The sequence below is a fragment of the Sylvia atricapilla genome, chromosome 4 (assembly GCF_009819655.1).
Source record: "Sylvia atricapilla isolate bSylAtr1 chromosome 4, bSylAtr1.pri, whole genome shotgun sequence".
In the NCBI taxonomy this organism is placed as follows: domain Eukaryota; kingdom Metazoa; phylum Chordata; class Aves; order Passeriformes; family Sylviidae; genus Sylvia; species Sylvia atricapilla.
The window spans coordinates 36,066,047-36,210,225 of record NC_089143.1 but is presented as its reverse complement, the minus strand read 5'-3'; the positions used below and the strand labels follow the sequence as shown (position 1 = coordinate 36,210,225).

Below are 144,179 nucleotides of genomic sequence, written 5' to 3'. Positions count from 1 at the left end.
ATCTGGGAAAACTGTTGCAAAGAAAATATCTTTAACAAAATTGAAGAAGGGGAAAACCCAAATAATTTGCTGATAGAATATTTCTATTCTCAGAAAATATGGACATGGAAGATTGTTATAACTAAAAGCAGGAAGTGTGTGTTGCTATGGTTTAGCTCCAGGAATCTGGAAAAATCTTACAATAGTCTTTAAATGTGCCAAATTTGCAAGTCTGAGGTACTAGTAGAACAAGACCTCTTTCTATGGTACATAGGTTTACATCTATCTACACATTTTATGTATGAAGCCTTTAATGTGCTGTGTTGGGTCTCCTGACACACCCAATGCTATTTGTTAAAAAAGCTTACTCATTCTTACTGCACAAGCCTCAGTTATTTGGGAAAAAATATCTAGATTTATTCTATGTTGGTGTATAAATAGGTATTAATATACTAAGATCAAGATTACAGTAAAATAAAGTAGATTTTTATATATGAAAAATAAGGTCTTCATCCTGTTTATTATTTTTTCCAGTGTAGGGCATACATTCTGGAACACAGAGGAATTTTCAAAGTTTAACAATTGGAAAACAAATTTCACTTAACAAATGTATGTAACGTTGAAAGAAATTGTCTGTCAGTTTCAGAAGCAAAACCCAGCTCAACTGATAAGAAACAAATGCTGGATTTTCCTGATGATAATGTTGAGTTTTCTTCCCAGATCTTCTCACACAAAAGGTTATACCATGAAGCATATGCAACATAACAGAAATCATTCCCACAAGTTTGAGAACAAGGTTCCCTGGCTCTTGTATGTGATTTAATACTGTGCATCCTCTTTTGCATTGTTTTCTGCTAGATACACCCAGTAGAAAAGGATTTGATCTAAGTAATAGAAAAATTCAACTGTATAAAATCCTATCCTAATATACCCATACAAGATTGGGATTGTATTTAAAGGAAAATTGATACTTCCCAAGATTTAGAAATCTACTTTTTGCCTCTCTCACATATATTCTTAAGTCAGATGCAGTCTCTCATTTTGTTTAAGTGAATGCACAAGCAGTGAAATAGACTATCCTTAGGCTCTAACCTGCAGGTGTCATAGTGCAGTGGTGAGGACAGTAGGGCTTCATTTTCATTTGTGTTGCCTTGTTGACAGATTAGCCAGAGCTTGTCATGGGTTACGTGTCAAGGGATGTCTTTTGAATCTGACTCCAAAGAAAACAGCAGGCTGTCCAGTTGATGGAAACTTTGAAGGGATTCTTTCTGGTTGTTAGAAATAATAAAGGACTGAAACTCAGGCATAAAAATATACACACTGCTGTGTGTAGTGTAATTTAAATTTTGTGTGGATCATATGAAACAGATGGTTATATATAACGTAGATTGCATTAAAATATTTTCTCCAACAACATTAACAATGATATTCTTAATATGACAATATTATAGGCAGGTACTTGAGGAGGGAAGGTACTTTTCAAAACTATGTGAAGGGGTAGCTAAGGAAGCTGTTTTCATCAGGATTTCTTTGTCAGCTTTTGATTGTCAGTGAATGACCATTTTTTTTTTCCTTATGACAATTTCAATTAATATACTGAAAAGAACAGAGATTTTGAAGCCGTGTTTTGTAAGTCGAATCAATATTATGTTGTAAATTACCTTTAACCAATGAAACATTCCAGTGCTAATGTTTGTAACATTGACTGTGATGGGCATTTCTCTTAAGAATATTTAAATGTAGTGTAAATTACTAAACTGGTATATTTCCTGGATGAACTTTTTCCTAAAAAAAATTCCTTAAATATCATTAAAAATTAAAAAAACTCATTAAAATTTATTTCTAAATTAATACAATGTCATGTTATAACATTATTTTAATTTTTTTAAAGTTGATGTTATATTAAAGTGGAGCTTTTGATTCAAAGCTGCAATTAATTTTCAGCATTAATCTGCCTCTCTTGTAATTAAACTATACTCGAAGAATGAAACACTTGAAACAATTTGAGAAAGGAACTTGCTTAAAATACTTGATGAATGTGAATGTGGTCCAATTTGGCAACCATTACTAAATAAAGAAACAGGCTTGTAACTCTGCTCCCCCCCTTCTCCATTAGCTGTGACTAAGAGGGAGTGTTTTCTTCTTCACAATAAGAGGAAATCTCATTTGTTACATGGCAACACTTAATGTTATCTCTGTAAGCACTGTTTAAAGACAAATTACAATACCAAACACTGATTTAATGGAAAAAACATGCATTGAACTTGGGAAAAATGTATAGTTTGGTCCTATGAAAATCTCTCAAGGTTTTTTTTTTAGGTAACCTGTTTTCTATTAAAAATTTAAGACTTGAAAAAATAGTTTTCTTTCATGTCCTCAAAGTGTTTTCAACAGATGTTCTATGTTTTATCTTGTAGGAGATACTTTAAAGCCATCTGTGTTGTTGCAAATGTTGAGGATAGTGTTAGAAAATTAAAGCTTTAATTTTAAATTTTGGAAGATGATCTTGGAACTAGTCCCGTAGTGTACATTGGTAATCCAAGAACAGTTTGCCACTGATTTTAATAATCTTGAATGAAACTGTGAATCTCTGGTCAGTGCATCCAAAAGCACAGTTAATTAACTATTTAAGGAAAACTTAAAGACATAGCACTCCTTAAGATCAACAGTATATATATTACATATTATTCATTCATTATGAGAAATCACATTGAATGATACGGCAAATAGGTGTCAATACAGAAGCCTGCTCTCGTAGATCATGTAAATGCAATAATTGTCTTAATCTGAATTTCTGATCCCATATAAACTTGTGAAAATATTTGGATAGGCTTTCATAATACATAAAATTTTTTCTTAGATTAATGTTTACTCCATTCTTAGGTCTTTTCTCAACAAAATAAGTTGAAGAGTACATCAATCCCTCTTCGGATTTATTTCATCTGATACTGAGATAATAAATTTTTGAATTAAGGCCAGAAAGACAGCAAAGATAATCAAACTGCCAGACCTGAAACATCTACATTGCTCTATTGGACAGAAACACTCATTTTAGTGATTAAATAATTTTAATTTCTTTTAATGTTTCACTCACACTATGTCTTTGATTAGGATGTACCTGCACTATTAAATGCTTTGGTAGTGCCCTGCTTAAATGATGACTTGGATAGCCATAAAGATAAAAACACAGGAAGAGCTAAGTCTTATTTCTAGTTAATCACTCTTCAGTAATTTCCTGAAATGTTCAATCCAATAATTAGTTTTGGTTTATGCACAAGATGATTGCAATCAGACATCTTTGCAGGTTATGAAGTACTAGGTAGTCTTGATATTCAGCTACTTAGCTCTTTCTCAATTAGATATCAGGTCAAAAATCTTATTAGTGTAGTAGTAAAAAAATTACATGAGGCTATATTGCTCTGAAAATTTCGCAAGCATATATAATAAGACTGTACATAAAATATAAGATTGGTTTTCATATCATACCCTGCTATCCTATACCCTGAAAGACACTCCTATCCTCTTCAAAATATAACAAGGGCAGATTATTTTTGAGGCACAGAAAAATTAATTTTCTATCATTTTGCATTGTTGAAGCTGGATGGATTTCTAAGACAGTTTTCTTTTTTGAATGATGAAAAAGCCTAGAATATTCAAAGTATAACTTCTATTAGGTGATAAACATAAGGCTTAAATTTCAAATTTTAACTTTGGGAACTGTATCTAAATTTCACAGTCCTGGAACAGCAAGTTAAACTGTCTCCAAGTGTACAAATTGAGCTAGAATGTTACTGGGTTAAAAGTGTTTGGGTTCACAGGAGCTTCCTTCAGTAATTCAAGAATTATGTAATGTGAAATCATTGTAGCAATTACAGCTGGGTGGTTTTTGACAGCCTGAAATTGAACTGGAGCTTGTAAAGATCAAGATTTATATATTCTATATCTGAGAACTACCATCACTTCTGTGTGATATGAGCTGCTATTCAGGCTAAGTGTTGTTTGAAAGATATTATTTTTATCAGGACATCAGGACACTCACGATGTCTGTTACTGATATTCTTTCTAACTAGTACTGAAATGCATTTCATCTTGCATTTAGGTAGATGCTGAAAATTGCCTTCCTTTCTTCTATTTCCGGTCATGATACCGTATAGTCTAAATTTGATGGTGGGGTGAGTTGGGTCTGTTAAATCTTCTCTACACATTGAGCCTGTGTAGCAAATGACCAAAATAATTGTACAGAGAAGAGTAAAATGTCTAGCCAAGGTTAAATTATTCAGTTGATTTGATTCCCTTCTGACCTCAACCGTTACAAATTACTACTTTTTGTAACAGACAGAAATCTGTTTAATAAACTGAAAATTTCATAAGTTTTCTGAGGAATTTTTCTCTGCTCTGCAGGAATAGGTGATAATTTTATTCATCCTGGAGAGCAACTAAATGTTCTTTTACAAAGAATTTACTACCAACTCACCATTAAAAAAGAGAAGAGGTGATGTTTTGGTGGACACATTCCATGCCCATGTTGTCGTTAGTTACCAAGAAAACAATTTTGAGAAACTTTTGAAGCATAACATCATGTTCCAAAAAACCTGGCTCTTCAGCCTGCATATTAGAATCACCATGAATATTCTGACTCTTGGGGCATTTGGTAATAAAGACAGAAACACAGATTACTCTACTGCAGAGAAACCTTTTTATCAACATTATCCCTAAAGCTTCATCTTAAAGTAATTGATTTTCTTCTCTGCTCATAACCCAGACAGTCTGGGAATCTGATCTTAAATCAGACCAATTAAAAATTTTTAGACTGTCAAAAGCATATTAAGTATTGCCAAATTCACATCAATTAAAATATAATTTATTTAAGAACTGCATTTTTATAACTCTATCTCTCTCACACACACCCATACAAATGCTTTTCATTGTATTTTGACTAGATGAGATTTCACTTGTAAACATTTCAACACAGTTTATATGAAACATTTGTCTATACCCTTAAAAGAGTATTTGAATATTCAACAATTCTCTGGCTGATACAGCATTTTAAATCATTGACACATTTTCCTACTTCCAAAGTTTACACAGTGTTGTTACACTCTGAATCTCTAGCCAACCTCAAACAATAATGAATTTTAAAGCGTTTCAAACCAGTTTTTAGTTTGAAAGGAAACATGAAGAGAAGGCTAATTAGCATTGAGAACTGTAAATCATACAACACTTTATTTATTTATGCAGGCAAGCAGAGTTATGTGATAGGGTGGAGGCAGGATATCCTAATCATCATAAATTTTTCCTCTATAATTATGAACCCTAATCAGCATTTTGTGTGGACTTTTTTCCCCTTGTGCGAACAACCACCTAAGCTGTTGGTACTCTCTGTAGTCTAAAATCCTATGGTTTTGTTTGTATTGTAAAGGCCTAGGTAGATTGAAGAGGAGTATCAGAATTCACGTACATGGGCTTTTTCCTTAAATTTAGTAACTTGAATCATGATGAAATGAAAAAGGCTTTTTCTGGCTCTTGTTCTAATTTGTCCTAACTGCAAGCAGAAATCTGGAAGTCTTGGCTGTGCTCTCCAAAACATGCATTATCACTCACCTCAAACAGACTTTCAGCATACTTGATGGCTGCTTGTGACATTAAACCCTTATTTATGGGATAGAGGGACTAGAATTCCTCCTTGGTTTCTATGGTCACAGATGAGAAAGCTGCCTGAAATTACATGGAGCTTTCTCTCAATTGTGAAGTGCAGTGCAAAAAATGGCAAAAGTGCTCAGAAATCACCGTGGAGTTTAAGATCTCACCACTCGCCAGATCAACATAGGGACACTCAGAATCTGTGTCCTATTTCCTGGACGCTGTGTAGTTGGCAGTGCCTCAGCCACAAAGCAGAGGCTTGTTCCAATAGAGCAATACCTGCCTGCATGAATAATTATTTGTTACTCTAGGTATACTTTTTACAGAGATTAGTAATATCTGAGCAATAGAACTGTAGTGTATTGGTATTGTCTTCTGTTTGGAAAGGGCAGTAAAAATTGTGAATGGACCAGAGCAGAGTAGTGAATTGTTCATAAATGGAGATGGAGGTGAATGATCCTGAATGCAGGAGCCCCAAAATTAATAAATGTGGGATTGAAGTTTCCAAAATGGAAAAATATAATTCTGTGTTAATGGTAGAATGAATTAACTGTTATTTAACAATTTATTTTCTTGTCATAGTGGCCTTTCAAAATAAGAAGATGAATTAGCTGAGCTACTTAGCTAATTAAGTTAACCAAACTCAAGAAATATCTGAGTGGCTCTGAAAAGATGCAAGGAGATAATTGTTAATATACTGCATTCTCAGAACACAGAAAGATTTTTTTCTTTCCAAAAGCAGTGAGTGCATATTGGTCAGACACAGCTTTTAAGGCAGACTTCTGAATACAGTTTTAAACCCTAAATTTTTATGCAAGCTTTTAATATTTACCTGACAAATACTTGTCACCTCCAACAGCAATCAGACACCACTTCCTTGGTAGCTTAGGTATCTATTTAGATATCTAGCTTTTATTTTATTTGGACTCAATACTGAGATCCTTACCAGTGCTTAAGAATAATATTATGAAACTGAACATAACTGAACTTGTCAAAGGACTTGGACTGAGAGTTATTTTTTGGAGATGTTTTGTCTCAGTCCATTAGCATTGGTGTTTCCTCTCATTTTCCTCTGAAGTCTTTTCCTTCATGTAATATGTTGGGGGGTTTATCCTTTTTTTTTTTTTTTTTTTTTAAATTGCTTTTTTTTCCATGTTGTCCCTTATTCAAGCTCATCTCTAGCATTGTTGCTGAAGTTCTGAGTAAATTGGAAATCACTAAATAATTACTTTGTAGAATTGCACTCAGTTTTAGTAACTGTTGTGGCAGCAGCAGCAAAGTAATACTGACAGCAGCTGAAAAGGAGACTAGGCCAAGTCCATCAGTCTGTTCTAGAAAGTTTCCAGCAGCAACATGAATAATTTTTGTGGCTTATATTTGTAATAAAGGAACCTCATTTTATTTGAGAACACCACTGGTACTTCTCAGTTGGCAGAGTCGATTACTGTGGGCTTATCTTGTGGCTTCCTATACAAGAGAGACTTTCTTCAGTCATTTCTTTTAGCAAAGAAGCAGCAAAAGTATAGGGTTGACAGAAGTATAAATCATGTTTGCATGTTCAGATGTATTCTTCCAGATGTTTTCATAGATTAATTATATGAAAATTTTTTAACTTTGATTTTTTTGCACTCCAACTTATTCCTATAGAAATTAAGATTCTTTTAAAATAAGTTTCTTTGTGAGAAATTTCTTTCTTTGTGAGAAAAAAAGATTAATTTTCATAAAAATGTTAGATTTCTATTAAAAAAGATACCCTCACACAAAACCCCACCCCTAGTGCCTCTTATAAGACATATATATTTTGTCTTGATGTTTCTGTTTTACAACCAGCTGTGAGTTGGCATTTATCAAGGCTGAATTTATTATGTAAAATATGAAAGCAATAAGTTTCTATAAAGTTTCAGTATAAATCAGGCTTATTTTTTAAGTAATCATTTAGTAGAACCATCTGTGTTTTCTAATGCCTGATCAGGCAGAGACTAATAGATGAAAGCTGGAACTTGTATATAATCAAATATGAATATATAAAAAAATCAAACACTCTGAGAGTGTATGCATGCTTGCAAGACTATGTCAGATTACAATAAAACTCAGTCTTCAACATTTCTCTAGAGAAAATATATTTAATCACTTACTGCTCCAAAGTGGCATGTAATTTGCTGTTTTTTCTAGGTCAACAAAGAATAGTAGTCAATTGTATATAAATGGAAATAAAAGCATGCCAGTAAAACAATTATGAAACTGCATATCATAAGGAAAGCAATGGTAATTGCATATAACAGAAATACTTGTATGTAGTGTTACCTAAGTGTTGATCTAGACTTCATTGTTTGTTCACCAGAAATGAAGTGGTGAGTTTGGACTGGTGCATGATGGTCTTTCAAACTTAATTTTGCTCTAAAAATGTTGGGTTTTTATTAATTACTGGACCCTTATCAGTGCATTCGCTCTTCCTTGTTTGTGCACTCTTTCTGAAATTGCTCCATTATACATACATGATCTAAAATATTTTGTATGTGCAATTCATAGTATTCATAGTGTATTTATGCTCATATGTATATTTCTATGGTGTTAAAACTGACAATTTTCTACTTTTTCAATTAGTATTTTCTCATCTTGTAGGTTTTCATAGAACATATAGTAGCCAATAAACAGATGTTAACTACAGTAATTAATTTCAGTTCAGATTCATCTTGGTCTTCTTTATTTCATTAGGATCTTTCACTCTAACACCTTCAATATACTGAAGTAGTTGTTAATGTTTGATTTCTCTAGTTACTACAATTTTATGAATGTAAAAGTAGAACAAATGTGAAAATAATCAAAATTCATTGAAGTGAATATACTTATGTAAGTATGTGCATATAATAAATGTATGTATAGTACGTATTACTATATGTACTTTAACTTATGTGTTAATATTTCTTTACAGCTCTGTGTCTTCTACAATATTTTTAACCCATCTCAAATTATGCAAACTTTATGCTGTTCTAGTATCTGTGACTTGTTAGATAGACAAATTCTTAGTCATGTTTTGTGCTGTTTTGGGTGTTTATTATTATGTTTTTTATCTCCTTTTATCTCCTGTTTTTTATCTCTCTTTTATACACTATTATCATCATCGAAAAAAACCCATACCAAAATACCATTGCTGTAGAACATGTTGGTGTCATTGGAAATCATTGACTACACTTGACTTACTCATAATTTTTTTCTTGGAGTACATAGAAGTCTAACTCACATGCCAAGTATTCTTTGATTAGTATGTATGCAGATAATTAAATGTCCTTCATTCTGGGTTTTTATAAGTGACTTGTTGAACAGTTTGTATTTTTCCTTTTTTTTTTCTTGCCTTTTTCCCACTGAGCAATATTGGAGCAGTTACCTGAAGTTGCTTGTCACTGAAATTAGGTAAACTAATCTGGTATCATGATGGCTTCTGAGACAGTGAGAAAGTAAGAGTTTTGTCTGTTTTGGGGGTTGCTTGGTTTTGGATGAGTTCTTTAGGTTATGTTTGGTTGGGTGTTTTGTGTGTTCTTGCGGGGTTGGGGCAGTTCTGACTTGATTTTAAGGCTGTGTTTCTGCGTGAGACAGTTCCAGAGAATAGTACAATGATTAACTGATGGTATTCAGCATTATTCTAAGGGAAACTAAGACTTAGTACCTAAACTGGCTGAGATCTCCTTTCATTTCCTTTGTGTCCCTCTAGACCTCTACCCTCAGGAACTGAGCTGTTGCTTTTACTTGTAAGAGTAGAAGGAAACGGGATGTCATATTCTCTTGTCCTCAGTGGCTGAAGGGAGTTCACCTGCAAATTGTTTGGTCTAAAGTTTCAAGTCCTGTTGCAAGACATTTTAAAGTAGAGAGAGATCACTGTATAGTGTGTGTCTTCCTTCCATTGCTTCCTGAGAGCCTTCATCAGCAGCCTTGTAAAATCCTGTGTTTTATCAGATTTCATTATCTGCATTAAGGATGACCCTGTCGTGTTTGCCCATTGTCTGCTTGCTCGTACATTAACCTACGTATGTCAAACAAGTAATAGGTGGAGCTCCAGTGGGCTGGTACTTCCTGCTCACTTCCAGATGTACTGATAAAAGACTCTCTGCATGGATGTCTCTCAGGGTTTGAGATGCTGTCAGGCTAAAGCTGAAGGGCTGGTTTTCCTCCTCATGTTTCAAACACATGGGCACACATATCTCCATATCAACAGCATCAAAGCAAAACTCCCAAATGCAAGCTAGTTTCGATGCACATTTTCAGTCAGCACTTCTTTTTTATATCTGAAAAAAGTATTGCTTATGTCCTCTTATATTTTTGTGAAACCTGTAATCAGAGACAAGAAAAGCAGTTCTGACTGACAGAAGCCCTACTTGCTATTCTTATGAATATCCTCAAGGCTGAGCAAGAAAAGTAAATTGAGCATTGCCTATTCTACTCAACTAATGTTTTTTCTTTGATGACATTATAATAACTACAAAACATTACAATGCTGAAATACGGTGTGTTGTTTCAGAAACTGTTTTTAACAGAGATGATTAAAAGATTATCTAATAGACAAAATTTGCTATTAATTACAGAAGTTATAGAATATTCTGAGTTGCAAAGGGGCCCAGAAGAATCATTGAATTCAGCTCTTAAGTGAATGGTCCTTATGGGGATCAAACCCACAGAGAGGCACTTGAATGATAATAGGAAAAAAAAATGCTTTTGTATATATTGATTTGATTCAAAATAAATCAAAGTAATTTAAAAGCTTCAGATTCAGGAAATATATCAATTTTTACATTGAAATTGGATATGGTTGATATATCTGTCTAATTAGTTTGCACTATAAGAGAAAATAATTTTAGAATAATCTTGGCTCTGGAATACTGCATTGGAACTTGGCAGCTGTCTTTGGCTATTTGTGACATTTGAATTGTGCTGTTCAATCCCCATTAGGGTGTTAACCAACTTTATCCATAAATACATTGAGAAATTATAGGTGATAATAAATGCACACTGCTAGCTGTATATATCTGTAAAACTTCTATGGAGTTTCAAATCTATTGTCAAATTCTTTTTCAGGGAATTAGAGGGTGGAGTGTTTAGTGCTTCAAAAATAAATAAATAAAAAAGGAAATGGGTGTGGTGTTCCTCTGTCAATTGCAATCCCAGATTGGTAAATTCACGCTTTTCTTCATTTGGATATTTTCAATGGATTGACTAGATGAGTACAGTTACGGGGAAATACTAAATACTTCATGCCTGACTGGAAATTTCCCCCTGAGATCTAGATCTTGCAGGGTGTAATGTGGCTTCTACTTAAATAGGTGTGTATCAGTGTTATTAACACTTGGGATAGTCACCCACTGAATTTTGCATTTAACAGTAGAAAGAAAGTGAACTTCTTTCACAGCACAGCCACAAGCAGATATTTACAGTTAGGTAAAATACACAAATGAAGAAACTAAAGGGTTACTTGGTGCAAAGTGATGCTTTCCATTACTGATGCTTATTTCAGCACTGAAGACATACCCAACTCTAGCCTGGAATGCCAATGTTGTTGATATCTCCAAGTGGAATGGAGAGATTCCCTTTGGCTTGTGTGGGCATCTGGCAGTCATTTGAAGAAGAGATAGAGCGAATTATGACTCAGTAGATAAATAGCCAAGGCTGACAGAAAGAAGCTATGTGGTAAGGCACAGAGCTGAAGTAGAGGTATAGTCTAAGCTAAAAATCGAGAAAAATTGTCATTTAAAAAAAAGGATTTATGGATCATAAAACTATATATAAATTATAAAATCTTTTAAGCAAGAACTTTTTCAAAGACTGGGTTGGGGTTTTCTTTATCATGTTACTTCTTTCTGAGCTGCAGAAAAAAAGCATTTTATTGTTACAGCTGAAATATCAGATGCACTTAGTAATGCAAATCTGAGCTTGCATAATAGCAAGCTTGCAATTCATCAAGAAATTGAACTTTGTGAAAAATATCCTTTGATTTTGTGGGATCAGAATTAATGAAGAGTCATCTGCAAGACTTTCAGATGTATTCTTTCTACATTTTCAGCAGTAGGACTATGAATCAAAGATGTATTTCAACTTCTAACATTTTTTTTTTTCTGATAACTTTTTAAGATGACAGTATGTCTGAGTCTACTTGAGAGATAAGCATGTGGTTATCATCTGAAATAAAACCTGTGAAACAGCAAAAAAATTCCTCAATTATTGAATGTTCTAGATCATCCTTGTAAAAACGGGTGTTACCAAACATTAATCAGCTTTCACCTCTTATATGGCTTATGAAAAATAGCTGGATGTAGTCTTTCCATTATGTATAGACATTTTCTTGAGGGGAAAATTAAATGGCGAATGTCCTTAAATAAGTCCAGTCAATTACTGATAAGTATCAGATATTGCTCAATAACTAGACTTTAATGGCAAAAATAATTAAATCTTTAGAATAGTACTAAATCAATTTAAATTTGCAATGGGATTTAATTTGTAGTGGTCATTTTCCTGTCTTTTTATGCATCTGACAGAAGAACTAGACTCTCTAGCATGTAGAACTATCTAAAAAGGGTTGCTCTTTAACGTTTTGTCAGGAGAATTTTAATTAAATGATGTGACTGTTTTATGAAGTTGCTGTGAAACTGTTATATGCCCTAGGGAAACTTTTCACAGCAGTTCACAGGTCCAGAAAGTCAAGCACACCTTCCACTGATACATTTTCAGGCTTTATGTACAAATCAGTATTTACCTTCTTTTACAAAATAGCGGCCACAATGTCAAGTAAAAACATGTTTCAGCAGGTACTCAGCACATCTTCACAGAGGAGCCATCTTTCATCAATGCAGCTATGCAGTTTAGAAAAAGAGGGCTTGAAGTTAAAAATAGGTTGTATTGTAAAGACAATTACATCTTCAGTTGCCAGCATATGTTTATACTGGGTGGGCTATTGGCAATGAACTCTTTTATTAAGTGTGTTTTTCCTGTAAGTTCCCTGTAGCGTGCTCCATTTTAGTTGACACTGTACCTCAGCTGTCTCTAAGGCAACCAGGCTGGCTTTTTGTCTTCTAAGACAGGAAGTCATAAGACACATATGGATACACTAGAAAAAGAGACATCTGCAAGGAATTTAAGTACTACCCACAGACTTTTTATTCCTATGCTACTCCCTGGTTCTCCTTATTTATTTGTGGGGTCCATTCTTGTAGATCTGACCTTGATGAACATATTAGTCATAAGAGTGAAGGCTTTATCAAATGATTCAACAGAAAGGTGGCAAGGGACAGAAGGTGAAATGGAGCAGAGATTTAAAATACTCTATACTGGCTAACATAGAGCTCTCAGAATTTGACTGAGAACACTATGAGGTCAAATCATGGCAGAGCAAGTAGTAACTAGAGAAATTTCATGGTGTTAAATTGGAAAAATCTCAATGTTCAAAGGCATCAGCAAAAACCTGGTGCTAAGATGGAAAAGGTGTTAGGTGAACAAGTAGTGTATTGTAATTTTAAGGCCTCTTTTAGCAGTGGTAAATTCATTATGAGTAAATAATTGTATGATATGATTTCATTTAGAATTTCACTTTTTTGCTTGTAGTTATACTTTGCTGACTTTGCTTTATCATGTATATACAAAGTAAGGGCATTTATACTATGCATTTACATCAGGGAGCTTCCCCAGCATTTTCTGCTAGAAGAGAAAATGAGGAGGAAGAGTTTCAAGTTTTTACCTGTGATAGTGTTCGGCATTTTTATTTTATTCATGTTGTCTTCAAAGAAAAAATATTTTCTGATTTGTTGGGTGCTGGTAAATTGGAGGGTGGTAAATTTACAGCCTAGGTGAGGTTGTCTTGATGCAACTTTCCTGCAGAAATCTGTGCCATCAAGAAAATGTTATTAAACAACTCGAAGAATTTCATGAACTGAATTTCCTCTGGGAACTGAGAAAGGTATGTTAATAATTATAGCAATTATTAGGAAAATCATTGAATAATGACTGGACAAGCAAGGCAGTTTTTTGGCAATGAATGCTGCTGCAACGTAATAATTGCATTTCAGTCCAATTCAGTCTATCCTCTTTCTGTTTGAGAAGGTTGAATTCCTGACTCTTATATCTGTGAGGAACTGAAGAAGAGTTTAAGAGAAGAAGTTAAGTTTTTAATTCAAATATTTTTAACAGTATGCAAGGAATTATGGTCTCTCTTGAAACTTTATTTGCTCCCCTAGAAAAGTTTAGATGAAATTCAAAGACTAGGCACATCTTCTGGTGCAAAAAGGCTCACAGAAAGGGGTTTTTAAATAACATTTCATGGTTAATTTATCTTTAATGAATACAATTGAGAAAAAATGGGGCCTTAGCTGTTCTTAAAATATGCCACTATACTACACTACCATTGAATATTGCCAAGTTTCTGAACTGTCAAATGGTCTTTGTACTCACGGCTCCATGGAAAAAAATTGATCTCTTGCCATATGATGACATATAAATAGGAAGGCCTGTTTCCTTGGAGGATATAATTTACTTTTAACTTGAGAGACTACTTTATCATCACAAACAATTTTAAATGTTGTCTCTCACTTCACGTCTGTTTCTTTGTTTTTGTCTTCTGTCTTTTTTGATGAATATGTTCTCCAGGGGGTATTGTCTGCATGCATCTCATTTATACATCATAAAAGTTGTGGCTAGATTGTACAACTGTTTTCAGTCTTTACTTCAATTTCTTTTAATTGCTTTTCTTTATTTGGTGTTTGCCATGAGTCAAATATTAGTGTAATTAAAAAAAAAAAATTCTAGTATCTGTTTAGGCTATTCCAAATGAGTATAACTATTTTTTTCTTTTTTTTCTCCATTCTTCCTACACCTCAACAAGTCCTGCTTCATGTATTCAGTGGAAGATATTTTCTCATTATTTATGGAATTGTTATCTATCAGTTTCTGACAACTGGCCTTGTTCACCTACTTACTACTTATGACAATTCCTTTTCTCCAAATCCTAAATTGAAGTAAAATTTGGATATCAATGCAGAGAAAATAAAAATTATATTTTAAAATACTTAAGACAATTTCTATCTTCTAAGCCATTTTTCCTAAACATCATTACATTTGAAATATTGTTATTCTGAACAGCAATCTGTATTTGTCAGGTTTTAAACATACTGAAGATTTTCATTCTATTTCCCAACATGCGTTGACTTTGTACTGTTGGGATGTGTTTTTTCCCTGTTTTCCTTTTTATTTTTTTCCCCAATATTCCCTCATGTTCTAACACATTAGTTTTAAAATATTTGAAAATTCAAAGATTCAATAGTGACAGATTCTTGAAGTAAATTGATCTCTTAACCTTTATACATGTATTTTTAAACAGACCTAGCCAATTTCATTATCTTTTAATGAGAACAAGGTACTGCTGTTTAGTTTATCTTGTGATTCTTTAAATGAATCATGATATCACAAAAGGAGCAAAAGAAACATGCCCATAATATTATCAGCACAGCATGCTGTATAGAGTTTCCAGTCATCCATACCCAGAAAAAAAAAAAAAAAAAAAAAGCCTGTAGAAATAATTCTGTTATTGACAGTTGCCACTACAGATCTAAGCTGGTATTTTTAAGTCCCACTAATAATGTATAAGGTAAAAGTTATGGTTAAGACATTTTGCTCCCAAGTCACAGATGTAGTCAGGCATGTCTTCCAGACACAAAAATTAGTATTTCTGCAGAAAGAATGATACTATTAGTAAAGACAGTTAGTTTGGGACACAAATGACCAAATATTGACAATCATAATACAAGTATCATAATCAGAATTAGTCACCTGGGTTCCTTTATGGACAGAATAGAGAAATAGGCATTCTGTGGCACAACTAATCTCATTCTAAAAACATGCTTTCAATGTTCTCCAGTGTCTGTGAAGGGGCACAGAGGTAGCTCAGGTAAAGGCAAGTTGCCATGTCACTGTCTGCAGAGTTGGGAGACATCTCCAGTCAGCTCCCATATGTACTGTGTGTAATTGAAGCCAGATGTGAGTAGACACTGCTCTTCATATATAATACATGTTTCTACTTTTTTGCTGAGAACAAAATTTAATTAGATTTTGGCTTTGCATTTTATTATATCTCTTTGACCTACTGGATGTTTTGCCCAAGAAAAAACCTCAAGAGCAACTTTTTTATGAATTTGTTATAATCCTTTCTTAAATTTGAGTTACAAGTGCTATTATAATTCTCACTCTGTGTTCCTGCTAGGTTATGAAGTTCAGGATCATTCTGGCTTGCCAATATAAATTTTGGAAATGTTTAAAAAGTTTTGCATTAAAGCATCTAACTGTGTGGTGGAATAGTGCTGCTCCAGAAATTTATGATCAGTGATGAAAACTAAGTAATTTAGGTAAAGCTGATTATGATGAAAGTAATTACAGTCAGGTTTGCAATTTCCCCCTTATATATTTGGGCTGTCTTTAGTCTTTATTGATTTAAGATTTAATAAATGACATATGTTTATTCTTGAGAAAGTTGAAGATCTTCAGCTTTGTGATGAAGTAAATTCCATTGAACAGAGGTGACTACTTTTCTTATTCCTTCATAAGCCATTCTTGGGAGCAATTTACTCAGAGGCATTGGAAATTAGTGTGAGGGACAGAGTGAACAAAAACAAGACCTCAGAACTTCCCATGGGAAATGTCTTTCTTGTTAGGTCACACAATCAGGCTGTCACTTGTGCATTAAATATTAGAATCTTTTCAGCACAGATATGCATTTACCAGAGAGGGGAAGGAGACAGGTCTCTTTATAGCCCACTCACAGCTTATCAGTTATGGGGATATGTTGCTTCCTGGAAAGGTGCTCTTATCAGAAGATGATTGCACAAAAATAGGTAGTTCCTACAATTTCCAACTGGTTTTGTCCTTCTTCAAGGCAAACCCTCTAATCTAGATACCTGACTACCATTGTCTTCAGCTTTGGATTTGAACAATGTACAGCAGCAGCAAAGCTCTGCATAATGATTCTTTCTTCTTGCAGCCTTTTTCTGAGCAGCAATTAGCTGTGTTCAGCATTTCACTGTATGAGAAAGTAGTGCAATGTCTTGTGTAGGCATAAGCCTACTACATTTTAGCAATGGCATAGATTAGTCTAGACCACTTAAAATTTGCATTGGCATATTAGATTTTATTGAGTCTTTTCAACTTCTAAATATTTAAATAGGACATAAATAAATATGTTGCAGAATGCTTGAAAAGTCTGAGGTTTTCCAGTTCTTCAGAGTGTTCTCATGAAAAGCAGATAAGAACCCCCCACCAACTTTATTTGAAATTTGAAAGTAATCAGGTGGTAAAAGTGAGCTGTGACCTCACAAATATGTGAAAATTCAGAGGCTTGCTCAATCACTGTGTCTGTTCTTCCTTTTTAATTCTAGCACTGCTTTTCCGTCTTGATAAGGATGTAAATAAATAACCTACCTTCCCTATCCGGACCTTTCACTGTTCTCCCTTGTATATGCACAGCAAACAGAGAAAAAGACTATGAACAGTAATTTCTTATTATCAAGTATGATTATCAAATTGTGTCCTGGGTTATCTAGGAATATTCTGTTCTGCAGGGTAGAAAAAAACCCCAACAAGTCATTGCTTGATGCAGGGTTTATTCCATAGTGTCTCACAATGCTCAGGATCACTAGAGAGAAGAGCGTGTCCTTGCACTTCATAAGGAGTCTGGCAACCTGAAGAGCCCAAGTTTGGGTGTTTAGAAGGTACTCAGTCCCACTGCTGGACCATCTCAATTTCCTCCTTCCATACCTGAAGAGCTATGTTCATTTCCTTAAAAAGAGGGTTAGAGGAAAAGAAAGTATCATAGATCCTTTCACTAGGAAATGAAATAAGTACTTTCTTGGCATCTGGAGTGGGAATTAGTTTAGTATTAATGTAACACTTCCTCTGGTGATGTTTTGATAGAGTGAAATCCATTAATTGAATGAAACTCAGACTGCAATTTTTTTAAAAAATTGCAAGAATTATTAAAAACTAAAATGATAATGACTTGATTTCAATTCCAAAGGCAAGCATAAATCAAAATTTAAAAGGCACCCCTTAGGAGCATTTCTAGAGCACACTAGGTGGTGCTGTAATTCCAACAGCAATTGCTTAATGTGCTTTATTCCTTCTGCTTTCCTGTAAAGGTATAACTTGTTGCAGTGAGCTTTTCATAGAGTTCTAATAATTTTGAAAATATAAATGTTTGCAGTCTACTTTTAAGATGCTTTTATTTGGTAGGAACAGCACTGAAACCTCTATTTTTTCATGTTTTGATTTTTGGTATGGTGAAATAAAGTCCCAGGATTTTTGATCCTTATTGCACTTAGGACTGAGGTTTCAGACATGGGTTTTCCTTCTGTTGAATATTTTTGGGGAAATCCTGCATGTCATGCTCAAAAAATGCTACTGGAGACTGTTGTAATCTGTGCCTGCATCAGTACCACCACTTTACCAACATCAGTAGAAGTGAATCACAGTGCACATGGTCTGGAATAGGTCTCTCAGAAGTGCAGGAGAACATGTTGGATCCAGATTCCCACTACTATCCATGTTGCAGCTATGTAGTATTGTGGCCCCATATATAGGAATTGCTATTACTCAAAAAATGCCCGTGGTCTTTGTGTTGAGCTGACAGCAGAGCTTCAGGTTTATCTGGCTTCTCCTGGACCTTGTCTTGATCTGCCTGGAAGTTTGTTTTAGTTTGTTTAGCTGCTACAGCAATTGCATAATGAGAAGATGACCATGAATGGCTTGTTCTATCTTTTGCTTAGCTATGTGCAATTTTGTGGTATAATGCTTCTTGTTATGTAAAGTGCCTAATAATAGGCAATAATGTAATAAAGCTATTCTATATAGAATGCACTATGTTTGACCCTAGAATAAAATGTTGGGTAGAGGGCACAGGGAATGACAGTAAAGCCTTTTAAATTATACTAGATGCCCCATTGCTATAAACCACTCCGTGTGGTCAGTCACTTGTTACCACAGAAATGCAGCCATGGGACTGGTCAAAACCAGTGTTAGGGGTTGCAAGGAGAAAGGGGAGAAATATCCCGTATGTGAAAATATGCTGTGTATAGGGAATTAGGTTGTACCAGTGGCACGAGCAAAGTGTAGAGCATGTTAGAAAGTGGATCAAAATAGTGCTATAGAGACCTTAGAGATGAGGAGGAAAACCAACATCACACCTCTCCTTGAGGAGAAAGCAGTCATCCACTTAGACTCTTAACCAAAGGAAGTGTGTGATAACACAAAAATAATGCGTAGATAGTAGCAACTGGGTGGACTCGATTTTACGTACTACTTTGGGAGATTCTTCTATAATAAAATTTCTTCCTTGATTATTCTCTCTTTTTTTTTTTTTTTTTTTTTTTTTTCTCTCTCTGTAATAAGGAGTCCTGGGCTAATAATAATTCCTTGATTAGACTGTTATAATTTGAGGTTTACAAAAATGAGTTTTTAACCTGTAAGGTTTTTTTTATCCCATGTGAACTGTACGAGTTGTAGCTCAACAACCTGATGGGCAGCTTAGGTTGTGATCTGGAAGCAACATCTCCAGCATTCTGAAAGCACTGTGTTTTACTTCCCTGTCTTGGAGAGTATTGCATGATCCAGGGGAAGAAGATAAAGAAAGTACTTTTAAGTGGCAGGATGAGAGATTGAGACTTCATACCTGATATGTATGTTTACAGACAATTAGTAACTCTTCTACAGCACTTTCCCACCCTTCTATAATCCCAATGTGTGTATTTAAGCAAATATTAGTAGGATACGATTGGCATACCTAATGGGACTAATTTCACTGTTAGTAAGAAGAATGGAAATTGAGTACAACTTTCAAAGCGGAAAAAAAAAAAAAAAAGTCACTGCAGAGCTGGATGGAATTATCTTGGAAATATTACCCATACTTCTTTTTATATGTATGGCTCTAAAAAATGATATGCATTCACAGTGGTCCTATTAACATATCAGTAACAGCTGGAAATACTCTCCAGTCTTGATGTGAATTAGGAATCATGTGGGAAGATGTGAGAGCATTCCAGTTCAACATTTAGATTAACAATTCTAGACAGTTTGAACCCATACCCTAGGAACAAATCAAAAGACATTTGTAATTTTTAGTTCTGCACAAGCCATATATTACTTCACTGTATCAGAGTTTGTTCAGGTTATTTAAATAGAGCCCTTCTCTTGTCAAATGTCCTGTATTAAACTACAGTTACGTGTTGACATTTATTGAGAAGGAAAGATTTCATCAGATGTTTCCTATCACGTCAGAAGGACTTTGCTTTTGGGTAGGAAAATGTTGCAGAAATTACCTTGGCTTAATTTAATCTAAAAATAGTGAAGATTTAGGAGAATACTTTTTAAAAATACTCTGCATGCTGTCAGCACTGATTATTTTTGAGCTTTCTGAATTGTTTAAAGCACAAAAAATGTCAACTTCCATGTTAGGAAACTCTTCGCTCCTACTTTTGCCTTTCAGTTTTCTGTCCAAAAACTTTCTTGTGCGTTGTTTTATCTATTAACCTTATTTAAGGGCCATTTCAATTCACCTTTCTAATGGTCCTTTCAGGTTGTCAATTCTTTAATTTCTGGAGAAAAAATAGGGGGTTTTGTTTGAAATTCAAAATTATACACAGGTAATTTAAAATAAATGTCTGCTTTCAAAAGTGAACTAAAAATGGAGCAAAATATCTCATCCTATTATTGTTTCACATTCTAATCAGAAAGTAATCATGCAGCAGCATCTTTTCTGTTATTTCAAACGCCACATTAAAAAAAAAAGAGGTCAAGACTGTTCTCTTTTTCTGAAAAAATTTCCATCAGTTGACTTATTTCAACTAATTTTGAAAGACTAGTAGAAGCCTCAAGGCTATTAAGTTCATGCAGATTCCTGAAAATTAACCTGAAACTTGGGTATGGGTGATGCTTCCTGAGTAAAATGCTCTGGTATAAGGTGAGACCCTTGAGTTGATTCATCTGTGAGAAAAGCCTCAACTCAGCAGACACTTGAACATCTAACCATGACACCGCCAATCGGAATCTAAGTATACTCATTTTTTTAAGAGTTTCAGCAATATGTAAAGGCCTATTGTTTTTTCCTCTCTCCTCCTTTAGAGGAAAGGGGAAGACATATATCAGTCTCCATTAATGAATCAATAGAAAGCAAATGTTTTTCCCAGAATGCTCTTTCCTACTTCCAAAGCTGCTTCTGTTTGAAACTAAAATCTTTACATCCGTGTCTCTGAAGCAAAATGTTTACTTTCAATGTACCACAAAACACTAACATAATTCTTTTTGCATCAGCCTAAAATCTGGTTCCTTAAATTATTGTGGTGCTCCATGAGAATTGAGATCATGTATCTCTTGCTTTCACTGTCTGTCTCCCAGGTTCCTCCTATAAGCTCTGTGAGTTCTGTGGCTCACTAAATAGTATCTAGTAACTATGAAAGCTTATTTTTTATCACGTTTTCAGGTTAATTTCAGCAGATGAGGAAAATTAGATAACTTGTAATAAGTGGAACAAGATTGATTGTTACATCATGAAATATAACAGGCCAAGATAAAGAAATGCCATTTCCCCATAGGAAGTTAAAACAATGAACACCTATTTTGAGATGAGAAAGATGATATCAGCTTATGTAGACAAAAGCTCATCATATCTCAAAATTTTATGATTGCACAATAAATATCATTGAAGATAAAACAGTCTCTTGTAGATAGTGCTTTTTACTGCTATGCTTCTAACAGCTTAATGAAGCAACATTTAAAAACCTCTGTAAGCACTTTGGAAAAGTTCATATTGCATCCTTCCTTGTTCCATAACTGTTCCTGCAAATTTTTGCCAAAACCTTTTTAGCTCTAGTTTCACATCTTCTGTGTTGTTTTCACTCAGTTGACAAAAGGTGAAAGTTCTTTCTCTTGGCTTGAGAAGTAAAACACCTCCATAGTTATGCTCCTTTTAAATCCAGACAGGGCAAGGGTTTGCCCACACAGAGTTTTTCCCTTACATTTTGTCTTTAAAGCAAAGGCTGAACACAGACTGTCATATCGCTTCAGGTCAAAGGGTCCATCAGACTTCATTCTCTTCTGTGCATCTCCCTTTGCTCTCATGATGCAATATTCTGCTAGAAAAAAAATTTATGCCAATACATAATAAGGTTTGGGAGCACCTAAAGTTTAGAGGAGTTTGACCAAAGTTATGGAATTCTTTGTGCAAAAGGTGATGATATTCAGTCATTGCCAACCTTCAGTAAAAACTACCATGTGTGCTTTTGTTTGTTTCCTTTAGCATACATCAAGCAAAACCTAAGGGTGCAAGGAAGAAAAAACAGAGAAATTAGGGGCAGCCTCTTTTTCACCTCCTCTGTCTGCCTCTGCCCCTTTCCCCAGGATTATATAAGATAAAAACAAAGATGACTTTTGTGACTCTAAGACAAAAAAGATTTTGAAAATACTCAGGTAAGGAGAAGTTTCAATTAGATAAATTCTTCTAATGATACTGTTTAAAACAAATTAAAACATTAGGGTATTATTATTTATAGCTCATCATAAACTAAACAAAAACTTAACAAATCAGAGGTCTGGCAAGCATCAGCTGTATGAAGCTTAAGAAAGACAAGTGCCAGATTCTGCGCCTGGGATTCGGCAACCCTGGGTGTACCGACAGACTGGGAAATGAGCTGCTAGAGAGCAGTGATGTGCAAAGGGACCTGGGGATCCTGGTAGATGACAAGTTGAATCTGAGCTAGCAGTGCTCTGGCAGCCAGCTGGGCCATCGATGTCCTGGGGAGCATCAGGCACAGCATCACCAGCTGGGCAAGGGAGGGGATTGTCCCGCTCTGCTCTGGGGTGGCCTCATCTTGAACGTTGTGTGCAGTTTTGGGTGCCTCAATAAAAAAAAAGACATCAAGGTATTAGAGAGCATTCAAAGACAGTCTGCAAAGACAGTGCCTGAGGGAGGGAAGCTGTAAAAGGAGTAGCTGAGGTCACTTGGTCTGTTCAGCCTGGAGGAGACTGAGGGGAGACTTCACTGCAGTTACACCTTCCTTGTGAGGGGAAGAGGAGGGGCAGACACTGATCTCATCTCTGTGGTGACCAGTGACAGGACATGAGGAAATTGCCCAGTGCTGGGTCAGGGGAGATTTAGGTTGGACATCAGGAACAGGTTCTTCACTCAGAGGGTGGCTGGGAACTGGAACAGGCTCCCCAAGGAGCCTGGTGACAGCACCAGCCTGAGGGAGTTCAAGGAGTGTGAAAAACACTCTTGGGAATGTCCTGTTCAGAGCCAGGAGCTGGGCTTCAATGACCTTTGTGGGTCTCTTCCAACTCAATATATTCTGTGATTCTATCATTCTGTAACAAGTCAATTGTTACCTTGAGTCGTAGCAATCCAGATATGAAAACAATATGATTTCCATTTGAGAATAATTTTTAATTACCTAATCTCTTCAGGGATTTTTTGTCAAGTTGCCTGGTGACACTACCTTTTTTCGGTTTAAACTTATTATAGGATAATAGTAAAACTTAAAAAAAAGCAGACAATTCTGAGAACAAATCTGCAGTTTTATAAACATCTGTCAAACTTAGGGCTGGGAAACTGTGTTCAGAAGCCATGCCATAACAAAATCCCTAACATAATTTGCATGCTAATCACAGATATCAAGGTGCCCTAAATACATTAGTCAAACTTATCCTCTAGATTACAGGTATTTGAAAGTATTAGTTTTCATCCTTTTAGGTTGTATTTTATTGAAGTTCTTGGTAACTTGCATTATTGATACAGGATTGTGGTAATTACATATATATATATATATTTAAAAGTTTTTCAATTTCTTTACCAGTTCTCAATTTTTGAAAAACTAGAACCGCTTTCAATCCTTAAAAAAAGAGAATTTGGATGACTATTTAAACTCAGCATTTGGCTAGGTTATATATACTATCAAAAATAGTTATCATTACTGCAAAATAACAATGCATAAACAGGCTGTGTAATATTTATTACTCTTACATCTGTAGAGACTAGAAATGAATATTCAAAAGCTCTCAGTGCAGAAATCCTACAATGTCACTTTTCCTTTATATCACTGAGAGGGAAAACAGGCCATAGAGAATTTATTTCTGCAGAAAACATACTATATACAGGAAATACGCAAATGTACTCATTCTGTTAATGATTTTCATTTGCCTTTCAACCCAGAAGAGGTTGGCAGTTTTAAAACTTTCGCAAAGCAATTTGTAAGAGCAACTTAGATCTGAGTTGTGGTCAGTTTGCCAGATCTTCATTGTTGTGACACTCTAAGTCTTTACAGTAATTTAGTTTATTTTAAGGTACCATAAAAGAGACAGGATGAAAAGACTTAAGCTGTTACACTAAATTTTATTTTTGTGGGAGTGATGGTTATACATTCACTTTAAAAGGAAAACTAAAAAGGATCACTAAAACTAAAAAGAGAATTTATTTGAATATAGCATGTAATATTGCTTTGAATAAATACAAGTTTTAAATATTTCAGACTCTGAAGGTGAGGAAATAACTCATATGATCAGTTTAATTCCTTCTCAAAATATGTTAATGGGAGGTAAGCATAGAGTAGAAAGAAGTAAAGAAGGATTTAATATATACTTGTATATATGTCTGTTGTACTGAGTTGAAACTTGTAAACTCAAGGTGAACTAAAACTTCTTTGCTTATTCATGAAGATTAAAAATGGACCTTGCATAAATTGGCCTGCCATATTTTAGGAGATCTATTGATTTTCTCTTTGATTTACTTCCTAACAGTATTGCCAAAGCAGAACAGGCTGTGGCCCACTTTTTGAAGGGTTTTCTGGTTTGTGCAATCGAACTGCAGTGATAATAGCTGTGAGTATTAGCTGTTTTGAAATGTAACCCTGTTAAATATCAACCAAAGCCTTCCACAGAGGGCTGTTGTCTTCTGCTGGTGCGTGACTTAGCTGTTTACAGAAAGCTGCCTGGATGTTTCTGGCTGTTTACAAAGTGCCTCTGAAGGTTTACTTAGCAGTGGTCTGCTTTCAACAAAGTTGTGTGCATGATTTCCGACTGCATTCGTTTTGGTTTTTCTTTCTTTTTTTTTGGACTGCCATGAGAAGGGGGAACAGTTTAACTTTGTTTAGGACTCTGTTTCACTTGGTTTTAGAACTTGGTTTGGAAGAAAGCTTGTGCCTTTCTTCTGGGCACTTACAAAGTTTATAGATTTGTTGTCGCCTATCTCAATTTTGGATCCCAAGGATGACTTGAATGGGGTTGTTCCAGGTTTACTTTTGTATTTTACTAGCATTTAGTAGGATCTAGTATTTTTAGAAGGTTCTCAGTAAACAAGAAAGTGACTGTAGCACACATTTTTTGACAACTTTTGCCCCACAATCCATAAGAATCAATTTTAGTTGTTTGTCTTTTCCTTAGATTATTTTGAAATGTAATCCCTCATGTCTAATAATACATTTTACTCCTTAAAAATAGTTCTCCACTTGACTGTATTTTTTTTTCTATTGAGTTTATTCATCAATTCACAATTCTGTGGCATGATACCAGACCTGACTTCTCCTGATACATCACCTCCTACATTCCTGCAGCAAAATTGTCTACCCCAGTGATAAATTCAGGATAGAACAGTCCTCTTCATTCACAGATTTGACTATTAAAAAAAAAAAAAAAAAAGTCTGTACTTTCTCCTGCAAGATCAAGTAGAAGGGGCACGGATTGTGAGGAAAAAAACTCCTTTTGTAAACAAATCTGTTCAATGACTGCATTGCATTGTAGGAAATACACTCTTATATCCTTGATAATACAAAATATTTTTTCTTGGTTTCACTGAACTGAAAGTTAGTCTTTATATTAATTAAGGAAATGATAAAGTGATAATCAAAGTACACATGCATTACTTGTTTGTTATTCCATCTCTGATGGAATCTGCTGAGGAAACTAGACTCTTTGAGGTGGAGAGGACAGGCTGGAGGCCATAAGAATTTTATTTAAAAGAATTTAGCTGTTGTATTAGGTGGAAACTGTAAAATAAAGGAAGGTAAATTTATATGTTCTTAGAAGAGTATTTTAGATGTTTCCACTTTAATGTTCTGTACTAGAATTTTAAAATTCCTGAACATGTGAAGAGATTTGGAGCATGTCTATTCTAGAATAGCTATTTTGAGATACATTTAACTGTGTGACAAAATGTGATAAATGCATATTCTCATTTAAAATTTTTGGTATTTATTATCCTTATATCTTGGATCTGAGTAATGAAGGCAAATGACTTTTACAAGACACAATATAATTATCATAGAATATTTTGTGTTAAAAATGACCAATATGGATCATAGTCAATCTTTCAGTGTGTTTGCTGTTGCAGGCTGTGTATCTGTGGTGATTCTTCAGATTTCCATAGTCTCTTCTTACAGGATACTGAATAGAAATTTAAATCTTAAAATATAAGGAAGTGGGAAAAAAATCAATCATGGCAGACATTTACAATTTTAGCATTTGTTTTCAGAATTGTGGTAGATTGTCTCAGATTAACCACTTGTAATCACTTGGAATTGTGAGTATCATGTTAAAAATATCAGGGGGGAAGTTAATAATATAATCAACATTTTTATTTCCCAGCATTATGAGATGAAATAGATTACTGCTGCAATGTTGATTTATTAAATAGCATTCCTTAATCATCTAACTTAAAAACTGGTACTACTTGATATAATTAATGTCTTAAATAACAGAATAAAAAAGAATATGTAGTATATTTTCAGATAACAATGAGCCAGAAGTCATAAGGCATAGAGGGTGAGAGATTGGAATGTTTTTTAAAAACACATGAAAGCATTTCAGAAACATGTGATAAAAGGAAAAGGTTAGTAAAATGTTGAAGCTGAAATGCATTAACTTTATTAGAAACTACAGCAAAATAATCCAAATTTGCAAAGATACTAGGCTAGCTCAATACAAATAATGAAAAGATGAAGTATTTGTTGTGAAAAATATACCTGCATGGAGCTGGGAAAACTGATCTGAACTCACTAAAATGCTGCACTAGGTTGCTGACCCTTGGAAAACAGGTGTTCTTCAGCACTGGCTTATGATTTGTAACCATGGAGTGCTCCATAAAACCTGCTTCAAAGTCATACAAATGTTGAAATCCCAGTCCTAAAGGTTATGTATTGGAATAGTTTGGAAGTTGAATGTCATTGGAAATGGAAAATAACACTGAAATTTAGGCACATATAAAAATCATGCTGTCAGGCCAGTACATGGAGAACAATGGACAGTTGACATAGCTTTCGAAAGACAATGGAAGGAAATGCCTTTAAGGGAACTGTTAAAGAAAAGCTTTTTAAAATAGCCTTTAAGCCTTTTTTGACTCTTCCTTCAGTTCTGCCATAAGATGACGGTATCTCAAGACATGACTGCTGTAATGGTGGTGTTGAGCTTTGTGTGTGAATGTTGAATAAGGCTATGGTGTAACTTTAGATTGCAAAGCAGCATGAACTATTTCTTCATGAAGTCATAGACATGAAGAGGGAAATTCTAGTTCATTTTCCTATGGGTCCCAATAGGCAAAATAAAATTAAATATTTGCCTTGAGACTGTTTCAAAGGAAGTCAGCTATAGGGTAAGGAATTTGCCTAGACACACCAACCCATGTAGCAGGTGTCTACTGCTGTTAACCCCGTGCTGCTGTTGGTGTGAGTCTGTGTCCCCTGCAGATAACTCTTCACATTGCTGTCTAGTGACACTCTCTTGATGTCATCACGATGTATCAGTATGTAACCAAAAACATAACTTACATCATAGGCAGGCATAATGATAATTTATTCATTTATCTTCAATTAACTAAAAAACCCCAGACAGCTTTTATCAGAACCCAACAGCATTTCTCATCAGACTGTGAAATCAGTATTGCTACCTATAACCTTTGGACCATATTTTTTGTAAGTCCTCCCTCCTCTTTACTGGGAAGATTTAAATAATATTTGCACTTACTGTTTTTACTCAGTAGAATTTTTAGAAGCAAAGATTTGGGGAGATATATTATATTTCATTTCTCCCCTCTGAGTAGATTTTTAAGAGTATTTCTTTGCTTCTCAAAGAACAGATTTGCTACAAGCCAGAGAAGGAACTTGATGTATTTCTTAGAGTTTAGAAAGCATATGATGTTTCATGTACTGCAAATAAATATATGTGGTTAGTTGACCCTGGCTGGATGCTAGGTGCCCACCAAAGCTACCTTATCACTCCCTTTCTCAACTGGAAAGGAGAGAGAAAATATAATGAAAAGCTTGTGGGTTGAGATATGGGCAGGCAGAGATCATTCAGCAGGTACCCTCATAAGCAAAACAGACTTGGCTTGGGGAAATTAGTTGAATTTCTTACCAATAAAATCAGAATAGGATAATGAGAATCAAAACACATAGGACTGGTCGTAAGTAGGATTGTTAATTTCTGTGAAACCAGCCTGTTCGTTGGGTTCACTTGTGAATACCAGGGTTTTGAATAGCTCCACGGGGTGAAAATGTGAGGGGAAGTAAGATCTCTGACAGCATATGCAACGTCTTTAGATTCTGGCCTTTAAAACTCCCATCTAGACTTGCTTTGGATAATAAATGAAAAGAATCCTTTACCTGGCAGAACTGAATGCAGTGTAAAGCTTAGCTTATGACAGTAGCTCAGGTGCTTAATTTCATCAGCCACATTTTAAACCACATTCTTTACTTGCTGCTTCATCTGAAAGGATGGTGGATCCTCGGGAAGGATGAACATCTTCAGTTCCTCCTTTGAAATGTGTATCACAAATCTCCTTGGCTAAATGTACTGCTCCTTTTCTTGAAGTGGCAGCATCCTTTGAGGTAATTCTTCCTGCTCTTCCCATTTTATTCACTTTCAAAACAAATTATCTGCTACTGTGTTTTTTTGTATTCTTTTAGGGGCTTTTCCAACATCTCTCACATAGTCTGTATGAGATATATGAAAAAGCTAAGACAAAACACATTCTGGAGTAGCAGCAGCATAAAACATGGCTCCTATTTCCATTAAATATATATATTTATATTCACTTTAATTATTAATTTAATTTTATAGGTAAGAGGTTTCCTCAAAAGAGATTTGCTTAAATACTCACATGGGTGATTTGATTCTGTGATTGTCTTCAGAAGTTGTTTAATTAAACAAATACTTATCCTTAGTTTAGCAACTGTCAGAATATGTAGTTTTAAAGGTCAGGGCTTAGGTAGTTTCCTTCTTAATATCATGAGGAGGGAAAAGGAGGAACAAAGATCACTGCTTGGGTACTTTGCCTTGCTTTGAATGGAAAGAAAAACCCAAACAAACCATAAAGTCTTAACAATCATTTTGCTTTCATCACGTTTTAAAAGGTTTGCGCAAAGCCTTTCTCCTGTGCAAAGCCAAGCAGGATTTGTCCCTTTATGATGATTGTCTTAGAAAATTTAAAGTGCAGGGAAACGAGTTTAGCAGCTGTCAAAATTAGTGCAACTCCTGGGACTAATAAAAAGAAAAACTGTAATGTTGACACATCAAATAACATCCTCGGGATGTGGGACAACACCTAATGTGCGTTTTGTCTGACCTACAAGATGTGTGAGTGGCAGCTCTTGTGCACAGTCATTGACTTGAAGAGGGACATTATGCTCAGGTCTCAAACTGTGTATACTACTTAAAGGAGACTAAACCTTATACTGTAAGTGTGGGGGACCAAAACAAACCCTGAATTTGTGGAGAGCTGTATTGCAATACTGATGTGTGCTTAAATCTCCTTATAACATGTGTGCACATGTCATTTCTTCAGTGTGTGGATGTGGATATGCCTAACAATGCTTATCTTTATAAAATATTTATTTGGCTTAGATACTTACCTATCCAATGTATAGTGAGAAACTATACGAATTGCTAAATATGTGTTTTAAAAAAATATTTCCAGATGCTAAAACAGACAAATATCAGTAGAAAATAAATGTATGATAAAAAGAAAATGATGTTTCAAGAGAAATTTGTTTCCAATATGCCGATTTAATTGCCTTGAACTAAATAGGTCAAGGACTCGAATGCAGAAAATGATTGCAAGTCAAAAGTAGAGTACCTCAAACCCATCACCCTTCAAAGAAAGGTTTCCATGCTTATCTGGATGAATCCTGACCTGAGAAAGAACCTCTTCTCTCCTGCCCTAAAGACAGCATGAAAGAGAGCTTTATCTTGTAGGTCAGAGAAAGTAGGGAGAGGTTAGAATTGCCAGAAGTCAAGCTGAAGCGACCTTTGCAAGGAAATTAAAACAAATAAACAAAAAGATTCTTTAGATAAAGAAGAGAACAAGATCTGTTTGCATGAGGTAACCTGTATTGGCCCCAAATAAGAGTAGTATTTCAAATCACTTTTAAATAATTATGCTAAAAATCTGCACAAGCCAGACAGCTAATTATAATGGACATGTGGCAATGGAAACCACCTCCTTAATGATGGTACAATAAACTCAGTGTGTAACATATGCTAAACGGATTATGGATGGTAATTGGATAGGTGCTCTCAAGAGTTTTACCATTTCAATCTGGTAGCAGCTAGTTAGGAAAATGGGATGAGAAGTAAGGGGATAAAAAAGTACTGTAAAGTATAATTTCTGGTTTTCAATTATGTATCTTCCTAAAGTAATATAATTTTAGATATGATACCTGATCACATTTCTAGAAATAGAAGGTATATTTTTAATATCCCTAACTCAGTTCAAGCATAAGGCATATGCCTTCTGTGCCAGCTGTGGACATTGTGCTTTGTGTTTTGTACTAAACAGTCCAAACATGCTTAGGAGCAGTGGAGTGTTTTATGGTTTATTTTCTGCTGAGAGAGTTAAAACTTTTGTTCTATGGACTCACAAACTTTTTTTTGCTGGGTCAGTATGATTCTGGGAATTAAATCTGATGCTTGCATAAGGTGCTACATAAACTCCTCTCCTTTCCTCCAACCAAGACATGTTCTATGGATGTTCAAGGTCTTTTCTCTGCAGGTGCATCTTTTGCCCCAGGTAAGCAATAGGACAAGAGGAAATGGCCTCGTATTGTGCCAAGGGAGGTTTAGGTATTGGATATTAGGAAAAATTTCTTTACAGAAGAGGTGGTCAAGCATTGGAACAGGATGTTCAGGGAAGTGGGAGAATCCCTATCTTTGGAAGTGTTCACACACCTATGCACTTGGTGTTGGGATGTGATTTAGTAGTGGACGTGGCAGTACTGTGTTAATGCTTGGACTCCATGATCTCAGAAGTGTGTTCCAACCTAAATGATTCTATGTAAAAATATGTAAACAGCTACCCTTGCCTTTGCTACTGTGCCCAATGCTTCCTGAATGTCCTTGGACAACTCATGGATACAAAATAATAGTAAATGGCTTCTTGCTTGTAAGAACTATGTAATGAAGCCTGGGAGGGATTTAAAGGCTGTGTTATGAATGCATTATATAAACTGGTTATTGGTTAGAAGTTACTGCACCGACTTTAGTGAGAAACTATTGTTCTCCAAAGAGCCTGGAGAAAATCTACTTCCCAAAGTAGATCTACTTCCCAAAGTAGAATTCAAGACACTGTGGAAAAGAGCCAACAGCTCTGAACTACTACTGCCTTTTCACAAGCAACTGGAGACAAATTTTATTAGACTATTTTTTTTTTTTTTTTTCAAAGAGGTATTAGCTACTGTTGACTGTATTCAGGGAAAGAAGAGGATAGACAACTCAGCAACAAAAGCTTTCATAACATTTTCACCAAGGGCTGGGGTGCCAGCAAATGGTTGTTTATTTTATTTTTGACAACTATTATCTGCCTGTCAGTGTGGAAGTGCCACACAAGGGAGAGAAAGAGAACACCTCCTGTATGCGATTAGCAGCCAGCTTGTTCCCTAACATCACCTAAAGTTACAATTTTTGCCGTGGTGGACAAATATACTTTGTCCTCCTAGAATAACTTTACAGTTCATATATGTTATGATGGGATTTACCCCCCTCTTTGCTGGTGATTGATATATGTTCTAACCCTTAGAACTTCTATGTGTCCTGCTGTACACCCTGCCACAGCACTTTATCACTAAGAAAAGATATTCTGCCTTATCTAAATCTCTGTGCTCTGCTGCTTAAGACATCCCTTTTTTTCCCAGATTCTGCAAGAGTCATTTCAGAAGGCTGCTTTGTGGGTGGCAGTGGATGTAGGAGGAGTGTGCCTGGTATGCCTTTGCAGGTTTGATTCTCCCAGGCTCACTACCTTCAGTGGCGACAAAAAATTACTCTCATGACTTGCTCAGGGCTACTTGTGGCATGTCCTTCCTATTCCCTTTTATAGAGGAAGCAGAGCATAGATCAGAAGTAGTTCAGCACAGCTCTGTCTAGACAAACAATGAACACTGATGCATAGAGCAGGTGAAGCAGTGCAAGAGCTGTTGGGAGTTTTCAAGGAGGGTCTGCAAAGATTTGAAAATTTGTAAAGCTGGTTTACAGCATCCTGAATTCTAGCCATTTTCTACACATGCATAGTAGTTGCATATTGGGTGAAAAGAGCATTTTCTTTTCTCTCTAAAGTGAAACATTCCAGAATTATCCTCAAATTTATGAAATACAGCCACAATATTCACTGTATAACCTAAAGCTTGGCATACTCAGACCTAGCACTAGTAGAGTGCTGCAGGTGGTCTGTGGAAGGACATGTGCTGTTGGCATGATGAACCTTTACCTTTGAGAATATTTTTCTATAGTCTTTGTTACTTTTATTAATCTACTGATTTATCTGGATAAGACAACTTGCAGGTTTTTAATTGTGGTGTTTAATTGATGGGGTATCTTTATATTTTTCAGCTTCTGAGGACTTAAGTTTCAGACTGTCCTCTATTAAGCAGAAGTAGGGCTTAAATGCAAGTTTGACTTGGAGGCAAAGCCTGTTGGTGTGGTTATTTTGTTCTCCCCTGTGGCCACACTTCGATTAACTATTTTTGTGTTGTATTCTTGTAAACAAGAATGAAGTTTTATTTTTCTTTTTCTGATAGATATCTGTTTGCTGTTGACAGATTCTTGAAAGGTGGTTACAGAGTCCTTTTGTGTTAAGAATGTTTTCATTTGGGTAATTTGGGTTATATCTCCAGAGACAAATGAAAAAATAACAGAAAGAAATTGTATTGTATTAAGTATTTTAATTCCAAACACAATTTCCATTTCAGAAGAGAAAGCTGTCTGAAACTTTTGCAAAAGAAAATAATTACTGAGACGTGGAACATTTTCTGCGTAAATACACTCCTTGCATGTTTAAGGAAATAAAATTTCATTAATGTTTGGCATATTATATGCATAATCCCATAGAGTTCAAAGTCTTGTTTTACACTTCAGCACTGGGAATCAGGATTTCCCAACACAATGCAGTCAGAAAAAATGAATTAGCACTGACGCAGAGCTCATGACCTCCTTGGCGCCAAGGGGCTACATTTAGCCAATTTCCTGCAAGGATATAGTTCAAGGAAAGTTTCTCACTGATGCCTATTATAATTTATATGATCATATTTACTTTTTTGTTTTAATATTTCCAGGAGTGTCTTTATTTAAAAAAATCAGTTTTAATAGTTTTTGACTACCATTCCCTTGTTGAAAATAAGATTTAATTTCATTGCCTTTGTATATGCCCTGCTTGACAGTTAAGTCCAGTGTTTTGTTATTTCAACAGACTTCAAACATGTCATAAATAAATTTCCACTGGGTTGGCACTTCCTTTTTGCTTCCTGATGTAGGGATTGATTGTTCTTTGCAAGTCTCTTGGGATTTTATGAGCTTTCTCAGAATGACTGACTTGACCACAAATTCAACCATCATAATTTTCAGAAATGGTTCGCACAGAAAAGCCAATAGAAGCAATTTTCAGAACAATAGCAAGTGCTATGTATAGTATGAGATCAAATGCCTTCTCAGGTGTAACAAGGGACACAGACAATGATGAAATCTACTCAAAATGTCATTAGTAGCAGAGAAGGCAGTTAATATGAAAGTTGTATGAGATAATATTCCTAGAATAAGCATTTCTCACAAGGGGTGTCTTTCTATATGCATAAAAATACTGACATGGTTAGACTACTTGGCATTTGGGAAGTTTACCAAGTATTGTGGAGACGAAACAATATTAAAGCTATGTACTGAATTCACTTATTATAAGAATGTAGTAAAATATTAATAATATCTAAATTAGTAATATAATTGAATAATTAAGTATCTCAGACAGAAAAAAAGAAAAGAAAATAGTGTAATAAAAAAATTAACTAAGAAAGGAAAAGTTCAATGTTCAATCCAAATGCTCAGAGAGAGAGATGTCCAGTGGCATCTTGAATATCTAAGTCAATCTTGGTCTTCTCTAGGCCTTGCATTTATACCCAACAGCCCTGAAGTGTCAGCTATGCTTGCTGTTTGAGACAAGACTGTTGCTATGTTTAGTCTCAAAAATCACCTTTCAATATTCTCCTAACTATTCAATAGTATTCGTGTACTCTGGTCAGTAGCTAATAAAACAGCATGAATAAGATCACTTCTTCTGGACAGTTCAACAGAATTGTTAAACATGAGAGATTTAATACCACCCTTTTTCTTAAGCACTTTTGGCCATAGCTGGGTATAATTTCTCTTCTGTGCCAAATTCTTCTCTATGAAATGTTTGGGAGGATGTCTGCATCCAAGGAATCAAGGAATCATAGAATCATTTAGGTTGGAAAAAACCCCTAAAATCATCAAGTCCAAACTAAAGCTAGCACTGCCAAGTTCATCACTAAAAAATGTCCTCAAATGCCACGCAACTACACGTCTCTTAAATATCTCAAGCAATGGTGACTTAACCACTTCCCTCTGTCAGCCCGTTCCAGTGCTTGAAAACCCTTTTGGTGAAGAAATTTTTCATAATATCTCAATCTAAATCTCCTCTGGTGCAATTTGAGGCCATTTCCTTTCAGCCAATTGCTTGTTACTTGGGAGCTCTATTCCCACCTCACTAAAATCCCTTTCAAGTAGTTATAGAGAGACAGATCATCTACCTTGAGCCTCTTTTCTCCGGGTTAAACATCCTCAGCTCCTTCAGCTGCTCCTCACAAAACTTGCTCTCTGGGCCCTTCACCAGCTTTGTTGCCCTTCTCTGGACTTTCTCCAGCCCCTCAGTGTCTCCTTGTACTGAGAATCCCAGAACTGTTTCTGTCATGGCAACAGATGCACAATGACTTCCAACTCCTTTTGGTTGTTGTCCATGTGGCGTGCATCGGTGCAGATGTACTTCAGTTAGACTGTTTATTCCATCATCTTTTACGAGTTTTTGGACGTCTGATTTGGATTTCCTATTGACTTTTGAAATGCTTTAACCAATTAGAAGATTTCTCTGGAGCCAACTGGGCACATATCTGGGTTGGACTGCTATTGCCCTGTAAGATCTTAAAGGCAGCTTTTTTAGGAAATTAATTTTTGCCAATACTTTGAAGCTGAAAATGAGATTGTTCACTTATTTCCTATTCCAAATATTGGGTAAAACTGGATTAAATATTTAAAGACATTAATTTCTGAAAAATATGTTATTAATGCTGAATGATGCATAATTAGCATTCCTAGACTTACTATTTAAAATCTTTCTGGAAAGCATTCTAAGTGATGCAGAACTAAGTGTCAAATATGCATTTAATTTATGAGCAAAAAATGCTGCTGGCACAGTCATCCACTTAGGAACAAGTGGTTGCTTGACTACTGAGTAAACGTGATACCAATGAATGCAGTATAACATCACATAATTTTCCTATGTTCCTACCACAGAAAAAATGTGAAGGGCTTTGATCCAAAGTAATCATTTTTCCTGTTCTCATCCACAAGTAGCACAGTTTCACCATGATGTGTAGAAAGACAGCTGGAATTATATACCCCGTGTAAGCAACTATTATACCAGTTTGTACTTGGGAAGTAAATAAGCTCAGAAATATTTGTGCATTTGCTTAAAAGAACCAAAACTACTTACTAATTTTTCAGTTATCTATGTTTTATGTAATCATGAGAATCATGCCAGTTAAATCAGAATTTTATGCCCAGTGGCATAACTTTCAGTCTTCAGTTGTAAGTAGTGTGCAGCTAACACATGAGATGAAATTGGAAACTCAAAATTGCATTCAGCAGAACACTTTTTCTTATCCAACTGCACAAATTTAGAAATTTGCTGCAGAAACCAGAATTGAGAGTTCGATCTCCAATGCTCGATAACTAATTCAACGTGAGAGAACCTGTATGTAGAATAGTTGGAAGACTGATATTTTCATTACCACATCTTATTAAAGAGAAGGTGAGTCTCATTAGAGCAGATGCTAAATGTCCTGCAATGTAAATACCTGAAGTTTTAAATCACTGTGCTTAATTTTGGGTCTGAGATGTTTATTAGGAGAGAAAATATATGATGCCACATTCAGGCCTTTCTTATGATAGCTTGCTATCATTGTAGGCAGAAAAAATATCCAAGAGGCTGGGTGCTCCAACACTGGCTGTGGTGTCATCCAGGGACAATCAGCAGTTGGTCTCAGCTTTGGAAGTGAGGAGATGAATGGGGAATCAACTGACAACTACAGAAACAATGCTGGGAGAGAGATCCCTACAGAGCGATTGCACAAGAAATTAAGTGGTAAAGCTAAAAGGTAACAGAAACTCAGAGAGATTTGATGAACCATTTTACATAAAATGGATTTCAGGAATACTACTTAAAATACAATTTCTTACGAAAACCTAAACATATGTTCTCTTACCCATTATACAATAATAGGTAAAACCCCTCATTTTCTTAAGTAATTTATAATATCCGCTGAGGAGATTGTGTATTGTGGGACACACCTGAAAAGATTTGCAAACTGCTCCAGTATCTGTGATTATCTGCTCCAAGATCATCCCTAGGGACCATTTCTAGGAAATTATGGTATTTGGAAAGAGATTTTTTTATTCCTGGCAATCTTATTTTTGTATGTATCTGTAATGGTGTTTTGTCTAGCAAAATAAAAAGGAGTTCAAAACAACAGGTTTACCGCAGATTTCCCTTCAAAATTTAATCTCTGATTTTTTTTTAAACTCTAGTTACCTGTACATATACTTCATATATATATATATTCATTTATTCATATATTTATTTTTATGGAGATACATAAGCTGTATAAGCTTTATAGGTTATGAAAATATATTGGTAGGAATATAGCAACTACTGTTAATATTTAGAAAAAACAGCTGTATTCTATACTTTGAAGTGAATATTCTATTTTTTTTAACAATAAATAAGAATGTAGCTACTCTCTTGATCGATCATTAAAAAAAAAAAAAAAGGGACGTAACTGTGAGAGGTCACCGAGAATTATGCTATAGTTTAACCATCTTTTTGCTTGACTTGGATGTGGGTATTTAAATTTTCCCTGGGATGCACTTCCCAATTAAAGCATGTTAGAATTCAAGACCCCTTTCTCTGTACAAATTAACTGAAATACTTAATTTCAATAGAAAGCAATGGGAAGAAAATTAGCCTTACTGAGCTACAATTCTGGCACCCTTGGGGGAATGGGAACAGATGGTTTTACTACAGATCCAGGACTGTTATGCATTATTTTTTCTCACTGTCTCTCGTCCTGTCTCTCAAAGACAACTCCTCCCCTTTTCTGGATCACAATACAGATTTTTTTGGATGCTTCTTAGCAGGATGTATATAGGTCTGGGGTTATGAGATTCCACGCAGAAGGACACATGAACCCAACTGAGCCAGGAGATTGTTGCTCTGCTCTTGTGAAGATACTGGTGTTTCTCGCATAAACAGCAGCTGCAGGAAAAGGATAGAAATGGATCAGAAAAGTTGGCCAGTGGCTGTATTGTAAACATCAGAAGGGATCAGACTATACATAAACTGCATATCATATATGAATTAGTAATAATACAGTGAGGCAGCTTATCTCACACATACTGGATACCAGATTTTAGAACCTGGTTTTAGAACTTAAAGCATTTTTAATTCTCATCAAAGTTTGCAGTGAAATAGAGGAAATGTCTTGTTTGCATCTTGTCATGGGAATTAGTCTGCTGTTTATGGACTGTTTAGAAAACATCATAACTCTGGTCTGAAATGGCTTTTGCAAGAGAAATCTACTTCTATTGTGTTTATTTTTCAATTAAATATATTTTTTTATCTGTTGAAAATATATAGAATATATGAATAGTACTGGAATTATGTTTTTATGAATTTATTGAAAAACCTTGTAGTGCTCTCTGTCTCATTTGTAGTTAAGTATCTCTAGAGAGTTTAACATTTTTTTTCTGTATTTTGGCATGAAAGGGAGATTAGATCTGTTAGAAATGCAAACTGTTTGGTGTAATCTGGAAGTAAAAAAATGTATCAGCATTCTAACTAAAGAAAAAAATTAGCTTTCCTAACATTATTTTTCAGTGCATTAAGGGCCTATTTGATGCTTTTCTCACAGCGTGTCTCAGCAGATAGAATGATCCAGCTGAGCAACCTTATCTGCTTATAGTTTTCTACTAATCAGATAACAATTTAGGTCAATGATTGTTTTATTTGGTGTAAAGACAAAAGAAAATGTAGGCAATGCAAATAATGATAAATTAACATTTTCAAGGCTTTTGAGATTGATGAGATCAGCTTTCATCAATTCCTGAATGTTGTTTTTGTCTTTGAACGGCAATTACTTTTGCTTTTTAATTTCTGCTAAGATAAATTTGGACACGTGAGTGTTAAGTATCAATTTACACATTTGAGTCTTGAAGGCAAGCAAGCAGAACATTATCTAATTACTTTGATGACAGTTTTTACAGCAAGAAAATGTCACATTAAAAGTTTTCTCATTTAGTAGACAGCTTTGTCAGAAACAATGCAAATAGGATGCTTATGTTTATGAAACCATAGTTTCAAGGTTGATGTGTAGATCTCTATCTCAGGTAAATTCAGATTAAGTATCTTTGAAGCCCACTAAGAGAACTGATAGATTTGTGAATCCAGTCCTTTCCTTAGAGTCCCATATTTTCTGTAGTACTCAAAGTGTGTGATGGAAAGTAAAAAGATGGATTTTCCACCTTTTTCTCACATCTCTAAAACAAGTTAAACATTCATCACCTGAAATCATCCCACCAGAATGTCATGTGTCAATGACTTGGTATTTCTGCTAAGCACTATGAGTATTCAAGCACGTTTCATTCTTTCATACCAAGCACTACACTAAAATGTGCTCTTACTTTGCATGAGCATCCATAAATCCTTATGCTATTTGAAGAAAGCATCTTTTGTAACTTGAGTGGAAGATGCAGAGCTCCCCATTTGAATTGGCCAGAACAGGGCAGCTGCAGCCCTGGGTTCTGCAGGACTCGTGGGGAGGTTATCACAGGCAGCCAAAGGGGAACATGTGTTACTCTACTCCTGTCAAATTGCAACTTGCTCTGACTTTAGCCTCAAGCCTTTGCCATGAAATTACTGATAATCTTGGGGATGAATGCTTGACAGACTTTTCAAGTATATAAATAATGTAGTATTTTGCCTTTCAGATCTCTGATTTTCCTGAGTGGTTTGAAGGAAAAAAAAAAATCAGACTTTTATTATTGACATTAGTGGAATTACTACTGTCTTATTTAACTCTTTAATAGATTTTAAACCATTGAAGTTTAAGCAAAGAGGCTTTTTATAAAATTCAAAATTATTTTCTTTCTTTGAATTCTTTTAGTGGTTATATCTTACTACACATGATGATGACAGCTTAGGAAATAGAAATGTATTAGTTTCATCAAGCTATATATAAAATTTTAAATATTCAGTAAATAAACATTGTAAACCAAGAAATACTCCAAAATAATCAAGTGCACATCTGGCAAGGCAGCTGAAAATTTAAGTATAAACAAGTTCTAACTGTGTCAATTTACCCTACAAATTAATGAAATCACAGCAAAAATTCAAAAAAGATGTGGAGTTTCTTTGCACGTTGAAGAACCATTGCAACTCACTTACTCAAAGCGAGCAAAGCATGTCACATCCTCCAAAAGAGAAGCATGACAAAGGTGAGAAATGGGAAATAGTCACATGAACTAGAAGAAAAGGATTTATTCCCATAATTTTAAAATTTCTGGAACAACTGGCTTATAGCAGATGGTAAAATCCAGGGGAGTTCAGCCCCTTCTCCAACATCTGGTATTCTGCTACAAGAACATAAGGTCATATAAATAGTACTGGAATCCTAGTCAAGTCAACCACACTAGTTTAGAATATTATGTTCTCCATTTCTGACTTGAATCTGAATTGTTTCATATGCAGTTTAGTAACTTACAGAGAGATAAGAGAACTTCTCACTTGGGGTTTGGGTATAAAGCTGTTAAAACTTTATGAATGTTTACTGAATTTCACTTCACAGACTAAACAGAGAAGTTTACATGTCTTGATGGAGTTCCGATATATAGCCTGCATTCTATGAATCTGCCAAAGTGCATCTTTAGGTTAGGGAAAACTACTTCAGAAATTGCCTTGTATGAATTGGGAGCAAATAAAGGAGGACATTTTTTTTGTCTAAGTTTAGGATTTAGGTATCCCTCACAGTGATTATACAATCAGTTGTGAATCTAATTAATTGTGGTTTTTTCTTTTACGTATCCTTTCATCTTACTCTTTACAGATTATTCAGTGAGAAAAAAAAATTAAGCACTTATTGAGTATGGTTAAGGCTTAGCTATGTTTTGGTGTGGCATTTCACTGTTGCAAACTCTCATGGCAGGAACAATACAGTGGACACCACAATCTGGTTTAAGTTGTCTGTTTCATAACTTCCCAAACCTCATATGAATGGTTTTGCTGTCAGTGGAGGTTGTTTTAAATGCTCTTAATCTTAATTAACACTTCAAAAATGGTGCAATTTTCAGTTTTCTGTCTTATTTTCTCAGTCCTTCCATGGGGCATGCTTTCCACGGAGCTTCACAGTGTTTCTGGCTCTCTCTTGGAGAGTTAAGAATCCCAGTAGATTATCTGCTGCTTCATTTTGCATGAAAGCAGGAACAAAACTTACGGATGATGTCTTCTCAAGCTGAGGAGTTCTAACAGCTATAGTTACCACCTGTGAAACCTGGAGTTTTCAGGTAAAATACTCCTGAGTAAATGTAGTTCTTCCCTTCTTTGGCAATAAATGATGTTAGAACTACCTGTAAAGAACAAGAGTGCTCCATGACATTTACCAGGCCTTGCTACTCTGAAGACTGCTCACAGTCTGACAATGATGCCATTGAAGTGAGTAATACCATTTAGAACAGAAGAAAGAACCAGTGATGTCAGCAACAAGCCTCTTCCTGTGGCTGTATGGTATTGACTTGTCTTTAGCTAACCTCTTCTTAATAATCTTCTCAGTGGCCAAGATTATTATTTATTTATTTAGTAATTAATTTATTTTTAATTTTTTGAGTGTTGATTTTTCTTCCTGGGAGTTTGAGGAACCCTGTAATACAGATCATCTTCATTCCAAGCTGGCCCTAGAAGCTGCCTCATGAATAAGTCACAGAAGAAGCCAGAATCTGTTGACACTGGTGGCTGCAGCTGCGTTCTCAATTTGAAACCACTCAGAGAGGATGCTGATTTAGGAATCCATGTGCACAGTTCTGCAGGACCCTGACTGGAGATAGAGTGAATAACTGAACTGAGACTGTAGCCTGGGAAAGGTGAAGTTTTATTCACTCACTGGTTGGTTGTCATTGTTAGAGTTACTAAAATAAAAATAGTTATTTTAGAACTGCTTTTCAAAGTTACATTAAGTTACAGTTAAAAAATATAGTTCTTACATGTTTCAAAGAACAATGACATAAAAGGAAAAGTTAACTTGTAGATCTTTGAAACATAAAAACTTATGATTTTGAAAGCTGAATGTTTTAAACTTAATGCAGTACTGTAGTGAATGAAAATATAAACTTTTGCAACTTGGATTATCTAAAGTGTAAGCTACTCTTATTAATCTTTCCAATGAATACAGATCTTTTACATATAATACTTGCAGCAATATCAAGACATCTCATTGCTGCACAGTCTGTTCTTTCAAATAAGTATATATGAGTGTGCTGTCACAGAGCCTTCTAGTTTCCTGACACTAATATGTATTTGAAAACTCACTCTCTTATTTTTGGAAATTACATTTGATAAAAGATTAATCTCTACATGAAGCATATATTTGTATTTTGTTCATAGTTTAGAAATTAAGTTAGATCTTAGTACTAGCTCTTCCTCTAGTGGATGTAATTGACTTAACATCAGAAATATATTTCAGTGTTTGTTATTTTAACACTTACCTGAATTTTGCTTGAGTTTATTTCAAACTAAGCCCCCAGGTAGTAGTGTGTCTGCTCATATAATCAAGTTGGGGTTTTGTGTTTTTTGGTGGGTTTTTTTCTGAAAGCAATACGAGTCCAAGGTATTTTTGCACTTCAGCTAGAGGTTATTTGCTGTACTTTGAAATAAGTAATAATCCCTTTGATGGTTTACAAAAACTGATTGGATAAGCTGAAACCAATAGTTATCCTGATGGTAACCCATGGACTACATTGACCCAAAAGTGTTCTGCATCCAAATTACTTGACAGAGGGTGTAGGCTAGTAAAAAGTACATCCATAAGATGTAAGATTTGAGGTGACAAATAGTATCCATCCTTAAAAATGGCATTATCCTTCTGGGAGAGATTGCATAACCCCATTTCATCTGTCTTCACAGTATGTAGAGCAGATGGTGAGTACATTTGTCTTAAGAAAGAGCACAGACCTCAAGGTACTTGTGGTACATATAAGTCTCCTTACCTGCCCTTTAACTCAAGATTTTATTCCCCTCACAGCATGTGGGATGTGAACATAAATTCAGTAACAAGGCTGAATTTAGTTCCAAGTTCTGCACTGGACATCGATGACTGGGTGAGTGAACTGTTAGACTGCAGGGGTAGTATGCAGAATGCAGTAGAATTAAAACTTGATTTTTTTTTACTGAGACAGTGATATTAAAATTTTTTTGTTTGTTTATAAATTATCCTTTATGTTTCAAATGGTATCTGCTAGGGTGATCAATGCATCTGTTATCTTTTTATTTGCAAGCTTGCTTTGAGGAGCTCTCAACAGTAATTACTTTTATTATTATTATTTGCTTGGACAGATTGGATTTGCCAACTTGGAAAGTGAAGTTTTAGAACTCTTTTTAACACTTGCTTTCATGTAGGCGTAGTGAAGAGTAACTCTAGGCATCTAAAATGAGATTAATCCCAATGTTGGCATGATTATTTAAGAGAGAGGAGAAAGCGGTGTTAATGATAATAGAGAAGGAAGCAATGCTATTTTTAGGGAGACACTGGATATAAAAGGGGAATAGAAGGGCTAGACTTAACAGTGATATGTGAAAAAGGCTGACATGGAAATATTCTTATGGGGAGACTGAGATATAGTCCAGAAACCTAAGAAAAGTAATTTAAGTTGAGAAAGAGAGCAAAGGAGAAGAGTTCAGTGACCACATACAGCTCATTAAAAATGTAGAAAAGGGATAAAGAGTTTGCTGAAATGCAGTTGAAAGGTCAGTGACTGTCATGAATGGATACAATATCCTTACCCAGGAACAGGAAAAATACCTGAATCTACGGGAAAGAAATTTTCATGACAGGGTTTTGCTGAGAAGAAAAGGGAATAAATGGCAATACGCAATTGTTAGAGATTTCTGTAGTTGTTTGCTAGAAGTAGACATGCTTATACAAAAGGGTAAAGCACCATGTTTTAAGATTTTTAGTTTTTTTTTTTTTTGGAATGGGTTACTTGCAACTCGGTACATTCTCAAGCTGAAATAAGGTTCCCTGATTCACAGATCCAGACTAGAGAAAAAATATAGTTTTTAATGATAAATTACTGATATTTTAGAACTTGCAATTGTAAAATTTGTGAGCCTCTAATGCTTTCTACTGTCCACATGCCATTACAACATTTGGACAAGAAAGTATAGATAAAATGAGTCCATACATGTGTTCTATAAAAGTTTTCATCTCTCCAGAGCTTTTGAGACCTCTAGTGTATTGTGGAGTCTTAAACCTGTATTTAAGTTGCCTAATTTCATTAGGTCTTATTAGCTATTAATATTAATTAAAAAAAAAAATACCTGGTCCATTTGATCTTTTTCATCACTCAATTAGAAGGTTGTCCTGTGTTCTTTCTCATTAGTTTTATCTGCAATGTAAAAAGGAAAAGAGAAAGAGAACAAAAAGTAGCTATTAAATAAATCATCAACTATCCATTTTTTCTGAGGAAAAAAAAAAAGCTATAATATAAAGAATTCATTCTATATCATATTTTCTAAATGAAAAAGTTCTGAAAATTCTGAGTTGACCACTTGTAAAATTTTCTACCCAACAGCAACCATTTGTACCTCCAAATGATGCAAAATTGAACACATTTATATTACAATTTTTTAATATATCCTTAAATTAAAAATAAAAGAAATAATATTTAAAAGAACAGAGTCTATTCCTCAGGCTAATGTGCTGATGATCTTATTGACTGCATAAATGATTCCATTTCTGTCTTTTGGCATAGATGTGATAGCTGGTTATGCTTCAAAAAGATGGGAGATATGCTAAAATTCAAGGGCAGCTGGAGTTGTAACTGAGATCTAAAGACAGAAAATGAGAATACTGAAAGCAGTCCTAACACTAAGCCTTTCAAGATGATGCAGTACATGTGCAAGATTTCATGCTGGTCTTTCAAATAGAGCTGAGAGACCTGATTTACTATCAACTTGTTCAGCATGAATTAAACAAACATGTCAGCTGACTAACAACACCCACACTGGAAAGAGCATGTCCCTCTGGTAGCGCAGGTAAAGAGGGCTTACCCTGCATAATTTATGGTCTCCCTGGAGTTCAATACTGAAAGACTACAGAAACTGCTGTAAATTCCTGATGAAATGCGAACATAAGTCTGTTTACTATTAAATGTGATTTACTGCTGTTACATGGACTCTCTCTCCCAGCCACCTTGTAGTTTTCGTACAAGGTACAGGGATTTTAGACAAATAACAATAAAAGCTTTTTTATTTGGAGTTAGTGCAGAATAACTTGTATATAGAATTATCATCTATCTTTTCAAATCTCTTTTTAAGTACAACCTATTTTTATAATTTTCTTTAAGAATATCAAGAATATCAATTTAAGAATGTCAATTTCAAGGGGATCATAATCAAGTATCACTTCAAAACTGAAAATGGTGTAGACCTATAAGCTAATTTATGTAGTGAAAGCAAGACCTGTTCTACAGATTATTTCTTGACAGTATGGAGTTACATGGAATCACATTTATCACACAGAATCTGCAGAGTCTATCCAATAGTAATGATAATAACTTTGATGTTTGTGTTACGTGTAATGCATTTTTATAACACTATACTCATTGAAAGTAGAACTGGAGATTCTGATTATAAGAAAATGTTACCAACTGCTTGTATGTATTATTCTATGCATCTACATAATTTTGAGAATGGTTAACTAGTCACTTTGCTCAGACATAATCCTGATTTTGTGGTGAATTTCTAAAGTCAGGAATTTGCTCTCTAGAAGTCTTATTTTACTTAGATTAGCATAATTTATGCTCAAAAGTCTCAATACTTGGAAAGTTAAGAACCAGAAAAAACATGCATTTCAGAAAGTAATTCTTATTGAATGCCAGTGTTTGTGATAAAGTTGAAGCTTCTTGTTCATTGGTCTCATTTTTGAACTTCCTGTCTTCCCTTCCCTATTCAGATGAGTTTTCCGATTTTGGAGTGCAGTATGCTTATTCAGTAGAAATGCAAGTACCTGCTTAGCCACAATGGGTTTATTAGTTGTTTTAATGAACCCTTTAAAAAAATGTAGACATTTGATCATTGTTCATTTTAGTAGGGTTTGGTTTTTTTATTTGCATAGTATTTTAACATGCACTTCCTATAATCTGTGTGGAATTACTTCATGGAATGTAGATTTTGTTCTATCTTCACTTGTGCCCTTCTTCTTTATCACCACAAGTACATTTTTGATCTGTTACTTAGATACCTGCTCACTTAGGCTCTGTTCCTGATACCAGATTTGGTTTTGGTTTGTCTTTCTCTTCACTGCCTCTCTTCTGTATTGGGCAGGAATAGAAATTTAAAATCTTCACTACAGTGTTTCGATTTTTTTTTTTTCTCAAGTCTTTGTAAAAGTGTTTTGGTTTTGGTTCACCAATTTGAGTCACAGCAGTAATTAAATTTGTTAATTTATAATTTCTTAAGGTATTTTAGGCTTCTTTCAGGCAGGTAATCTACAGAAGTGAATGCCTGGAGTTTTTTTGAATACTGAATTAAGCTTGATCATTAACCTCTAGCTATTATGTTGACATTGCTGATTTAGACACTGATGATGCGTGTGACTACTGATCCTACTGATGGGAAGTGTGAGTTGTAACAGCTAAAGTTGGACATCGATGTTAAGTTGTCATCCACATTTCTACCTGCTGAATCAATATATTAAGAAAGACATTGTTCAATATTTGCATGCCTAAACTTCACCCTGTTATCCTATCTGGACAATAAATATCTGGCCTCTTAGGAAGAACACTGAGCATAGAATGCAGACAGTGGTAAGTGTGAAGTCTCAGAGTATTTCTCTTCCTGTTAGTCTGCCTCAACCCATGATGGAGACTAATTAATAGGAACTTTCACTCAGTTTTAGGAACTATGAAGTAAAAATAATCTAGAAAAGCAACCCCTCCTGGCCAGTGTTCTGGGATGCAATACTATCTTATTAATAACTCTTTAAGAACAGCTGCTTAGATCCAGCACAATTATTTTTACAGAGCTGACCATTCCTGCGACAAAAATCATGCTTTGCAGCTTTGCTTGTTCCACTCTGCACCCAACAAAGTTTCTGTAAGTAAAGAACTTCCTTCCGACTTCTGATATATTTTAATTTTTAATAGATTGCCCTTCCCATGCAAGTTAAGAATCTTACCTTGTTTTAAAATTGTAGATGTTTGACTTCACATTTTCTGAAAGAGACATTTTTAATGTAAAGACTGTGTCAATCCAGAACAGACTGGTATAAGTCCTTTCGTGTCCCCGTTGGAATATATTTTTACCCCTTCAAAATATATTTGTGTCTGTATACATTGATCAAGAGATCTGATTGACTATGTAAGGGTAAGGATTGACTACGTAAGCTCATCAAAGCGTTTTGAAAGATTTAGCTGTAAAACTTACAATGTAGCTTTTAAATAAAAAGCAGTGTTGGTATGCCCACTTTCATGCCAATAACCTTGAACAAACTTAATTTTATATTTTTCCTTGGGAATGACACCAAGAAATAAAATAGGAGGTGAACATATTGGAATGTGAGTGGTTGCTGCTGTGCTTTAAACATGGTCCTTACACTTGGGCAATGTACAGAATCTCCAGTGTTCTTGTTATTGATTGTACTTTCTTTGCTACTTTCATTCTAGAGAAAGAAATACCACTGCCTCACAAAATCCTCAGTATAACTCTATCTCAAATGGCAAACACAACAGGTACAAGAAAAAGTGTGCAGCCTTCCTTCATAAAAGTGCTTTCTCCTTATTGCTTCTTTCCCTGTTAAGAATCCAGAAAATAGAGCTGAATCTGAGTTTCTTTTTAGGCAGATGATTAAACATTGTCACCATTATATAATACAATTTCCATTTTATTTTAAACGTATTTTGCATGATATAAAAATATTGATCACAGTGAGCTTTAACAATTGTTACTGCTATAAACAGAAATGCTGCACGATGGTTTTAGTGGAAATAAATTATATAGTCATTATCTCTTAAAAAAATCACAAGAAGGAGAACCTAGGCTGTTTGGTCATTGACAGAAAATAAGTCCTTATTGAGTTCTTTACAAAACGTGAGCCCCAGTTGTTTTCTACATTTGCTTTCCCCATCTTGAGAAAAGCACGAGTCTGTCTCTGAAAGCCCCACAAGGTCTCTGGTGAACATTTAATTCCAAATATTAGCAAAGTCTCTGCTGTTCTTTTGTTCTAGTGGAAAAACGTACACCAAGATGGCAAGTAGTGCTCTCTTTGCTAATTCATAAGTGGTCTTTTCCAATATGTAGGTACGCAGCGGCAGACTTCTTCACTGAAGTAAAACCCAGCATCGCAGCGTTTCGTCCGCACTGTACACGGAGGTCTGTAACAGCTACACAATGGGAAAAGAAAGTGGGCATTAATATAACACCATCATTTATACTTAACTGGGGGAGAAATCTGTGTGCCTTCACATTGCCATTTCTCAATGGAATATTTAATTTCTACAACTACATGTATCTTAACTTTTTATGTTCTTGCAACAATTTTTGTTGAACTATTCTTCACACAAGACAATAACGAATAACGAAGAAACAATAACGAATACTACTGAAGAGAAATTATTCTATTGTGACAGATATATATGGAACTTTTTTATCACACTATTGGTTGCAGTCGCATTCTAATCTTGAGTAATATTTTTTAAAAAATTTAATTGAAAATACGATATATTTCTGTACTCAAATTGGTTTGTTATAACCTACCAAACAATGCACACTGCAATTGGAGGTGGTAATCCAGAATCAGGTGAGAACCAGATCTATCATCCTCCTACCTAGGACTGTTTCTTTTCTTATTGAGTACTTCAGTAAGCCCGAGAGACGTTTGTCTACATATATTACACTGTGGCTCTGATCTTGAAAATGAGAACATACTTCCTTTCAAGTTGCAAATTACCACAGCCTCTCTCTGAGCCATATTCATATTGCATCTGTGTGCATTCTGAAGAAAAATCAGAGCCACTTTTTCATGTTTCTGATATATCTTAATGGAAAAAGAACAGAATTAGTGTCTACCTGACTAAAGTAAGTTTAACAGAAATACAGCGTTGAACCACAAATCACATCTCCCTATGCAGCAGCAGTAGTTTTCCTCACCAATTCCTTGACTGAAAAATAGAACTTATACAAAGATAATATCTCTGGTTGTCCCTGAACCCTTCCTTTTCCTATTTAATTTTTCTATTAAAACAAGAACTTGACCCAAAATAACCTTAGAATAACAATGCTAAATACTTTCTGCTGTATAATGGAGACAAAGTACAAGTCTGTGATTTTTTCAGACACTGGCAATGAGTCAAAAGACAAAAGTATATGTCTTGAATTTCAGCACAGTTGTACTTAAAAAATGTGTGCCTGTTTGTGCAACACTGATATTATGATTTATTACAATAACTCTTACTTACATATATACAGCATGCTAAATTGTGCAATGCCACTCTCCTCTTCCCTAGATAATTCTTGTTTCAAGCTTGTGGCTACTCTTGTTGTTGTTGCAAGTTAGTGTTGTGTGCTTGTTTTGGATACTAAGTTACTACTTTGCAATAATTTGTTTATGATATGAGGTCTGCACTACCATTACATTAATTCACACCATCTAGTTCAACCAATGAATACTGCTATGAGGAAAGCGATAAGGAATGAGGAAGACTGCACATGGGACATTTATTAACTGGTCACATCATGTTCAGTGTTTTCAATGTCATTTATCATAGATTAGTTCACCACTGTGGTCTCTGTAATTAAGGGAGTAACAGTTTTTTGTGCCTCTTAATAGATATTTGAAATCAATGTAGCAGCTCATGGGAATCTCTCAAAGCCCTACTGCTCTACTCCCTCGAAAGCTTGGAAATAGTGGTAAAGGTTTGTGAAAGGATCTAATATCATGAGCAAATAGGCAACCAACATGAGATCTGATCTGGGAAAAAGGTACTCCACAGAGATGCAGTGGGTGAAACACTGAACTCACCCTTTTGCTGTTTCTGCCATGAAAGTTCAGACCATTTCATGTACTGAATGACAGTAAAATGAAACAAGGTAAGAAAAAGAGTCAAAGCCAAACTCCTCTGCACACCTATGACTGTACCCAACAAAAAGCAGTCATGCAAACATAAAGCATAAGTAGTTCACTTTGTTTAGGAGTCATGCCTCCTTGTGAACTTCAACTTGCAGCTGGAAGTGCTATACAGCACCTCTCCCATGTGAGTTTGTGTCTAGCATGAGTCAAGGTCAGGTTACTTTAGTCTTATCCTTATTTGGGACACTACAACAGAGCAAGAAAAGTCCCTCTCCTCCTCTAAAGTGCTTAGCAGATGAAGTTCCTAGTTATCTGGCCCAGCCAAAACTGACCAAAATAAATTTTAGAGGTGGTAGCACAGGGTGAATAGCAGCAGAGTCATTGTAACTACATAAATGTGGTTTCCTTAGGAAACTGTTGAACAATAGACCAGGTCTTTCAAGAGATTTGGTCTGAATGCTGTTTACAGGGTGGTTTCATGTGACAGAGGTCTGTTTCAATGAGGATAACCTGAGCACACTGGAGCTAAGACAGATGTTTAGTCACTATTCATAGTGCTGGGCAAAGCAGCAGCAATTTTCTCTTTATGGTCAATAATTGTGAATTTTTGCTGTGCAGAATGCCCAGATTGTCACTGTGGGCAATCTAACAACTCCATACATGAAACAAGTGGAAATGCTACTTCTTGGGCTGATAAACAGCATAAATCACCTTAAAAAGCAGTATGCTGAGAGCTTTTTTCCCCCTTCCCATCCTGTGCTTTGTAGATGATTTTGTGGTCCTTTTATCTGAAGCAGGGTGTCACATCAGAGGCAGAGGCATTTTAGGTATATTCCATAAAAATATTAGTGCTTCAAAACCTGAAGCTACAAGCACTATTTGTGGGACAGGGAGCTGTCTAGGACATGATTACAGGATTATGCTCATGTCTAGGGATCACAGGTCTAGCAGAAAGCTAAACAGAGTGGTACTTCTATAAATTTTTAATGAATTTGTATAATTATTATATTTTTATTTTTTATATAAATTAAATTGTATAATTGATGCTGTTTTAAAGGAGCAAGGGATCTTTCAGAGATAAAAAGAACATTGCAGGATTTTTATTCCTTTTAGAGACAGCCTGTGCTGGACAGAGCCAAAATGTGAGAAACCTATGCTAATTTTTTTCTTAAGGAAGAGAGCTTGTCTCCTCTGTTTTCCTTGAAAGTGCTAACATCTACAGGGCTATTGGTTCTAGACGTATAAAGTAACAACATATACAAACCTTTCTTTCTGCACTCAAAGACAAACAGCTTAGAAAAAAAGGTAAAAGCATACTGTATCATACTGTCCTTTGAAGTAAGAGTGTGATTCAAACTCTTTATCATATTCAACCACAACGAAATAGAGAAAGGCTGAACTTAATTTCCTCCCTCGAATACCAAGTCTTTAAATCAACATCAGCTATTTATTATGGCAGCTTAAGTGCCTGACTTCTCCAGTTGTGAATGTTCTTTTAAAATGTAGGTGGTTCATATTTGTAGCACGGCTGGAAGTGAAACCTATAGTGCAAAGGCTTTGTAGTATGTAAAGCTTATGTAACCAGCCTGGTTTCTTTTCCTCTGCAAATATAAAATTGAAATTATTTGAGTTGAATTATAGAGAAAAAATATGTTTCTGATGTTTCGAACAACTGTTCTATTTCACTTAAAGGGCCAAACATTGGTAAACAAGTAATGCCAGTAATGCCAGTTAATAATCTTTTACCTCATTTTAGAGACTTCAACACAAGTGTTACTATTTACATTTGACATTTTTTTTCATTATGAAGATGAGTAAATGTATGTGTGTGTATACATATATATATATATATATTCCAACTAACTACATTTTAGATTAAATATTACATAGGATTAATTTTTGGTAAGCATCATACACAGACATTTAAATGTCCCAATTTGCCTGAATTGTTCTTTGTCATTCATGTAATAGAAATACTTCACAGATACTAGAAATAAATGACCTTTCTGCTCCAAATGGCATTGTTTAGGAAATTAAAAAAAAATTAATTTAATTGAGAAATTTGTTCAAGAAATTTACAGGAGAATTTTACAGGAAAACTTTCCTCACGTAATATACAAAGGAAAAATAATACTGTTTGTTTCTGAGAACCTGAAGTCATTCATATTTTTATATAGAGACTGCTAATGCTATGGGTGTAGCATTCATGGAAAAAAAGGGTCCTGGAGTATATAAAGAAATTGCAGAATTCTCTTCCGGACTAAATTTTATTTGAAATCATTAATATGGGCAGTCTGTTTTATAGTTATTTATGTCTGCTTTTGAAAAAAACCACCCAGAGCCAGGTGATTCCAAAATTTAGGAGGTGGAAATGAAAGATGTTACCTCCAGAACTAAGCACTGAAATCTAATTAGGAATATTTGAGTTACTTGCATTGCAATTTTCAGTTCTTTGAGAAAAAGAGAGTGGGATTTTAGACACGATAAGATACAGGGAGCTTGAACTTAAGAGTTCATTTTCACCAGGGAAAAAAAGGAAAAAGAAGAGAAGTTTATGCCTAGTAGCTTCCTTTTAGAGATTATAGAAGCGATAGAAGGTAGAACTGAACTGACAACAGGCTTACTGCTTACTTAAGACTATAAAGCAACTCAACAAGACAGCTAATATCACAACACAAAACTTTAGGCCCCGAACACAGTAAAAGAAATAAAACTTCAAGTTTTACCTGCATGTCTGGTGATGGAACCTTTTTCCTTTCAAGAAGCACTTATTGGGAGATTCTATACATTCGCAGACACATTTTGCAGGATTTAGTGGCTGATGTCTAGGACAGGTCTTTTTACATACACACTGGCACCTTTCTTCATCAAATTCCTTGTTGGACCCACAGGAAGCAGGGATAAGTTTGTTTTTGCACATGCACTGACACGATGATCTGTCTAATTCTTTGTGAGGTCCACAGCTCGAGGGCCGCACGCCTCCTTTGCAGACACACTGACACGTTTCTTCATCCAGCTCCTTGTTCGGTCCACAAATATGGAATCCTTCAGATGTGTCTAGAAAAGCAGCAGACAACTTGCACTAATACCAGAATTTTTTGTCTACTCTCTCACCTATTTTTACGTGAAGTAGTAAGCAAATCCATACCTTTCATGATGTTTCAAACACAAGCATATATCAAAAGAAAGGCAACAAACAGTAGTAGCATTGATACAGAAAAAGATACAAATAATTACTACAGCTTCTTGTCTTTAGAACAACATTTGATGCTTTAAGGGAAAATGCTTACCAGAATCTCCAAGGTAAGAAGAGAAACCAAAATCTTGCTGTGACAAACATCTACAAATTTGATTATTCCAAATATGATTTTTCGGACAGGTCTTGTTTGCCACGTGACATCTGTGAAATTAAAAATGCTGTTGATATACTACCATAAAAACTAAGGAAAAAAATATTTTAGCTGTTGATTGCTTTAGTTTCTCTCCATTGCAAATATCTTTCTAAGAGTGTGGGCTCATACATGATTTTATTTTTTTATTTCTTTCAAATCTGTTACTAAAGGCTCTCCCCACTACAGAGATTTTCAACCAATTGTTGAAGAAACCTTACATCTCAAGTTTTAGCTCCAACTTCTAGGAGCTGATATTTGTATTTTGCTGATGTTGTTTGGAAACATACCTAACACTTGAACATAAACTTCATATAGAAGAGTATAAAAATTCTTTTGCTTGCTAAATACTGCATGGTAACAGGCATCATTTTCCATGTTGTTTTTTGAAGTACAAAAATGTTTTCAAATTTAAGATGTCAAAAGACACCAGATAATAATTTCTGAATGAATGCTGTAGGCAAAACTTCAAAAAATGAAATCAGTCCATCAGATTCTGTTCCACTTTATGTGGAAGTACATGACATTAGCTGACACTTTTTCATCAGTCACTCATTCTGATCAGCCTTCTCAAACCTAAAGATTTGGACTTCAGCAGTGATGCCTCTTCACTTTAAAAATAAAGACAATAAACAAGTTAACACTTTAGTCTTCTTTTCCTGCTACAGTTTGCAGCCAAGGTAGTGGTGGCAAAGAAAGCAAAAACAGGAAAAAAAAAAAAAAAAAAAAGAAAAAAACAGCAGCTGTTGCCTTTTGAAAGAATGAATGAACTGAGCTATCCGGTAAATCACTGATAGAATATTTATGTGTATTATCTCATCTTCCTTGCTTGCAATTTCTTTATCACCACAGCTGACATTACATCTTTCAACAAGTCAAGCCTAACTTCATGTATCCGGGCTGTGTCATTTATTCATTGTTCCCGTAGTAGCTCTAAAATCCTACTAACCTTTTAAGACAACACCTATATTACACATTTAATGCACTTTTCATTCCCTTGAGCACCATTACTCACACATTCAAAAATGCAGGTGCTGGGACATCCTTCCATGATCATCATTCAAGTAGACCACTCCCCTTCAACACACTAAATCACTCTGCTTGTAAAGACTCCGTGGTTTAACATCACCCTGCGTTGGCTCATGTTTTATCAAACTGGTGTTTCCTGATTTCATTCCGCTAATGATCTAACTCTGGCTGCCTCACTTGGCATACACTTCCTTTAGCCTGCCTTCCAATTCCACTTGAGAAATAATATGGATAATATACAGACATATTATTGTATTCTGTTAAAAAAACCCAAATCAAGCAAGTCAAACCAAACAACAAGAACAAAAGAACCAAATCTGCCTGCCTGTTTTATTGCACAAAGCCATAGACTCTAAACTTAAAGACAGTAAGTAACTGTAGAGAAGACCTTTATATATTCTTATCTAGAACTATTTGTCTTACCTCTGTTGCAGCAAACAGCTGGTCTAAGTCTGGTGTCTGTACTCTCACCTCCCTCAGCTACAGGTAGCTGTTTCCTGGCTAGGTTAAAGTCTTGCACTGGTCATTATGACTGCTCTTAATTTAGAAACACTGGGAAGCTGGAGAGAGTCAACATTATCTGACTTTCTTCTTGACTCTTGGATTTGTTGGTTTTTTTAAATAATCTGTTAATTATGTAATTAAACTAATTATTAATAGATTTATTTCCAAGCCTTGTTTGTGATCCATTTTTTGATGAAAAAATTTAAGAGAGCAAACTAAAAAAATACATAATCTATTTTTAGGAACGCGTCAGAAAACATCCAGACAAACTGAATGAAACCACTGAAGAGAATGCTTAACCCCTCTGAGAAATTTGTTCTACTCACTCACCTTAATAAAAGTGTCAATTCATTCCAGTTTGGCTTCTAGTTATTGATTCTTCCTCAAAGCAACTGTTAGTCTATTATGTATTTTAACCTCCTAAATATTTATATATCATAAAATCATCCCTCAAACCTCTAAATTAAGGAAGGAGATCTTCAACTGTTTTAATAACTTTAAATCAGATTTCTGGTGCCAGATTGTTCTATGACATTTTTCATGCAAAATAACAAACACAAAAAAAATCAATAGGTTACTCCTGTGGAATACAAATTAACCCTTTACTTCCCCCTTTCATTCTATTTTATGTGCACCTCTGGCATATGAAGATGTCTAAAAAGATTTGTAGCTTAAAGAGTCCCTAAAAAACAAGGCTTAAAAAAGCATTTAAAATATGCAATTAAAGACTGAGAGAAAAATATTGTCTCCTAATTATTTACAAAGATACTTTTAGCATCTCTTTAAAAAAGAAATTGATTTTGCTGATGTTTCCTTTAAGTTTCAATTGGATTGTAGCTTTTACATCAAGCAAATCCCACACATGTTATTCTTCAGTTTTAAGTCATCTCTCTCCAGTTTATCTACTGGGTAAAAAGGTGATGTTAATTAAGTAAAATTCTCTTTGTGTAAAATAATGGCAGCTCTCTTGCAGAATGTATTCTGCTACTGCTATGCATAGTTCACCTATCCTAACTGTGAAAACTTCCCAGCAGTATTTTAAATCTGAATTACTTAGTCTTGCCCATTATGTGAAAGGAGACAAGGTTCATACTTACTGGGTTTGTGCTGCTGGCAAGGAGCGTCTGATGATGGAGTGGACTTGTCTGTACACGTCCAGCTTGGACATGCACCGGCAGGACGTGTGGTTGGCAAAGCTGACCGTGACGGGCTTGGGGCCGTGCGACAGCGGCACTGTGATCTCAAACAGCTACACAAGGCAAAGCAAAGCAAAAAATTATTTTATAGATCCAGCCAAAACTAATCCAAGGACATAGGAAAAACCTATCATAAACTTAAGTTCAGATTTTGTTCTTTTTTTGTCTTCCAGCATTCAATTATACTGCTAAATAATAATTATGTGCGGAACGAATACAATAGCTATGGCATGACAATTAACATTTTTAATGTTAAACCCTGTTATGTGCTGGTTTGTTTACTACAATATTTAATACACAAGAGGAAAATATTCAAAGAACTCATTTTTCTAGAAGACATGACTTCAAATTGACAGCATTTAAAAAAATTCCAAATGAAACATTTGGAAAGTGCTTTGAAAACCTGAAGGAAAATATAAAGAAAACAGTAAGTTACCACCTAAAGCATTTCTGCATCTTCTGGGGACTTTATTGCCTTCAAAAACGGTCATTGCTTTTTACTCCAATTCCAGTTGGTAGGACCGTATAAAAAGACTAATTTTTAGGTGAGATGTATTTGCAATGCTATTTAAAAATCTGTAACTTTAGAGTATGACATATAGGCAGCATGCAAATGTAATCAGAATACTGGTAATTTTAAACGCTTCAAAATATAAAATGCAGCCTTATGGGATGCATTCACCTGCTTAGAAAGCTGATTCTTAGAGGATATCTATGAATTGATGGACAGAACAAAGAGAATGAACCTCATTACAATATTACACACATAAGGAGAATCATGTTTTTTCTCTTCTCTTGTGACAGTATGAGCTTGTTTTTTTGAAGCTGAAATAAAAATCTGCTACAGAGAGAACTAATAAGTCTTAGAAAATGAAATAAGCATGAGTCTCTAAATGGACCTAACTGCAGCTGGAAAACAAGTGCATGTTCTTCCTGTATTCTTGCAGTAGATCAATTTGCCATGCTGAACAGCACAGCAGACTCCAGACCATTGGAGATGGCAGCTTAGGAGAACTGCTACATTTCCAAAGCACCTCAAAGAGGTAGGCCCCTGCCATACCTATTGAGCTTCAGGAGATCACTGACAGAAATTTCACAAAAACAGCTGAGATGGATCAACCATGGTAATGGAAATGGAAATGATGGTGAATGTGTATTAATCTTAATTTACGTTTATCCTTCCATTAAAGCTGTGAAAGGTATCAGTTGGGAGATGAATATTGCTAACAACTATTCCCATCAACACTTCAGTGGTGCAGTGAGAAAAAAATCTACTTAATATTAAATTAGACTAGCTGCCTTGACCTCCTCAAATTACCTTCAGTTTGTTCAAATAAATTCTCTTTATAGTAACGTATTTTACATCACCCAAGAGTTGCTACTGTTTATTCAGTGAAACTATTTAAGTGAATAAACTCTCAAAATGCACAAGTTATGTATGAATCTTCATCTAAGTAAAACATTTCAGATTACGTAAAACCTGACCATAAGCAATGCCTTATGGTTTTGATAACATCTACAATTTATTTTTTTGCTCACCTTCCTCATCCAACAGAACAATATGTTCAACATCTGCTGTCACTATCGGGAACATCTGGCAACATTTAACAGCCAAATGTCAATACCTAGAAAGGATATTGCTATTAAAAATGCCTCATAACATCTCTGTATGAGGCTGGTTCTCAGTTCTTTCTCTGGTACCATTGTCGGCTGTGGCTAGTATTGCTGGTACCCACGTGCCCCAAATGGACAATTATTCTTAGAGACCAAATGGCTTATATATCTGTTTGATCCCTCATTCTCTTAAAGATTGGATTTACTGCATTCTTAGATGCCCAAATCTTCTCTTCTTTTCCAACTTTAAATTACAATAAAAAGCATACTTAGTTTCCTCTAAAGGGAAAAGCCATTTCCTTCAGGTACCAATGCCTAAACACAGATATTCAGACCACAATGAATGAGCTTCAGTCTCAGAAGGACATAGGATCTGATAGCAGTAGGGATTAGAGAAGTCTTTGAAAAGTGGAGAGCTTTTATTGCTCAGAAAAATGTTAGTAGTTATAATAAATAAAACAGCAATTTATGAGTTGTTCCCATCAGAGGCAAATAAAAGGAAAAAAATACACTCAACTTGCCTGTGCTATCCTGTCTCTTTTTGCCACCTGCATTGTCAGGGACCAGTGGAAAGCAACAACAGATTCAATAAGTGCTTGTATAACTAAAGACTAATATATATAACAAGAAAAAAACAACATCCCCGCCCCCAACATAATGACAAAGCTCTGTACTCCTTCAGAGAAGCTGCTAACTGTAAACATAAATCAGTAACGCATTGTTAACCTCAGAGTACACCACATATTAACAGAAGCTCTGTGTAACTGAAGAACAATTGAAAACCATAAATAATTAATGTGTTTAATAATAATTCAACACCTGCCATTCAGCCAGCCTAAGGCTGTTTTATCACAGAAAGCCAGGTGGCAGGTCTTCCAGTCTTTACACCATGTCTAGGGCTTCCCTTCTAAGTTTTGTCCACAACCTAGAACTTCATATGATTTTAAACCTAGCAAAAAAGGAAAAACAAAATCTAACCGAACACGGGAATCTCTGAATGTGTTGACAAAAAGAGCTATCAGAACTCTTGAAAAAGCAATTTTCCATACATTCCTTCTCACTGACCCTTAGAATCATAGAATGGTTTGGTTTGGACAGGATCTTAGACATCGTCTATTTAGAACCCCTCTGCCATGGGCTGGGACACTGTCCACTAGACCAGGTTACTCAAAACCCCAAAAGGCATGTAATTTTGAACCATGGCCTTGATGGCTTCTTCTTTATACTAGAAGGACTTCATAGTGTACTTACCAGAAAATTTGAAGCTTTTTGCAGAAAGTATTTCTTTGCTTCAATGGCTAAATTAGTTTATTCAGCACTATCATCATATGTGCCAATATCCATTGTATTAGCACATATAAAATTATTATTACGCTCACTGACTTCTGAAATATATCAAAACTGTTATTATGTGGGAAGACCATCATTCTAGAAACTTTTCAAATACAGGATTTATGTATGTTTTTCTCCCAAGATTTACATTGTTTTCCCAAGATTTACATGTTCTTCTGATGGCCTGTGGTTTATTTTGGCAAGTTTCCCTAAAACTGATTGAGTCTAAGTTTCCACCACTCATGATCTTTGCACTTTCTAAAGTGTCAGTAAGGCCAGCCAAATATAACCAGTGTAACACAGTACAATGTGTCTGGAGAGATTTTTAAACTAAGAACATAAGACTGATTTCAAAACTAAACATCTCTATATCGAAAAGAATGAAAATAAACTATTTGAGAAATGGCACATCATCATTATTTTACTGCTGAACTTACCTAAAAAACTGTTTCAAGGCATATCAAACAACAGGTTTGATATAATAAATTCATATTTATTTAATATGCTTGGGTTCCTTATTCTATCTTTTTCTATTTTAGTCCCTTTTTTCCCCATAAATATTAACAATAAAAAATTGGAACTTATATATTTCCCACTATTGAAAGTACCTACAATATCACTACAATAATTAGTCTAAAAAAATGCATGGGAAAAGTTAGAAAAGGTAATGTTGACAACAACTGAACATTCCTGTGGCATATCTCTGAATTGTGAAAAAGAACACCACACACAACCCAAACTGGGCAAGGAATTTCAAGATGTTAACTTGTTTCCTGTGAGAAAAGCTCCTCTAAATCTAATTTTGATCTGCTTGGATAGATGTTTTCCCTTGAGGGACTATAACTGTAACCGTGTAAAAAGATGATTTAAGACTTTTACAACAAGTGATCTAAAAGAAGCCAAAAAAATGCCCTTCCTGACAGCCAAGAGGGAGAATGGGATGAAACAGCTCTTTGACATCTGCTTTCTGCTTCCCTTCAACCTATAAGCAAGTGCCTGTAGGTGAGGCATAAAAAAGTGCTGCTGAGGGACAGGCTATAGCTGCACTGGGTAGTTCCACAATCTTTGTAACCACTGTTGAATTATTTGTGCCATGGAAACAGAGAACAGCTGTTTGATAACAAATAAGAGAAAAAAACCAAACAGCCATACTATAGAATGAAAATCCAACCTGTCACATTTCCCACAGATCCTTACTAGTCAAGCCACTACTTACAAACAGGGCTACTGCAGGAGAAGATCTACTGCAATTTGTGAATTAGCCTAAAGAGTCTTCAAATATTGTCACAGATCTTGTACTGTATCTTAATTAAGAAGTAATCTCATATCTCAATCCTGTTTATTTAAATATCCCTTAGCAACTAAAAAAAAACAGGTTTTGGGGAAAAATGGTATTAAAAACAAAGCAGAATACTTTTCTACTTTTCTCTCAATAAAGTTAGTAGTTAGAAAGGAGGAACACAGCCTGAACTAGAAAACTATTGACCTTGCTCTGGACGACTACTAAGTTCCACAAGGCAATCTGGGAACACCTGACCTGGTCCAGTCTCTTGGAAATCAATGATTTGCCCCCTGTAAAAATAATTTCTGTGCTTAGTTCTTTAATTTTTAATTAATTTTGATGAAAGCTGATATAATCTTACTTTATGTTTTAATGTCTGGAACCAATGCTAAAGCTTGCCCTTGCAGTAAGAACTCCAGCTGAAAAATTAATGTCCCATTAAGCACTTTTTCTGCAGGTTGAACAATATGAAGTCATCTTACAGAGTTTATGCACAAAAAATAAAGCTAAAAGTTGGGGAAATATGAGAAAACTATTCGTTCTCATTTCTTTCAGGAAATAAGAGAAACTGTGGTGAAAATAAATGGGTAGGGTACCTGAATTCCACAGAAGATATTGAATACAGTAAATTTTTTTCTTCCTAATTCTCATCTGATATAGGGTGAACTGTGGTCAAATAATTTTAAAAAATTGAGATGGTGACAGATGAAGAGATATAGCTATAGGTCTGTTCCTTTATCAAGGTTTTTTAAAAAACTGCATTCCATCAAGGACCAGATAAAAGTGGAGATCAGAAATAAGATGGAAAACTCATAGATATAATTGCTTGCTTTTACAGAATAAGTAAGAAAACAAAACAATGTTATTGCCTCTTCTTTCAAATAAGACCTTTAAGATTTTCCTTTTAAGAGTCTCTCAAATCTTTAACTACTCCTATGTCATATAATCACCATAACATCAAGAATTTCAAAAGTAAACTCAGTGCTAAACATTTTCTACTGGGTAAAATAATACTTCACTCGATAGATGTGAACAGTAAGATGGAGAGAAAGATAATATTTAGCCCAAACTGACATAGTGCTCAAAAACTAGGAAGTCTAGTTTCTAAAGTTATGTGGAACAGCTCTCTCTGAGATAAGATAATCCTTTATTTTGGTAACCTAAACTTTACCAATACATTAAATAAAATCCACCCCATTTCTTAAGTTTTAAAATGAAAATTATATTTGCATCTTTCAAACAAGTGGAATTGAGACAATAGTTTATCCTAATAATGAGAGAAACAATAAGGCTTGAATAAAGCCTTAATAAGTTTTGTAGTTGTCCACATTTATGCTATTTGAGCTACATTACTATAGTGCTGCATGGCTGTCTACCAGTAGCTAAATTTAGGACTGAAATTCCTGGAAGGATATACCATTTCAGAAAGACAAATTTGGTAAGAAAAAAGGGAAGAAAATACACTCTACAAAATTAGTGGGTTTTACTGTTGTCTTTACATTCCCTTTTCCTATTTCTCCCCCCAAAAAAGGCTCAGAGCAGTAAGAAATTTTATGATAAAGGAGTGACATTTCTAAGTGCTTCAATTTTATAACTGGCCATGCAGTTTTTGGTCTTCATTATACATATGTACTGCATCTTCAGCTAAATCAATCCCCTTGAAAAAAGAAGCAAGATTTACACTAAAAGGTGAAAAAAACCACAACCAACAAAACTCCTACCAAATACTATAATAACATAAAAATACCCTAGGAAATGCCTTTAAGTATGACTATTATTACATTATTTTTGAGGGAAATGTTGGAAAGTATTTGTGATAATTCCTCTATCTATTTAGAATAATGCAGTATATGCTGCTTTAAAGGCAGCTCACAGGCTCAGTGCATGATCTCTGCACACTCCTATCTGATCATTAACCCTGAAGTTGAAGAACAAAACCTGCACATATACCTGGAAGAAGATGCATTAGAACAAAACAAATAGGTACATAATGCTAACATGTCTTAATAAAGTAAAACACCCTTCCTAAAAGGCTTTATTTGAAATATGTACCCTGTCTGCACATGTCCTACAGAAGTCTACACTAATAAAATCACAGGCTAGTTTTCCATGAGGTGTTTGCCACACACAGGCATAAAGTACAGAAAGAAAGAAAGAAAAAAAAAATTAAGTTTCATGGATAATCTCAAAATTGAGAATGGGACATCATAATTTATTTTTTCCCCTGAAAAATAAGAAATATTCTGGGGAAAAGAGAGTTAAACACATTTTTTCCAGGCAGTAGTGTCTTCAACTGTTCTTCCTGTGTATTTTGGAATCAACTGCTTCCTTTGTCATAGTAGTAATAAGAAGGTCTAAAGTATGCATGAACATAAGTGTATTTCCAAGGTCTACATGAACTGTAATAAAAGAGTGAGAACTTACTGTCTTGCTGATGTAATTTGTGCTGATATTCATGCACTGAAGTCCTTCACTATTGCAGCAACCTCCACATCTGTAGATGGATACACATGGGGGTTTAAAGAAGGTGTTTGTAGTTGCTCCAAACTCTTTTCCCACATCCACACACACTTCACGTGGCATGCACTGAGTTTTTCTCCATTCAGTATCAATACCTGCCAAGTTACAGGGAATTTCATATGTTATAAAGTAACTGTTTAAAAATCAAAAGTATCCTGCAGTAAATTAGGATTCCTTCTTAAACCTCAAAACCAGAATATGAATTTCTAGAGTCACACCCTTTAGTCAGCGAAACACACATCTCTTTTACTTTCTAGCTGATTTTTCCTCTTCATAGGGACACAACATATCATCATGGGGCAGATGAAAAGTCACAGTGGAGCTATAAGGGAACCTAACAGGCAGAGGAGACCCTAAAGTACACAATCATAGCCTGGCTTGTGTTGGAAAGGACCTTTAAACGTCACCTGGTCCAACCACCTTGTAATGAGCAAGGACATCTTCAAGCAGATCAAGTTGCTCAGAGCCCCATCGAAACTTGAATGACCTTGAATGTTTTCAGGGATGGGGCATCTACCACCTCACTGGGCAACCTGTTCCAGTAAATCACCATCCTTACAGTAAAAAATTTCTTCCCTTTATCTAGTGTGGATCTACTTTCTTTAGTTTAAAATTATTACCCTTGTTCTATCACAACAGGACCTGCTAAAACATCTCATCTTTCTTACAGACCCCCTTTAGGTTCTGGAAGGCTGCTAGAAGAACTCCTCTCCAGGCTGAGCAGCCCCACCTCTCCCAGCCCATCTTCATAGGAGAGGTGCTTCAGCCCTCTGAACATCCTCACAGCCCTCTTCTGAACCTGCTGCAACAGGTCCACATCCTTCTTGTGCTGGGGGCCCTTGAGCTGGGCACTGTGGACACAGCACTGTTGATGGAGACTCACTGGAGCAGAGAGGGGCAAAATCACCTCCCTCAAACTGTTGGCCAGTAGCTAAAGCTGCACACGTCCTTTCTTTGCCTGGGGAAAGTCTCATCTTTAGTAAAGACTGCATTTTAGTACTGTTCAGTTCTGTAAAGTAATTTTAACCAGCACCACACATTACGTCACTCAGATATAATATATTAGAAATGTTAAATTTTATACTCTTAATGTGAAATTAATTTAATACATGTTTAGATTGTAAACTAGAAGGGTATAATTGAAGTAAAAGCTTACTATTCAGCAATTATGTACAGCTTGTGATTTAATCTGATTGATGATTTTTGTGCCCAGATTATCCACACAATAGGCAAAGACTTTGTATCATGTTATACTTTTTAGCATTTTACTAAATATAGCATTTTACTAAATATAATCTTACACTAAACAGCCTCGAGATTTGCATCTCTACAGGTCCTTTATTCCCTTTCGGCACTAGATTTTGGTAAGCTATTCAACAAAAAATGGAAATTTTCCCTTATGTGTACTTTTAACTCCCCATTAAGGTACATGATTTCCAGTATCATGTGAAAAAATACACCTCCTGCGATAAATCCTGCATTTCTCTGCCTACAAGCACTTGCTTAAACTGTAAGTTAATATATTTTCATCCAAGCTATCTGAAACACTGAAAGGCATTCAAACACATCGGTTTGAAAACCATTTTGCTTGTTTTAGAACAACATCATTACAACTATCCTCTTGTAACAAGAAAAAGTTACAAATGGATTATTTGGTGTTCCAAAGCCATAATGCATAAGAGAAGAAAGCACTACCAGTTGTGATGCAATTGCAGAAAATGAAAAGAAACAGTTCAATGAATCCAACTATTAGCATCCTCTGCAAAATTGTTACAGCCTCTGTAAAGTAGGATTCCTTATACTTGAAGACTAGCACTTCACTTTCTCTACCGAGCTGAGAAAGCACTTTCTTACAATGGACATACCTAAAATATGCCTGCAGAGTGAGTTGTTTCATTATGAAAGGCTGACTATTAAAGATGTTATATTACCGACAACACATCTTATGCAAACTGCTGAGGTTGGTTTACTGACAATGCTTAGCTTTTAAAATATTTTTGACAGAACTGAAAAGCCTCCAGATTTTCATTGACTGTGTGCTGTAACATGGATTGTGTCGTGTACTTACTTTTCAGGATCTCTGCATTATAGTGTGCAGCGGCAAATTTCAGGGAATCATCTGATCTTGTGTCAAAGCTGGAATGTTCCCTGTTGTGTTGCCAACCTCCTCTTCTCAACTGACATTTGAACATTTTCCAGTATTCTGGGTAAAGTACTGTCATGAGTTCATCCACACTGGACACAGATCGCAACTGCTCTTCCAGGTCTTTGCTTCCATGAGCCTGCCAAAATAACATGCAAGATTAATTACCTTCTCTAGTACACAAGGTTTGCTGGAAACTAGCCTGAAAAGCAACTCAAACATTGTAAAATAAAGAGGTTCTCATCATAAAAACTGCTTCTGACAGTCAATGTCAACATTACTATATTGACAAATAATGAGATGTTTAGCTTCTTACAACACTTGTCATTCAAAACCCTTGTAGTTCTTAAACCCTTAGTTCTTACAACACCCTTGTAGTTCAAAATACCTGTGTGAGAAAGGAACTATAGAATTAAACCTATACAAACACAGTTTTCAGATTATTTTTAAAAAATGCATTTTTATCTTGGAAAGACAGTTTTTGTGATAGAAGTTTGAATGCTTAAACCCCAAAACATTTAAATTACATACATGTTATTTAATATCATATACTCCTAAAGTAACACCAAGTTTTCCCCATTTTCCTTTTGTCCCGGAAAACAAAAAAAAACCCCAGAAATACAAAAACATGTAAAAAAATTAACAAACAAACAAAACACCAAACCAAGAAACTAATTCATGTTATTTAGTATCTTACGAGGGAAAATCTTAATAAGCAAATTCTATTATAAAGCACTAATCCTTAAATCAGTAGGATATGAGGACTTTGGTACCGTGAATAATCTAAACCTCACACTCCTTTGCTGTTTCAGGCATAGCCTCAAATCCTGTAATCATGCTTTCTTATTCTCTGGTCTTTACAAAAAGTCATTACAACTGCAGTTTTTTCTAAATGACTGAAATTTACATTCCAGTTTATCGCTTATCAGGAAGATTCCTCTGCTTCTCTTAGACAAAACATACTGCATCAAAAGACTGGTGATTATCCCCTGCCCACCTTTCTCATCCATGAAATGATGATTTCTCAAAGGGAAGGGCAGTATGGAGTAAGAGGAGTATTGAAGAATCTTTAGGCACCTTCTCAGCCTACATGGCCCTTAGATGGCAGTATGAGACACAAAATATAGAGGTACAATTTGTACAAAATGCATCAACTGGCTGGAGACTCTCTACAGTTTACTACAAAACTGTTGCTCTACTCAAAAAGCCACCAGGCTGTGAGAGTGTGAAACATACCTAAATGCAGAAATCAGAAAGTATTTGAACAGAAATTTACAATTTCCTATCCAACTCAACTACTAACAAAAGACAAACTCATTCAGTTCAATGATTTTGAACATTATGTGAGTAAAACAGGTAGTTCAGAATTAGCCCACCTGAATCAAAACGGCTCCGTGTCCCAAAAACAAGGGTATAAAATGGCTGCATTTTATGGTTGCATCTACTCCCTTATCTGGTGTCAAATAGAGCAGAAACAGCTCAGGATAAGGAAAATTTACAGAATTCATTTCTGTAAATACAGTTATTTACAGACGTGTGAAAGTGATAAAGGACTGGAACAGTGCCACCCAGAGAAGTTGTGGATGTCCAGTTCCTGGAATTGTTCAAGGGCAGGCTGGATGTAGCTCTGAACAACCTGGTGTAGTGAAAGATGTACCTGTCCATGGCAGGGGACCTGGAGTTAGATGATCTTTAAGGTCCCTTCCAACTCAGGGCATTCTGTGATTCTATTATTCTAATACCAATTTTAAATTTGTTTTATTTGACAAAGCATTATGAAGCTAAAAAAATATTTTCACTGAAGCCTCACCAACCACAGTGTCCTCACAGATGACTTTATCCTGAGAGGTTTCAACAACCAAGATATTGTCTCAGAAATGTCTCCATGCAGGTAGTCATCTCTTTCCTTGCCACCATAGGAAGGATCAACGCTGACCCAAGCCATGTATCAAGAAGTTTCTGAGAGATCTGCCTTCAAATTTAATGGTAACAGAGAATTTCACTCCACATCACCCCTGCTCTCCTTGCAGGATGCCACTCACGCTTTCAATCAGTGGGTCACAGACAAAAATCCAAGCTTAACAAACAACTAATTAGGCTACTCACTGCTTGCACCTCCTGAGGGGTGAGAAGTGCAGGGTTTGAGCAGCCTCCCTCCTGCCAAACTGTTTCCTGAGAGTGCTGCAGCAGATGGCCCTTGAGTAATGGGAAGCAAGTTGCTGCACCAGCACAATGCCAGCATTGCAGATCCATGTCTGGCACGTGATGGGAATATGCATGGCACAGTGTGTATATCCTGTCACAAGGCTGGAAGCCAGTCTATTATGTAAAAGGCACAGGAATACAACCTGTGCTCTGCCATCCAGAAGCCGATCCTAGGAAGTTCTAGCAGATCATGGGGGTAATATGGAAAGAGAATTCAACCAAAGCTTTGCCACCTTTGATGAATCCTTAACAGCCTGCACAGCTCACAGTAGACAAAATATACTGGCTCTTGCTGTTGCAGATATTCAAAGTACAGGCCTAGATCACCAGGAAAATTAGTAATGAAATTCAATATTACTTTGTTGATAAGGAGTCTGGCATGGAGCAGGAAAGTGAAATTGTTGAAAATAATGCATGATGATTAATTCCTCTTTCATGAGGCAATCAAGTCATGTCATTTCAGCTGGATACAACTTTTTATACATGTATTAAATATGCATGAATAAAACTCAAAATATGAAGGAATTAATGGTTGTAATTAAGCATTCCATTGTATATAATCAATGTTTTACCCTGGATATTCCATGGGCCATAGTGCCATGTGCCTACAACCTGAGACAAGGCAGCCCCAGTTGCGTGTACAGATTAAGGAAGGAGAGGCTGGAGAGCAGTGCTGTGGAAAGGGACCTGGAGGTTCTGGTCCGTGGCTAGTTGAACCTGAGGCAGCAGTGCCCTGGCAGCCAGGAGGGCCACCCATGTCCTCATGATGGGGGGCATCAGGCACAGCATCACCAGCCAGGCAAGGGAGGGGATTGTGCCACCCTGCTCTGCACTGGGGCAGCCTCACCTTGGGTGCTGGGGGCAGTTTTGAGTGCTTCAATATAAAAAAACAAAACAAAAAACCCCAAGCTATTAGAGAGTATCCAAAAGAGATACTCACAAGGTTGATGAAGGGTCTGAAGTGACTGAGAACATTTGGTTTGTTCAGCCTAAAGTGGCCTTCAATATTCTCACAAAGGGAAGCAGAGGGGCAGACATTGATCACATCAGTGACAAGATTTGAGGAAATGGCATGAAGGTGAGTTGGGGGAGGTATACTTTGGATCTCAGGAAAAGGTTCTTCACCCAGAGGGTGGCTGGGCACTGGAACAGGCTCCCCAGGGAAGTGGTCACAGCACTAAGCCAGTCTGAGTTCAAGGAGTTCAATGCTCTCAGGCACAAGGTGCGACTCTTGGGGCTGTTCTGTGCACAGCCAGGAGCTGGACTTCAATGATCCTGATGGGTCCCTTCCAGCTAAGTTTATCCTATAATTCTCTGAGTACTAACTTAATATAAATAAAAGGAAAACAATTTCTGAAGCAGATATATAAAATAACTTTTTAAAAAAATCACCATTATTGCATCTGAAGTATTTTCTGCTTAGATCAGTAAAGCCATGTGCTTGTAAAGATGGCTTCAATTCAAATTTACACCACAGAAATAAAAAATTGATCACCAGAGGACTTTTGTTCTAACCTCTCTTCCAATTTCAAAAGAAAAGGAGAAGGAAATTCATATATCTATACTAAATACACTACACCTAGTGCCCAGAGTAAGGGAACAAAAGGAAAAAAAAAATTAAAAAAAAGAAAAAGAAAAAATATGTTGATTTTTCAATATCCTACAGAGTTACCTTGAGATACAGGTCAACACTCTCTTCCTGTACATCTATGTATGTTTTAACTGCAGCAAATTACTCTCACCTGTGAAAAACTATTTAGAGGAACATTTGTTTAAGGAACTTGAGATTTAATTCTGTAGAACAGCCAAATGTCTTGTTGACATGAACAGAAAATGAAATCATAAGTTCTGGATCATTACACGAGTGTGTCCTGCATACAGGATAAGCATCTGATCATTAAGGCTTTTTAGAAAGAGCTTCCTAATTTTTAAGAGAAGAATGAATCTGCTTTTGTAAATATAATAGTAGTCTGGCAGCATTTTTGATTTTGTGCAAATGTTGGTAATTTCACAATATACTGTCTTGGTCCATATCTTTTATTCTTTGCTCTTTCTTAATTATCCATTGGCTTGTAGTGTAAGACACTGGATTTCCATTGCAAAACAATTTTGAGACTAAAACACATATTTAGAACATATGACAACACAAAGAAATTAACATCAACAAAAATGTACTAGAGATCAGAGGAGCTCACATTTCTCATACTTCTTATGCAAGTGCAGATTCATGAAGTTCAGAGAGAAATAAGGCTTGTAGCTCCAATTACTGTCACCAAGCTAGTTATTCTTAAATGTTAAGTTCAAAGAGAGGGGGAAAAAAAGTAATAGAACATTAGCAAAGGTTGTAGTAAGAGAAAATCTATAACTTTTAGGACTGAAGAAAGCTTTTTGATAAATTTAAACAGATAGTTGATTTTCATATAATTACAGAGTGCTCCTGATGAAATTGAGGACCAACTGCTTATGTTTCACTGGTAATGCATTCTGGGATCTATGTTTTACATTAAGAAGGAAGCAGGAAACAGTGCCAAGAGTGACTGCACAGGAAGGAGTTCTTTATCCCATGCTTTCTATATTCTTGGCATTTCCAGGTCAGCTGTGGGATTCGGGTTTGAACTTCTTTTTTTAACCACCATGACACTCTTCATAAGTGTTTATCTCCATCCTATGGTTGACCATTCTACTATTTTGTGTCATTATTACCTATTATCAATGTTGTCCTGCACAAACACCTAAAAATGCTAGAAGGTATATTCTAGAGAAAGACACTGATTAAACCTTTGACTAGGCAAATTCTACCAGATGATAGGTGATACCAAGCAAAATAAAAACCTAAAAATACAAGTATGAATGGAGAATACAATAAAGATACACTTCCCCATTTCACTAATTTCACATTTTTCATGAGGAACAGGGGAAATGACAAATATATGTAAATAAAGGTGTAAAGCTTGATGACAAGCGTTCTCTTGCTATTATTTATTTAACTTCAGAACATTTTGTTCTATCAAAGCATGTTTTTCCCAATGTGGCTTTCCATTACATGGTATATCCAGGTTTTCATAAAATTATGGCTTGCAAGGGAAAGGGCAGGATACCAAATAGGCTCTATATCCATTACCAAACTCAAATGTATAATAGATTTTCCATGCATTACATTACTTATCTTTCATATGTCCCCAGTGTTTGTCTCTATTATTAATAACAAAGGTCAGAACACTTAATATTTGGCAGCATGCTTGACACATAACTGATGGTGCAATGTGCTTTAACAGTACCTTATATATCTGATACAGTCGTCAGCTCATTTCATTTTCAAGGATTTTGTGGACAATTCTTAATAGGAAAATACTCTCTATAAACCCCTCAATTTTAAGACACTTATATTCTGTATTTATTGATCGACTGAAACAGATTAAAATCAAGTATTTAAATCTGAATGTTGAAATGACTTGTAAGCAAATGGAAATATTGCAAGAGGAAAGTATTTTTAAACACTTCACTTGCATAATAATTTATTGCAATTTTCATGTATTTCAGTGCTAGTTTTTTTAGAAGTTGATGCTAGTAAAAAAAATAAATCTATTTAAAACCTGTAACTATAGTTAAGAATTAAATTCAACTTTTATGTTATGCTCACTTCTATGGTCTTTTATTAGAAAAGCCCTGATTTTGAACTCCCAAGCACTCATTTGTCACCAGCAAACTTGGATGACTGTAGCTGCAAACTTCTAAGTTACCATTCAATAAAGTAACAAAACAGTGCCTTACAGAAGCCAAACAGTAACACTGAACATAAATTTTACTTCACGTCACTTCAAATAAGTACAAAGACCACTGCAGTTAATGTGAACTAAATCAAAACATCAAGACAACAGCAGAGATTAGAATCAGTCTCTGCTCCAAAGAGCTTACAAAGCACATCAGACAAACATAAAAAGTAAGAATCAAAGTACAAAATAAATAAATAAAAGAATCTGAACTATAATATGCTTTAAGTGACTTCTATTCACGATGGCATTTTAAAAACTAAGAATTACATCAGGGAAAGAAAACAAATAAATGGGAGGAGTGAGGGGAGAGAATGAACAAAGTAGACAGGCAAGGAAAAATAAACGAGTTTGGGAAGAAATTCAAAAGAGAATTTGCTAAGGAAGAAAAAGACATTGGCTATAAGGATAAATTTAAGACTACAGAACTTTCATTTCTATATTATATATCACATCTTCTTTCTCATTTTGGCCATCTTTTGAGAGGAAGATGCATAAACTGCTAGAAAATCATCCTAGGCTTATACTATTTAATATTTCTCCTTCTTTTTATAAGTATTTAAGCTGAGGTAGTTTGTAATGTAAAATTTCCATGTTAAGGGAAATTCAATTTTATGCATGTAAGTATTTTTAGGGCAATATTTCATTTAGATATTCTTAGACAATGCTGGAATATATATCTAAGTTTATAGATTTGCACAAAGGTACTTATGTTAAGTCCTTAAGTCAAACATATAGCTGCTGCTGAAGTTCTGAAACATGCTTCTTGGCTGGTACTTATTCTACAAGTACCTGCATTCCTCAGTGGCTCTCAACCTTCACTAAAAAAATGCCAGTCCTTTGAGATATTCAATGGGAATTACTTATGAAAATACCTTTTTTTTTTTTTTTTTTTTTTTTTTTTTTTTAAATCTTAGTTTGAGTTCCCCGGGAAGCAGAGAGAAAAGGAAAAAAAAATCTAGTTGCTTTCTAGAGCAACTATGTAGGCTGCTGCCGGATTGCATTAGAAACTCATTTCGGACAGCCAGTTCTCACAGGTTTCTACAAACTTGGGCAATTAATAACATCCCTGACTATAACAGAGAGCAGTTTTCGGAACAAGGATTTGTGGCACCTTAGCTAGACACGTTTTGTGGAAGCAATTTCACAACTGGGTCATAGTAACAGGAAAGGTTTTGTTCTCACACACTTCAGCCTGATTTTTTAAATCTGCATTGTTCCAAATCAGCTCTCCAGCGCTCCTAAATCCCTGCAGACTATTTCTAGGAGTACAGCAAATTGTAATTGAAAAATAAAATACAAAAATCAAACCCATTATCAATAGATATAATTCACTTCTCAGGAGCTTTCACTAGATAAGCCCACAAAAAGGTCAAAGGCTGCAAATACGTGGGACAACCATTTGCTGTCTAAGTGCAGCTGCATCTGGATTGTTTAATTGATTCAAGGGCTGGTACTGAAGCTTCCAGCTAGCATTACAGATAGATTTGGAATCAATAAGGATTTGGATTATTGCTGCTGAAAGAATTACATGTGATTAAATCTTGGAGACATCAGGCAGTGCAATCTGTACCAGATGAGATTTTTGTATTATTTTCTTGGTCATCAGCAACCAGCGCTGACAAATGTGTGGATTGCCATGCATGCCCAGATGCATGACTAGAAGGGGAAGCCCTTTGTAGGTAAAAAACATTTGTGAAGTGAAAATAAAGGACAACACTGTGATGATTGCTGGGATATCAATGTGATTAACAGACACAACCCTACCTGCCAGAAAGGACACAGCTAACAGAATGAGAATGCCAGTGCCCTCTGCAACACAGCCACTGCAGCCACAAAGGTTCTGGTGCTGACTCTGTGTGCTCTGTCTGCAAGACATCTGGGTTATTGCCACATGGCAGTTCTGTAGAATTTGGCACATTAGAAAAACAATATGTTCATTTTGAATGCTTTTAAGCAACTTTTAACAAACATTGACAAAAGCAAAGCACACAATTCTATAAAGAAAAACTTGCACTCCTACTAGAAATCCTCCTCATTATAAGATCTTACTCTCTCAGAAAAAGACAAAATGCCAATTGAGCTTGCTTTAAAAATATGGTCTGGATATGGCCGTTTCTTCAAAATACCCAGCAACCTCTTGTTTTCCTTTCAGCAATCACATGCATCCCATTAAAATCAGTACAAAAGAATAAACTATCAGGGCTTTCAAAGAATGTTGCTTATTCTCAATCTTCACTTAGCTTTCACTGGCATCGCTTTTATTAACTACCATTATCTTTGTTAAAAAATAAAACAAATATAGCTTTTTTTTTTTTTTTTTTTTTTTTTTTTTAAGAAAATTATTAACACGGTAGCACTGCAATAAGCTGCCATCACCCGAGCAAGTGTAACCCTGGCAGTGGGAAATAAAAACTTCCTCTGTATCAAACTGAGAGTTAGTAAGTGAAGAGGTAAGTGGCAACCTCTTCACTTTAATTAGAATGCCAGCACATTCTGAGACACTGCTTGAGCACAGTACCTGTGCTACATGAATACATCCCAGATCCTAATTAGTCAGCGAGTAGGAGTTCTGGCTGTGTATCAGGGGACTGGCTTCAAGAAGGCAGTAGGTAGTTTTTACACCATGTTTTCTATCCTACAGGTCGGTCTGTTGTTCATAAAAGAATTTTCACTAAGGGCAGGAATAATTAATTGCACATTTGTAAGAACATTTCTGAGTTATGCTGAACACATGTTCTCACTGTGATGAGACTATTTAGCTTTCAATTCAACACCTTTGCTTATTCTTGAATTTTTGAAAATGTAGACATTTATAGGAGAGAAATATTATATGAACACATCCTGTCTTACCATGTTGAATAATTTCTGTCACCACTAAGTAACTTTCCTTTTCACCAAGTTTTTAAAATCACTATTTGAAACACTGACTAAATACAATTAATTCATGGTCTAAATATTTAGCAACAGGTCACAGAACTTCTTGAATTAGTTATACTTTTTAAATGGTTCATAAAACAAATAATTTCACAGGCCATGAAACTAGATCACCGAATTTCAAAGACAAACTTGAACTTTATTCCTAAACAAACGTCTTAATCTACAAGGACATGATTTCTGTTTTGTTAAACAAATCTTGCACAGTTTACAGATCTGTAAAGAAATATTAATTACAAGACCACCTACTTTGTCACTATTTAAAAAAATATTCCAGTCATAAACACAACACACTACTTAAAATTCAACAAAAAAGTAAAGATAAATGAGCAACTTATAATACAGTAATTCTATTAACAAAACCTTAGTTTTAAATAATTACAAAAAGGTTTTCTATATATGAAAGAGGAAACACATAAAGGGCCTCAGAAACCTGTGCATTTTATTAAATGTTAGGGTTTCTAAGTATATGCCATTAAAATTAAATTATTATTGGTTTATGCTATTCAGCATTATCTTTTCTCAGTTCATTTGACACAAGTCTATTTAATAAGCCAAAGTAACACACCAGACTAACATATCAGACAGGTTTTGGAAACGAATGCATTAAGTTGTGATATCTCATTAATAAAAAAAAGTACCAGAAGAAGCTTTTATTTTTGTTGTCAAGCTATTACTTAGATATTTTATGTACAGGATCTTTGCTAATCCAGGCAAAAGAGAGATCATCAGAATTCTTTTAGTCTGACTAGGTATACAATTCAGAGGACCTGCTACACACAACCCACTCATGCCTAACCCTATAATTTGTGTTGGAAATTTGTTCTACTCTGAATTCTGTGTGAAACATTCTTTGGACCACAATTTGACACCTGTTACAGATAAGTTATGCAGAGACAAACCCATTTGTTTGACCATTGAGCCTGTAATACTGTTTTTGGGGTTTTTTTCTTTCTGCTTTCCCTGATCGGCTAACTTCATTGCAAACTACAGTATAAAAATCAGTAGTTCTGTGGAACTGTCACATCTGTTCTGAATGATGGGGAGGGAAAAAAAAAAAAAAAAAAGGGTCTTTGATCGCAAAAAAGATAAATCTTGCTTTGTATCACTAAGGGAGAAAGCTTATTGTACCATGTAAAACCTGACAGGTATTAAGAGATTTGCCAGTAAGGCATGAGAGATAGGGAAGGGCAAATGAAACCTTGAGAATGGCAAATTCAAGAGCTAAATTGAGACTTGGTCACAATTCCCTTTCATGCAACTAAATCAGGAGAAATGTATGTTGCCCATTATTTTTGGCTTACATTATTCTGAATAGTGTATTGTACAGCAATGTTACTTAAAAAGGATCAGGGAACATCAGCAGTATTAACACAGATGCTGATTTACACTGACAGGACATAGAGTAATCCAATGCTGAACACAGTACGCTATCAGAAGAGTTTTTGAATGAGGCTTGACTGCAGAATGAAGTTATTGCATGAAGTATGCCCTGAGGTATCAACTTCCATTGAATGGCAAGAAGACACATAACCCCTGATGGAAGATACAACATTGCATCTTGAAATCTGTTATAACTGTTGAAACTCGTCCTATACCATCTTGCTGAGCTGCCTCTATTCTTATCCAGGCCCAGAAACTAATGGAAAATAAAACAGATTTATATGGATTATATATATTAAAAGGAGGTATACAGAGACCAAAAGAAAAGGAGAAAGCGGCTCTAGTTATTCCAAGTATGTGGGAAGATGTAAGGAAGATGTTTAAAACTAACCTAAGCATCGGCATTAACCTTACTGTTATATTGAAATATTTACTCATGTTAAGCTTTTTATCTGCTCTTAGAAGTAAACTATTTTTAATTAAAAAAATGAGCTTGTATCATTGTATTTTGTAGTCACTTGGTCACAGTCTTGAACAGAAGAATTTTAGATGAAGAAACCCAGTCAGGTTTATGACATAAAAACAGGAATGGCAGAAGAGAAAAGGGAGTTAAAGTGGGTTAGTACTGTGACTATGCAACATCTAGTCTCCAACTTGGAGTACCCCGAGATTTTATTCTTCAGCAATAAAAGTACATATCTTGAGACAACAGATTCTGATAAAAAAAGTATAAAAAAACCCAACAAAAGCCTCTTAACTTTCTGAAAAATATAGGTCCTATCATTTTCATCATCTTCCAAATCAAACATTCTAAAGGTCTGCTTAGATTTTAGCAGGAGAAAGAGTCAAAGCAGGAGAACTCATGCACAGAGAAATTTCAAATTTGCAGCATTACTGGCAACCTTTCAGGAAGTGCTTTTCCAAGCATATGAAATTACTTCCTAAAGACAATCTGCAGAGATTACTTATAATGGTTTTCATATAAAACCATGATGGAGTCGTGTGCACACAAAAATAACATGGTAGGAGGATTCCTTTTACTTCTTTCCCCAGCAGCTTATTGCATGTACCAAAAAGCACACACATATATTTACAAGATTGCAGTCCTGGACACTGGAATTTTGGACACACACGTAGTAATACCAAGAGTCCATTGTAGTCACTGAGGTCGCCATTTACAGGACCAGACCATGAAACAACTTCTGTTTGTTCTTGCATGTTTCTAACATCTCTTTTACTAAGAACTGCAATTTCCTCAATGCTTTAACAGCAGATCTTTTCAAAGTAGATTCAGACACAAGGAACACATGTCTCATTAGAGTAACTGGCAGTGAGAATGACATTTCTGGTATGCTGAATTAAATTTTGCTTCAAAAGAAAGTGTTTTGTTTATTTTCAAATTTATTTGAACTAGGATCACAAAAGAAGGAAAAACATAAATGGATGAATTTTAAAGACATTTTGTTTCATATTGAAATAGTTCTAAAACATTTTCGAGAGCAATTATTAATTTTACTTGATAAACATGTATGGCAGATGCTATTAGATATTTTTATTAATTTAACTAGAGGCTATCTCTGACACCTCACACAATTTCCCATGCTCTCTTACCTTTAAGAAAAGTCAAATAGCTGCCACTGTCAATTATAAGTGGCAAAACTTGAGCAGTATCTATTAAATTCCTGTTTTTTTCTGAGAAGGAAAGGAACAAAGAACACAACTCGCTGTTGCAAAAGACTAAGATTATAGAAGCGTTGCCTTAAAATATCTCTTTGCAGTTATTTGCATTTGTCATTTGGTTCCATAAGAACTTAAGCTATGGCATAATTGTATTTCTTTTTTGAGCTGTGCCTTTAAACAAATGTGCCCAGATGCTCTGGGTACAGCTAATCACAGGCACAAAGGCCCAGTCAAGGTCAGGCTGCAACTTTGTCTCTAATTGCCTGGTTATACATTCCTTGTTCAGGCAAATCTACCGACTTCAATGGGATTTTTGTTTAGTGAGGATTACAGGATTCAGCCTCCAAGCTTAAGTACTGCATCTATACATCCCTGTGTGTAATATGCTTCAGTCCCTACAGTTACAGTATCTGTAGTTTTACTAGCCCTAAATATCATGTTGAGCTTTTTAAGACTTTTACCATTCCAAAGCCATAAAAATCAGTTTCTGTTTTTTATCCTTTTCTTTTTTTGGCTCTTCCATGGTCAACACTATTGGACTTCAAAAACTAGCTACCTGGAAGCCCGTCTTTGTCTTACTGCTGCTGTAATTTTCATTTCAAACATTCTAATTTGCTTTCTAAACCTACTGACCTAACTACTATATCAGCCATTCTGCCAAAACACAAAGACAATATGTTTCCTATTGCAAATTTTTCTCTTAAATTCCTGGTTACATTTCAGGACCTTATTAAAGCAATCTGGTGATTTTTACATGATCTTACCAATGCCCATAATAGCTTTTGTTGACTTCTCTAAACATTTTTGCTTGCCACAGCATGTTTGTATGATTAAGTCTCAATTCCATTTTTTTTTCACGTTTACATCAGGTTGCCCGCAGTCTTCATAGTTTACCCCACAACAAATGTTCAAGAAACAGTTTTTCATCATTCTGCAAACTTTACAATCTAGACAAAGTGCATGCCATCATTTTTTATCAGACTAGCTGTACAACTGGAAGACAAGGGTGTTCCTACTTTGTCAGTTCTGCGTGTTGGTCTCTTCCTCATCCAAACTGAACACATGAGGAAACCCAGACACAGCTGACAAGACAGTTCACTCAAGTGCCTGATTCTAACAGCACAAAACAAAACACCAGGAGTTTGTCCCCAGCACATGCCAGCTGCTCTAGAAACAAAAAAAACCCCTTTTGTCACCTCCTGGGGCATGCAACCTGCAGTACCACACTACACAAAAACCATTCCAAGGGGCTGAAGGACATATGTTGACAATTTAAAATCCGAAATATACTAAAAACTCCCAAGAAGACTGAGTTTCTCTGAACTGATGGACCCTCCAAAGCAACAAAAACAGTAATTATGGCTCAGAGACATTAAATGGGAGCTGAGGGTACTGACAAAATACTCTGACAAGTATGTGTGTTCATCCTCTTCCGGGCAGCATTGACATGGTGTGGAGTTCGCTCTCCTACTACAATCCACAAAGCCCACCTAGATGGAGCCTTTCCTTCCTTGAGAAATGCCATGGACATGAGATACATTTGGTGCAACACTTGCCAAAATCTTGATGAACTCCTGACACCTCCCTAAGTAAAGCCTGGCACATGGACTCCCTGGAAAGTGAAAACAGATCAGTGAAACTACAAGACAGCACCATATAATTTACAACCCAGTAACTTCCCCATGCAAGTTGTTTCACAAGGAAGCCAAAGAGCTTGAGGGGGCTACAGTTTAATCTAATCAGCTTTACTGATACATGTTAAATCCCTGCTGCATTTGTGTATAAATTTTTAGGAAATGGGCGTTTCTCCATACTCCTTCCCCATGCAGGGTCTTGGGGGAAATGTAGCTACCTCAAGCTCTCTGATGTCTGTATTCTAAACTGCCTGCTGCATTAAAAAAAAAAAAAAAAAAAAAAAAGGGCATCTAATGCTGGAAGACCTTTTACAACACAAACTTAGCCTCTGCCATTGCAAACATTTCAAGCAAAATACCAAAAAATAACCCAAGCAAAGCTGTCCAGGTAGAAAGCCAAGCACTTACTGGTCTCACCATAGGAAATCATTACATGACTGTCCTGCACCCTCAGAACTCCTTCACAGTTGCAATCCTACCTTGGGTCGTGCTATCTATACTCGTGTTCTCAGTGATTTCCCTATTTCTGTAGCACAATGCTTTTGACAGAGATGTAGAAATATAAAACCTTATGTTAGAGAAACACATGTCTCCTTAATGCATTGTCAAGAAAAATTTAACTATTTTTTATTTCTATTGATTAGAAAGATGCGCTGGTGAGCATTCAATATTTTTATTGTGCTAAATATTTAGAATTTTTAAATCTATAGACTTTGTTTCTACCCAGGTTCCATGGTCTTTAACTCATGCAGGTCTTTGGGTAACTTCATGTGTTTCTGTTAGCCTCAATTCTAAATATTAATTTCTGACTTGTGAGCAATACATCAACTGTAAGCCACAGACTAAGAAACTGTGAGTTCACTGACTGATTTTTGTCTTATGAGAGGCAAATACTCCAACATGCTTTTAATAGCATTTTACTGTAATTTGAACAAAATTTCTTGAGAGGCAGATAAAAGATGAAGAATTCCCTATATGAGGATCAGAAGCATAAACTAAAGTGACACACTGGGTAAAGCATATTAAAAAGTCTCTAGTGAGCTGTAAGCAGCAGCAAACATATAATTGCTGCTCAAGGTTTGCAGTTTCTGTGACATGACTATACAAGTGATAAGAATACTATTTAATGGGGTCCACTTTCAAGGTTACCTTATGTTCCAATAGAGTTTGAAACAGTCACTGCCAAATGACATACAAACTGGTATTTTTCATGCTTGAAAGGCACATGCTAGTCAGAAGATTTTATCAGCTGTTTACTTTAAATGCAAAAGGGCACATAACTCCCACTGACAAAAAATGGATGCAAACTCGGTAAGTTTAGGACACTTATACAGTCAGTCAGCAGGCACTAGAAACAGTAGTTAACTTCTGGGGCTCAAGCACCAGCCTGACCATCATACACTTTTCGTCCCAGCATATACAGTTGCAGCAAAGAGCACAGCTAATTGCCTGATGAGGTATAGATCAGTACAGATCAACCCGTAGGGTTTGCATTAGGACTTCTTAGTCTTCTTCAGTATCATGGTAGTCTGTCCCATCAAATAAGTGAGGCTGGATAACCCCGCAATGTGATGCAGTTCAAAGTCTAGACTGCTCTAATTTAAATGAAAGACACGTTCTCTCACTATCCTCTCTGTAAGCAACATGAAGCACACATATGGAGAGCAGGAATTAGAACTGGACAATCCAAATTTTGGAAGGTAACAAATTGCATGTTACCCAGCCAATAAGCACATGTTTTTAAACTGAACTCAAAACCATTTCTTTTCTGTGAATTGAAATTCTTGCATGTCTTATTTTGACCTTCTTCCAGTAAAGCCTGCAGTAAGTCATGGTACTTTGCAGCCTGCACTCAGAACAGAAAATAATTCTCTGAAGTGCCCCGATACATACTTTCCATTCTCAGGCTTTTTCAAATTTTTAACAAATACTCAGCATTTAAGGATGGAGCCCTGTTCTCTGCAACCACATGTGGCTGGCTTCCTGAGCACAGCGCCAGCATTCCCCTAGAGCACTGTTGCCTAAAACTTCTCACCATCATCTTTAAGACCAAATGACACACACATTTAAGTCTCCCAGCTCCAACTGTGAAAGCTATTTGTGCTTATGGATTCTGCCCACAGATAGACTCCAGTGGTGCCAGACTCAGTCAGCACCCTTCTGAGGGTAAGGCTAAGTGATCCTTCTTAGGGCAAAACACTCTTGAAGGTAGTTTTGAAGAGCACATGGATGTTCCTTATATGAGCTACAACATTTCATGATACTCCCTCTGTACAAAATTAGTACAAAAACCACACAGTAATCACATTAGTACAAAATCACACAAAGTGCAGGAAATACATGGAAGAGGAAGCAATAAGTCTTCAGTTCCTAGAGCTTTACGCAGTACACACTAAAGGCCCATATGAATTCATTGAGATAGCCAGGTCAGGCAAACATCACTAGTGGGCAGAATTACACCTATTTAGCAGTACTTCCAAATTTAAAGCCACAGAACCTCTGGGAAAAACAAACAGAAAGTGGTCTTTAACTGACTATACCAATATTCCTGACAAAAGGCCTTCCATCTGCTAATAAAAGGTAGAAGTTATACTTGGTATCATATCCTGAATCAGAAGGTATAGCATATCAAAAAGATGTTGATTTTCCATTTTATTTGAAGTGACTGCCCCAGGATTTATACTTAATCTGGTTTTCAGAAAGCATGAGCTATTCTAGATAGAAACAGATGTCAGAAAATGCATTGTCAGACAGAAAATATGGTACATTTACTCTAAAAAAAGCTTGTTTATGATTTTTTTCAAAGAAAAGTTAAAATGCATTTAATTAAAAATTAAAAATAGTCAAATCCAGCAAAGATATAAATGGCATAAATAAATATATAGTTATATAAATGTTCTTTCATCACTCCAGATTTAGCACAGGTATATTGGTGACATCCATTTTCATGATTTCAATATGATTTCAAACTGATACATGGTAGTATTTTTAATAAGTAAGGGAAGAATTAAAAACTTGGAAATATAATTTTCATCTAAAAATCTCCCAAATGCAGATTTGAGTTGGAAGGGGAGAGAGGGAGAATATGGCTGGGAGAGGAGAATGTGTGTGTGTGGGGTTTCTTTGTTTTCTTCTTGTTTTGTTTGCTTTCTTATGGCCAACTAGTACTGGTTACTTTTTAATCCTCCTAGAATAACAGATCCCCAACAGCCATCTAGTCCAACAAGTAGCTGTCATAAACTCATGATTTATCTGGTCTCTTTAGCCATTAAGGAGACTGCATTAAGGAGACTCCTTAAAGGAAAGGTCCAACAGCCATCTAGTCCAACACCCCAATCAAACTTACAAAGACAAAAAAATTCACAGTCTCTCTACAAAACTAGTTCTATTTATTAATCATCCTCATAGAAAATGTATTTTCTCCCTTATATCCTTTGGAAGCCTTTCCTGCTTCAACATATGATCATTGTCTTTTGTTCTAAGCCTGTGATTCTCAGTGAAAAGAGAGAATATCTGGTTCCATATCTGAAGTATCCTCCAAGTGGAAGAACACTATTTGCTTCAGTCCTCTCAGACCCTTCTCACAGGGCAGATGTTTCACCATCCTGGTGGCCTGCTGCTAGATTCAGTCAAGTTTATTAACATCTTTCATGTTGTTTTTTTTTTTTCTTTTTCCTGAAAACCAAGCACAGTATTCCACACGTGGTTTAACAGTCAAGTAGAGGACAACCACTTTGCTCAATTTCTTAGCTATGCTCCTCTTGAGGGAGCCCAGGATGCTGTCAGTCTGCATGGCTGGCAGAGCATAATACTGGCTGATGTTCAGCTTAACCATCCACCAGGACTCCTAAGTTCTTTCCCATAGACCTGCTTCCCAACCACTGAGCCTCAGCCTCTATCACTGCAAGGAGCTCTTCCACCCCACATTAAAGACTTGCATTTGTCTTTATTCCAGTCAGTCCATTTTTCAAGCACACCTGAGTCGCCCTGAATGGCAAACCTCCAAGGAAATCTATCAGCTTCACTGCCTCCCCACCTCCAGTTTGTTGCTATACAAAAACCATATGAGGGTGCCTCACCAGCATGCCCCCCTCCTCTCCTGTAACTCTCAAGGATACAAAAATATGGTTAGAGCACAGCAACACCAAGGTTGTGGCTTTGATCCCTGTATGGGTCATTCACTTAAGAATTGGACTCAATGATCCTTGTGGGTCCCTTCCAACTCAGGACAACAAGTAAATCTGTGACAGTAGTAAAACAGGACAAAATCCCAGGAGAGGGCTCTCATCCACAAACCTAGTAATTTCATCAGAGACTGTGATCAGATTAGTCAAGCATGATTTACCCTTGGCATTCACAGTCTGACTCCAAAAATATCCCATTTACCAGTTCTCTAATTAAACCCAAAGTTGGCTCTTTTCAAGGGTAGGCTCTGCTACTTGAATTCCTCACATGAGCTGCAGTAATTCATGGTTGCTATAAGCCAAGGCTGTCTTTGATTACTGTCTTCTTGGCCAGCTCTTTATTTGTGAGGACTCTCTCACTCAGATATATTGCACCCTCATTAGCCTCCTTTTGACAGTCTCCAGAAACATCCTGGGCTGCTTTTATGCATTGCCCTTCCAGCAGGCAGGAGGGAGGCTAAAGTCTATCCTAAGAACAAGGGTCTCAGAATTGCTTAAATATGACATTGTCCTATTCTCATACTAAGCAAGTGATCCCTAAAATACGCTCACCATTATGTCACCCATATCTGCCCCTCTTCTAATCCTAATCAACAAGAAACCCATCCACTCAAACTGCTTCTACTTGCAAAGGAAAACCCCCACTCCTTTCTTCCCTGACAGTCTTCCTACATCCATCCATCATAGTTGTTCCAACAATGCCTTATTGATGCGTCTGCATGCAGAGGTCTGTCTGCTCCTGATTGATTCCTAGGTTGTGTGCATCTCTCTGCAGGCAATTCTTCCCTGACAGTCTATAAACCAGAAGATTTATGTTTTGCTTTTGGAGTTGTTCTTCCTCAGATTTGACCATCTGCTGATAGTACTTTTCTGTCTGTCATCTAAATTTCGATTGTTTTCTTCCAACAAATTTTTTCCTACTTTTTAAAATCTGTGTTCAACCCTCTCAACTCCAGTAACAGAACGTTAATTAAAAAGTATGTATAGACCATCTCACAAAGTTTGTCTGTCAGATATCACACTTTCAAACTAGCACTGCTACTTTGGGAGAAGCTGTACTGCTGTAAATCAAAATTATGAAAAACCTGTAGAAGTCTATGCAATAACTTGTTCCATCAGTATCACATACGTAAGCAATGGGAGGAAAGGTTTTATCCTAGCCAAACAAGGATAAAATCTCATCTAACACAGTGAGTTTAAAGACCAGGACAAAACACTGAAAATATTATCTGGAACTGAGCAAACAGCCGCATACGTACAGTTATCCTGCACTGGTACTCCAATAACCTCCTTTAAAAGTTACCTTAGGAATATCTACAGATTTCAGTACTGAGACTGCCTAACTTGATTTCATTTGGCACAGGATACACTCTGGATCAGAACACAGGCACCCTAGCGGGGAGCTGCAGTTGACTCTCTTGATGGACAAGAGCCCTTGACAGAAAGCATTTCCTAAGACAAAAAAAATCAGCAGGGCCTCAGTTCTGCTGAGGATATTGACCAGCAAGACATTGAAACATTAATTAACAGTGAGGATCACCAGCCTCGTATCTTGAGCTACAATTCCACTTCCTTGGCTAAGCCTGCAGAAGAGCTTCAAAGAACAGTAATATAGGCTCATTACAGGCTACCATTCACAAGAAGTGTAAGCAGTTTCTCTTCCAGCATGTCAACTGACCGATGGTAACTTAGTATTTGTTTAGCAAATGGAGGTCTCTTAAAAAAAAACAAGATGTTATTGACCCCTATAGTTAGTTAAAAAAAACTCAGAGAGGATGAATAGATAAAATTCAATGTGCTGGGAAAAAAAAGGTGTTAATGTTGATTACTGAATGAAAACTCTATCAAACAACTCCCACTGATGGGTTATTGCTATAATATTGTAAAGAAATGTAGATCACTTGCAGTTCCTCCTAAACAAAATATTCACAGTCCAAATTTCCAGATGAGAATCTTCTTTCATCCAGACTTAATTCTGAGCACATCTCTATTGAATTAAACCAAGGAGATAATCCTCAAGGTGAAAATAAAGTGATATAAACATCTGTAGGGCTGGAGTACAGATAAGTCTTCATTTTAAATTTATTTTCAAAAAGAGCTTTCTATTACTAGGTGACTACTCCCATATTTATACAGACTCTTAAGCAACTCCCTGTAACTGTTAAGTATAACTTCCTATATATTGCTTGGTTAGAGAAACTTTTTTTAGAAGCTAGATCATAGCACAGAAAACACTACAGAAAAACCAAAGATGCAGGACCAAAAGAGACTGTGTTCCTCACCATTCCATGAAGGCTTTTTTCAAAATGCAGACATAAGAAGGTTGTGTACATAATAAAATTGCTAGAATGAAATCAAAATTGTTTCTATAGCTAAGTTCTGCTCATTTTTAAACCTGAAATGAAAAGGCAGCCCAATCTCCTCACTAGAAGTGCCTGCAAATCAAAACACATAACTGAAGGAACCATTCTATCTCTCCAGCTGTTGTGACCAGAGCTACACTGATTTTAGTGGAGCTGAGACTATTAACAGCAGCTGAAGATCTGGTCTTCCAATTTAAATTCTGTCTTGACTTTGAGTAATTCTGTTGAGGTCACTAGAACAGGGTTACTCAGGACATAAATTTGCCCCAAGGGCTTTTGTTGCCTGAGATATATTTATATTACATTAATGTATAAACAGAAAATGCCTAGCAAGTTCCAGCAAAGCAAGTAATGTAATTAGTTTGTAACTTGTGCTTAAGTCTCTCAAGGGTTACTGAGGGTCAAATTAAGGAAACGTATTTCTGAAAAGCACAGGTCCTAAAATAACAAAGCTTCAGCTTATATCTCTAAGTGATAGCACCTCTGTATTTTGACTTCCAATAATCTTTTTAAAGAGTAAACAGATGCAAATGACAGAATAAAATACATTTGAAATGATGGAATGTCATACTAAAAAGCAAATGATACTTTTAAGTGTTTCCAGAAATAAAAATACTTTAGTTAATTTCTATTTAAGCTTCAGAACATTTTAAAGATACAAACCCCCAAATATAACCACAAAAGTAAGTATTTTTTCATATATTCTAAACCAGAAAAAATCAGATGCAAACAAAAAGTGAGTATTGTCTACTTTTTACTATCTGTAACCTGTCCTCATCTGGAGCTTAAAGGTTCAGTAAAAACCTGCACACACAAGTTAGCAGGACTGGGCCTAAACATTAAATGTCAGTGGACCACAGCAAGCTGTTTAAGGAAACTGATGCCACTTGTCCATCACATGAACTGAGTAGCAGTGTCTTTTACTAGCTGCAGCATGGTTTCATTAAAAAAGGCAAAAGTTATGTTACTTGAAGGTTGAGAAATGCCATAAGAAACACCATTATCTATAACAATGTCAGGGAGAATTTTTTTTAATAACTAAACCTGTCTAAGAGCCTTAAACAGCCACTAAAATATAATTAAAATAAACTATCAAAGGTCACCATGGACCATTTGTTCATTTGGATAACAACACAGGCAGATACCAGTCGTTGATAACTCTCATTTATTGAATTTATTAACAAGCTGCAGGAATGTGCTTGTTGCATTGCATGACTATGCATATTGAACAATTGTTTTATTTCAACTTTACTTTCTTCTATTTTAAATAGTTCACAATCCTTTACACTATGCAAACACAACATTTTATTTTTAGATCCTGTTATGTCACACATGACATTTATCAACACACCAATTAGTTACAGAAAGCTGAAAAGAAAGAGTACAGAAATGCAGTCTCCTTAAGGGCTAAAGAGACTAGATGAATCATGAGTTCACAACTACTTGTAGCACATAGTTCACTAGATTTATCTGACAGTACATAAAAACTCTGAATTTTTTCATGCCAAATATGTAAATCTGTTATTTAACAGTTGCTAAAGCAGGATCTTTCAAAGTGGAGATAAAAAGGAATAGAATAGTCAAGTCTGAGTCCCATTAACAAAAACACGATGCTTCCATATACAGCTAGTGATCACAGTACCAAGTGATGTGAGCAGCCAAAACCACATCAGCTTTAATGGAGAAAGACAGAAATACGTATTTCTGAAGCATGGGCAGAAATAGAAAAATGCTTTTGATCTAGCTCATGAAGGAAAATAAACCCTGACAATACACATCTGGGATGCTGCTCTCAGGTTCCATTATAGTATTATAGTGCAATGTTTCTAATTTTTTTGTATAGATATATTTCTAATTTGTAACTGCAAATACAAAGTCCTTTGAATTAAAAAGGAATTCAAGCAAGTCAGATAGTTCACACTGAAATAAAAGGAAATATTATTGTTTCTGATTTACAGAGGAGTAACAGCTGGCACTTATTATGTCTATGTACTACATCAATCACCAAAAACACAAACTCCAATAAATCTACCTTATGTCCTTATAAATATAAAGCTGTTTTTCCTTTCCTAGACCAGATTGCTAGCTTATGCAAAGTGGTACAGATCTAAATCCAGCCCTCTATCTTCTAATCAGTTCAAATTATCTACCAGACACAAATTTATCTAGTTTAGCTTTTACAGATGGGGGTGGATTTTGGTCTTTTTGTTGTTGTTGTTTTATGGGGCTTTTGTTTGTTTATTTTTTAACCAAGTGATCGACTTCCACAAAGAACACAAGACATAGTACCAGAGTATCAGCAAGTACTGTTGGGGTTTTTTTCAAAGCTCTATTTGCAATAGATGCCAACTTGTGCATCATTATCTCTAATACAACATGTGTTGTTTTTAAACAGACAATCCACTGCAACTGGATAGTGACATGAATAAAAAGAATAAAGGCAGTGGAAAGAACATTAACCACAGAAAGATGAGTAGGACTTGGCCTCTCATGATCTGACCACCCAATATACGGGACGTAAGTACTGAGAAACAAACATGCTTTAACTCTCCCATCTGACGAAGAAAGAATGAAGCAGAACAGATTGTCCAGCAAGCTTCTGTTAAGTGCTTATCACAATTTTCAGTACAGAGGATAGAGCAAACCACTAGAGAGCAAATATTTCTAAAGTCTACTCAAACTATATGGGAGAACTTAATCCGGACGGTGAAGGAGGAAATAGTTTTCCGTTAAATAGAGCATTAACCTTCAATGTAAAGTTGATTTTCTACCTAATGAGGAGAGAGCAACTTCTAGACAGATGGTGATGAGAAGATGTATTTATATCTTTCAGTCTTTACATTCAGGTTTAAAAAAGGTCAGTTGTAACCAGGCAGCTGACATGAGTGACAGAGTAACAAAAGGGTTCAACTACAATAGGGAAGCATTTGCCTATTTGTTAATCTGGATGCTTTAAAAATCAAATTACTTTGTCTAGTTTTCTCTATGATACTTTCAATTTTGTCAGAAGGAACAACAGAGCTATTACTTGCCACCTTTGAGAACAACCAATCTCGAGGAATGGTGGTTTCAGGAGACTAGAAAACCAGAGTTCCTACCCCAGGCTCAATTCCAATTGCACAAACACTAGAGCAAATGATAAACAAACAAGTTATTTCCAAGTTCTTAGGGAGGAAAATGAAGAATCATCCTTATCCCCCCAAGAGACTGTAAACATCTGTTACAGCTGTGTGTAACACACCAATCACACCAAATTAGTATCATTATCTTTTCCTGTTATGGCAGGGAAATGGTTTCTTGATAAGGAAGGAGCAATATGGATTAGATGAGTTAGGATAAACCTTCCACATTTCAATAAGCAACATTGTCACACAGGGAAGAGCCATACTTCCCCTCTGCTTGCCTGCAACCCAGCCTCACTGGGCTTTACCCTTCTCCCAGCCATGCACCATCTCTGCGTGCATATGTGGCCACAAGTAAGACCCACATAGCCCCTGCTGCAAGACAGATCACATGTACTTTTAAACTTACTATTTCTGCAGCTGAAATAAAGTCAGAAACCAAAACCTGATACAGCTGCACATGATATCTGTATAACAGCTTCCCCAGTCATTGCCCCCATGAATGATATTGAGAGGTTCTGTGGTCAAAGGGACCCACTAAAACATACCAATTAGCAAACTTGGCCCTTTCTCCAATGTGTTGCACTGATTAGAGACTACAAGAAACACAAACAGTTGTCATGGAGCTGCACTTCCTTTTACAATTATTCTTGAGAAAAAAATCTGTGCAATTTTTTTCTGCCAGCTCAGTTTTCTTGGAAAGTTTGTGACCTCAGTGTGAATTACAAGCCACATCTTGTCCACTTTGTAATTTATTTTGACTTTAGTAAGGCTTTTTCCTTGATATTCTAAGACGCAGGAAATATGGTCTAGAGGAAGTTACTACAAAGAGGGAAGCAAAACTGCTGGAAAACTGTACCCTACGTTGTTTGTCAATGTTTCACTGTCAAAGTGAACACAGCTGTGTTCACTGTCAAAGTTAACACACTTGTTGCTGTGCAGTTGAACATACCCATTCTGGATTTGGATAGCTGAAGAGGGGAGACGCTTACCAAAATATGCATCTGACTGCTAAGTGGTAGGCTGTAAAAAGTTTGGATGACAGGATCAGAATTCAAAAGAAACTTTGTCAATGTAAGAAATACAGGGGGAAAAAAAACATTATGAGATTTTGTTAGGACACTCCTACTCTTCAGAACCTTTTAATTTCAGTCCTTCAAGCAGGAATAGTCAACTGGACAAACACAATTGAAGAAGTTCTAACTTTGTAGCAGCTCTCCAGTAAAGCCATCAGTGAGTCACAAGTTGAACATGAGCTAAAAACTAAAAAGAACACTCTGAAGAGACCAGAGTTTAGTCTAAAGGAGTTTGAGGGAAGTGAAAAGCTAAATCCAAGGAAAGAGGAAATAAGTAATATTCCATATCCACACTATCTTGGACAAAGAGTAACAGATTTATACTTACAGCACATACTATTTACACTGGATATTAGGAAAAAAATCTGCTGAATCAACTTTTTTTTCTAGAGATCGATATAGGAAGCTATATTAACCAAATTCTCCTTTTGCCTGTTAATAGTCTCCCTTTGCTGTGCCACTCAAAGACTTTCCTTGAGGTTTTTGTGTGTGCTTTGAACCTAGCCAGTGTCTTGCTTTCTGCGAGTCTGGTTGCAAAACAGTACTGCTGCAGCTGAGGCGGGGAAAGCAGTCAAGACAAACTTCTCTAATGGAACTAGATGAGCATATATCATTAGCAATCTTTGTAAATATTTTAAGTATATTCAACAAAATAAGGACATGTTAATTCAAAATTTCTTTTACTGTGAAGCTTCAGTTAGATCCAGTGGACCAAGTAACTCCTTCAAAATTTATAAGCACAGCTCTACACACGAAGTTGATTCCAAGATAAAGTGTCTTTCTGTGTACTATATATATTAGAAGGAAAACAGTTGGTTAAAAATGCCCAAGAAATAATCCAATAGATTGACTTTTTCTTAAAGGTGCTGGATACAATCAGCCAACAAAATCACCTTGTAAAAATACATAAAGTACTTCTAAATTAGTACTTTGCGTTGCAATTACAAAACAGCCTAACAAATGTTATTTGGACACCTGTTCCAAAATCAGGACTCTCTCTACCACTTTGCCACCCAGTAGTTCAAGAGGATGGGGGAGAGGAAGGGAGTAAAAGGGAAACATCTTTTTCTGACTCATGGATCAATTCCAACACTTTGAAATGCAGAAGCTCTTTCTTTTTTCTTTTGTTTTCTTAGTAGTTGTGCAAGATTTACAATGACTCTCAGACAAAATACACTCCAATCTTGTAAGGCTATATATAAGTGTATATAAAAGCAAACATGAAAAAAGGCAGAAACCTAATTAGGCTTTAAGAAGACAAGCAGAGCCACAACAGAGAAATGTAATCTTTCAGTGAGCAGAACATACTTGCATTGCTGACTACCTTTCCCATTCATGAATTCAGATATGAGCCATTCATCCCTGCACTGGGTCTCTACAAAAATCAATCTATGGTTTAGCTACAAAATGACACTCCTTTGCAGGTTGCATCATGCAGACATTCACCAGAAGCCAATCCTTTGTGTAAAAAGCATTTGATTACTTAATATGGATGATTTTAAACCATAATTTTCTAATCTGAAAAGCTGTTTTAAAGTTTTAAAAATTGAGAGTTTGAATTAATCCCATCGAAATCTACTCAGTGCCATATTATGTTTTTAATGTAAAGAAGGGCTATGGAAATCAAATCATCAGTTTATTTGTATTGCTTGACAATTCACAGCAAGAATCTTTTACAATCATGAAGTCATAAATAGGTGGAACATTTGGCTTTCCAAGAAGAAAGACATTAGCATTGCAGCTTTGACTGAGGTTAGGTTTATGTAACTGAGCTCAAATGTGATTCTGTTTTAAACTACTTAGTTTTAGGGAGAATAAAAAATAAAATTACTATTGGTCCCACTTTAAATACAATTCAGTTTTAATTTAAAGCAATTGCTAAAATTTTTAAAACCCCCTGAATTCTTAAAGGCACAATTTTAAATTATCTCTGAAACAGCTCAATATTGAATATTAACTCTAGCTAATTTCTAAATAAATTAAAATATGAAGTTCCAAACACTAATAAGATTTTCTGCATGTGAAAAATTCCACTGCAAAAAGTATCAAGTATTTCAAGATGCATACTCCAACAGCTGAGCAACAACTATTTTCCATTCTATTAATTCCACTCATAAAAACCTACTAGGTTTTGACTAAGCAGAAACGAAAGCTTTGTTAGAAAGAAAATAAAGTAAATTAAAATATGTGATGTATATCAGTTGTTTGTGGATATTTAGTTGGCATACATACTGATTTTGAAACTAATTCCTGATATTATTGTTTTGACTTTGGAGAAGCTGAAATTTGTTACATAACTCATGATGTGGTACGACTGACATTGTAGGGGCAATGAGCTCTCAGGAGATTTAAGCTTATAAAGGCATTTTCCAAAAAAAAGTAGAGATATGAGAATTTTGAAGAACATAAAATGCAGTCAGACCAGCTAGCTGTCTCCAAAGAAATCTCAAAAGAACAGTGATCAAAATCTCAAAAACAAATATATGGACAAAAATATGATAAAATACATTAACTAAAGCTTATTTCATGAAATACTAAGGTTAAATGAATGGTTGCATTAGATACAGTGTGGTAAGTCCATATTGCAGCCTGGTTTACCCACTTCTCAGGATGTCATCACATAAGAGTAGAGTGAAGGAACACACTTTCATAGCAGGATGGTATTTTGAATTACTGCAGCTCTACCTGAGGAAGAAGGAACTTCCATCTCAGCAGCTACCCAGAAGCAGAGAAATCTTGGCTGCCCTCCAAAGCTTATGTACTGGGGTAGAACTGAAGCAGAAAAGAACATGGTGAGGGCTCTCTAACAGGGCCTCATCTTTCCGGGGTTTTTTGAAACCCAGAGTTCTTAGAAACCTCTGTAAAGCCCCAAGCTGTTCATTGACTCATCTGTCTCAGCTGAAGTAAAGAAATGACTGTGAAAGGAGAAGATTAAGCTACTGGATGCCCAGGGTGTCTGAAAGTCCTTCTCTAAGTCCTGCTCTAAAAAAGGTATAAGGCAAGATAAACTGCTTCTTCAACCTACCCTGATTAACAGAAACCTATGCAGACTCATCCTAGTGAGATGTAGGCACAGCAAACCCATGACTTAAATCTGCCTCAATAGAAGCGATGTAGGAAATAATTTTGACCTTCACTACACACAAAAAGAGAACATTTGGTAACAAGTCCAACATATACATGCATTCCACTTCAGGCATTAGGTAATTTCAAGTTTCTCAATGCCTTAGTCCATGCAGAGAGAACTTCCAGGGGCTAATTTAGAATTTGCATGGGTTTATCCTTTGAAGCTGTTCCCTCTCCCTGATCTCTAACAACGGCTTTGGGTGACCAAGTTTCTAATACAGCACATGGCTAAATGCCCATAGATGCTGGATGGTGTTCAAAATGCAATTCAGTTAACAAGCACACTAAAGTCCTCCAGTGGTAATAACTACTCCTTTGCTCACAAACTTGCAAATCCCTCATTTTCCAAAGATTACTGAGATTTTTTAGACTGTGGAAAAAAGTTGACACCACTCACTTGAAATTATTCTATATCACCTTTTAAAGAAAAGACACTAAAAAGAAAACAAGTAGCTTAACATACTTTCACATATCCCTATGTAGTTGTTTAATAACATAAAAGTACTTCAATCTTTAACTGGGTCTTATAAATAATGCCAAAGGAACTTCTTGGCAGTAATTTTTAAGTTTTATAAGAACTTGAAGTATACACTTTATTCTGGCTAAAATAACTATTTATTCACACTAGAATTAAATCACAGCCTACTAAATCCATTGTCTTTTGCCAACTTCAGAAACTGAATCAAATCCTGAACCTCGTAACTACCAGAGAGCTCTTAATCTTCATGTACAGGGACATAAGTTCAAAAATATTCAACAAAGAAATGCAGCCAGTAAACTCAAAGTGGGGATATAGACATCAAATCTATGACTGCCATCAGAAAAACCCTGACATTGCCAATCTGCAGTTTGCATACAGAGATAAGTGCTCCTCCACATTTATGCTATTTTTTTAACTAGAACTCCAAGCGCATACCACAGCTGGTATTCAACGCCTGAATATCCAAAGTAAGTCTTCAAACTAGTAGTGACACACATGAATTAAGACAGCCTGTCACTCTTCATGCTACCTACCCTACATTCAATCACAGCACTTACTTCAAGTTCAGTTAAATGAAGGCAGTTTTTGATGATGCACAAGTTAACAGGAAATTAGTTACCTAGTGAAGGCACTAACAGGTGAAGCACTAACAGTGAAGTGGCTGTTTCTTCAACAGGGGTTCAAGAACACATGCCCTCTGATAAATTCAACATATTGCTTTGTAAACTCCCCTTCCCACTGTAATCCTTAACTAAAAGGTTATTGGAAATCACAGAAGCAAAACAAAAGAAGTTTCTCTGGGTCTCCACTTTCTGTAGCAATTATTATGGCTTTATATATGCACATTGAGCAATGCAGCAGTTTTGGGGTTTGTGGTTTTTTGTTTGTTTTCCATAAATATGAAGAGAATTACACCAACTCTCACTGCCATGTCCACGACTTCTCCAAAACCAGCTTCTTGCTTATTTCAAGTCTCTGGCTGGTGCCCATGCTTCCCAAAGAGGGACTTTGTCTGACCTGATCTGCCCTCTGTACATGACACTGCAACTGCACTCACAGGCTAAGAAGGGGACTCAGTGACTCCCAGGATCATTTTCTTGAGCAGAAGTGTTTTGTATGAAGTGCTACAGGTTTTTCTAAGTAAGGTCTCCTAGTGAGGGAATGAAAGAAGGGGGATAAATGCCCACAGAAGAACTTCCACGCCACAGTTACTGTGGCCTGAAATTTTGAAGCAGCTCTAATTCGCTCAGCAGGCTGCACACAGCCTGGCAGAGTGAATTAGAGGTAGAGGACCTTAAGGCTGGCCATTACCCTCCACCCACCTACACCATCTCTGTGCTTCTGAGAAGGTAGAAACTAAAAATCCCTCCTAACAGTTTTCTTCTGGCCTATGATCAGTCAGCAACTGATAGAACAAGAGGACACAGTCTCAAGCTGCACCAAGGGAAATATAAGTTGGATATTAGGAAAAAGTTTTTCACAGAAAGAATAATAAATTACTGGAATGATCTGCCCAGGGAGGGGTGGAGTCACCATCCCTGGATGTGTTTAAAAAAAGACTGGATGTGGCAGTCAATGCCATAGTCTAGTTGAGGCGTTAGGGCATGGGTTGAACTTGATGATCTTGGAGGTCTCTTCCAACCTAGTCATCTGTGATTCTGTGATGATGGAAAATGATGTACACCAAAGATACACCTAACAGACTTCTATCTCAAGCCACACAAAACAGCATTCCCTATGGCTATATTTACAGGGATAAAAAAATAAACTGAAGTTTCAAGTTCTGTCTAACCATGTTGAATATCTGAAGGTGTTTCACCACACCGAAGCCTGCTTGCCAGTTTGAAACAACAGCATGTCCTAGCATCATTTGCACATGTGCAGTTTTTTTGGGATTCAGAAAGGAGGGCCATCAAGAAGAATCTTCCCAAGAAGCTGATCACTTTGACACTCTCTGAAAGCTTGAGTTTTGCGCAAAGTGCAACAGGTGCTTCCCTCTAAAAACCACACTTAGTGGGAGGGGGGTCAGTAACCACTCGTTATGTATGGTCTGGTATCCTGAATGCTTTCCTTGGAAATGGGGATCTGTTATCCCAGTAAAGTTTCTATCAGAAGTTTAAAATCACCCAGAGAGTCTTAGCAGCTAACCAGCCGTCAGGGTGTCTTGCTTCACACTGGGCATCTACCCAGGATCTCAGTGCCAAGAGGCCAGCCGCGGACACCCTGAGTGCGCTCATGCTGGATCACAGGATCCGGCCCTTAGCAGCTGGTTACCACAAAGATCAGACCCTTGATCTTTTACCCAAAAGTATAACCAAGAGTAAAGACTTGAGATTTGTACTGGGGATCTTGGCTCCATATTTTGTTTCTCTCTACGTGTGGATCTAGCACAAGTCTGCAGACTGGGACAAAAACATGGATTGCATTCTGTTTCCACATAAGTGCAAGCCCAGAGTAACTACTGACCTAACACACTTACTTGGGACATGAAACTGAGTAAATAAGAGACCATAAGCCAAAATAACTCTTAGATTTATAGATTTAATTTCTTCATTTTATGACTTTCATGCTCCTTAACAGATCAGAACAGCCACATATTTTTGATATGCAAAATGTATTTCAGGTTTCACATGCTCAGTTGAGGAAAAGTGCATTTATATTTAATTATATAATAAATTATCTTCGTACCCTAAATACACTCCTTGAAAGCTTTTGTTTTCCTGTTAGCAATATTGCCAAATCTTATTTCCATCTTCAAACAGAACTTTTACTGTTTTATTTAAACTCTTGGAGGCACAATTTAAACTTCCACATATGTTTCTATACAAAACCCAGCAACGACAAGAAACTCTAAAAAATTATATATTTCTTCCAAAGCCAAAATGGTCATTTGGACTGAGATGCCCAGAATTACTGACTGAATTTGGCTCACTAGAATAATTCCTTCTGCACGTAGCAACAGCTTCCTCCATCCAGTGCTCTTTTTCAGATACTTCAAGATGTAAATAAGGGCAAGCTGGGGCTGCATGAATTACTCACACAGCTTGCTCCCTGTCATAACATTTATGGAAAGATCACAGCTCTTCTTTCTTCACTTAACTAGAAACAGGCAAGCCATGATGATACCTACTCTGGTTTACTGATCTATGATGGATGAATGTAAGCTCACATAAAAGCAGCATGTGTGCTTGTAAGAGGACAATAAAGGATAAGAAGGACATGTAAGAGGCAGCACACAACCTCCAATCACATGTTGAGATATATAATCATTACAATGAAGACACTCATGTTACTCACTGACTAGCATATTACGGCTGAAATGATTCTTCAACAAGAAATAACTACATTTTAGTCTTGTATGATCATACGTCATTAATTGCCAACTTTCTCTTCACAAATTGAACTAATCAGATCATCCCACTTCAAAACACGAAGAAGATCTGACAAGCAAACAGTAAAAGACAAGAAAAACAAGCCCAAACCCCAGTGTTTCTGTGTGAGAGCTGTAAAATAAAAATAGTATCATGAATAGCAGCACAAAAATAATTATATACTATTTATTACAAAACCAGAACTGTTTGAAATCTAGAAAAGCAAACAAATAACAGAGTAAAGGGCGTGGAGAGGAGACTTCCACCTCCCTTCCAAGACTCAATTACACGATACAACAAACTCATTGCTGTGGAGGCAACAGCCACAAGCAGCCACAACAAAGGAATTCAACAAACTTGGGGTGGGGGGGTGGTGTATATAACTGGGTAACAAACTTGGTGGGCTAGTTACCCTAGCTCAGGCCTTATCTGCTGCCTGATGGAAGCCAAAGGATAAGACTGGAAAAAATTCTTCTCCACTTCAAATGCCATCTTTCAGTATTACCATCACAAGCAGATGAAATATTAACCCAGACAAACTTCATCATGGTATTTCCAAGGATTTTTGTACTTGTCATCACACTAGAGAGGATTTTGGGATGCCATACTATAAATGTTTGTACAAAGGTCTTCTGCTTAGAGAGCTAAAAATGCCAAAGGAAGTCTACTCCAACCTTTTGCTTGCAATGGTCACTTCCATCTGTGTTATCTCAGGACTGAATCAAATGTCTTGAAACATAAAGGCTCCTGCCTAAGAGCATCTAAACTTAAGGACCAGAACAGATGTTAAAGTCATAATTTCCCTTGACAGTTTTTCCCAAAGATTAGTCATTCTTACAGTTCAGAACAACCAGAACAAAAAAATCCCACACCAATTTATTTGGCTTCAGTTTTATGCCTTCTACCATGTTACATTTTCCCTTTTACAAGGACTTCTATATGGTTTACCCAGTCATGTTTTGATTTGAAACTCTTTAAGCTCTTACTAGAAGTTATTCCTGTCTTTGTTATTATGCATCTTTTTCCCTCAATCCAGTTTTTCAGTACATCTGTAGACACTGAAATTGGAGACAGTAACTCAGTACCTGCAGTGCCAAGTGCCACATGCAGAAGAGGGAAGAAGGGTACAATTCACTGTTGTTCCCTTTTATATGCATGAGATTCTTATGATCCTGTCTCATTGACAACACTAAAAAGCAGAAAAGTACTTAACTAGGGCTTTTTAATCAATCTTCTAGTACTATTTCAAGTTTAGTCTTCTATGCAACAAGTGTACTCAATTTTAAATACTAGAAGGCAAATCACAGTTTTATTTCATCTATCATGAGTTTAAAGTTTCCTTATTTTGCTCAGCTGTCACAATTTTTCACATTTGGGAGTGCTGATATTTTACTGCAGCAGGTAAAAAAGGGTTCTGTATGTGACACAGCAGGTAACAATGACATAGGAAGCACTTCAGCAGCAGTAATGTATGTTTGTTTATTGCTCTTCCCATCTTTATAGGTTATTATTTTACAGACCATATAAACCACTTGAAATTTATTAACAGAGCCATTTAAACTAGCATGGTAGGACAGTTGAACCATTCTTCACATTACTGTTTCCAGGCATTCAAGAATACGTGTTCTCCAATGCTTTCTTTCTGCCAAGGCACATTAGCGATCACAACTATGGGACAGGATTACCAACAGGGTCAGGATTACCAAGCTGAAAAAAATCAAGGTATTCCACTGGATCTGAGGTAAGGGTTTTAATTGATTCATTTTTGCTTTCCTTTCTAATCAAATTAAACAGCCTTTTGCCATAAAAATATGAATGAGAAATACCAGGAATTGCATTCAGTGTTCCTCATTTGTCATATTTTCTATGAAACTGTCATTTGGAGTGCTGAGGAAAGAACTGCACTTTAACTACTAGTCATCTGCATTTTATTGTAATCACAGTCTACTGAAAGCCATTTTTTTCTGTTTAAAGCAGAGAGATGCATTATATTACAGTTCATCATTTGGGGCAAATATGACAAAAAATGAGGTAACTACAAAACACTTCTGATTCAGATGAAATGGGTGTGAGAGAGGTGGTTCAGGTCTCACTCCCTCACTCAGAATTAAACTATTAAAAGAGGATGAAGATGAAGCAAGAAGGTAGGAGAATGAGTGAAACAGACCCTACCCTTGCCATCTGAGAGCACAGGCAACTATTTCATTGGTGCTGCCACAAGGGCTTCTGTGTTTATCTAATGGCACACTTGTGGGCAGTCACATTTAGATATGAAACAAGTTGTAGTCATGCATGCACTTCATCCATACCTGGGAATAACGACCTGGAAAACTACTTAAAAGTATCTAATTAATAAAAGTAAGATTAGTAAATCAGTTGCTTCTGTCTTGTGCATCTTGATCATCTTTTATACTATGAAGTGATAAAGAAAACAATACAATACTTTAAGTGAAAGCAGTCAGCCTTCTATTCACCCAAATAAGATAGCATGCACACTGGGATTTGACTGTATGGTGAGTCAGGCAGCTAAGAATTACAAAATCTTTTCTAAACTAAGATATGATTTTGGCTTGAAAATATGTTTCATTCTAAATATGAACAGTTCTCCTGATATGGATTTGCTGCATTCTACTACCCTGAGATTCCAACTGTCAATGAGTATACAGACTTCAAAACTTAAGTAAATAAAGTACTAACAAGTGTAAGAAGTGAAGACCCTGGAGTCTTAACATACACCTAAGATACACCGCAACTGCTACAAGTATCAGCATGAGGGATCTGCAATTTGAGCGTCTCCTCACAATTTACATGAGTCAGCATCCTACTTTCATTTGGGACAGAGTTCATTTCTTCTCAGTAGCTGGTACAGGGCTGTGTTTTGGATTTGGTATGAGATTGACATAGAAAACACACTGTGTTGCTGGGCAGTGTTTAGCCTAAGCCAAGGACTTTCCAGCTCCCCTTGCTCTGCCAGCAAACAGGTGCACATGAAGCTGGGAGGGAGCACAGCCACAACAGCTGACCTGAAGTGGCCAAAGGAATATTCCATACCAGAAAACATCACAAACACTATAGAAACTGGGAGGAGCCAATCACTGCTGGAGGATGGGCTGGGCATCAGGCAGCAGGTGGGAAGCAACTGTGTTGTGCATCACTTGTCTCTCTTTGATTTTAGTCTTCTCTATCTTTCTCCTTTCCGTTAGAATTATTGTTGTTATTAAAATTCAACAGTTTAATTATTAAGCTGTTATTATCTTAATCCATGAGTTTTACCTTTCTTTTTTCAGATTTCTCCCCCCATCCCACTAGGACTTGGGGGCAGTGGGGAATGAGTAGCTGTGCAGTATTTAGTCGGCAGCTGGGGTTAAACTATGACAGCCAGTATAAAAGTTTGAGGGGTTGTGTAAAAATAGGCAGTTAAAAAAACCTAAAATTTAGAAGTAAATATCTGTTTTTCAGACTATTTTCATTTTAAATTTGTTTTTGGGTTCTGCATTTTCTGAATTTCAACTGACCTATTGGAAATAAGACCTTAAAATTAGAAGAGATTCATTCATGGGGAAAAAATAGAGTAATTTAAATTCAGCTACAGGAGAATTGTTAGCTGACAGTTTTAAATATACATTTAGATATGTATTCTTATTTTCAAGTTATTTAAAGAATCTCTGTGTATATATAGATATAGACACATATTGTGAATGTGCATGTGTGTGTTTGTGTGTCTATACATAAAAGGGTGGGAACAGCATGATTATATTCTACAGCTAGATCTAAACTAAGCAACAGCATCCGGATACAGAACAATACCTTAAAATAAAACTATATGATCTCAGGAAATTCCATACTAAAATTATCTCTCCTTTAATTCCACTGTATTAGCACTGAGTGGGAATCAAGACAGCAGCTGGTGCTAGAAATCAGATGCATTGATCCATATACAATTCTATTTTTTAAAAAAATTCAAACATGCTTTAGACTCTCTCAGCATAGGGTATTTATATAGTGTTCCTACTAACCTTAGTTTCTGCATACATGTTACTGGAGCAGTAGGAATAAACTGGATAGCAGTTCCCATCTCTTCATTGCTGCTTTGCTTTATTCCTTTCACATTCTCCTTCAGTTACTTTCTATGTATAACTCAGCACCAACCAACATGATTTAAACACCAAGCAAATGTTCAATACTGCAGAAACCTGAGCTTGATCTGAGGACAAAAGTTTCATACACTTCAAAAAAACCCTCAGCAATTTCACCAAAGATACAATGGAAAACACAAAATGCAACTGAAAAGAGTTGCTCTAGTTAAATGTGCAAGTGCACACTTACTTAACTCCTTCTCAATCAGCCTGCCCATTTAAATGACATAACTTCGGAAAACTGGTATTTGTGAATATACCTTGAAACTGTGGTATTGCCATGTATTCCTGCCAGTCTCTGTCTTGTAGCTACAGCACAAGACCAGACAGTGTGACCCAGCTGCTTAAACTTTGAGCAGTCAAGGCACAATAATCACAGATGTTTTTCAAAGAATTACTGCCTCCTTTAAGGCATTTTCTGCTCTAGGGCTACTTTTTCATAGGACATTGCAAAGTGAAAAGAAAACAGGCCCTCACAGCTGGGTTAACAGTACCACTGTGATCTAAGTTATTGATCAACAAATGTCCTAGACTATCACCAAAAAAAAATAAAAATCCCCACATCCACTCTTTCTATTCCCAACTGTTTATTCATGCCCTCCCACAAATTCTGGTCTCCTGGGCAGACACAGGCACAGGTGAAGCCAAGAAGTAAACCAGACTTAAAAAAAACCCAAAAAGCAAAAAACAACAACAAAAAAAAACCCAAAAAAAAAAAAAAAAAAAACCACAAACAGTTCAACTCCTTAACCCTCACACCTTCCCCCCAGGCAAGCTGTAACTCGGTTCATGTTCCCAACTCATCTCCCCACACACTCCCACTGGCACTCAGCAAGGGATAGTGCAGGTGACAAACAAGCAAGCAGGCAATGGGAATACAATTTGGGCTATCAGCACCATACTATGTGGGTTCTGCTGGTTAACTTAGTCTGTAACTTCTCCAGTTTTTCCCCTTGAAGACCTTGTTTCCACCTGTTTATTCAAAGGTTTTGACAGACTTGAACCTGAAGCTTGATTTCCCACTGAGGAGCTGTCCTAATGTCTGTTTCTTGTCCACATTAATATAGTGCAGCCTCCCCACTGAAGATTTGCAGCGCATTAAACTGACAGGAAAGTATGATATGGAGAGATGAGAAGAGAAAGAAAAAAATAGAGGGTGCCTCAGGGGCATACTTTTAAAGTCTCCAGCAAAATTTAGCCAACAAACAAGCATCAGAGCTTATGAATTTCCAGTAGACTTTGGCAGATTGCACTGCTAAAACACAAAAAGATTTAAGGAACAATCCGTGTATATTCCCTGCAGCTGCTGAACAAGACCTGCTGTGCAGATACAGCTTCGGTCTGCAGCAGGTTACTTCATAGTGACAGCAGTGAGAAGAATGAGCTTCAGTGTAAAGAAACACAAAGCAAAAAAAGCTCAAGTCTATCCTACAGAATAAAATGGGAAAAATAAAGAACACAGGGAAGAGAGCTGGAGTCTGCAGCTGAAACCTGGATCTCAGAGAAGAGAGTGGGAGAAATAGGAAAAGAAAGCTGTGATCTGAAGTTAGTGAGGGATATGGGCGTGAGACACACTCCATGAGGGACACAGGTTGGCACTAATTTGCTATGCAGAGAAGAAGTGGAAATGGAATCAAAGAGCTGTCACAGCCTGCTGTAACCTCATTGCCATTCATTCACATGAGAAAGGGCAATTAAAATTGTGATAATGGGTACAAAGAGGAATATTTGGGTATATTAATAATAAATGGGTACAAAGATCCGAATATTTACCAGTTTGATGAAGAAGAGAAGCAAGGTGTAGAGAAAACACTGAGAAACTAGAGATAGATTCAAAACACAGGTGAAAGAAGCCTAAAGGACAGAAACCTGCTGCTCCCTCAGCTATGTTAATATTTACAAAAAACAGCCTTGAATGAGCAAAAACCACCCAGAAGTCTTAAGATATACAGGCTTTATCTCTTTAGCTGGATCAGTTTATGTATCAATTCAGACTCCTCAAATAAGGTTCAGCATGTAATTCAAAGGCTGAAGTAAGGGGGGTAAGTGGAAGCACTTAGGCTGGTGCTGCTTCCCTGTTCCCCATATCCAGCCCAATTCTGTAGAGGAGTGTAGGCTGTCCTCTGGACTTGGACAGTACAGCTTCAGGCATTTCTGTTTGTCTTTTCAAAGTCTCTAAACATCAAGTAACTCCAGTGAGTATCAGAAGCACATCAGAAAAAAAGTAAGTTTTTAACACTAGTATTGTCCAACTTCTAAATGCTTTATTTTTACTGAAGTAGCAAGCTATAGAGTATATATTCATACATTTCACAAATTTGTGATTGCAATGCCTGTCAGCACTACCAGATTTATCTTGGCTCTAGTCTAACACATTATTTATGTAGAGTGACAGCAAGACATTGATAATAAATCCTCATATCATAGCAAGAGGAAAGATTCCCAGAGACCAAACTTGTGTCACTGAAAGTCCAAGTACAAAGAAGAAGACAAATAATATTTATACGTCCTTCAGGTATTTTAGTTATTTCTACAGAAATAATTTTGGACAACTACCTTCACTCAACATAAATAACCCACCATTAGATACTCTTGCAAATTGTCAGTGCAAGTTTAGCTGCTCATGAACTACATGGAATGTGTTGCAAAAATTAACCTGCTTACAATTACATCATTAACCAAATCACTTTCTTGCTGCACAGAACACAACCACAGTACTTCTAATCACAAAGAAACCTGAGTTGGAGCTTCACAGTTGTTCCTGAGCCATGTTCTGCAGAAAGCATAGCTGACTAGTTAAATTAGAAATCAGTCCAGTATTACCACCCCTCCACTTCAATATTGCTGAATCTTATATGTATTTAAGGAGAAAAAAGAAAAACCCTAAGCCAGCAAAATTACTTTGGATTATAAGAACCTTATTACCAACAAAGATTAAATTAAAAAGATAATTTTATTAGAATAATCTGTTCACATTGGTAGTCATGGTTTATGAGGATGTGTTCGTGAAGTACTGCAGACAGGTACACAACTACTCTTAATTTTGCTACACAGTAAAGCAAGATCAGCCACTAGAAGTTATTTACCTGAAGTACTCCTAAGTAAATGGTGATATAGTTGCTGTAAATCCAGCATAAATCCATGCTGCTACCAAAAGGAGTACTTGCCTCCCCGCTACAAGCTTTCCAACACAAGCAGAGGGAGAAGAAAGAGCTAGGAGAACAGGGACAGGCTTCTGGCTGGAGCACCCCTTCTGTCAAATTAGGTACAGTCTTATTTACCACAACTCATATGCAACACAGTTACTTGTTACTCACAGTTACTACCTTCTTCAGCTACTAGGGCTGGACCCAGACATGTATGATCAATTCCAATTTCTATCAGTTTTGCTTATAGAGCATAATTATAGTAGAAAATTAATGTCTTTCAGACAACTCAAAAACACTGCAAACTCAATAAGAAAAAATAATTAAATAAAACTATTTGTCCTTCCAAGGTACAGCTCTGTCAGAGTTGGCAGGAAATACAGTGACCTTAAAGAAGGTGGTAGAAACTTCTCCAACTGTTGTGATCCTCACTGACCAGAGTCAGAGAGGTTGTGGGGTTTTCTTCTCTGTCTTCTTTCAATCTCCTAGAAAACTTTGAAACCATTGCTGCAGCCCAGCTAAAGCACTTACATACCTGAGTATGAAGATGCTGGTTGCAAACTAATTCTGATTTTATGAAAGCAGATGGGGAAATTGGTAAGCAGTGGATGAGAGTAGTTCTGCATGAAATTCAGTTACTTTAAGGATTACCAAAAGAATTAATTCCATTTTTCTTTCATTTAATAATTCCATTTTTCTTTTAAGATTGTTACTGAGGTACCAGTGCAAGTTTTGTTAGATAAGCAATTAATTTCACATCTTAATAAGACTTCACATTGACTTTTAATTCTTTAACTAACTCAAAGTGAAAAGGAAATTCCCATTCTAATTAAACTAATTAGCTAATGAACTCAACCCACTCTAGCTCAGAATCAGCTTTTTTTAATAGCTTCCTCATTAGGTGGTTTGAAGGTAAAAAAAAAAGATATATACAGTGATGACAAAAATAAGTCTTTACAAGAATACATGTTAAGCTGCTAAGTTAGCAACTTTATGATAATACATGTACCAAGGTTTTTGAAGAAGAACAAAATCAAAGCTAAATACAATTGTATTGTTTTCACAATTGTAATAAAATATGCGTAACAATACCAGAAATCAACAGGTTGGCACAAATATGAAAAAATATTTAGAATTTTAAAATGTCATTATCCAGAAGAGATTCAATTTTATTCAATATATCAGTTGTTAGATAATATCTCTATTATAACAAAAAGGATTTAAACAAATATTCCTTAATGGGACCTTTGGCAAGATGCATAAATTCCTCAAATACAGCAGAACAAGGTACTTTTCTAGTGAGGCAGAAGAAAAAAATGTGCCAATATCACAAAGCAGAAGGAACCACCAATGCAAGGTTAAAAAAAAAAAAAAAAAAAAAACACCCAACCAAACAAAAAAAAACCCCAGAAGTGCTAACCCTACATGACTTAGTCTTTTTCAGAAGACTACAGATGTTTCTAAGGGGGTAACACTCAACGTCTGCTAAAGCTCACATTATATAATCTTTATCTGAAGGGCTTCTCTTAATTCCCTTATCTTCTCCCTCTTCTTAGAAGATGAGAATAGAGAATTAAGGAAATTTGTGACCCAATCCACCACCTTCCTCTAAATACCCTTGCAACTGTTCCTGTACCTTTCTATGCAGTAGGGCATCAAGAGAAAGAAAAGATCTCCTGGATTTCCCCTGTACTCAGCACTGTACTACTGTTCATCAAATGGCATTTGGAAGATGGAACTTCCTGCAAATAAATCCATAAGGATTTCAGGCACCATAAACACCTCAAAAGAGCTATAGATTTTAATTCTGACCTGGAGGGAAAATATTTCCCCAAGCTGGCAAAGCCACATGCAGACAGCAACTAAAGAGATACCACACATGTAATACAGGTCTGAAGATGAAAATAAAATCAGTCTCTTAACCAAGAGGGTGAGAGAAATCTGACGATGCACCCAGTCACTCTGACTGGCCAAAATATAAGAACTAATTAAATTTGTATTTGATTGAAATAATTAAATTACACATTATGTTTCTTCTCTAGTTTGGTCTTCAAAAATTTAAGGACATATATCCCAGATCCTGAAATTAAATGCCTTTTTTTTCCCTCAAGTGTTGAAAATAGCTTTGTGCCTGTGTAACGCACAAGGTTCAAATTGCAAATGTTAATAATAATAATAATCAAAACTAACTGTAGAATAAATCTTTACACATATTGCAAGCCAACAAAATCAAAGAAACCCTACTGCCCCCAAACCAGCACAATCCTGGTATGATATAGCTCAGAATCTACTAACTGCTGATAGCATCTTCAGTATGAAAACAGACTACACTCATGGACAAGACATCCTTAAAGAGATACTGAAGAGGCAGAGGCATGTCTTCTGATATCCCCAATCCAACAACTGTGCATGTTCGGTGAGTAGGAGGGGAAAGAACTGCAGAAAATCATTAAGTCCAAATACTCTCCTTAAACAGAACAGCACATACTGCTCACATGACAAAGGACACTTGCCTTGGCAAACCATTAGTTTGCCCCAGTGGGGTATTTCCTATATTCTTATGCTTAAGGCTAGGGTTGACATTTACCTAAAATTTTGCAAGCATGGGCAGGTTTTAAAATTTGCTTGGTCATATGCACCTAATTAGTGCACATAACCAAGCCCTCACAATTCTTGCCTGACAGTAACATCTTATTGTTAGCAGGTATAAACAGCCTTTGCAAGACTGCTGACATATTTCACAGATCACACTGAGACCACATCTCATTTTTAAAGAAAAAACATTAAGGACATTAAATATATAGCTCATGGTTTATAACTCAAAAGATAGCTAGTTCCATTAAATCTTTCACTGTGCACATGTGGCAGGCAGAAAAACACATTAAAAGCATAATGAACACAAAAGTTTAAATAATCATACATCATCTTGAAACAGGCCCCTAAGAACAGCTTTTATGTGAATTTAGAGGAAGTAGTAATAACTATGAAATGCCTTCCCCCATCCTGTTCTTCAGTAAAAATACGGGTAGTTCTTTAAAGGAGGCTTTTTAATCATACTCATGTCTGACATGTTACAAAACACTGGCATATCAAGGCACACTTTTAAAACACATACACAAGTAGAATTATTGGGAAAGAGAACAAAACGTAATTGTTTCCCTATACACATCTGTTGTGTTTCACATGTGGAATCTTGTGTGTGCTCCTGGCTCTCCCCTCTCCTTGTTCTGCTGTCTTGAAGAGCATTAAGAAGGTATGAATTCAGGTGATCAAAGGTAAAGAACAGTTTTCTTTCAAAAAGCAGGTTACATAAGTGAAAGATCTTTAGCCTGAAAAAGAACAGTGGAGAGGGGAACTCAACAAAACCACAATGGGCATGGACAGAACTGCTCCCTGCTTTGTCCAGAGGAGGCTCTGGAAGTATCATATTCAATCAGCAGGTGTCAGAACCAATCCTTTTGCTTGTCTTGAGCCTTTGTTTGGTTGTTTTTAAATCTACTATTATGTATAGTAAACAGAACATCCACTTAAAGGCATATTTGTTGATATAGAAAAGCATTGATGTGAAAAGCTTCTGTGGGCTCAATGTGTACCTGGAGAAAAGTCAACTGAAAGCTATCAAACAAAATGAAATAACACACACACCATCATTTACGGCAAGGAAGTTCATAAGCTGCTGCCAACAGCCTGTCAGCATGTACTGACACTTTCCATTTCTTTGCTCAGAAGGAGGTTGTCAAGCAGATCCTGTTATTTGGCAAGGCCTTGGATGGTAAGGGCATAAATAAAAAGAAAAGAAGGCCAGCCAGAAAAACTAAGAGGTACTGGAAGACCAGAAGAGTGCCTTTACGTGCATGTTGCCATGGTTGCCCTTTCACAAACATGATGAGTCTGGGGATCCTGCAAATACCTGCTGCTGGCTGTTCTAACTGAAGTCCCCAGCTGGCCAAGGAGTGAGCAGCAGGTACACGCTGACACCAGACACTTCTCCTGAATGTGGACTGTGGGATGCAAAGGTGAAGCAACAAAGTGGAATAGAAATGTCCCAAGCCATTTCCATGAGGTGGCTGGAGGATAAATCATCTGGATGTTGTGCAACAAGCTCCCTACGGGTGAATCAATCAGGGCAGCTCACATGATGGAGGATAAAAAAAATAAACTTTTGGGGGCAGGATTCATTGGGTACTGTCTCCTTGCAAGAATAGACATGGCCATGGCTAAAGGGCAGCCTTCACCTGGGAAGGAACTGGGGAGAAGTGTGTGGCAGAGGAAAGATGTGTCAGATCATTTCTCATCATGTACTGCGTGTGAGGTTTCCAAGATCACCCTCCAATCATCCTCTGCCACATCAGTGGGGCACAGTGGGCAAGTTCTGTGGCTTTGCAGCATGGGAGTTCCAATGAGATTGTTGAGAATGGCATATAGGGCTAATCAGGCATTTTGTCTGATCAGCTACAGATATTCTTCTACTCTTATGTGATTTCAATACTCCATATATACAGCATAAGCCAACTATCCATGGAGTAAAGCAGCAACTTACAGGCTCAAAGTAAAAACTGAGATCATCCATCTGTCACACGAGATGAGGATTTGAAAATTTCATTAATTTTCTGAAACTGCTAGCTAAGATATTCAAAGAGTTTCATTACTACAAAGAGCCTTTTTATGCTGTTAATCCAGATTAGTAGTGACTGTTCAATTTAGAGTTTGCCTAATCTTTAGTTCTACCTGATGCAATAGAACAGCCTAATTCTTCCTTCCTTTGAAGCATGCCCCTGCTCTCTGAAAATTCTTCTCTGCTCCTTCCCCTACTTCCTGTTCCAAATTCATGGTTCATTGTGCTTTTACTGCTTTACAGCCCATCCACAGACATTTCAAAAAGGCTAGACTTCAGAGCTCCTCTACAGATTTTTACTCCTTTATTTGTTTTTAGTGATTTGATTACCTGCTGGCCCAGCCACATAGAGAAAAAAAAATCATTTGTCTTAAAGATCTTCATAATTTTCATAGCAAATAATCAGAGAAAAATCAGCATCTCCTCTTGGATAAGAAAAATAAAAGCGTTTTATCACATAACACTTCTCAATTTTGCGTTGTACAGGCTGCCTTTCATCTGATTTGAGCACCACAATCTTGGAAAGCCCTATAACTGTAGGCAACCCTTTATCAACCGATTTGCCACTCTAAGGTGGTCTGATCTCAGTCTGAATCCAGCTGTTAATTTAAACTACCTCCCTCGGCACACAAACATTGAACCCTTCCCAAGAGGGGACATTCTCACGTGTCCATTGCTATTAACATGGCATTCCTGGCAGCTGAAACAAATTGCACTGAGGTAGCCAGGAGCTGCCCACCTGCTGGGCTCTGCTGAGCCACAAAAGCAGCCCAGACCACTCTAAACCATGTGTTCAAAAAAGTTCTCATGCCTCAGGGTGTGCCTGGGAACACAAGGCAGAAGGCACAAACTCAGCATCACTGATACTCCAGCAAGCGAGGAAACCCTCAGAGAATTAGATTTTGAGCCTCTTGCTTCTGTTTGGCAGTTTAGATGAAACTAAACTTTACGAAGGAGACATGCCAATACCCACTGTATTGAGCCTCATGTCAGTGGGACTTTTAGCAGCTGTTGATGTTCCCCTGAAAGCTGTGCCCAGTGGACTGCACTAGGAGATTCTTGGTATTTTTTAATGACACAACATTTTGCCCTTCTGTAACCAGCCAGAAAAACATCCAACTGAAAACTCAAAGTAATTGTCCTTCCTGGAAAAAAAATTCTCTCTATTTACCAAATCTACTGTGCAGGCCTGTTTATTTAACAAGATCATCTCATTTCCTCCAAATCACAGAATATTTCAGTGCTAAAGGAAGTAAAACTAAAAAATACCTTTGTGGCAAAGAGATACTGAATGCTTAACACGAATATTTTGACATATATAAGTCAAATATAACAAAGTAAATTGTTGTATTTGTACTGCAGCAGCACTCTGCCCATTACACAAGATGTGCTGGAGAGCAGGTGGGGTGAAGAAGTCATTCTAGGCTCTGTTTTAATTTGGAAACATCTGTCCCTAGGAAAGGGAGGAATGTCAATAACGCATCGTCTTACAAGTTTATTTTGTATTTTCCTTTCACAGTTAATTGCGCTACTGATCTAACCATAATTCTATAAAAATTATACAATTATCTCCACCAAGGCTCTTGATATAATTATTTTTACAGGCAAATTATGTTTCTGTCAAGTGCATCTGTAGTTACAAATAAGAAGACCTGGAATGTTTGAAGTTCCTTATTTCTAAGAAGAAATAGGAGTGGTGTATTCTGTGTAACAGTGAATTGAACAGTGTGCAATTAAGCAGATTCTCTCCACAGCAGCACACCAAACAAAGAATTATCCTTTCTGGAGTGCAAAATACAAGCACTGTCTTTGACTTCCAGTGAAACCTACTATTATGGTATCCCCATAATCTCCAACTCACAGCAGTCCCAAAGCTGTCACATAGTGTGCAACAACTCACAGTTGTTAGTCAAGAAGAATGAGTGCTAAATTCTCAGGGCTCCAAAGAGCCCTTTCTATTTTAAAAGAAAATAGATTATTTACAAAATTTAAGAAACAAACAAACAAACTCCAAACCAAACAAAACCACTGAAAATACACCAAAAAAAAATACACCAAAACCCTCTCAGAATTATTTCCAGCACTTGAAGCAAAAAAAGCCTTTTTTTTTTTTTCTTTCTTAGGGAACAAAGAAAACCAAAGAGACTTTTCCTTAAGTAAACTGGAGAGTTTACCCACCAGCTCAAACTTTCTCCCTCTCTGAAACAAATACACCCATGAAACAAACTAACTAGAACTCCAAACATTTTGTTGTCTACACAAACACGATTAAGTCAAGAGCAGATAAGGTGTACAACTTCACTTGGCCAGCTTCTCTCTTGGCTGTAAATATTGTAACTGATGCCACAAGTACATTCTGGACAGCTGGAGCAGCTCACTACAAATACATTTGGCCAGCTGAATTTGACAGTTGAAGCAAGTTGAAGGACAACCACAGTAGCTTTGCTTCTTCTAAACAATCTCAAATAGAATATAATACTTCAGTTGGAAGACACCTACACCAATCATCTAGTCCAGCTGCCTGACCACTTCAGGACTGACCACAAGCTAGAGCATGTTGGTACAGGCATTGTCCAAATACCTCCAAAATACTGACAGGCTCAAGAAGATTGTTCCTGTGTTTGATCATCCTCTCAGTAAAGAAATGCTTCCTAATGTCCAGTCTAAACTTCCGCTGGTGCAGTTTTAACCCCTCCCATGCATCTAACCAGTGCACCTGAGGGAGAAAGGATCAGCATCTCTCTCAACTTCCTCTCCCCAGAAAGCTGAGAGAGCAGTGGGGTCACCCCTCAGACTCCTTCTCTCCAAGCTAGATGGATAGAGTCCATCTTCAGCTGCTCTTCATAGGATATTCTTTTCAGCCCTGTCACCAACTCTGTTGCTCTTCTCTGACTGCATCCAAAGACCTTCACATGCTTCTTGAATTCTTGGGCTCAGAACTGCACACAGAATTCAAGGTGAGGCCACAACAATGCTTAGTACAGCAAGAGACCAGGGTATCTACTGTTTCTAAAAATCTTTAGAAATAGTAGAAGTTTCCACACATGCTTGTGGGGTGTTGGGGGAGTTACTCTGTGTCATCATTGACTCTGTGTCATCATTGGGGAAAAATATCAGGAAATAGCCAATATTTGCATCTGTTCTCAGAAGTTATCCCTTTGCTTAATTCCTCTCTTCTCTCTTTTTCAACAGAACAACTATTGAGTTAGGAAAGTCAAAGAATTAAACCATTTAATAGCATAAGGGACTTTGTTCTTCATCATTCCTGAAATAACTTATTTATCAGTGCTGCCACAAGAAGGCAGAAGTAACACAGGTGATGTCACACTTGACACCAGACAGAAATACAGGTATCATTTGCTCCCCAGCAGCCTTCAGGCCTCTTCTTCCAAGAACTATCAAATTCTTTACCAGAAATTTCCCTTGTCCAGTATAGAAGGTCTTGCTCACTTCAGTAAGAAACAAGATATAAAATGCCTTCAACAATTTTTAAGCTGCATTCTCAAGGTAAGCTATCAGAAAACTGTCTCTGAGGAGGTAAAGTAATTATGTGACCAGTATGAAGTAACACAGAGTTTAGGGTGACAGCAGTGTCAGGTATCTAACATCATTAACTTCCCCAAGCAATCACTTTTCATTGAAGTTAACCACAATCAAGATCTCAAAAGTTAGCTGCAGATGATGTATGGCCTTAGCAACAACATGAAGAATGATTACACACGCTCATCTACACTCAGTAAAGACTACAATCCAGTCAAAATACATCAACTGCTATTATTTATTTCCTTCTCCTTATCAGAAATTTTCCCTCATGTTTTTCCTCTCCCCTAAAGAACACCATTTCTCTTGGTTATTTTGATAAAAAGGAGCTTCTTTAACTAGAGTCTCCCTTCCACTGGCAACTGCAGTCTCTAAACACTTACAAGGAGTTATAGCTATCTTAGACAAATCAGGAAATGTCTAAAGAAAAAAAACCCAACAAAATACTATAGAGCTAAAGGGATTAATTTACGATGATTACAGTGGAAGACTAGAAGAATAAATGGCTTACAGTATGGCTGTTTCCTAATGAGAGTCTGAAATGCATCAAAGAGGGAGAGTGATACAAATATTGTCACCAAAAGAACTTCTGGAGACAGATAAACACAAGACAAACAAGTTGACAAATTCAACAATCATCCATGCTCCCATAAGTTATCAATGTTTTAAATTAAAATTCTGGTGCAATTTTTGCAGCCATTAGTGTCTTTGAGTAGATACACATATACATGAAGGGGAAATTTTTATTACATTATCACTCTGAATAAAACCAAGGTGAAATTTAAACAGTAATAAACATTTATTGTACATATGGAAAACAATCATACCTATCCTACTCACATGGCAAAATTCAGTACTTTACCAAACAAAACTCCTAAGAACTTAGTCTTAGAAATTCCAAGCAAGATTGTCGCTTGAAAGTTGCAAGCTCTTTCCTATAACTCATTCTACAAACAGCTGTAACTTTTTTTTTTTTTTTTTTTTTTTTTTTTTTTTTTTTTTTTTAACATTAAACAGGCTATTACACTTGATAGGAAACCAGTGTGACTTTAGTTGGATTCCCTTATTCCCAAGGATTATTTATTTAATGAATCACTGACCACATTCAAAAAGCAGCAGCTGAACACAAGGTTCTCAACAGACTTTCTGGATGCAGGGTATCAATGGAAGAATATTATTACCATCACCCTCAGCTACAACAGTCTGAAGTCTAAATCCTGGTTTATTTTTACTAAAATAAGTGGATACACACCCTTGAAAAACAGGCAAGACTTTGAATAGACACAACCTAAGTGAACACAGAAATAATACTTTTGATGGGATGCTTCTGTATGCCTCTAAACACTGCAGTTAAACGACCTCCACAGTTTTTTATAGCCTTCATAAATGCACGGGATTGCTGCTGAGAAACAGCTGAAGTCCCTCCCAGGCACATCAGCATCCTTACATTAGACACCCAGGAATGCACTCCAAGAACTAGAAAGTGCAGTGAGCTCTTTGAGCTGAGTACTTTACTCACACAAAAGGCTAGACCAAACTTTAATATCTATGTTTGCAGAAGCACTGCTTAGTCTGTAAAATAATTATTACTACCAATGTTCATCCTGTTGCATCTGCTACAAATAATGCTTCTAAAAAAACCCAGCATCTTTTTGTGTTCATATGTCTGAAAAGAGAGCGACTATACACATACACACAAGAAAATTTGCAGCAGACTAAACAGCAGCAGCAGGAAAAAATAACATTCTCCCTACATGCTCAATTTAGCACTGCTTAAGTCTGAGGAGTGAGGTGTGTGCTTGTTTTCAGAGCAGACAATGTAGCCTCATCTCTCACCTGAGCACAGAACACAAAGTAAGGCACTTGATAGACTTAGAGGTGACCATAAAACTGATGGGTTTGAGATTATGCCATGGAGATAACAGTGAGAGCAGGACACCTGGGAAACTGACACGCTGCTTCTCCTCACACTCCCACTAACTAACAGTATTTAAACTCTATTAGCCGTCAATGAGCAGCATTGTATGATTAGGTTAGATCTGGAATAATTTTATAATAATAAATTTAAAAAGGCATACCTCAGGCAGCATCCAAGAAAAATGCAGCTCAAGTATGTACATGTATTTACATTGCAAAAAACCCCATATTACAGAATCACAGCACAAACTGTTCTGTATTTTATTGCTATCTGTGCAGAGGCCCCAACAAAATTTTCAGTGATGTGCTTTAGAAGAGGCAAATAGATTTTCATTTGCTATTCCCATTCTACTTCAAAACTAAGAATCTTTGCATAAATATAGTTTTAAACCTTTTCAAAGGATGGGATAACTGACCACTATTGCTTTTGCATAGTCACATAATTCTAAAGACTATGCAACAGAATGATGGTGCAGCTATGGCAAACTCTGCCAGTTGTGTGGTTTTGTTCCAGGTATTGTTATCGTAACAACCTATTCCTGCTATTGTTACCTCATTGCCGTTAATGAGGTCTAGGTACGTGCTACTGCCACACCTTCATTTCAATAACCAAAGAAGTTTAATTCCTGCACAGAATGCCCACATAGTTCCTTCAGTTCATTTTTAAACTTTCAGCAAACAATAAGGAATTATTCATTTCATTTAAATAATACTCTCCCAGGTAGACAGTGTACAGTCGCCCCACATTCCCTATTAAAAACTACCTAAAGAACAAAAGCCACAGACCAAACATATTATAAGGGTTATTAAAACACTCAAAGACAGTAGAAAGAGCTAAAGTTTCAAGCCACCGGTGTGGCAAAACAGCTCACCCTCCCCTTGCCGCAGCTGCTCCGAGCATCCCTGCGGGGCGGCGGGTCCCTGCCAAAGGGCGTGAAATCCGGGCCAGGAGGGCTGATCCCCCGGGCCCGCCTGGAGCAGAGAGGCAACTGCAGCCCCAGGCTGCCTCCCGCAAGCCGCCACCCATGCGGAGAGAGGAGCCGGGGCCGCCCTCCTGCCCCGCCGGGAGGGGCTGGGGCTGCGGCTGCCCGGGGCTCAGCGCGCCGGGACAGCCCCCCGCGCTGCAGGAAATCCGCCAGCGGTGATTTACGGGCAGGGCTCATTCCCAGCCCGCTGAGCCGACAGCTCGGCTGAAAAGTATTAATCTGGGCTCTGAAAGCTTGTTAAATAACGAACCCTTAGGCTAAATAAACAAACAAATAAATAAATAAATGAAATAGTACGGGTGGGGGATAGGAGTGGAGAGGGATGAGGCAGTGGTGCACAAGCTTATCAGTGCCCACTTGCTGCAGAACATGCCCCTGCAAGAGCTGTGTATGAAGAACTACTACTATTTATACCTGTAACGCTTCCAAGTTGCTGCAAATCTCTAGACAAGTTTAATACATGAAAATTACCTGCTTAAAAAACACAATACCCCTATTTTCTGGCCAGCTTTTCTTCCTATGTTGGAGGAGCCTCAACTTCATTCACACTTTTTGAAGTGTTTTCTAAAGCTAAAGCTCTTGAAATAGGAGCAGAGAGAGAGAAATAAATATATTGTATAAAGAGCTGACCTAAAGGCCTGTATGACCTGCACTTAGGCATCAGTTTAACATGCAGCATGACATCTTGATGAGAAGTACAAACATAACATCTATGAACTCCTTTGAGGTTAACAAAGTTCAACCAGATGACTATATACTGACAGTACAAACATATTTTCCTTGAAAAAATTATTTGCAGTTTACTTATTTAATCCTTTCATAATTACTTAAGATATTCATCTCAGCATTCACAGAAACAAATATGTGCAGTACTCACTCACTCAAACAGTTCCAGCAAAAGCAACAGACTCATAGCTAAAGACTTCCAACGTGACTAAGTCTGCTTGGATCCAGAATCTTTCCCTACTTACTACTCAGCAGTAGTCAGGCACAAAAACGTTTTCCTATTATCGTAATCGCTTAACACATGCTATCCCACTCCCTGGTCTCTTGACCTTTCCTTCCTTTGGTTTGCTGACAGTTCGTCTTTTTCCAGGGAGCACTTGCACTTATACACAATGCACGACAGTGGCAGCTCCCAAAGACTTTGAGGTTTTTTCAAGAAACAGAGTAACTTTCCACACCATAGGTACGGGAACACAAGGCATCACTGAGGAGAGTACCTTCATTATCAGCTGTTCTACCTCAGCAGTCTAAGTACACAAAATATCTGCTATGCTCCAGTTTGGATTCTTTCTACCTTTCCAGCATAAGCTATTCTGAGGGTTTACAACTCAAACGCCAGTTTCACCCAGTAAATAACTGACTTACAGTCATGGGTTGGAAGGAGTTGAGGTATTTCTATCCTCCACTAAGTTTTGACTATTTTTTTTTTTTTTTTTTTTTTTATAAATAGTCCAAGTGGTAAGAGTGGCTAGCTGAATTGATTTTGTATTCCTGCTTCTAAATACTTAAGCACTTTATAGACTTTTAAGCAATATGATCACTGATGACATATCAGCACTTAGAATATTGCAATGTAAGCATTCAGCTGCAGTTAAAATATTTTAAGAGAGACTACAGTATAATCAGTAAACTTTTCCATGCAGATTACTATTTGAAAAGTATGAAAGTTTGACTTTGTAGACAATACATTTATGCTCTAGAACAATTTCCATACCTGAAATTCAGCTAAGGTATACTATCTAAACTTGACTTCCCATGTTGTTACAGTAAAATCTCCCAAACTTCTGATCAGTAAAGCAAACAGCACGAGGGGAGAGAAAAACCCAGAATATTAGTTTAAATTTTAATCCACACAACTCCCTCCCTGCCCCACACCGAAATGAATAATGAATGAGCTAGGTCATGATTGCTTTCAATAAGTATGTCAGAAATCTTCAAAACAATGAGATGAGGGTAAGACAGACATCAAAGGTCTTCCTAACAATGCCACATGCTTATACAACCACATACTATGCATCTTTTTTATGCATCAGCATACCAGGAACTGCACAACCACAAGTACCAAAGGTACTTGAGTCTTATGTTATGAAACTTAATATGAAAACACAAATTAACCGAGAATTTTAAGTATTTGTGTCTGGAAGCCGAGACTTTCAGCCCAACCTTCACCATGCGTCTGGGCACAACTAAGGTTTTCAGACCGGAGTGTCACCTTACACCTCCCGTCAACTCCGTCACGCAGCAGCAGCTCACGCAAAGCGTCAGTAACTCCAAGAGACTTTTCAACAAATGGAAAGTCTAGGGTTTTGTTGTCATCGTCCTCCCACGCCTCCTCGCCCGCTTCGTGGTCGTGCCTAGCTGCTCCCCTGAGCGTTCCTCGGCCCGCCCTCGCTCCCTGGGCGCTCCCCAGCGCAGGACCCGGCTGGAGGCGCCTGCGGGGCGCGCCCCGGCTGTCCCCTCAGCCGCAGCCCCGGGGCCGGGATCGCTCCCCGCCGGGCACTCCCCGCTCCACGGCAGGAGCGCAGCCCGTGGGCTGCCGCCGCTCATCAGGTGTTCCGCGTGTCTCTGCAAACGCAGGTGTTCCCGTGCAGCCCACCCTCCAGCAACCCCGAAAACTCCGACACTTCTAAAAAAATTCCTTCCCCACACTTTTAAGGAACCCCTCCACTTCAAAAGGCTTCTCCCACAGCTTTTCCTTGGTGGAACTCCCGAGCCGCCCGTTCGAAGGGACTCGCAGCCACATGCCCAGAGGAGCGAGCTGGCATCTACAGCGGGGGCACGGGCTTACCTTTGCCTCCCCCGCGTCGGGCTCCTCCTCGTAGTAGCCCTGGCCGGACTCGTAGGCGGCGGCAGCGGCCGGCTGCCGGGGTCCCAGGAGCACGGCGCCGGCAGCCAGGCAGCAGCTCAGGGAGAGCACCTCCAGCAAGTGCATGGTGCAGGGATGGCACAGCGGGCGCGGAGCGGGGCCGCGGGGCAGTCGGAGGAATGCAGCCGAAATTATGAGGCTCCTTCTTTTTCTCTCCCCTTGTTCTTTCGCTGTCTTCTCCCCCCTCCCTCCCCTCGCAATATCCAAGGCAGTAAAATCCGTGGGATGGAGAAGATGCGGTAGCAGCAGCTCCTATGCGCCGGCAGGGGAGTTCCCAACTTTCCCAGCCGCTTTGCAAATTCTCATCAAAGTTATCCAGAGTTTGCCAGGTAAAAAACCCACCAGGAAACCGGACATCCGAGGCTGCGCTCACTCAGGAGCAGGGGAGGTGGAAAGCGCAGAGAGGAGGAGGAGGAGGAGGAGGGAAGGAAGGGAAGGAGGGAAAGAGCCAGGGAGCAGCAGAGCGGGACCGGTCGCACCCCGGGAGATCCCTTCGCTCGGGCCGGGCCGGGCCGGTCCGGGGGCTCGGTGCCGAGGGGTCCCGCTCCGCCGCGCTGTGCGGGCGCCTGTCAGCGGCGGCGGGGCCGGGGGGTGCGCGGCGCCTGGGGCTGCGCGGCGGCGGCCGCGCATGGCGAAAGCGCCCTCTGCCTGCGCCTCTGCGCGCCGAGAGGGGCCGGCGGCCGCCTTCCTCCTCCTCCTCCGCCACCTCTGCCTCCTCCTCCAGCCGCTGCTGCTGCCGCGGCGCCGGCCGCTGGCGCCCCGGGGAGCGGTCGCCCCGCACCGCGGGCAAGGGGCCGCCCGGGGCGCGCCGCCGCTCTGCCGGGAAGGGGAGGCCGGCGCGCCCGGTCCCGCAGGGCTGGGCTCGGCCAGCCCCGAGCTTCGGCTCCGCCGAGATGAAGCCCGCGGCAGGTCCCTGCCCCGAGGAAAAAGCGACGCACCCGGCTCGTTTCATTTGGCTCGGAAGCCAAGGGGTGAAGTTCGGTAAAATTCACACAGAGAAACCATCCAAGAAAATTTTTGTGAATCCTAATCAGTTACTTGTTGAGCAGTGTTGGCAGCTTCGCTTAAGACAGCATGCAGCTATTTTTGGCTGCAGAAAAAAAAAAATATTGCCATGTTAGAAACAGTAATCGAAAGAGCGCCATAATCATTTGTAGCCTTCCTATCAATGACATTTGGAGCCGTCTTTGAAGAGAAGTAACACCCCATTCAGAGCCCTAAATAACACTGAGCACAAATCCTGTGTTCCAGTTGCCCTGTGATTAAAAGTTTAAAAAGAATGCACGTTGCTATCAAAGTAACAGTCTACAGCCTGCTCAAATCTCAGCTATGCCAAAGGAAAAGGTTATATTTCCAATACTTTTATTTTTCCTTCATAATTGAACCTTGTGTAAATATTAAAAAAGCTTTTAATTTCTGCATCACTTGTGTACGTCTTTTGGTAATTAGACTGTATGGGAACCAACTGTGGGGGCAGATCCCTGACTGCCTTGATTAGATGCTGGCAGTCTGCTCATGTTACACTGCTCTTATTCTTTGACAATCCCATTATGTTACTACTCTGGGAGTAACACATAAAGGTGTCTCTAGCAGGCTCTCAGGAACCTCCTGTTTTTTTATTTATTTGTTATCATTTCCGAGATAGTATTTTAGCATGCTGCTACACAAGTATTTTGATGCTAGAAAGTAATCACTTAATTTGCAACCAGAATGAAATCGAAAGTTTTAATAGAGCTGTATTTTAAGATGCTGTGTATTGAAGCACTAACGTTTTTGTAAATACTTTCAAGATGGAGTAAAGAAATGAAATAAAAACAGAGGTAGAAGTTAAGCAGAACAGTTTTGAAGATACAAAATAGAATACATAAATTAAAACCACCATTGTTCTTCACTGGACCCTTACACTGGACCCTTACCCTTCAGATCAAAGCATAGGATTAAAGCCTAAAGAGAGCATAGTCCAGGATGCAAAATCCACCTAAACACAAACACAGCATTACTGATTTGAGTTCAAACATATTAAAAATCTTTCAAAAGTACCACAGACTGGTATAGAGAGGAAGTTCTTTTGCAGCACTTTACTAAAACCAGCCTGAAAAATTATGCACAGATAATATTATTTCAATGAGTGCTGTGCAAGGAGAAGCTGCGTAACTAAATCACAAAACAGGATGAAACATACCACTCCCGCTGTGCCATCATAATATCAGCTGGCTTCATTATTTATTTCCCCACTTCACCAGCACTTTCATTCTTCCCCCCACAATTCATAGAACATCCATCATGGGATCAAAGGCTTTTATGTAATAGAGCATTTCCATCAACTGCCCCGTATAGCAAGTTTAAAGTGTCATAATCGAAAACTAGTAATCATAGTAATGGTGGCTCAAGTCTCAGTCTAATCAAAGCTTTAGCAAGAAAGTGGACGAATCTATCATAGTTTATATATAAATATAAATATATAAATATATAAATATATAAATATATAAATATATAAATATATAAATATATAAATATATAAATATATAAATATTCCATTGGCTCTTGGACACTAAGGTTTTCCTTAATCTAGACTATTTCTCTCCATCCCATAAAAGATGGCTAATTTAAAGATTTACAAACTAAAATACATGTTGTACCTTCTCCATCAATGGTTAATATTTCTCCTCCTGTTTTCAAATTAAGTAGAAATCAGCCTACAGGACAATTAATTTAAAATTCTAAGTGACAACTGTGTATGCTAACAGTGAGCTGACCTTATAAACACAGATGACTAAAGAGATATCCTAATAGTGAAAAGACACAGGTCTGCATCTTACTGTTCTATATGTTTCAATGACAACAATAGCTACTGTTGAAAAATAAAACCACATTTTTTATGTCAGAAATAAGATTCTTTCAAATGAACTCTTTTAATATTATTTTAAGAATGAGTTATAAAAATCTAGGCCCCAGTCCCTTGTTCAAGTTGGTGTAATGTACATCTGTCAAGAACACTCCTCTCCTGTGTCTAGAAATACCCAATGTGTTCTTTTCAGATACATTCTGCTTCTGAAACATGGATGCATGTCAAAGCCTCTTTCATATCCATTTGTTAGCAGTGTGAAAATTCACTGCAAGAAATAGAGAGAACTGCGAGTGGGAAATAGAAGAAAGTTAAGAGCAGCAAGAAAATTCAGTAGCATGCTTTCATAATGAAGGTTACTTGCTTAATGTAACAATAAATGCTAACAAACGTTTTCTTTTTACAGAATATAATTTCCATTATCTTTATGTTTAAAGATAATGGAAATTCTATTCTGTTTGGTTTAAAGCAATCTCCTTTTCATTTTCCTATTAAAGAGACAGACAGAGGCATAACCAAGAGTTAAAATCAGATGCAATGGTTTTAATACACCTCAGTCTTACTGGTAAGTTTCAGTGAAATTTATGTTTAATGTAAATCTCAAAGGTAGAAAACATTGCTCCCTGTGTGCAGCAACTCAAAAGACTGTGAAAATGCCATTCTGGAGTCATCCCAAGAGATGAAGGCACTAAGTAAGCTTCTTTAGTTTCTTTACAGGTGGGACTCCTCCATTCTTCCTCTCATGCTTAAAAAAGAAAAATTGGGTATTGATCAATGTCTAAAATATCAGTGTCTGGTGTAGATACTGTAAATCAGCTGTAAATGTTTAGGAAAAATAAAGGAAAAGATAATTCAGGTTCAATGCCAAACTAAATGCAACTTCTCACTGATACATTTTCTGGCACTGAATCATTCAATCCAAAGTTTTATTACACATTTCTTTTCATATTGCTTATCTACTCAGAGTAACCAGCTTTACAAAAGACTTAGATACTGAAAAAGGGGGGTACAGTGGATTTGAGGCTGTAGTCCACTTCTTTACATTTCTTATTAGTATAAAACGTAATTTAATGGAAATATTTAGGAGTACTGCCAGTTTTACTGATTACAAGAGTAGTGTCTTTCCTCACTCATCAAAAGCACATGTAAAACCCTATCTTTTTCTTGGTATGGGCCTTCATTTAGTATTTCCTTTTATAATCCTAGAAAAGGATCTAAGCATGGTGGCTTGGAGATCATCAATAGCTACTGAAATATTTTCCTTGGCCTTGATTAGACATCCTCACTTGTAAAACCCCATGGGAAACTGTTGTACACCAAACTTTCAGCTAGGACTCCTGCAATGTACTTTTATCCATTCATTTGCATTATTGCCAGGACAAATAACTTGAGTTTGATGAGAAAGACAACATTGCTGCAAGATCATTCTCTGCAATGCTTGACTTAGCAGCCTGCACTTTGTTATCTAGAAATTTCTCTTTTGTTAGTGTAAAAGTTGGACCCTTTTGAAAATTAATTAACAAGACAAGAATCCTTAGAATTCAGCTTTTTGACATGACTTGATATTCAAGGATTACAGGATTATTGGGATTTCTTTGTTCTCAGGGATTCCCTTTTTAAACTGCTAAAATCAAAACCATTGGCATCTAACATCAGAATTTCTGTGTTACTAAGTGACCGCAATAGTGTGAAACCCTTCCAACCCTTGCTATAATAAAGGGTTAGTTATTATGATGCAAAAATGGACAGCACCAAACTGCATCTCAGGAAAAGTGTTTGAATTAACCAAAGCAAATTACATCTCTCTAAAGCTTAGAATGGAGAAGCCCCTAGCACACATTTTATTCACCTGACTTACATTATCATTTTTCTCTTTACCATAGCTTTTCTTCTCTCTTGCGGTGTAAGGTCTCACACAACAACAGGTATCCATAGAATATTAATGTAGCATCCTGTAAACTGATGGTGTTCATTGTTAAAACCTCTGACTATAAAAAATAAAATGACTGATTGCAAATTTATGCTGCCTCTCCACTGAAAGCTGTGCACAGTCTCAACTGTGTATAGCTGAAGCCATGTCCCTAAATAAACAGTCTTAGATTCAACAAAAATATTAGGAGCTAACAGCACATGACCAGTAAACATACACTTAGCATAATACATACCTTCCTGCAGTAGTTTTCCAAGTGACAAGCTATGAGATAGCATATTTAAAATCTTTTTCTTCCCAGTTATACTTAGAAAATTTGGTAGTATAACAGGGCAGGATGGTCCCAAATCAATTCAAGAGATGTTTCCATATAATACCTAAAACAATGGCAGAAATAATTGTTTTTTTAAAGAGATATAGTTTCCCCTAATTTTGCTCCTCTATACCTTCTCTTTACTTATATATCAGTTGAATTCCTGCTGTTCTGTGCTTCAAACTTTCTGTTTAAAATTTTGCCTATTCTAGAAATTAGGAATATCCTGAACCCTACAAATGTAAAATGCCGAAGTATTAAAACCTTAAAAAACTTGTCAAACAGTACTGAGACCAGTTCACTTCCAAAACCAGAACAGTGTAAATGCATTATTGGAATGATCCTCATTTTTTCTTTATAGGGTTTCTTTATAAAAGTCAATTTTTTTCTCCTATTTAAAATAGCCCTTTACAGATTTGAATACTTAATCTTCCTTACTTCTAGTTTTAAGCTAAAAACAATGTTTTCAAAGCATTTATATTTTTTCCAAAGTTATGGCTATAACTGTCATTTGAATAACATTTATCCAGGGTTCATTGAAAGATGATGCTCAACACTGAGAAAAGGTACTTCAAAACTGACTGTGTTGGGCAGAACAAAGCACCCCAATCCATTCTTCTGCATGTACATTCCCATGTGGTATTTGCTTTTTAGGCAGATTCATTTTAAGCTTGCAATAGGATGTAGTTCTTGTAAATTTTTTGAGGATTTTCTATCCAGTCAGATGTTCCCTTTAGTTGTAGATCTGTTTCTTCCAACATAAGTGGAACACTCACATTTCCGAAGAGAAAGGTGTCCACTATCTCCTATTTTTTTTTGTCATTTTTTTCACTTCATGAAAATTACTTCCAATTTTAAGTCTTTGCTGTCCTTGCTCCCTAGGTCCCATCTTTACACATAATAAAGTAGAGGTGCATGACCCCTGTGCTGCCCTTGATTCCTTATGGTCAGAAAAAGTGTTGTTACCGACCTATTGCAAAGTTTAAAAGTTGAACATTCCCTCCTGACTTTCTGATCCATACTGCAGGGCTTGCTTCAGCCCATCATACTGACTCAGAAACCATAAATATCAAAATGTGGGGACATTCAGGTCTGAGATTCTTGCTTAGGTCCAACTTTATTTTTCTCTTAGTTGAAAATAGCTGGAGATGAATTTAAAAATGGTGAAAGAGAGATTTGTGGTTTGGGTTTGTTGGTTTGTTGGGTTTTTCTTTTGCTTTCCTTGATACACCAGGTAGTGAACCTCTGGAATTTGCTGTTATGAGAGGTTTAATCTTTGAGGTTGAAAAATGCATCAGACATAGTTCTGGACATCAGGATCATAAAAAGATTTTTAAGTAAAAGGGAGCTGGAGGGGTGAAAGGTAGGAGTAGTCCAGTGTTGGATACTGTATTCAATGAATACAGATGCTGGAAAAGCATGAAGGAAATGGACTGCAGTAGCAGATGCTCACTATGCTCTCCGTAAATAGCATATTCAATTGTAACTGTTGGAGACAAAAAAAAACCAAACAAAAAGCAAAACAAAACAAAAAACCAGTCTAGACAGATGGTTTGTCTAAGCCAATAGGACATATCTTATATTTTGAGGGAAACTGAATCAATTTCTCATTGATTCAGGTCCAAACCACAAAGTAAATCTGTTCTTGTCCCACAGTCTCATGTTCAGACCACTATACTTAGTCATAACACAAATATTTATTTTTACACATCATTATTATATCAAAAGTCAGTCCAACAGATACAGTTGAAAGGAAGTACACAGGAAATCAAATCTGTAAAATAATCTTCATAATTTTCAATGAAATTAATAAAGAGTGCTATGGCCATTCTCATTGAAACTAGATTTAATCATTCAGTCAGAAAGAGAAAAAACCTAAACCAAACTCCATGTACCAGCTTTTTGGATATATCTTGCAGAAAAAATAGTAAAGCAGCAGTTTCAGATATTAGAAATTTATTTTTTTTTTAATAAGACAAAGCAAAATGAGAAACCTGCAAACCAACTTTCACTCAGGAAGTTACCATTACTAAGCTTGAATTTGCAGCATGCTAAACTTGGTTACTAAGAAGGTTTTGTTCTCTGCTAAACAAACAATTGCTTAATAAAAACCGTTACATGATCCCTTCAAGAAGTTGTATGTTTTGTGTTGAATCAAGGGCATTATTGTTGCTGTCAGATCTCAGGATACATCCTGGGCACAGACCTAGAAGGATGAGGAGCCAACGTCTTTAAGAATTCAAAATTCAATCCCTAACCTTTTCACTTTTCAAAACTGCTAAGAAAAAACAAAAAAGCAAAAACAATGACAACAAATTCAAGAACAAAGGTCCACTGATATGGAGATTGCATCAGAGGCCTCAAATAATTAATTCCTTCAATGTCTGGCCAGAAAATTTTATTTTCCTACACACTTTACACTGGGTGGCAGAGGTCCTAGTTCCATGTGATACAATGAAAGCCATGCTAATTTCCCCCATTATCATTAATGAATTTATGCAATAAGAGACATGCTTAGACCAGCTCTTTACTGCTTCTTACTTTCAGCACAACCTGTTAACCTGTCTCTGACCAGTCTTGATGTTCATCACTTCAAGCTAAAGAGGCAACTGGTATGAGTCCATCCGCTGCTGGGCAAAGCATGCTGCAGTGGAGCACATCCATCATCCTTCTGGTTGCTTATCTCTTTCTAACTTGAATTCAAGCAGCTACTACTGACCTAAAAAGCAAGTAGCATGCTGGGCCTAATCTATTTTTTGAATTCCTATCCCATCACGAACCTACAGCTATACTCCACAGGGACACTTCAACTAATCTGTCCCAACATAAAATTCTTAAGTGCAAAGGGTAGATCAACAGACCACTTTCAGGAGCAGGTTCCAGCTGTGGAACTCAACCTAATCTCCTCTATTGATAATGAACATAAGCCTGAGTGTATTCAAAAGTAAAACTAGCCCCAGCTTCTTAGTAAGACTCCCTGCAGTGATGGCATCTTCCCAGGGTAACCAGCTGATCTAGAGAGAGGAGGAGGTGATACAGAGACAAGCATGTATATTTTAAAAAACTAGAAATTGAAAATTTTTTATTAAAAAAAAAGAAAAATTATAGGTTCCAAACTGTGGATTGTTACATTAAAATAATTTTCAGAGCTGCACAGATGATACCTTTGCTTACTTTTTCTGCCTTATTAATACTGAGTAGTCAAAAATTTCCTTTTATGTAACTGTATGGCCACTCATCTCACTTAAGCAGGATTGAGCAAAGTCCAAGTCATCTTTCCATCATATTTTTTTGTTCCCTTGAGATGAGACCAGTCAGGAGCAGCCCCTCTGCTATAGAAAGACTCTGGGATGAGGAGACATGCCATGGTGGGGTTCTGAGTTGCCCCAGCTGAGGAGGCACAGAGCAGGTCAGACTGTCAGACCACCTGATGTTAACTCACTTTAGTCTGCTCTATGGACCAGTGGGCAGTCAAGGACAACCTTTCCAAGCCCATGAGCTCAGCTGCATGCAAAAAGAAACAAGAGACAGGATCTTTTTTCTGGGATCTGCCCATATTAGTAAGTGACCTGGGGAAGCTCAGGCAACCCTAACAACATGGTGCTGCTGCTGAGAATACAAAGACAGCCACAAGAGAGATGAGACAAGTTATGCTATAGTTTCAAAAGCATTTTCCTGCTTCCAAGGCATTGCAGATAGCAGATGGCTTCACTGCACATTTTTTGCTCTTGGATTACTCCTAGTAAGTTTCTAATGTTTTAGAATGAAAATGGGTGTCTATTAGTGGATCTATGGGGTTCTAGTATTCTAGTTGATAAAATGACATAAAAGTTGTAATAGTTCAAAGAAATATTTGTTTCCACACAATTCTGAAACTATCCACCTGACAGGCTAATGTTTATAGCCCACAGTTTTGCACTGAAATCTTTAAGGCAACTGGAGGGAATTAGGAACCATAATTAATTGTAATAATAATCTTTTACGTTGTAATAGTTTTCTTTCAAATCACATCTGATTTTCTAAGTCCCTATTACTTTTCTTGCATTTATCCACATATATTGATCACCTAAGCCAAAAGAGTAAGATTCAAATGAGAAAGAGATGTATTTGTGTAGAGATATTCACAGCAAGGCTGTTAATACTAATAGGAGATCTTGAAAAGTCATTTGATTTGATTCCCCTTTTATAGAAAATGAACTTTGAAGTCTAGATGTACAGTGGATTCAAAGGATTTTCTGCACATTTTATGACTTTTGTTTAGTTAAACTGTGTAACAGATTCCTTGTTAAATAATAATGCTGAGTGCCAGTAGGAATAAAACAACTTTTTGAGTTCAATCTACTCTCAGTCAAGGTCAAAAAGAGCTGGGATCAAACTCAGTGAGTTTTCAAAAGCTAAATATACAATATCAAAGTTCATAATTAAGAAGACTCATTTCATCAGTCAGCTTCATGTTTGCACAGCAGTGGGAGTAATTATAACACAACTCATTTTTTCAGGTTGGCTTGAACACTTGACCTTATGAGCAAACTCCTTTTTTCGCCCTTCCTAAGATGCAAAGCCAAACCATTCACTTTTAACAAAACAGAGCTGTCAGTTTGACATTTCAAAGCATGTTTAAATGCTTTCTTTCATTAAAAAGATAGTTTATCTTTAAAATAGACATTTGCAGGCTATTTCTACTAATTTTTGCCATGCAAAGATTGGAAAAAAGTTTCTGCTTTCTTGACATTTTCTTAAGGTCATCAGTTGAACTGCATTTGTTCTAGCTTTTCAAATACATAGAAATCTTCAAATCCAAGGAAATGCCAGGATGCCTCAAGGGCACTATTGCCTTGATATTTCTCTTGCATCATGCCAACATTTACTGACCAAAGAATGTGAAATCCAAATGGAGAACTACAATTGTTTTCAACAATAGTCATGTGTGGGCAGATATTCATCAAAGCTAGCTGTACACAGAAAGAGTGAAAGAAATAGGAGAGGATCTCATCTCCCTTCTGTCATTAAGGTCTGAATTAAGGTTCCAGTCTAAAGCCAAGTGTCTGATGGTTCAATACAGTCAATGAAAAATAAAACAGGCTCCTTCCAAAGAGGAAGTAGTTTTCCATTTCTTTGGCACTTTCTTTAGGACATGTATTAAAGTATGTTTTCTCTCAGTTAGTGACAGAAGGAAACTATGCTGACTTTGAGATCCCTAAAGTAATAGAAAAGAAGTCTAATGTTGAGAATCTACATCAGAATATTTGTCCCTGGGGAGAACCAATGCCATAAGGGCATGCCCAATAAATGCAGATAGAGAGAGGGACAGGAACATAGTCTCCAGCATGGTCATTTGATTAGCAAAATGCAACAAGCTTTATAGTGGCATGATTGATAAAATAAGGGGAGTATTTGATTGTTGACTGATAATGCTTTCAAAGAAAAATTGGTGTACTGCTCATCTTTTTACCTCTCTATTGAACAAAAATTGAAAGTTGTGACAAAAGGTGATTAGACATGTCAGTAGGTTTTACTGGAGAATTATCAAATGAGTGAATGAAAAAAATTCACATTTTAATTGATTGAGTAAGACTTTAAACAAAAAGTTGTTTGGTCTTTAATATTCTCATCTCGCTCATGGAGTGATTTCTATTAAAGTACTTTGATTTTTATCTGAGACATTTGGACTATCAAAATCAAGCCATATATAAATAGGATATTGCTAGATGGTCTGACATTCTAATTGAATTTTGGGATGCAGTCATCTGTTGGGATATATGCCATTTAAAAAGCAAAGTGATCTACAAAGTGTGAAAGTAGACTACAGATTAAATGAAAGAAATTGCATTTGAGACACCGCAGGTGTGGAAAAAGCTTAAAAAGTTGAGTTAGACCAAAAACACAGATTAAGAAGATCCCAGGTCAAAAAAGAAAAAAAAAACCCTACATTTTATCTGATCATTATGAAGTCTTTTTAAAGTAAACCTAACCAGAGTAATAACTTCACTGAGTCTAAAGCTTCTCATTCAATACCCTCATTTAATCTCCCCAACCCACCTCACCCCCCAATTTTTTTTTCTTGCCAATCTTTTTTAACTCTGGAAACTAAAAAATGACTTGTCTCTTTCTAGTTAAAGAACCTGTCTTATGGAAGGCTACGTTATGAAGCAAACTTGGTAACAATTTTCGTGATCTGATTAATCTGTTATATGTAGGTGGAACTGACTCTTTCATGGCTCTTTTGGTATTTCAGCAGTAATAGATTCAGAGCATTCTGGTTACCAAAGCGAACAGGTATTGCTCAATAAGTAAACGTTACAATTTTATCAAGGAGAAAGAACATTTAGAGGTTGACTGGTTTTTGCCATTAGAGAGAGCATGCCATTTTATACCCTTGTTTCTTCGCACTGCAACTACAAGTGTTTACAACTTGTATATATTTTTGATAATCATAACTTTATGAGGATTTTAATGTAACAGTGAAGTGCATTGCTGGACTCTATATGATTTTTTTTTTTTTTTTTGTGAAGTAGAAGATATTTCTATAGAACTGTTATGTTTTTATAGAGTACGTTAATTCCTGGAATTGCTATGTGCATCACATCATACATACAAAACATACTAACTCTGCCATGTAAAAAAGTGGCCAGCTGGGTATTTTAAAGATCCAATTTTACTGTAGATAAAAAAAAAAAAAAAAATTAACAAAATCTCACACAATGTCTCTGTGATTTTATCACGGATGACTAATGCACCTAATATTATAATTAAAATCCAACATCACTTCATTTTCTCTCTTCCAGACTAGATTTAGAATTCTGCTCCCAACAAAAATGAGAAAGGTTAAAAAAACCCTCAAAACTGAAAAAAACCAAACCCAACCCTGCCTGAGGAGGGGAGAAACATGAAGCATTTTACCTACAGTTATGAAATCTTCTGAATTAAAAATACAGATATCTGAGACAAATTGCACACCTATGTCTATCTTGTTGTAAGAAACCTCCTCTGATTCAAACCATAGCTCTGATCACAAGAGATCCTCTTCCAGTTATGCAGGGCTGATTATATGTCCAGATCAGGTTTTGGAAGACTGTTGTGGAATGGTGGTTTCAATAAGTCTCAGGTCTTCACAAACTTGTGGAGAAGCACACAGAGTTCCCTTACATATCACTGCGGTAGTCCTCACATTCCAAATGTATTATGAGATGGCTTCTTTAGCAAACCAGATGTGAAAACTCCCCACAAGTTGATCCATTCCTTCTGTTGGAACCATGTTTATGGTTATAATTTAAACAGCACTATTTTTCCTTTGTGCATGCCACAAGAATTAAATGGAAATGAGACAACTGTGTTCCAGGTATTTAGGTATTCTTTCACTTATAGCTAAATTTCAATCATTTTATATAAGTGTTCTGATTTTCAGAAGTATGTTTTATGGGCTACTAAATTTAGTTTATCTGAATGCAACACTTGATTTTTCTAATATTTGAGACTCAGAAGATTGTGCCTAATTTCGCTGCAGGGATTCTCATTGCAAATGGTAAATGCCTATGTGGGAATGAGGAAATCCAATACTTATTCACCATAAGTTCTTGTGCAGTAAATCCAAACTGCTCAAATGAATTAACGGCAGGCTAGATAGAGAGCACCTACCAAGGTACAATTTCCGCATGAGAGATCTGTTCTTCAGAAGCACTGTACTTTTTTTATCTTGTCTATAGAGTGCCAATTGTCTTACAGAATTATGAACAGATATTAATTCCACTGCAATTTTTTCTCCTGAATCTTGCTGGTCTGCCACATAGTATTTTTTTTTAAATGGTACCATGCATGTAGCCTTCAGCATCAGGAAAATAAAATAACACTTAACTTCTCTTTTATTACCTACAGAGGCCTCTGCTTGATTTTTATTAAAACAAAGAAAAGTTTATCTTTTCTGATAAACTCTTTTTACCTTTATCTTTTTTGCCACCTATCTGAGGTAACAATTCTAGGAAGTTGCAAAAAATTATAATTACATCATGACATTAATTATGTATTCTTACTTCAAAGAAAAAATTGCATGAAGTAACATATCCTATTAATCACAGAGATTTGAATCCATCTAATCTTTTTCTATAATTTTGGCTAGACATCTATTATAATGTCAAATACTATTAGTGAAGCTTTAGCTACTCAATATGTGCAACACAAGTTCTTGCATGAGAATTGACACAACAGAGCTATAAGACAATAAAAGGGCAACAGGGCCTGTGGCCTCTGCTCTCCAATTCTGTAATGTAAAGAAAAAGTGAATTCACTAGGAGCTGTCAACTAAAACATCTCAGTTCAACGTGATTTCACCAAAGATCAAATGGAAAAGGCTAATCTTGTTTTCTAGACACTTAAATCCCATTTTCCCAGGCAGATTTACCCCAGGTTCATCCAAATGTGTCTTAAGCAGAATATCTTATTCTGAAGTGTCTTTTTTTTTTCTAATACAACAGGCACAATAGTACTGAATACATCAGTGTCACAGTTATTGTATCCAAAGATCAGGCAGAAGGCCACAAGACATCTATGGAAAGTGGAAAGCATGTCACTAGCATTCTTACAGTATATTTGTATTTTATTAAAATATTTATTTATATTTGAATATCAGAATTTTTCAGCTTGATATCTTCCCACACTTGTAATCATCTTGTATTGGTAGAAAGTAACACAAATTTTTACTAGATTTTCTTAGGGCCTTTAAATTCCTTTTGCTTTTGTTTAAATCATAGATTGACAGGAATGCAATTTACTAATACTTGGTGTTTTGTACATGAAAGATATCCTGCTGCTCAGTCAAATGCATGCTACCATATTAGTTAAAATGAGATGAATAAACCATGCAGCCAAAATGTTGCTTAAGATTAGCTACCTACAGAAAAACTGTAAAGATCCTGAAAATGTAGGATTTTATAATGTATTTTCCCCATTTGGCATCCAATATTTAACTCTAAAAGAATTGCTTTGTCCTACTCTAAAGATTTGCTGTCTGCATTTCTGTGATTTTTCCCATTTCCCTTCAGTAAGATTTTATTTTCAATTTAAAACTCAAAGTGTTAAAATGAAGTAATACCTATGCTGCACTTAATTAGCAGAAGAATTTACTAAGTATTTATCTGCAAATCTGACTCAAGTTACAGTGTTTGTAAGTTACACTTGGGATATAATTTAGAGCCTCGTGCTCATTATTTGCCTTGGGGATAAGGATGAAGGGAGAAGGCGATATTCAGGTAGTAATAAAATCCAAAATTTACTAAAAATCAATAACAAAATTTTCCACTATCCTCAGTGAGAAAACTTCATGTCTAGTGTTTTGATTTTTAGGCAGAACAGTACATGATAAAGAAATCTAGACACCTTTTGGTTTTACAAATGCATTGGTCTTGGCAAAACTGATAGCAACATAGCACCAGTGTTTTGTGTTGCAAAACCAATCACTAATTCTCCATCAAGTTTGGTCCTGTATTGAAAGCAAGGAAAGTGTTTCTTTTCCAACTTGGCATACTCAGCAACATATCTTTCTATTTCTTCATTCTATAGGAATGAAAATGTAATTTAAGGACAAGATGAGGCTTACACTAAGCTGATTCTGTCATTACAAAAGTGCTTTATTTTCCTTTAAAAAATTAGTGCTTATTTTGAATAGAAGAAAACAAGCCAAGAATCTTGACAGTTTGTACTACTTTAACAAACAGCTCTCACAAGAATACTTCATTTTAAATTGTGGAAACTTACAGGTGTGTACCTTCAGAAGTGGAGGGCAAGGCTTAACTGTTTGTTTTCCTTCTGTTAAAAAGGGACGTATTTTTCTATATATTCCCCCTTCTAATCACAACTGGTGGAATAGGGAAAACCTCATATACCACTGTACACCTCTGGAAATATTTATACCTAGTTCTGAAAGCAGAACAAGAAAACCACCAAAATACTCCTCCTCCCTTAAATAAAACATGTTAATTAATGTTTGGCAACTTTGAAGAAGAAGAATAGTAAAAATAAATGCTATACAAAATGGGAACTTCGCTAAAAGCCCAGGATTTTTTCTCTGCAGATACCAAGCATTAGAATTTTTTTTCTGTTAAAAGAAATGCAATAATTCCTTCTTGAACTTTGTATGAATAAAAATTTGTAAAGGCGATTTAGCAGGGTTTGCAAAGCTGTAAAAGTCCATCAGAAGCAGTGAATTCTTGCTAGCCTCTGAAAAACTCCAACAATACGGTTAAAGATGATGACTGGGAACTCACAGCAAACCACCATAGAGTATGAGCCAAAAACCAAAACCACATATTACCAAGTTTCTTTTCCTTGGTATCACATAAAATGTAATAAGTACAAATTGAGGAAGATGGGAATCTATTATTTTCAAGGGTAATGGACAGTTTACTACCTCAGCCCATAAACTGAAGGTACAGGAGTTTATAAGACTGAACATTTAACTTTAAGGTTGCATATTAAGTAGTTTTAATGACACTGCTTTGACCAGGCAGAGAAAAATTGTGAAATGTATAATTTAGCATTGCAAAGAAAATGCAATCCTAGCCAAGGACTTTTCTCTGTGACTCTAAAATTGAATTCTTTGAAAGGAATTTGTGTTTCGGACAGAAAGTCCCAGGCTTTCTGGCTGTGAAAAATAGGGAAAATGCCAGAAACAAGTAACAAACAAACAAAAACATTTGCCAGAATAAAGAGACCTAATATAACAGTAAATAAATAATGAGTGACAAAACAATAAATAAATAATGAATGATCTGAGTTAAGACAAAAAAGAGGAAAACCCAAATATTTAAGAGATGAAAATAGATTTATTTTCACCGTCAAAAATAAATAAAACAGCTATTTTACCTCGCTTATGACTACAATATTTTAATTTAAAAAACTATAGAATAAGAAATAAATAATCAAGAGAAGAGACAAGAATAATAGCAGTACTGAATTATATAGGATTAGGCAGCATATATCAAACTACGTTAATTATTTCACTCATAGGTAACAGATAGTATTAGAATTTTGTTTTTTATTTTCTACTTTAAAAAAGTAAATATGAATATATTATTGTCCAATCAGAATAACTATGAAAACTATGTAAAATGCCAATAAAGGGAACCAATAAGGACTTGAAAGAATCTGAACACATATTTTTTACAAGATGCAAAATTCTCTCTGATGCAATGTATTAGTCATTTTAGAAGTGATCAGATCAATATATAATTGTATTCGTAGATGATACTGCTATATCAGTTAAGTGAGAAATATATAATCTATATTTTTATACAGGTTAAGTGAAAAATAATAACTTATTTGAATGAATAGTGACTGAGAAGCAGTAAACATGTAAATCATAAAGCCTTTTTCAAGCTTTATCCTCACAGAAATGCCTCTTTTTCAGGGAAATATAACTTTTTTTCCTAGAGGTAAACTCTGACATATTATACAAAATGCTTTCCTCCTTTCTGTTTTCATGTTGGGTACGGTCAAATATTTCTGGAATAGATGCAGCTTGTGTGTTGAGTGGAAATACTGGGGGAAAGGAGTCTCTAGCCTGCTGTCTTAACCCTTACAGTGACCAACAGCAGGAACCTGAGGAAGATGAAAGCAAGCACATAGCTATATTTTCTCAGAATATTATCTAACCTTCAGCAAGATGCAGCTTAAAAACTTCTTGAGCAGATACATTATCTATTTTTCTATATAACAGTTCTTATTTTTCTTCCAGGAATCTGAACAGTCACACTTTGCGATCATGTAGATTTTCACTACCCATAACACCATGTGGCAGCTGACTAAGCTGTATGAAAAAACATCTTCCTTGCTTTGCTCTGAATACTACTAGTGCTGTTTTATGCCTCTCATTCTTATGACAGAACTGAAATAAATCCTTATCCACCTTTCCTCCACACTTTTTTTTTGGTAAACTTCCTTCCATATATTTTTAGTTTTCTTTTTTGTGAAGGGTCCTAGCTTTTTACTCATGCAGATGATGGGTTTATACATTTTATTATCTTTGCCATCTTTCTCTAAATCTTTTGTCATGCATAACTGAATTGAATAAAAAAGAATTGCATACAGTTCTTGTATGCTTGTTACAGATAAAAATAATCACAGTGCTGTTTTCCATTTAACTTCTTTATTACATTCCTAATAATTTTTCATATTAGTTCCTTCCTTTATTATTAATCATTAAGTCAAGAAATATTCCCTAAAGTCAAGAAATATTCCCTATATAGTTATAAAATTTACTCCTGAAGAGCAATCTAAACAAACAAACATTTGCTTTCATATTGCTTTCAAAAGCTATACAGCTTTTTTTTGCCAAGGCTATGACTCAATTTTAAAGTTACAGATGCTTTACTAAAGATCTAAAGTTGAAATCAAGCAATGTTTGAAAAAAGTGCTCAGTTTGCAAATATCACAAAACCTGCTTTTGTTAAGAAGTGTTAGTGTTTCCAGGACAGCATACTAATGCTGCAATAACTTGTTCTTGCTAAAGTCTTATCTGACACATACAGACCATCCAGAACATTCTTAAGAAATAAAGACACATTAATACTTTAGGCCTTTGTTCTATGGACAAGAAAAGTGCATCATCAGTGCACTCTAGCACCTAAAAGGGATTACCATTGCTAATACTGCTAGAATAAGATCAGGCACTCTGTTACTGTCACCCCGTAGCATTTTTCTATGTAATAGAGAGTAATTTGTATAAATGGTCTGTGTGAACCAAGGCTTGCAGCAGCAGAGGGATCTTCTGCAAGAGCTGCTGATGTTTTATCAGTCAGTGGATCAGAGGCCGTTTTGCCCAGTGAAGGAACTGACAGTGATATCTGTCACAGTCATTCCACTGATGGTCATTTCTGGAAAAGTACATTCATAAGAAAATATGTGTACATAGGAGATAAAATATTCAGTTAGGTTGTGGTCAAGATGTTTCCTGCTGCCAGCTCTCAAAAGATTGACGGTTTTCAGTTTGAGTTTTTTATTATACAATAAATAATAAGTCTAAGTGGTCTTCACTTTGAATTCAGGGTTAGTTAAAGAGCAGAAAATCTTAACAGACCAAGTAAAATGGAGTCTTGTTGGAACCCCTATATTGCCATTACTTCAGACACTTGGCTCCAGAAAGATTAAAATAAATGGAAAATCAGTGGTAGAAATGAGAACATTTAACATAGCAGAAATATAAGACAATCAACAAACTAAAGCAAGTACAAATAAAAAGAAGAGATCGATTTGTAATCAGTGATTGCAGCACTCTTTGAAACAAACCATTACTACAAGTCCTCTAGTTAGATCTAGATATTTTTGAAGACGTTCTATATTACAAAACTCATGCTAACAAATTCTTATATATGGTGTTATGCTGGTCTGATCAGCTTTAAATCTGGAAAAACAAAAAATGTATTTTATTCCTATCCCTCTTCCAACGCACTCTAATGTTTCCTAGTAAAAGAGTATTTACACATCAGTGCTATGTTCATTTTTAATCAGATGACTTTGCCCTCCTAGCTGACAAAATACAAAATGTGTGGCAGGGATTTAAAAAGCCTATTAGCCTTTTCTCAGAAGGTATAGGTATGAACATTCACATTTATTAGTACTTTTTGGCATCAAAAATACTTGGAAAGAGAGGCTATAAACCAGAAAACATTTGTTATTCTTCAAGCTCAGAGCACCAAAATTTGTAAGTAATAAAGTCTCTGAAATAACAGTACAATTTTAACTGTGTTCATCCTACAAGTCCTGTGCATTTCAGGAAAGAGTTCTTGTGGTACAAATTATCAAACTGTTAGGTTTGGCTTCCTGTACCTTCCACTTCTCTGTTTCTCCTTTTCAGTTGCCCAGTATGGAACATCCATACAAGTGCAGTTCAAATGGATCCATATGCACTGGTGAACTCACAAGCTAATTTGTCCAAATGAGTAGTGACCACAAAGCAGGTCATAAGCCTCATTTATGCAATTTTTTACTTCTTGGTTAGTATTTGAAGTGCCTCTGAGATACTACCTAAGAAGAAGAGTTCTGAAACAAGTACTAAAACTGTGAACCTTATAGAAGTGAAATATAATTAAAAGGAAGAATCAAGATATTCTTTTTGGAATACTCTGACATAGGTTGCTAATATATGTAAACATATTTTGAACTATATATTTTGTCACATTCACCACTATTTAAATAGTTTTATGATAGAAATTATATCTGTGGTCATGGCTGAAATTAAGGGTTTTTTCCACTCATTTATTCTAATATAACTATTTAAGAGTAACTAACAGCTGCTATAGAATGAAAATGCTCGAGTAGCGCAGTCTTCCAAAAATTCATGTCGCAACCAATTCCCAGATTACTTTGTATTGCATTCTGCTTGCACATTTTAAGTGCTGTTCCAGAGGAATGCCTGCGTTACAGAGACCATTGATGGTGCAACATGGTACTCAAGGGGTGGCTGGAGTGCAGAGAAACAGGAGGTATTCACTCCTACTAAAAATAAGGAAAATTACAAAATTTTATTCAGGATATCATCTACCTAGAGATCTATCTCTCCTAGAGCAGGATAGGAAATGATGGTACTGTTTTGAAATGGATGAAGCAGAGGTCTAATACAAAAGACAATATAGCAATTGTAACAGAGGAAAGCAACCGTCATGGTTGATTCTGTGATGAAAAGAATGCTTTTGTTTGATAAACATTACAAGGGCTGGATAGTGTATGGTCTGCAATAAACAGATGAGAAGACAGGACTGACTACAAGAGCAGACAAGACTCTGAGACTCTGAAGTTGCCTGCTACAACTCTGAGGCAGTAATACGTGCTGCCTCATCACACACGTCAGCTTCACAGATGAAGACACCTTGAGAACTTACTGTAAGAGGGAAGTCCTAAAATTCACCTTGAAAGTCCTCTTTTTGCAAATGCCAGAAACCTCCAAACTAAACTAAAAAATCCCAACCAAATAGGAATTGGTTTCTCCTGAGAACTTGGTTTTTCCAAGTTCTAATGGAAAAGAAAGGGTAGGATGAAGGCTCCATTATGCTAAGATTGATAATTTGTCATTTGGATACAAAGCAGAACAGCTAGAAACAAATCACAACCTGAGTGCAAGAGATGGTAAGTGAAATACACATAAGCATCATGACAAAATTAGAGTTGGTAAAGCACAGACTCTCCCACACCTCCTTCTCATTTTGTTTCTTAATGCTAGGAGTCTCAGATAAGAACTTAAAATGGGAAGAAACATTTTTCAAATCATTGTGGTGAGCTTATTTACTCTATATGAATAATTAATAAATATGTTTTAAAGTGATGGTAACAACATTAAGGAGAAGATGTTCAGGAAAAAGCTACAAAGTACAACACTGTTAGGCCATGAGTTAATGAACTTCAGTTTGCTGGCTGTAGCCCCCAAAAGACAAAGAAAAGATATTGTAGGGGTCAAACCTAAGGATTAGAATGATTTATTGCTTATGCATTTATGATATATAGGGTAAAGGAATTATCAGGGCATTCAAATTAGGTTATATATGCTCAAATCATTAGAATTCTACAAACCCTAGATAATTTTCTAATACAAACAGAACCAGGTCCAACATACAATCTTTCCAGGAAACTGCAACTAAAACACTGAGCCAGAAACTGGTTACCTAGGGACCAGTAAGGATGGCCTGTTTATATTATGGATGAACAGAGGACATTTGCAAGCAACACCCACTCACTCATTCTTGTGTATCACTTACCAAGTACATTGAAAGGGCTAAATGTTCAGCAAACTCAGTATAATGAGCCATAGTTAGTAGTGGAGTGGTAGTACTGCTCCCAAGAGACCTGGAGTGTTTATTTGCTATGTAGGCCTAGGAACTTAGGTCATATTCCTAGTCTTAAAATGACAAATAGCATTACAATTATGGGTGTCTTCTGAAGTGAAAAGCAGCCCATGTGGTCTGCTGACTACTTGAGTTTCTTTAAAAATAAATGGTAATTTAAAGTCAGAACTGACCTGTAAGTCCCCATCCCTTCAAGGAAAATTAATAGTTGGATCTAACCTATGAGGGACTGAGATCCATGTACAAAAGAGATAAAACATTTTCAGCTATAAAAATTAGTTAAGCTGTGACAATCAGTAAAGGCAGGAATGCTGTGTCTGTCTCAGAATTACAATAAACCTGCTTATCCTAAGTAACTTTTATTTTCCATGTGAGACTACACTAGTATCTACTGCCAAAATGTGACATGCTATGCAAAAAAGATGTGGTTAGAAAAGCATATTATCTTCCTATTTTCAGCAGTTTTCTTAAGGATATCATGAAAATAAATGAAATAGCAATGTGAGTAATTTATTAACTGCATATGGAATTGTATCCTAGTTTTTCTGTCCATCTAGTTTTCTGTTGTTATCCTACCTTTAACCAGCTCAGACATAAAAAAAACCCAAAAAAACTTCAAGGGGACTTTTTAAAACACCATGAAAAAATACATTCAACTCCATTGTCTGAATTAGTTATTTAACTTCATAAACATCTGTCCAATCACAGGGCTTTACACAAAACAATAATTAGAATAATGAAATTAATTGGAATATTTTTTCTAATGTTTACTTAAGGTAGCTGGAGCAAAAAAAGAACTGAATCACTATAACTGAACCACTATTTTTTAACAAGATGCAGTCAAGGATTCAACATATTTGCTTTATATAAACTACTGTTAATTATTTACAGTCAAATTTAATAGTGATGTTTTTTCTCTCTACTCTTGTCCCAACCCTTGAGAAGAAAATTTAGAAGCTTGAATAGTCAAAATATGTTTTTCTCTAGTCACTCTTTCCATAAAAAAAAAGTTCTAAAAAAAAAAAGGGAAGCTTGGGAAAATTTGAGAAGGCAGTAGCTCCGAGATTTAACCTACATAAAATCCTAAGTCAAATTGAATAATTTAATTGAGTTATGCCTTAAGTCAGCTAAATAAGCGTGCAACTGGAGAAATATGGACACTTTATCCCAGCAAAATACCCATTAAACACCAAGTTTGGGTGAATTAATCTAGAATTACTACAAGCTGTCAGATGTAAACTCTTATTCTAAATGCACACCACCATCACTTGCCTACTGCGTGTCCTGATGTTTCACCTGTACACAGCTAGAGAGACCAGCACAGCTGCCAAAGAGCAGCTCTTTGCTGGGGTAATGTCAGGGAGAACATTTCTAGTAAGCATTGAAATTAAATCTGTATCCTGAACAATTGCTGAATAAAGAACCTCCTTCTTCCCTTTTACCCACAATTTGCTGCTCTACAAATTAATCAGGTTTTTGTTCATAAAACCATATTTTGTTAGCAGACTCCATTCATTAGTGAGATCTAAAAATTTGAGACCTATGAATATTTGATTGACCATCCTCAGAACTATTTTGCCCCAAAATGGATTTAGGTTATTTCTAAGAGGCCTCTTAATGGCATAACAGTACTCAACAAAAAAAAAAAAAAAAAAAAAAAAAAAAAAAAAAAAAAAAAAAAAAAAAAGAATGTTTTGAAAGCACTCAGCCCAAGGCAGAAGACATTCGATTCAGTATAAAAATCTCATTGTCAAGAACCTTGAGAGATCATTACACCATGGTAAGGTAATTTTAAATAAAAAGAGTTAAAATGTTGCTGAGACCACACTCAGGAATGGGAAAGGGACTGCATTAAAATCCCCAGTTTTGTTCAAATTTTTATCATATTTTTGGATTATTTTCCCTTGCTGCCTGATTCAGCAGCTGCAGTGATAAATTCCAGATCATTTGGAAAATTACTTTCTTTATCTGAGGGATACCTGAAACTGACCGAAGTTCTTTTCTCTAAGTTCTTTTCTTAGGTAACGTGTTATTTACACATAATGCAGAATTGTAAACTGAGATTTTATGGAAAATTAAAAATCCAACAAGGCTAATTACCATACCCAAAGCTGCACAGGTAATTAAAACCATGGAGATAAATACTGTCTTTGAAATCACTATTTAAGCTACTGGTTTCACAGTAACCTAAGATAATAAATATTTAGGCAAGTGTATCATTCACTCCCAAAAGCTCAAATGTGACAGTGAATGTATTTTTAATTCACACTCCGGGAGGCCAAGCAGTTACTGCAAGGTACTATATTTAAAGGAATTTTTGAAACAATTACTGTTAAGAGAAGAGTCACATAAAGCTGCAGGGGCACGGCACAGCACAGGCACATTCAAAAGGTTTTGAAGTGGCCAAACTTTATGTGCACAGAAAGGCTAAACATTTCTTGTTTCTGGGTCACAGGCAATCAAGACCTTTGACCTTCAAGCTATAGATTTCTTACGCAGGCAAATTACTTACACTGCAATACTTCATAAACAACAGGAGCCCTACGTGTCCCACCAGGCATTACAAATAAGGTGAGGTTACACTCCCGTTAGATTTGATTTGGATGGAAATGAGCTCCCTGGGAAGTCTGCTTAAGCCTTTTAAATAATGCCTGATCAATGGCATGGCAATTTAGTTTTAGAATTGCTGATAATGATGCTGATTTGCTATTTTAAGGACTTAGCTGGTATGAGTCAGCATTAATATTTGATTCAGATTGTTTTTAATTAGAAATATTACACAGTAGATGAAAAGGAAAATACATCCATTACCAATCTCCAATTTGCTTGAGTGATTTTTGCTTTAGATGAATTCAGTATTGTACTGCTTTCTCTTATATGTGCATAAATAAATACTTAAAATATGATGTGGAAACAAGAGGAAAAATGCAAATTAAACCGGCAATTTGTCTTGGTATGCCCGATTCTTGTTGCCAGTGAGTTCCTACCTCCTCTTAGTTTTATGTATTCAGAGCCTAAACCAACCAAAAAAATGTTTTAAGGGGCAACTAGAAGCCCAGACTTCCACCAGAAGAAAGGAACAGAAGCTCTAATTATTTAATTCTTCTCCAACAAGTAACATGCATATATAACCCTGTTATGTTTCAAGAGATTTTAGAGTGAGAAATGGAATGGTTCCTGTTGGAAGAATGACTTTCACCCTTTAAGCTGCACCATCTCTCATTTGTTTCTCCTTCAATTCAGTTTCTTTAGGAAACACGTTAAAGCACCAAGAATTAAGAGATATGTCAACATCCAGTGCTCTATTTTCAGAGGGATAAACAGAATGAAGTTACAGGACAACTGCCCATGATTCAGTAGCACTTTGGTCAAAATGGAAAGGGTGAGCTAGGGTAAAAATTTTCCTTTTTGTTCCCTGCTGTTTTAATGCTTGGGACATGATTCAGGCTATTAGAACAGTAGCAATAAGCAAACATTTGGCGATGCTCCAGCCATATTAAGCACATCAATATATGTAGAGTTGTGGTCATTTTCCTGAGATGCAAAAGACACAAAATTTGTCCTTCCCCCCAGGAGATTAATAAGTAACTAAATTCAGGCTATATTTTCAACTGTTTTTCTAGAGCTGAAAGAGCTCCTGAAACAACAACTGAAGGGTTATTGGATCAAAAACAAGGAACAGAATTTAAAAATACTTTTAAAATCTACTGAATGGAAAACTCATTTAGGAATGGGAAACTGACATAATTTCCTTATTTTCAAGGCTTAGGCAACAGAAACCATGTCTTCTCCATGGAGAGATAATACAAAATTAGACACTTTATAGTTACCACTAATTCTTACTTCAAAAACACTTGTTGGTTTTGGTTTTTTTTAGAATACTGCAGTTGTTTAATGATATAACAACATTGCAAGATTGAGAAACTCCCTCTTTTTTGTATTTAATGCCAAGCCCCTCTCTTCTTACTGCAAATGGAAATACATTTGCACCTCCTGTTTTGATAACTTTTTTCTAGTTAACATTTTTTCCCAAATTTTTACCTGTGCATAAGCATCCCAGTCTGTTGGGTTGTACAGGATCGAATAAAAACAGCACAAAGCCTGACAAGGTAAGATATAAGATTTTGCTTTGTCGTGACATTTTCCATTTAACTTCTCCAGGAATAAGGGGTAGTCATTTATCAGAAATCTGATTGCACTGAACAAAATTCAATATCAAATTGCACATCAAAATAGATTTAAAAAAAAAAGTTTAACAATGCCAGTGGTGTTAATTAGATGCTAATCAGCCAGTTGTGCTGAAGGGGTGGGGAGGCAAATCATGGTACTACTTTCTGTGTATTCTTTCCCTATGTTTAAACTTAACTCAAAAGGAAAGAGAGAAAAGTCAAATTACAGGTTACAAATTAGAATGTTTTAAAGTTGTCTTTTTGTAGTGTGCTTTGTATTGATTGTTAAATCCACCGAGTAAGGAACAAAACAGTAATTAGACACTCAGGTCACAAAATTTTAGTAAGAGTAGAAAACATGACAATAACCTAAAATGAATTATCAATGCTACAATCTCAAACAAGAAAAACACCTTTCTAATGACCATTTTTCCACTCTGAGAAGAAAAAAGAACACTTTTCACAGGAAGATCTCATTTCATTTAATTTTTTCTCTTCACTTACTCCATTCGTTTTCCTTGAGTTACAGATTGTCAGCTGAGGTATAGTTTCTTTCATTTTTCCATCCAACTCCTCTCACTTTAAAAAAAAGCAACCCACTAGCTAAAACTAATTGGGGCACTCAAATTGCATTAGAAAACATCTGCTACACCTATTGAAAATTCTTTAAAAGAAAAAGTGTATCAAAGTAGTATGATTGCCTGCATTTTTTCCTAATCACCAAATCCCAAAGGATTAACATAACTTTTCACAGTTCCAGGAATTACCCTGGATCTTATGCTATCTCCCTCCTAATTCCAGAAATACATTCACCAATTAAATATTCAAAAGGCAACAAAAAAATTACTTTCACAGTCTCTTGTATGGCATCTATTTAAAACTGGATTCCATTTGTAAAATCCTGTTTCTGTAAGAACAATCTCCATTAGTAAATTATGTAGGGTTAGACATGAGAAAACAGGAAAACTCATTCACTGTGGTGAAGTAGTTTCAGTAACAGCTGTCTGGCTAAGAAGCTGGACAAGGTAATAAGCTGGAGTGATTTCGGTGGTTAGGAAGAGGAAACATAGGCCAGGCTGTGAAACAGCACTTGTCATAAGAGCAACAGAGCTGTATTGACTTTGTTTGCAATTTGTGGTATAAAAATAACAACATATTTACTCCTGTTGATCTATTTAATATCGCTGAAACATTATTTCTTCAGAAATACTGAATTAGATTCCTTTTGAACATAAACATATTTCTTGCTTGTGATCTTAATGAAATTTTTTCCTTGATTTTTGTATTTCATGCTGTTCCCTTACTTCCTCACCTAGAGGTCCTATGAAGTCAACAAAGCATGTAAATGAGAAAGCAAGTATTCAATAAAGTGCTATACATCATAAGATTTACTCCTAGACAAATGAGAGCTTTAACAAAGAGGATAATAAAACTCAGGTGCTAAATGCAGGTGTGTGTGAGGATGTGCTTCCTTAACAACCTATAGACTAATTCCTTGCAAACTTTTCTAAACTTTTTTCCCACTCATTACAGCAGAAATTTTGTAATCAAAAGAAATATTATACACATTAGTTTATAACATTAAGTAATATCACATTAATGATTAAAAGCCATCTGTTTTAGAACAGCCTAATACAGATTAAGTAAAATTTGATATTCTTCTTGGGACCAAATCAGGTTTCTTTGGGAAACAACAAAATACTGCCCAAAGTTGTTTTGGTTTTTTTGTTTGTTTTTTGTTGTTGTTGTTTTCATATTTCTGGCCATATTTTAATTAAAAATTAGTACAAATGTCAGCCATATCTGGCACCATAATTTCTCTCACACAGAATATTGACTTTTTACCTTTAATCTCATTCTTTTGCTAGACTACTGAAACATTAAACCATTACAATAACACAGATACTGTCATTCCAATTCCTCTACTATAGAGAAATGAGAATGACAATACTGAAACACATTTAAAGTGAAACAGGTATTAAAATTCTTTACCTC

General features: G+C 36.4%; 1 protein-coding gene across 3 annotated transcripts; it reads right to left on the bottom strand.

The window, feature by feature from the left end:
• Positions 1 to 47,345: 47,345 nt before the first annotated feature.
• On the bottom strand, positions 47,346 to 117,716 carry VEGFC (vascular endothelial growth factor C). 3 transcript variants are annotated; one of them, XM_066317569.1, is made up of 7 exons: positions 117,026 to 117,716; positions 64,485 to 64,698; positions 62,321 to 62,511; positions 55,570 to 55,721; positions 52,841 to 52,950; positions 52,277 to 52,607; positions 47,346 to 47,865 (listed from the first exon to the last, which is right to left on the bottom strand). In XM_066317569.1, exons 1-7 carry the CDS (start codon positions 117,167 to 117,169, stop codon positions 47,751 to 47,753), a joined length of 1,257 nt encoding a protein of 418 aa, XP_066173666.1. In that variant the 5' UTR covers positions 117,170 to 117,716; the 3' UTR covers positions 47,346 to 47,750. The 3 variants fall into 3 exon arrangements, with proteins under 3 accessions (XP_066173666.1, XP_066173667.1, XP_066173665.1); XM_066317570.1 differs by lacking the exon at positions 117,026 to 117,716 and adding an exon at positions 116,401 to 116,587; XM_066317568.1 differs by lacking the exon at positions 117,026 to 117,716 and adding an exon at positions 114,118 to 114,705.
• Positions 117,717 to 144,179: the final 26,463 nt, after the last annotated feature.

Bases quoted from the DNA above. Each gene is read 5' to 3' on its own strand.
- VEGFC (XM_066317568.1), bottom strand. From the start codon at position 114,408: ATGAGCCCTGCCCGTAAATCACCGCTGGCGGATTTCCTGCAGCGCGGG. The intron at 55,722-62,320 runs GTAAGTTCTCAC...TGCCTTGTGTAG, and splicing joins CAAATTACATCAGCAAGACA to CTGTTTGAGATCACAGTGCC. The intron at 52,608-52,840 runs GTAAGCATTTTC...CTGCTTTTCTAG, and splicing joins TTCTTACCTTGGAGATTCTG to ACACATCTGAAGGATTCCAT.